Genomic DNA, 144,179 nt, shown 5'->3' on the forward strand with positions numbered 1-144,179 from the left:
CCCTTCCTGACAGCAGAGATTGGCACCCTAACTTGAAACTTTATGGCGTCCCCGTTCCTCGTCGACTGCCCCTATGTAGCCCCACCACTACTCTGACTGACCAGGCATCCTCTATAGGTGATCAGATAATGAACATATATAATTATATACAATATAGATACTGGTGGGCTGAGGGATATCATCAATATTTTTCAACAATCTGACCCCCCAAAAAAACTAACAAAGTCCAAGAAGAAACATATGATGTCCTTGTTCAACAAAGAATAAAGGTAAGGTCACACTCAGCAACTTTGCAAAGGGAACGACAACAATCAGTGATGTTGCAGCGTCCTGGATAGTGATCTCCTTGTGTTTGACACGCAGCAGCGATCTGGATCCTGCTGTGCCATCGCTGGTCGGAGCTAGAAGTCCAGAACTTTATTTTGTCGCCAGGTCGGTGTGTATCGTCATGTTTGACATCAAAAGCAACGACGCCAGCAATGAGCATAGGGCCCCTAGATGTGTGTCGGATCGGTACACTCCGGCTGTTTGACATGGAGCTAACAACCAGCGAGAACGATAAGTGAGTCGCCGTTACGTTACTGTATAGCTCCTGCATCGTTCTGGAGTTGCTGTGTTTGACGTCTCTACAGCGACCTAAACAGCGACGCTCCAGCGATCTAGTTTAGGTCGGCTCGTTGTCTATATCGCTGCAGCGTCGCTGAGTGTGACGGTACCTTAACCCTTCAGATCATAAATGGCAGTCAAGTGGCAGTGCAATTAAAACCACAAAACATCCATATACCTCATAGACCCTATATGGCCTGAACACTTGTGTACTTAGCTTAATGACATCTTCTGATGTTTTTCCGCACAGTATGAGCCTGTACATAGCCTCCTATATACAGTATGAGCCTTCACATAGCTCCCTATGTACAGTATGAGCCTGTACATAGCATCCTATATACAGTATGAGCCTTCACATAGCTCCCTATATACAGTATGAGCCTGTACATAGCCTCCTATATACAGTATGAACCTTCACATAGCTCCCTATACACAGTATGAGCCCCATATAGCCTCCTACATACAGTATGAGCTTGTACATAACCTCCTATATACAGTATGAGCCTTCACATAGCTCCCTATATACAGTATGAGCCTGCACATAGCCTCCTATATAAAGTATGAGCCCCTATACAGCCTCCTATGTACAGTACGAGTGCTCACATCCCATATACTTATTAATAATTTAAAAAAGACACTCACCTCTCTCCTGTTCCCCTGGCACTCTGCTTTGGTCCCTGAGGCTCCATTTCTACTGACCAGCGCATATGACGTCATCATGCCGGCGCCAACTGATGACGTCAATTAGCTGGCATGTCACAGCAGAGATAACGGGAGCTCCCCTCGAGCTGCGCTGCCCCATTCTGCATCAACTGCAGCGCAGCATCAGGAAAGCTCCCTGTCGGGCTATGTGTGCTGCAGGTGGCAGTGCACAAAAAATTATAATGAGGGCAATCTGGCGATCGGCCTCCCCGAAGCCTCGGGCCCCGGGCGGTTGCCCAGATTGCCCTCATTGTAATACACCCATGGTCACAAAAATGTAACTGCAGACTTGTGAACCATCACAGTGAAATGTCAGGACCGCAGGTATGCAAAATGCATACTCCCGGCCATATTCAAACTAGACATATGCAGCCTCGCTCAATACAAGTCAATTGAGTGAGAATGTGGCTGGTAGTATGCAATTGTGACGCCCAAGAGACCGGGGTACCCAGCACCGGACCAATGGGGTCTGTCTCTCGAGGGGGGTGTCACGGGTGGCTTGACCCGGTGCTGTGGCCTCAGGCAATGCACAGTGTAAAGGGTATCGTGAGGGAACAGGCACTTACTTGATCAGCAGCAGGTTCTCCCAGCGGTGATGATCGCAATCCTGGATAGATGGCTATTGTCCAAATGAAAGACTGAGGCACTGAAACGTTTAACCAGTTTACTTTAACAAAAAAAGGATTTACAACCAGTCCTGTCACCGGAGTCTGTATGGGAACTCTGAGTTACTTTGACCCAGCCGGGGTCTTCGCCTCTTATTGTACGCAATATCTGTGTGGCCCTGCTGCTGTATGTGAACTGGCTGCCGGCCCAATCTGTCCCCTCCGGGTCTTGGTTCGACGGGCAACCCGAGTCCTTTTATCGGCTTACCCCCTCCAGGAGTACCGCTGAACTCTGTGTCTGTTGCTGCGTCCGACCCTAGTGAAGCTGATATCACCTCACGTTTTTCCGGTTGCTGTATTATATGTAATGAATACAGCCACGGATCCGGTATCCGTCTTTGCGCCTGTTCTGGGTAGTGATTAATGCTACCCGGTTCTCACAATGTCCTTTTTCTCTATCCCTCTTCCCCTCAGGCCGGTGATTTAGGCCTGGTAACAGTCACAGGGCTGTTAGAGATTCAACTGTATGACCTCTCACTTTCAGCTCCTTAGCCCAACTGCCAGTTCTTCTCTCAGACCAGAATGGATCAAGGGGAGTCTCTGGAGCTCCCCCTTCTGGCCGGAGGTGGTAGTGCAGTCTTGCTATTTTAGTATTTGCATTTACTGTCAGTAACTATTTTTGTGGCAAATACCCCTAGGGGTGCCACATTCCCCCTTAGTTAAGAACAGTACTCCGGGACTGTGGGACAATAACATTTTGAAATAACAATTAATATGTACAGAGTCTTAAAAATGAAAAGTTACAAAAACCACTCGAGGAAACAAAAATATAGTTCTGTACAAAGTCACTTCAAATAGCGTCCATTAATACAGTTCTATCCTTGAAGGTATTAGGAAAGGCACTGTACTTAGTGTCCAGGAATTTAGTTCCATTTTTCCAACGGAGTTATCAATATAAAGTCTAAAGAAAGTTCAAAAAGAGCGAGGAGCAAAGTTCAAAAAGCAGTCTTTCCGGAGCTTTGATTTAGTGCCTCCGGGCTGATAAAAAGTTCAAGAATATGCAAGAAGTTCATACAGACAAGTCTCTGTAGGCACTGGGCTTAAACGTTGCAGACTGATAACAATGACTATACTACATTTTCTGTTTAACTATATACGGCATAACATATATACAATTCACATTATGAGCTTTATAGTTGGTAATCTGCATACCTGGCCGGTAATTGACCCTGGGTACTACGCTGTGATCTACGTAATAGCGGTATCTCTTCATGTGGAGTACTACTGTCTACTGCGGATGTAGTATCTGCCCGCTCTGCTAAAGATAATTCCATAACTATGGAGTTGGCAAGTCCACCGTGAATGGGATTACTCTGATCAGGAATCTGTTCTTCCTGGCCTGGAACCTCCTGTAGTACTGGGTCAGCCTCTTCCTGTCTTGGGACTTCTGGTATTGGGTTCGGTGTTGGGTAAAAGGCCACCATGGGAACCACTACTGCACCATGGTATGTTAGTAGGGTTTTGGGAAAGTCTCCTATACAGGTGTGATACATTTCCTCTTCTTTTTCCTTTACTGGTTGAACCTGTATGGGTTGAATAACTTCTGATTCTGGCTGGACAACTTCTGGCTCTTTCAATGCTTCCGGACACAATTTAAGATTGTCTCTTGACACTAATACAGATGTTAAGCCTCCGTTTTTGCTAATGAGACACATTTTAGGATTATCCATTCTTGTTGGTAAAACTGTGTAGGGTACGGCTTCCCACTGATTGTCTAGTTTATTGGTTCGACGGTTTCTCTTGAGCACTTGATCACCCGGTCTTAATGGGGTCGCTAGAGCATTCTGGTTGAAAGTTCGCTCTTGTCTTTCTCTAGTTTGCTGAAGGCTTCTTTCCACACTCTCTTGCACTTGGCGATACTGCTTTTGCCGTATGATATCCCAATTGGAGTCTTGAACTTCTGCGTCTGGTTTCAGAATTCCCATTTCTAGATCGATTGGTAATTGGCCGGGTCTTGCACGCATAAGATAAGCTGGGGTGCAGTTGGTGGAGCTCACCGGGACATGATTATACAGATCCACCAAGTCAGGCAATTTCTCTGGCCATTGATTCCTTTCTGTCTCAGGTAAAGTCTTTAGTAGGTCTATTACAATATGGTTCATCTTCTCGCATAAGCCGTTTGTTTGTGGATGATAGGCCGTCGTCCGGATCTTTTTGCAACCATACATATTACAGAATTCTCTGAAGATCTCTGATTCAAAGGCTGTACCTTGGTCGGTGAGAACCTGTTCCGGATATCCATGGGGTCTACAAAAGTACGTTTGGAACGCTTTGGCTGCTGTTTTTGCTGTCAGATCTTTTACGGGTACTACTACCAAGAAGCGTGAATAATGGTCCACGATGGTCAAGGCATAGACATAGCCAGACCGGCTTGGTGTCAACTTCACGTGGTCCATGGCTACAAGTTCAAGTGGTTGTTTGGTGATTATGGGCTGCAGTGGTGCTCTTTGGTTCTTTTGATCGTTTCTTCTGAGGTTGCACGGGCCACAATTTCTGCACCACTGTTCGATTGATTTTGTCATCCCGACCCAATAAAATCTTTCTCTTAGAAGTACTTCTAACTTTTTCCAACCGAAGTGACCAGCACCATTATGGTAAGCTTCGAGGACCATCTTGACATCTTGTTTAGGCACGATAATCTGCCAAACCAATTCATGTGTTTTCGGATTGGTGTACCTTCTACAGAGCTTCCCTTGATACAGGAACATTTTGCCTCTCTCTTTCCAGAGTTGATGCGTCTCTTCTGGGGCATCCTCATCGGGATATGCACTTTGCTCAGTTAACAGTTCCTTCACCAACTTCACAGCCGGATTGCTGTCTTGGGTGTCAGCCCATCTATGGTGTGCTAACGGATTTAAATTCACCTCTTGTTGTTTCTGATAGGTACTTGACTGATGATGTTTTGCCTTGGGATGATGGAAGGCTGGTAGTTCAATTTCTTCAAGCTCCCCCATTTCTTCTTCTACATCTCTCAAGTGTGGCATCCGGGATAGGGCATCGGCATTTCCATTCTTGCGACCTGCTCGATACTTGATCTTGAAGTTGTAATTAGATAACCGGGCTATCCATCGCTGTTCTAACGCACCTAATTTGGCTGTGTCCAGGTGGGTCAACGGATTGTTGTCAGTATAGACAATAAATTCTGCAGCGGCCAGATAGTGTTTGAAACGTTCAGTCACAGCCCAAACTACTGCCAGTAGTTCCAATTTGAAGGAGCTGTAATTTTCTGAATTCCTTTCAGTAGGCCGGAGCATTCTACTTGCAAAGGCGATGACTTTCTCCCGACCTTCTTGCTTTTGTGACAGCACCGCTCCTAGTCCCACATTACTGGCATCGGTGTAGAGGATGAAAGGTTGATGGTAATCTGGGTATGCCAGAACCTCTTCTCCGGTTAGTGCCTTCTTTAGTTGTTCAAAGGAGTCTTCCCTTTCGTCGTTCCACTGAAAAGGAGGGTTTCGGTTTGAAGGTTTCTTCGTCTGCCCTACCAAGGTGTCTTGCAAGGGTGCTGCCAACTTGGTAAATCCTTTTATAAATCTGCGATAGTAACCCACCAATCCCAGGAATTGTCTCACTTCTTTTGCGCTGGTAGGTCTTGGCCAATCCCTTATAGCGCTTATTTTCTCGGGATCTGGTGCTACTCCCTCCGAACTCACGATGTGTCCCAGGTACTGTACCTTTGGCTTGAGAAGGTGACATTTGGATGGCTTGACTTTCATGCCATACCTGGATAAGGCTTCGAACACTTCTGCCAGGTCTATTAAGTGTTGTTCGTAAGTCTTTGAGTAGATGATCACATCATCTAGGTACAGGAGGACGGTCTCGAAGTTCTTGTGTCCGAGGCAGCATTCCATCAGCCGCTGGAAGGTACCGGATGCGTTGCAGAGTCCGAACGGCATGCGATTAAATTCACATAGACCCATTGGTGTGGTGAATGCCGTCTTTTCCTTATCTCGCTCAGCCACAGGGACTTGCCAATACCCGCTTGTTAAGTCTAAGGTGGAAAAATAATTAGCAGATTTCAAAGCAGTTAAGGACTCTTCTATCCTAGGCAAGGGGTAGGCGTCTTTATGGGTGATGTTATTAATCTTCCGGTAGTCTACGCACATTCTCATGGTTCCGTCCTTTTTTTTGACAATCACTAGAGGGGCCGCCCAGGGGCTACAGCTGTCTCTTATTACCCCGGCCTGTTTCATCTCCCTCAGCATATCTTTTGCACATTGATAGTGAGCGGGCGGTATGGGTCTATATCTTTCTTTTATTGGGGGATGGTCACTGGTGGGGATTGTGTGTTCTACCCCTTCTATCCGTCCGAAGTCCAATGGGTGTTTACTGAAGACTTGTTCATATTCCGTCACTAGCCTATACACCCCTTGTTTTTGATGGGTAGGTGTTGAATTTATGCCCACGTGTAGCTGTTGGCACCAATCCTCCATTTCTCCATCTGAGCCATTGCCTTCCACCTGACAGGTTGGTTCTAAGGGCTCAATGGTTGTGATGTCATTGTTGTCAACAGTATATAGCTTTGCCATTGTAGCATACCTTGGCAAAGTGACCTCTTCCTCTCCACAGTTCAAAAGTCGTACCGGCACTCGTCCCCGGTGTACCTCGACTATCCCTCGTGCTGTGAGTATAGTGGGCCTGCTGTCGGTGTACACTGGTTCTATTAAGGCTTGATAATCTCGTCCCTTAGTACCAATGGCTGCTCTACACCATACCAGCATTTCTGTTTTTGGTGGGATTACAATAGATGTTGGATCACTTACCCTCACACTGCCGATTTCTCCACCTGCAACTTCTACCTGTTGCCTTAACATCAATACTTTTATTTCCCTCCGGAGAACTCTCTGCTGGCAGGAATGGGCAGTTTCAGCAATTTGCTGTAAGACAGAAATGACTTCGGAAAAGCAGTTCTCTAACACATTCATTCCTATCAATACAGTTGGTTCACAGTTCCGCCGGTCAACATCAACAACAATTATACCCTGTTTCTTCAATTCTACTTTACCAATCTTTATGGTCATCTCCCTGAATCCTAGTTTCGGTACCAACTTACCATTACTGGCCCATATATCTAGTTCAACATCAGAGGGCCCTTTATCAATATCTGCATCAGCCCAGTACCTCTTATAAAGGATATACGGTATAGATGAAATCTGGGAACCTGTGTCCAGCAAAGCGTTGAGGGGCATTCCGTCCAGCACGATAGGGATAATGGGTCGTCCTCCGATGTACCTGTCGTGCCAGGGTGTTGGGCCTTGAAAGTTCATTCCTGCGAAGCGGCCCGCATTCCCAGGGGATTCCCGTTTAAATCACAATCTCGTGCAAAGTGGCCTGGCTGCTGGCAACGGCGGCAAATGGGCTGTCCATCCGGTTGATAGCGGTCGCGGGGTCGTCCTCTCCATGTCGGGTATCTCCGGGGTCTCATCCATGGAACACCTTCTCTACGGTTTGACAACTCCATCTTGGGTCCTCTCATCTCCTGCATGGTTTTAGCCATTGAAGCAACAACATCAGTTAAAGAGTCAAGCTTTTGTTGAAGAGCCTCATTAGTACTGGGCCCCAGGGGCTTAGCAATGGCCCCGGACATAGCTGATGTCACTGGTACTCCATGTTGTTGAGGAGCCTCTGCCATGAGTTGCGCAGGATCCTGATCCCGAGGTGCCTCTGCCAGCTGGAGACGTATAACGCTCTCCTTTAATTGGGCAAATGTCAATTCAGGGTTCTTAAAAACAAGCATGCTCACATGCCCCCGGTGAGAAGGGGTGTAGAGTCCCTCAATAAATTGATCTCTTAGCAGTTTATCCGCTCCGGTGTTAAAAATGGGTTCAGCCAGTGTAAGTGATTTAAGGGCTTCCTGCAGGTTTAAGGCAAAGTCTCTCACGCCTTCATTAACTTTTTGTTTGCAATTAAAGAATCGTACTTTAGCTTTGCTGCTGGCAGTGGTTTCAAATGTAGCTTTTAATCCAGCAAATATGCGTTCAACAGTGCCTTTTAGATCAGCTGCCCATGCTGTGACTTCTCGCTTAGCATGGCCACTTAACTGCATCATCAGGAGACTAACACGCTGAACTTCACCCACAGGGAACATGTCAAAATGGGCCAGCATCTTTTCTCTGAAATCGTCAAGGGTATTAGGCTCACCTTCATACATTGGAAGCCATGGGCCACCCGGGGTATATGGCATCAGCACCGGCATGATGGGCGCCACTCCTTGCACCGCTGCGCCACCGGACTCTCTACCGACACTCTGTCTTTCAGCTGCATTAGCGTCGCCGGGTGCTGCGGCGTCTCCGTGCTGCGACATACTGTGCCCCCTTAGTTAATCCGGACCCTTCCGGTCCTCCGCTTCCGTCGGGATAGTGTAGATTCGTTCCGCTGTGCAGCAGGATCGATTTTCCCCTTGCTCTGATGTCAGAGCGCTCAGCTTGGTGCCGCCCACAATGACACGCCCCCTGCTGCTCCCACCCACCGCGCTCTGTAATGGCGGATTCTGAAGTTTTTCAGTTAGACTGGGGCTCAGGTGATGGTGTAGCTCAATTAACAGTCTCGTGCCTAACGGTTATGAAGTGATTACCTCAGGGGATGGCGGCCATCTTTACTCCATTATAACCAATGGGGAAAAGTCACTTTCAATAGTTTTCAATGGAGAATGGATTTTTCTTTAATAAAGTCAATTTTCAAGATTTTTCATCCAAGTTTTCACAGTTTTGGGCTCCAATCACGGCACACAATACCCGGTATACGGGCTGGCTAGATCCTGTTCGTGACGCCAATTGTGACGCCCAAGAGACCGGGGTACCCAGCACCGGACCAATGGGGTCTGTCTCTCGAGGGGGGTGTCACGGGTGGCTTGACCCGGTGCTGTGGCCTCAGGCAATGCACAGTGTAAAGGGTATCGTGAGGGAACAGGCACTTACTTGATCAGCAGCAGGTTCTCCCAGCGGTGATGATCCCAATCCTGGATAGATGGCTATTGTCCAAATGAAAGACTGAGGCACTGAAACGTTTAACCAGTTTACTTTAACAAAAAAAGGATTTACAACCAGTCCTGTCACCGGAGTCTGTATGGGAACTCTGAGTTACTTTGACCCAGCCGGGGTCTTCGCCTCTAATTGTACGCAATATCTGTGTGGCCCTGCTGCTGTATGTGAACTGGCTGCCGGCCCAATCTGTCCCCTCCGGGTCCTGGTTCGACGGGCAACCCGAGTCCTTTTATCGGCTTACCCCCTCCAGGAGTACCGCTGAACTCTGTGTCTGTTGCTGCGTCCGACCCTAGTGAAGCTGATATCACTTCACGTTTTTCCGGTTGCTGTATTATATGTAATGAATACAGCCACGGATCCGGTATCCGTCTTTGCGCCTGTTCTGGGTAGTGATTAATGCTACCCGGTTCTCACAATGTCCTTTTTCTCTATCCCTCTTCTCCTCAGGCCGGTGATTTAGGCCTGGTAACAGTCACAGGGCTGTTAGAGATTCAACTGTATGACCTCTCACTTTACGCTCCTTAGCCCAACTGCCAGTTCTTCTCTCAGACCAGAATGGATCAAGGGGAGTCTCTGGAGCTCCCCCTTCTGGCCGGAGGTGGTAGTGCAGTCTTGCTATTTTAGTATTTGCATTTACTGTCAGTAACTATTTTTGTGGCAAATACCCCTAGGGGTGCCACACATACTGCATACTTGCGGCACATGACCACCCAGTTTTCCTGCCGTACTGGAAAATGTTCATAACGCTCACTGCGAACGATGTGAGGATTCACAAGTCTGCAGCTTCATAGAGTGCCTGCAGACTTTTATGCCAAACCTGGACAACCCCTTTACGTTAAAATGCCAGTGCACAAATACATTGTTGCACACAGAGAGGTGAGTCTCTAGGGTTTGGAACCATTCATATGAGGTACGCCTTGTCATGGTTAGTTGTCTTTTATGCTTTTTCATGAAAAAAATATGTACTAAGTGCCTTTTGTTTCCAACATGTACAGCAATGGTGGGATTCATGTCTTCATTAATTGCAGTGTGCATACAGATACCTTAGGAGTCCTACTAAATTGTGTGCTACAAGTTTCTACATTAGCTCCAAGATTCAGTGATCCATAAATGCAGACTTTTTTGACAACTTGATTAAAGATGACAACTATTGAAAGCTCATTACATATAACCTCATTGCCTGTTGGCCTCAGCCTTTACTGTGACAGTGAGCATTCAGCCTTTCATCTACAGAGTCCTTCCTTCTACTTCTGGGAATTAGCCCATCCTTGAATTACCACATTGCCTTTTGTAAAATGGTAGGAATGGAGAAGTTTCAGTCTGGAGGGAGGAAATTGGTCATGGTGGAAATGAACGTACATAACAATGGCTTACTGGGCAGGATGCACACATAACCTGTAATCAGTGAAAATGTTAATATGCGAGTTGACCTGTGATGTACACATCACCATACAAAGTGCCGAATAGCACATCTTGGAAAGTATTAGCAGTCACAGTGGAAATGACTCCACGAAATGCCAGAAATGCACAATGATTACCTCACATCAATACACTAAGAAAGTGTGTGAAAGCTTACAAAGTCCAAGAAGACCCTGTAGACAATCCTTGAAGCAAGGACTGAGGTTTATAAGAGAAGTTCATCAGAGTAGATACAGACGGCCAGGTTAGCAGGGGCAGGAGGACACACACAGATGTCCAGACAAGAAAGCCGTGGCCCCGAACTACGGTATAGGAGCTATTAACACAAGCCTAACAACCCTAAGGATAGACAAAGGAAACTACTTGTTGCAACAAAGGTGTATACATTGTAGAATAAAGCTTTGAATGACACATGATAATATTTATAAGCATTGCAGCAAAGCTCATCTTCCTATAGGCCTCCATGTTCCTTCTAACTAATTCAATAATGTCATCATTGCTGACATCTCTTATTCTTGGAGGTGCTACTACTCACATAGCTCTTCAAGCGCTGACAGCTCTATTGACAACCGTGTTTTATATTAATTCGACATATTCGCTATTCACCACCATATATCACCACTTATCAACCACCACGGCCCACTACACCTAATCTAATTAACCTTTTTAGACTTTTTCTATACTTACTGATGACACTGATGTTATTTATGTCTCTACTCCGGGGAAAACTTCAAAAAGTGCATCTCATTATCTGCAAAGTTAGTTTGCTAGAGTTTGCCCAAAATGGCTGCTAGGCACAATATGGTTGTACATTCTCTTACATACACTAAATGTCTTCATATTAACACTTCATTCTCTAATAAATTTAACTGGAAAAAAAAAACTGGAGTATAAGTTGGTATGCATGCAAACTAGAAGCATGTACACACTGGCCTCTAAACAGACAAAACCCAAGACAGAAGCAAAATGAACATATGCCCTGCTGTAAGTAAAGAAGTAAAACCAATAGTGCATATAAATAACATTGGGTTCTTGATGAACACCGTTTTTTGAGAAAAAAAAGCGTAAAAGCCATCTCACCAGTGTCAAGGTATATGCAAATCTGAATGGTCCTAACCTCTAGTATTAAAACCTTAGCATGTGAATAAGGGACATCAGGGCTGCCACTAGAAATTTCGGGGCCCCATACTGGCAAAATTTTTGGGGGCCCCTTGAGACTCCGCCCAGACTCCACCCCAGCCCCGACCCCTCGAACTGTCCACGGTCCCACCGCTCTCTCTTGGAAAAACTCCACTTCTCACCTATCACACATTAACAGTTCCCATCACCAGATCACACATATAGCCGGCAGCTTTTGTTTTGGGCAAAAGATTTTTTAAGCCACCACCATAACACGGTAGACACTTTTGGCCGGGCCCTACTCTACTGTAACCTACTAAATATTTGTTAAAATATGCAATACCCAGTGATCCAGCATTCTGCCCCAGTGTGTCCAGCATTCTGCCCCCAGTGCTCCAGCATTCTGCCCCCAGTGCTCCAGCATTCTGCCCCAGTGTGTCCAGCATTCTGCCCCAAGTGCTCCAGCATTCTGCCCCAGTGTCTCCAGCATTCTGCCCCAGTGATCCAGCATTCTGCCCCAGTGTGTCCAGCATTCTGCCCCAAGTGCTCCAGCATTCTGCCCCAGTGTCTCCAGCATTCTGCCCCAGTGATCCAGCATTCTGCCCCAGTGTGTCCAGCATTCTGCCCCCAGTGCTCCAGCATTTTGCCCCCAGTGCTCCAGCATTCTGCCCCAATGTGTCCAGCATTCTGCCCCAGTGTGTCCAGCATTCTGCCCCAGTGTGTCTAGCATTCTGCCCCCAGTGCTCAGAATTCTGCCCCAGTGCTCCAGCATTCTGTCCCAGTGTGTCCAGCATTCTGTCCCCAGTGCTCCAGCATTCTGCCCCAGTGTGTCCAGCATTCTGCCCCCAGTGCTCTAGCATTCTGCCCCAGTGTGTCCAGCATTCTGCCCCAGTGTGTCCAGCATTCTGCCCCAAGTGCTCCAGCATTCTGCCCCAGTGTCTCCAGCATTCTGCCCCCAGTGATCCAGCATTCTGCCCCAGTGTGTCCAGCATTCTGCCCCAGTGCTCCAGCATTCTCCCCCAGTGTGTCCAGCATTCTGCCCCAGTGTGCCCAGCATTCTGCCCCAGTGTGTCCAGCATTCTGCCCCCAGTGCTCCAGCATTCTGCCCCAGTGTGTCCAGCATTCTGCCCCCAGTGCTCCAGCATTCTGCCCCAGTGTGTCCAGCATTCTGCCCCCAGTGCCCAGCATTCTGCCCCAATGTGCCCAGCATTCTGCCTTAGTGTGTCCAGCATTCTGCCCCCAGTGCTCCAGCATTCTGCCCCAGTGTGTCCAGCATTCTGCCCCAGTGTGTCCAGCATTCTGCCCCCAGTGCTCCAGCATTCTACCCCAGTGTGTCCAGCATTCTACCCCCAGTGCTCCAGCATTCTACCACCAGTGCTCCAGCATTCTGCCCCAGTGTGTCCAGCATTCAGCACCAGTGTGTCCAGCATTCTGCCCCAGTGCTCCAGCATTCTGCCCCAGTGTGTTCAGCATTCTGCCCCAGTGCTCCAGCATTCTGCCCCAGTGTGTCCAGGATTCTGCCCCAGTGCTCCAGCATTCTGTCCCAGTGCGTCCAGCATTCTACCCCCACAGCTGGCGGCTGTTAACTATTGACGTGCGGGCGTGGGTCCGCACCCCCACGTCAATAGTGTTGCCGCAGCGCCGCTAATGGCCCAGCTTAGCCTGCCGGAAGGGGCCCGGTGGGCAGATGACACGGGGCCCGATGCGGGCCCCCTCTGCCCACCTGGCCCCATAATAATGCCCTGATGGCGGCCCTTAGGGCCATGCAGGACCAGATGCCGAATGAATGCTCAGAAAATGGCAAGCTATATAAACGCAATGTCCAGCTCAAAGAAAGGGAGGCCATACCAATACCTGAACTAAGTGCAGAAAGCTGAAACTTAACTGAAAAAAATGGAGTATAAGTTGGTATGCATTCAAAATAGGAACATGTTCACACTGGCCATTAAACAGACAAAACCTTAGATAGAAGCAAAATGAACATATTTCCTGCTGTAAGTAAATAAGTAAAATCAATAGTACATATACAGTACATAGCATAGGGAATAGACTTTTACGCTTTTTTTTTAAATCAAAATTGGTGTTTGCTAAGTACCCAGTGTTATTTATATGCGCTATTGCGTTTTCTTATGTACTTACAGCATGGTATATGATCATTTTGTTTCTGTCTTGGGTTTTTTCTTTTCTAATACGTGTAGATAAATTCCTTGAATACTCAGGTGCTTTCAGATCACAAATCATTTCAATTCTCCATCCCCAAAATGGATAAAACTGACTATTGAAGTAACAAACAATGTGAAAGATCCAACCACATTATTGGATTGTTAACAAAATTGTCAGTTTAAACAGAAATATTAGTTTCCAATTTACTCTTTTTCTTGATTGGTAGTAATAAGGCTAAGAATACGCCGACCTTGGCCATAACACGTCACATGGCTATGGATCATGCTATATGGATGCTTCATTGCAGTGTAATGTTAGTGAATGGAGATTTGTTTTGATCCACAAGTTGTAAAAAATCAAAAGATACAACGATCTGGCGGCCACTGGGTTTCATTTTGCAGCTGTTTTTGGAGGCAAATCTTTCATGTGCAGTACTTCTGGCATCATGGGTCTCAGCGTAGTATGGCAAGTGCATGTAAAAAAGACAGGGAGCGCCACTGGGGTATCACATCATGAGGGAAGAATGGGCTCTGTGTTCCCTCTTTTTAATGGAGCCACATGCACACCACTGCTCCTCTCATTGTTTGCTCCATTCAAACGAAGGGGCTCTAGAGTTCTGTTCTTGGATCCTCGCTTATCCTGAGGATAGGTGATGAGTTTTTAACCCTCAAACCAAGTTCACACATAGGGAATTTATCACAAATTAGGCATATAAATGAGGTTCTAAAGTACAGGTCTGGAGACCAGTGGACCATGAATTCAACATTAAAGGGAATGTGCCATCAGATAATGACTAGGCATGAATGAACGTGGTCGGTGATACTCAGTTATCATTCGAGTATCTGGGTGCTAGGATGTGCTGAGTACTCGACGGGAATTGTCTGGTGCTTGAATGTAATGTTCGAAAACCCATCTTGCATGTTTGGAGTCTACTTCACAGCCAACATACGTGCGGGGATTGCCTGAAAATTACTGTGATGCTGTAGGGATCTTGTTAGTGGCATGACTGTGATTGGCTGGCAGCATTACCTCATCAGGGGTTATAAAAGGACCGGTGCTGCCACACTCAGCACACTGACTCCATTACCCAGCTCAGGGACAGTTCTGATTGGATGGAGAAAATAGTTGTCCAGGCCTGTGTGCACAGTTTCAGGAATCTGAATCCTCTAGTTGTGATACTTGTCATTGGCTGCAACACAACCTCAAATCATGATTGATCCACCCTCATGATTAATGGTTGGCGAGATGTTCTTTTCCTGAAATTCTGTGCCCTTTTTTCTCCACATATACTTTTGATCATTGTGGTTAAAGAGTTGTTTCCATAACACTATGTTTCCTGATAACTACCATTTCTTAATTACATTTCGAACTGAGGAAAGAGCAGCTTGAAAACGTTTTGCTATCTTCTTATAACCTTCCCCTGCTTTGTGTGCCTCCACCATTTTCATTTTCAGAGTGTTAGGCAGCTGATTAGAAGAACCCATGGCTGCCGGTTTTTGGAACAAGGTTAGGCTGGTTTCACACTTGCGTTTTTAAACGCATGCGTTTTTTAAGAAAAACGCATGGTGAAAAACGCATGTAAACGCGTATAAACGCTGCGTTTGTTTAACGCATGCGTTAAACGCATGCGTCAAAAAAACGCAGCGTTTACACGCGTTTACATGCGTTTTTGCATGCGTTTGCGTTTTTTGGAACATATCACAAAAAAATTCAAGGAGCCAAAAAAAGATAACCTGACACCACCAATGGGAATAGAGAGGGCGTATATGATGGGCTCTCTATATATTGACCCTAGGGGTACAGAAATTTTAACAGCTTGCTACTGTTTCCTGTGTCATGATGGATCTTTCCATGGAGAGCTTTTATTTCAACCTGGATTTCAGCTTCAAGATTTTTCTGGCCTGTGCTTTTGCTTGGGAGCAAGACCGAAACCGCCAAAGATGGAGAAGGAGACAACGTAGGCGTTTTTGGAAGCACCCCATCATTGAAGTGCGTGAGAGCCGTGGAGCCTATCACACGCTCTATGCGGAGCTGAATGCCAACCCGGAGAAATTCCAGGATTACACGAGAATGTCGCAAGAATCGTTCCGGGATTTGCTGTCTCGTGTCCAAGGAGCCATACGGCGACAAGACACACGGCTCCGTAGAGCGATTCCACCCGAGGATCGTCTGCTGGTGACATTAAGGTACGTTCAAAATCTAAACCAATGACAGTCCAAATTTTGGTTATGACATGTCTTTTATGTGTTTTTTTCTTTTTGTTATTTTTAAACACACCATAAAAAGAGTAGATTTTATTGTTGTTTTTTTTTGTTTCTTTTTCTTCTAGATTTCTTGCCACAGGAGAGAGTTTATCTTCCCTCCACTTCCAATACCGCCTTGGAATATCAACCCTGTCCGGAATAGTTGTGGACACCTGTCGTGCGTTATGGAATGTACTCCGTGAGGAGTTTATACTAGTATCCACCGTGGACATGTGGCGTGAAATTTCTGAGAAATTTTTGAATGTGTGTGATTTCTCCAACTGTTTAGGGGCAGTGGATGGAAAGCACATCCGCATTATCAAACCTGCCAGAACCGGATCAGACTTTTTTAACTACAAAAAATATTTTTCTGTAGTGCTCATGGCAATAGCGGATGCGGACTGTTGCTTCATCGCCGTGGACATTGGAGCTTTTGGCCGTGGCAATGATTCCCAGACTTTCAAGAGCTCAGATATGGGCTGTCAGGTGTATGGCAACAATTTTAATTTTCCCCCTCCACAGCCTCTCCCCAACACTCAAGGCCCACCGCTGCCATTTGTTATTGTTGGGGATGAGGCCTTCCAGATGTGTGAAAATCTCCTGAAGCCCTATTCTAGTCGGGACTTGGACCACACTAGAAGGATCTTCAACTACAGACTGACCAGGGCCCGAAGAACAGTAGAGTGCACCTTTGGCATTCTGGTTGCTAAATGGCGCATTCTTGCAACAGCCATAAATCTAAAAGTGGAAACAGTGGACGAGGTGGTCAAAGCCTGTGTGGTTCTCCACAATTACCTAATTGCTAAGGAGCGACCCCACATTGAACTGGATGAACCAGTTGCACACCCACTGCCTGATTTTCCTGCCGTTGGTCTTATGCGGGACCAATTTGCGGCCTATTTTGTTTCCGATATTGGACGGGTGTCATGGCAGGACAATGTTGTGTAAATGTCCTGTTGTATCTTTATCTTTACCAATTATTATATACTGATAAAAATATTTCAAATTAATAAACTTGAGTGTTGGTTGTGTTGACCGTGTCTCCTATCTTTTTCCTCTCTAAACAAAGGTTTACCAAAGACGGTCAGTAGATATGTATGCATATCATATTTTGTAATCCAAAACCAGGAGTGGGTGATAGATGATGAGGTAATACTTATTATTTTAATATCATAATTGACCTCTTATATTGTTGCACTCCCTATTTTGATTTACAAATAATGATATAAAACACTGGCCGCATACTTCTAATAATGGCAACCATGTTGATTTATTGGTAACCATGTTGATTTATTGGTAATCTTGTTGACGTCATTGCGTCAAGACTGAGACAATCACTGTCACGCTATCTATACCCATCAAGTCAAGTGTCAGAAATAATGAATTCATGATAAACATATACATGCTCATGAATTCACAATTTATTACACCTGGCCAGGTGAGCATAGATATGTAGCGTGTGACAACCATTGTCACCTCATTTGTTAGGTATAAAGAAGAGAATATGGTGAATATACAAAGCAGTTATCTACTCAATAGGTCAGGTGTCTTAAGTTATGAGTTTTTGGACACCTGACCTGTTCAGTAGAGTACTGGACTTGATTTCCACCATTTTCTCTTTGTACTGTCACACTAGGTACAAAAAAAAGAGTATGGAAATAACTGTTATATTTTTGGGGCTAACTCATATCTGTATACTAAAGACACACATATAGATGTAGTCTTGTATTTTAAACTACTGGAGATATGTTTTGGCCCAAATAATAAGTGTGTGGCGAAGTTTATTGGTGTGTATTGACGGCGGCGATAGACACAATAAACCAAACATAATTGTAGCAAATTAACATTTTTTTATTTAGTTAATAAACAAATTTAAAAACGTATCTTTTGGTACCGCGACGGGTTGTACCGCGGCGGCTTGGGGTAGAGTGACATAAACGGGGGGTGTTAAGAACTGAAGCCTGGCTCACCGTGGAGGAGGCAGAGGTGGCAGGAGAAGGGGCAATGAAACTGGAAGGGTCTGAAAGTTCGGGGATGGGGCTTAACACATGAGAGGCTTGAGACGCACTGGAAGGGTGAGACAAAACTGACAATACAGACACATCGGTAGGTGATGGGGGAGGAATACTAAGAGTTTTTTGTTTTTTATGGGTTTTCGGAGTTTTCTTTTGTGTTTTCCTGATAGGGGGACGTCTTGGTGGGCTCATATGTTGTTGCGTGGTGGCGGGAGACACGTCAGGGTCCGGCTCTACTATCTCACAGTCCATTTCGATTGTGGATCGCTCGGCCATGCCAGAGTCCAACTGCATCGTAGTGGGGGGGAAACATAAAGCCCTGCCAGGGTCCTGGTGCATCGTTGGGGGGGGAACATAAACCCCTCCCAGTGTCCTACTGCATTGCTGGAGGGGGGGAACATAATGCCCTCCCAGGGTCCTGCTGCATTGCTGGTGGGGGGGGAACATAAAACCCTCCCAGGTTCCTGTTGCATTGCTGGTGGGGGGGGAACATAAAGCCCTGCCAGAGTCCTGCTGCATCGGGGTGGGTTCTGCCTGGAAAGCCATGCCTGGATCCTGCTGCATCGGGGTGGGTCCTGCCCGGAAAGCCATGCCTGGGTCCTGCTGCATCGGGGTGGGTCCTGCCCGGAAACCATGCCTGGGTCCTGCTGCATCGGGGGGGGGTCCGATACGCCATGCCTGGGTCCTGCTGCATCGGGGTGGGTCCTGCCCGGAAACCATGCCTTGGTCCTCCTGCATCGGGGGGTGTCCTGCCCGGAAAGCCATGCCTCGGTCCTGCTGCATCGGGGGGGGGGTGGTCCGATACGCCATGCCTGGGTCCTGCTGCATCGGGAGGGGGCCGGGCCGAAAAGCCACACCAGGGTCCTGCGGCATCGTGGTGTCAGTGGAGGAGGTCTAAGCCGGAGCAGCGGTTGTCACGGTGGTGGCGGTGGGATGTCCAACAGCACTCGTCATCGTGTTGGCGCTGTAGTGGAGTACACCTGTGGATGGAATAGAGGTGGCCGTGCAGTGGTATGCAGCAGAGGTAGGAATGGAGGTTAATCGTGACAGTGACGGCACAGTTGGATATGCCGCCACTGTCTGCTGTACATTGCGACTCTGCTGCATAGCCTGCACAAAAGCAACATTGCAGGCCTGCATCACACTGAGCTGGAGATCAGGGCTAAGGTGTTCCGACATGCCCTGCTCTATTTGGTTAAAAAAATGATGAGCTGGCCTCTGGAGGTCGGCTTTAACTTGATCAAGGCTTTTGGTGACATCCTGGATCCGGCAATTTAAGAGGTTATGAGACACATCCATTCTGTCACCTAAAGCCTTGATTGCTTCGTGTAAAACCGAGCTCAAGTGCAAAAACTCGGGCATGAGTGACCTATCCGAAGCCCTCTGTCACTGCCAGGATGAGCCCGCAAAAAAGGGTGCAGTGAAAGAGGACTGCGAAAGGGGAATACCTGATGGGCCAGCTCCCTGGTCTCCAGTGAGTGTGGAAGGCCCACCTGCTGCTGCGTTGCTGGATGGCTGGGACGGGTCCGTGGCTGTCGGCTGAAGGACCGCTCCAGAACCTGGGGCGACAGTCGTGCTGTGTGTGCTGTGAAAAAAGGAAACATAAAATTAATACCAAAATATAACAAGATGGTACATCCTGTGGAATTTGAAATTACATATTATGTCAATGCAATACAACCGGAAGCATGTGAGAAATACTCACGTTCTCATGAGAAGGACCGGTCTTAAAAAGGACAGCACACGATGGTACTTGTACAGCCGGTGCCTTGCTCCGGAACCACTTGCAGCACGATTCTCTGCGCGCACGTCCTTGTTGAAGCGGTCCTTCATGGAACGCCAACGTGTTCTTATTTTCTCCACTGTGAAATAAAAATAAAATATAATGGTCAGAAAATGGACTTTTGGCCGTGCAAAGACAACTGTGTGTGATGAAAGAAACTCCGAAAAGTTTCTTTCATCACACACAGTCAAGAGAGCACGGCCAAGGTCTGCTGTTTCACACTGCAGTGCAATACTTACCAAATGCATTACGGACCCGTGGCGGGCATTCTCCCAGCCATCCCACAACGCTTGTGCCACCTCACTCCATAAGGGGCGTAGTGTGCTGTTTATTGAATGCTGTGGATCCCGGCGTCCCACAATGGAACTCGCTCCTGGACAAGGGTTATCAGGAGGTCGTTATCTATACGGTCATCGTCCCGTTGTGAAACCTAAAATTAAAAGAAAATCATAAGTTTGCTCAATCACATTAGGAAAAAAAAATTAACAGATGATGAGAAATGGCATGAATATGAAAGTCAACTCAGAAAAGGATTCTAGAAGAAAAATTAAAAGAAATACAAGGGTAAAGAAAGGAAGATTCAAGAATATTACAATGAGGACAGTCTGCCTTGTATACATACCCGCTGCCGTCTTCCCACCGGACCTTGACTCCGCTGCTCCATCCCTGTCTGTCCCTCAGTAGAAGTGCTCTAAAAAAAATGGAAAATCAAATTGTCACATGTGTCAATGTGACAGTGAATACTTACCAAGCTGACGGGCCAAAAACTCACCTCACTGACATGATCCACTTCCGACTGATGTGGCTCAAACTCCTCATCAGATGAAGACTCAGCAGAAGACATTCTGATGCATGTTGAAAGAAAATAATGGAAGAAATTAGGACATGTATATCCAAAAAATTGAAAATATAGGCATTGGCTAGGATATACTCACATTGCTCTGGGTCTTGTCCACCAAAATGCGTCCCGGCAGTGTCTTGTCTTCTTGGGAGTCTGATGAGAAGTGTCCAGAAACTTCCCCTAACCTCCCTTTTATCACCCTGCTGCTAGGGGGTGGCTTATCAGTGTCTAGACCACCTTATCTAAATTGAAACGCATGCGTTTAAAAACGCAGGCAAACGCATGCACAAAAAAATGCATGCATTTCCATTGACTCCAATGTATTTTTTGACACAAAAAAACGCATGAAAAAGCATGCGTTTTTATGTGTCAAAAAAACGCCTCTCAAAAATACTACATGTTGCATTTCTGCAAATAAACGCATGCAGCAAAAAAGCGCATGCGTTGCAACACGTGACCAAACGCGTACAAAAAAAATGCATGCGTTTTTAATGTTAAATATAGGGGAAAAAACGCATGCGTTTTTTTGTACAAAAACCGCTGCAGACAAAAACGCAAGTGTGAAACCACCCTTAGAAGAGGCTGGGTTTTCATAAAACTAAGAAATTTGCATCACCTGGCCTTTCCTAATGATGATAGTGAACAATCCAGAACCCTAGCCCACTACTTAAGGTCTGAAACCTTGGTCAAAGTTATCTGAGCACACAAATCTCAGAGAGTTCCCAAACTTTTGCATTGGCCCATTTTTGTAATTTTTAAAATATATAATAATTGCAATATGTATTTCTGTTGCCTAAAAAAACAAAGGAAATGTGTCATCTTTAACTTGAGCCCTTTTAGAAATCATATAATCTTCTTGCCTAAGGGTACATTCCGACTTTCAGGATTTGTTGTGGTTTTCACGCTGCGTATTTATGCAGTGTCAAAAACACAGTGGCCAGATGTTATAGCATAGTGGATGGGATTTCTAAAAACCCCATGTCCACTGTACTTCTTTCATATCCACAGCATGTCAATTTCTCTTGCGGGTATGCATGTAGATTTTCCCCACAGACTTGCATTAATGAGGAAAATCTTCCCATCAGGGCCAATTTTTGTATTTATGCTTTCATTCATTCCTCTACTTCTAATAAGAGCCATAACTCCATAAATTTTTATTCTTTCATTGATGTAGCTGTACGAGGGCTTGTTGTTTTGCAGTTTTGAAAGACACCATTCATTGTACCATCTAAGGTACTAAAAATTGTATAGTTTTGTTTTCATTTAAGTGGTGAAAAAATTTCGTACTGGTCTGTGTCGCCATTTTGCTAGACCCATAACATTTTTATTCATCCATCTATTGAGTAGCATGAGATCTTTTTGTTTTGCGTTGTGTGCTGAGGATTTTACTAATACTGTTCATTGGGTACATAGGATGTTTGATCACTTTTTATAGCATTTTTTAGAAAGGTGCAGCAGCCTTTTACAGCATTTACTTTATAGGTTGTTTTATACTTTTGTAGATTGAACTTTTACGGATGTGGTGATGCCAAACATTTTTTATTTTGTTTATTTATATTGGGAAGGGTATGGTGATTAAAATATTTGTGATTTGTACATGCTTTTATAGTGTTTTAAAACTTAGTTTTTTACTTTTTTTTAGTCCACCTAGGGGATATCAACCTGCAATCATTTGAATGCTTCTTCTATATTTTGCAATAATAATGTATTACTACAGATAGACAATATTACATTCTCTAATAAAGCCCAACCACGGGCTTTAGCAGGACCAACCTGCCATTACATCCCATTGGCCCCTCTGCAATCATGTCATTTGAACGACGATGTCAGTGATTGACAGTGGCATTTAAATATCTAAGCATCAGCAGTGATCAGAGCTAGCTAGCTCTGGTCGCGTTTGTTACAGACAGCCGTCATTTTCTCGGGTATGATGCTGGCTCAGCTTCTGAGCACACTCAACATATTAACCCTCAACTGGTAAGGTGGGGTTTGCCACACCCCAGGGAATTTTTGTTCGGCTGCCATTCATTGAAAAATGTTGGTATGAGGATACATGTCTCACTAGCATCCATCCATTTCCTTGTCAACAGGATGTTGTCAAGGCTAGGGTTGAGCGAAACGGGTCGAAATTGTTCAAAAGTCGCCGACTTTTGGCAAGGTCGGGTTTCATGAAACCCGACCCGACCCCAGTGGGGGGTCGGCCATGAAGTCGGCGATCTTTTGAATCTGGAATCGGAATTCCGATCCCGATTCCCAATATGTTTAAGATATCGGGAATTGGTATCGGAATTCAGATTAAAGTGTAAAATATAGAATTAAAATAAAAAATATTGCAATACTTACCCTCTGACGCGCCCTGGTACTAACCGGCAGCCTTCCTCCTTCGAATCCGCGCTTCTAGGACCTTGCCGTGACGTCGCGGTGACGTCGCGGCTTGTGATTGGCCGCGCGGCCGCCCATGTGACCGCTCGCGCGGCCAATCACAAGCCGCGACGTCACCCGCGACGTCACCGAAGGTCCTGGAAGGGCTGATTCTTAGGAAGGAAGGCTGTCGGAAGGAAGCAGGGCGCTTCCGAGGGTGAGTATATACCTAATAGGAATATAATCTTAAGAGCCTAATAGGAATATACTCACCCTCGGAAGCGCCCTGCTTCCTTCCGACAGCCTTCCTTCCTAAGAATCAGCCCTTCCAGGACCTTCGGTGACGTCGCGGGTGACGTCGCGGCTTGTGATTGGCCGCGCGAGCAGTCACATGGGCGGCCGCGCGGCCAATCACAAGCCGCGACGTCACCCGCGACGTCACCGAAGGTCCTGGAAGGCTTATTCTAAGGAAGGAAGGTTCCCGGTTAGTACCAGGGCGCGTCAGAGGGTAAGTATAAGGATATTTTTTATTTTAATTCTATATTTTACACTTAAATATGGATCCCAGGGCCTGAAGGAGAGTTTCCGCTCCTTCAGACCCTGGGAACCATGGAAACCCAATGCACTGCATTGGGTTTCGAGTTTCGGCCGACCCCGACCCCGACTTTTTTATAGGATCGGCCGATTTCACTCGACCCGACTTTTCCAAAAGTCGGGTTTCGTGAAACCCGACCCGATCCTATAAAAGTGAAGGTCGCTCAACCCTAGTCAAGGCCTCTCTCTTCTGGCCACGCTTAACAGTGCTAGCTGTCGCTAAGTGCTGTCTTGGCCTTGCTGAACCCCACATCATCACTCATGTAATTCTTTTCTACACATTTTCTAATTTTGCAAACTTCTTTATTTTTATCAAAGTATTGCATTTTCTGATACTTGTGGGTGTCAAAAATTTGTTATACTCATGTGTAATCAATCGCCAATAAGAAAACGATTAAAACAAACGTGATCTTTGCATTTTCTGTAAAAATAAGAGATTTCTAAACACTGGGGTATAGAAAACCCCACATTACCAGTTGTGTGACAAAAACCCCACCTTACCAGTTGAGGGTAAGTCCTTATGTAGGAAGTAGTATTACATTCTCCATTGAAAAAAGGGTTAATACCACCTTTTAATTTAGTATATACTGTAATGCAAGCAGCCCCAACCTGTGGCTCAGGAGCCATATGTGGCTTGTGTGACCATGATGTGTCACGCGGCTGTCTGCCAATTTGGTGCATTAGCACCTGGTCTAGCAAATAGCTTTGAAGAGCAGGTCTCCAGATGGTGACTTTTGTAACTAGTCCCACACAGAAGAGTAGATCTGGATACACATATAAAATTAAGTAAGTGCTAATCTGAACACAGGATGATACTGCCAGATAGAGGAGGTGCAAGAATAGGGTATGATGGGAACCGGTAGATCTAAGTATACTGCCTTGGTGTGATTACTGTGGTGAAGATTTTGGCTGTCAACATAACGATAAAAGCAAGAATTGCCAAAAAATTGATGGAAAAGGAACTCAGATACACCCTGTATTAGACATAAAGGAGGGCCTCATACACATTCTATTCAAATTGTCATGTAGTGGTAGTATTAATAGGCTAGGTTCACATTGCGTTAGTGCAGTCCATTTAGCGCATACGCTAACTGACTGCGTTATGCAATGTCCAAAAAGGGATCGCGTTTAGCAATCGCGCTAGCGCAGATGCCAGATCTGCGCTAGCGAGAACGGATCCAAAAACGCTGCAGACAGCGTTCGAGGTCCGTCAAAAAATAACGGCACATCGCTAACGCATGCCAAAAATGGCATGCGTTAGGGATGCGTTACATACATTGCGGTCAATGGGTGCGCTAACGGATCCGTTACATTGCGTTAGTGGCGCTATGTAACGGATTCCGTTAGCAGATACCCACTAACGCTATGTGAACCTAGCCTAATGTGGTGTCACAACTGTCGAGAAGGCAGGAGCTGGATGTCACTATTCATGGATCTCTGTATGTGGAATGCAACGCTCTCAGAGCTAAGTGTGTATTTTGAGGTAAGAAAGGTTGGGGATCACTGATGTAATGTATTAAATTGCCAAAATTATTTTGTCATTCACTGTGTGGTAAAAATTTTAAAGAATTTCAATTTTAACTCTATTTTGTGGGTAGATTTGTTAATACTAGGCCAAAAATGTTTTTTTTTTTCAAAAACAAATGACAATGGTGCACTGTCACATAGAGTTCCTATCATCTTGCTCCCCCCCCCCTCTGGTAGTAGAGGTAGGCTATGTGCACACGTAGAATGGTCCACTGCGGATTTTTCCACAGCGGATTTGATAAACCTGCAGCGTGTGCACATACCCGTAGAGACACGTTAGTTACTTTTAGTTAGTTACCCTTCTTTCTACCTCTAGCTACCAGTAGTCAGAGCTCCCGAGACAGCAAGAACTGAATTCGTTGAATGCTGTATGAATGCAGTGAGCTCCAGCTTGTGATTGGGAAAGAATGTTATCATGCAGCTCATTGGTTGATTGAAGAGAAAGCTGGAAATGTGGAGCTTGCTGACTTTTGCAAAGGTATATTAAAAAGGAATCAGAATCAGAATTTTGGTCTTATATAGCTACCATAAAATGCTAGTCATATGTACATTTTATCACCTATATATATAAAAAAAATTCAAGGAGGTCTATGGTGGGTAAAAAGTCAAAACTTGAAATTTCAGGAGGTTTAGGGTGTGTAATTTATGGTGATATAAGACAGGAAGGTGATAAAATGTACATATGACTAGCATTTTATGGTAGCTATATAAGCCCAAAATTCTGATTCTGATTCCTTTTTAATATACTTTTGCAAAAGTCAGCAAGCTCCACATTTCCAGCTTTCTCTTCAATCAACCAATGAGCTGCATGATAACATTCAAGTGTAGCTGTGGTACTTCTACACTCATAAAGGATCTGCACACAGTGCAAAGCCAGAATAAAATTAGAAGGAAGGTCATCCATAGACCCTTGAAGGCAAAACTGGAGGGCCTCATTCAAATATTGAAAATTAAAAACTTTTTATGTGCTGCTGTTAGGTCAGTGACTTTGTCATCCACCACCTTGTCTTCCACCGCCACACTCTGGTCCTCCTTATTTGGTGACTTAACAAAAACCTGACTTATCAGCGACTGTGTCTTATCATCATCTACCTCGCTGTGCAAAATTTGCCGTTCCCCTCCGTCATCTTCTTGTGTCGTGGCTGCTCTAAGTTTTGTGCATCACTAAACAGCATGTCCTCCTGTCCCTCTTGAAACATGCAAGGTGAGAGGCCACAATCAAGAAACGTTGAAGTAAAGAGTTCCTTGGAATGTCTTAGTGTAAGATCACTGCTTACCTGAGACTCGACATAGTGGGAGGAAGAAGGATCAGGGTGAGGATTAAGTGATCCAGACTCTGGTGAGATTGGACCGTGTGTAATACTGGGTGGTGCTGGCAAGCATGCTTGAAGCATTATCTGCTTCAAGCGACCACCTGTTCGCACTTGTTTAATACTGTTATGGGTTCTATCCTTGATTGTCTGGCATCTAATCCTTTGTTTGTGATCTGCCATACAGTGTCGTGGAGGTGCGCATGCGTGCTGCATGACTGACCTTCTCCTGCGTTGGTGTGGTGTCTCTGCCACTTCCTGCACATGTCCGGGGGCTCACTGAACTCTGTTTCCCTGCGCATGTGCAGTGACATTTGACGCCGATGCAGGACCTGGCGGTCGCAGTGCACATGTGCCAAGGGAGCCGCTTCCATTAGCTGACACATATCATGTGATCAGTCACCTGACTGGCCACCAATGGGATATAAAGGTCCTTGCCATTCACTCATATGAACATCCCCTTGAGAAAGCACCTTACAAACAAGCGAAACGCACGTTGGGATTTACAGGATCCAGCCCGCTGCTTTCAACTCCTTACTTTCACTGGTAAGTGCTGCTCTTAGCAAAAGAGTTCCCGATATATTATTAATTGACATCTGCTGATACTGTTTTATTTAATTTTCCTGCGTCTTGCATGTTCACAGTACGGGTTTAGGTTGTTGATTGGCATCGGTAGTCCTCTGTTTCCGTCCTTGTGTACTTTACTATTATCCTTTTGTAATTTTTGTATTATCTATAAACTATATGTAATTAATAAAATTATAACTTTTTTAACCAAACTCCCTTTTTCTCTTTATTCACCTGTTCTCACTTGTGTGGCTTCAGAAGTGGTGTCCGTGCCTCCCTGCAAAGTGGGACATGAAGCTATCCGTCATGGATGTGCATGTTTCTTGTGCTCCAGCAACAGGCGCAGTTGCACCTGCCCCATGTCCTCAACATCTGCATGCATCAGCACTTCCACTGCTCCATCCCTTACCGCATGCCTTGCGCATTTTCTAATTGCTTGGTCTTTGGAAACCAAGGGGTTTTTTTCATTAAAAAAAAATGTTCACCTGCAGCAGGCAAAGTGTTGTTTTTTTAGTTTGAAACCACCGTAATTTAACATAAAGCACATTAGACTGTATGGAAGACAAATTCAATCCAGTACATTTTTTGGAACTTTTTTTTGAGTTTAATTCCATTGTAATGTGACACAAAGCAAGTTAAACTGTATGGATTACAAACTCAATCTAGTACATTTTTTGGACATGGAGCTGAAAACAATTGAAGGGAATACGGCTAAGTGCCCATTGGGATTCTAGTATGACTCCTGTTTCCTGATTACAACGCCCTTCAAATTTGATTGACAGTATTGATCTTAGTTCACACCTCTATATCTGTACATTTCTGGGATGTCTCCTGTTTCCTGACTACAACATCCTTCATATATGTGTTTTCATCCACTCAACAACATTGTGTGAACTAGCAAACTTTTTATATTACCTCATATCACTGAGTTTATCCCTTCCTTTGATTCTCTGACCTGTCTCCATGTGGCTCCTTCCTTCTGTTCTCGCCTAGTATCTTACATGTGCAATTAAAGGTGGATACATTTGGAGGCCTAGATCTATGTGTGCTTCTCCATCTAGTGTAGCTTTTAAGTGCCCATTAAGAATATACCAGAAATGTACCAGAAGTGAACATAACATGACAGATACAATGTCTACTACTAAGTGCACCTCCATTTTGGTTGGCACGACGCTGGTTAAGGAATGTGCCACTGACTGCGGTGCCCTCCTTTTCCCTTCCCCCCAGCTTTCCTTGTGGTCCCCTCTCATTCCACCCTCCTTTGTTATGCTATTTGGTATGGTCCGGTTCATTTTGACCAATGGTAGCCTGTTGGGGCTGGTTCCCCGCCCCGAAACCCCTCCTTCATCTGATATAGGTCAGGGTAATAGCCTGGTTCCTCCTCTTCCCTTTTGGGTCCCGGAGGTGCTTAACATACCTGGGGGACGGAGAACTAGAAAGAACTGGAATGAATTAGAACGAACGAGAATAGAAGTTGTGAGGACTATCCCGAATGCTCAGCAGGGAAGCACTACAACACACAGGCGCTAGTGGTAGGCAACGATTTCCACCTGCAAAGGGAACTCTGGATGTGCCTTCGGACCGGCCGGTCTCAGACAGCCCTGTTAACCGTGCTCTGGATTGAGGATCCTGAAGTCTTCAGTAAAGAGGTAAAGAGACTGCAACCTTGTGTCCTCGTTATTGACTGCACCTCACACCATAGCCATCCACCTTACTGGGAAGCCTGGGGACATACTTCACCTGTGGGAAAGTTCACCATCTAGCTGCCATCACATCACCCCAGTGGGCCCCAAGCAGCGTCGGTCACCCTGACCGAATACCACAGGTGGCGTCACGAAACCTTGACAAACTATCATCACCCCTTTTATTGGACGCCCCTTAGCAGGGTCATGGACCGAGTCCAGCCACCGTGACAACCCCAGAACTGAGACAGAAAGGACCGATACTGAGTAACCTGTGGCCCTGTGTCTGGGGGCGCTCCATAAATATGTTACGCAAAATTAAAGCTGTGACCGACTTCACCCATCAGCTATTTGTGTTTGTCTTGTTATTTAGTCGGATGGTCTTTGGGGAGGTTTGGGAGAGGGGATTCCTGGGGTTGGTGGGGCGTGTGGATTTGGAGGGGTTGCTGCAGTCACATTTTCCCACAATTACTTTTCACCATGGTTACATATGCCCTAAGGCTGTGTGCACACGTTGCTGATTTTTTGCATTTTTTTCACGATAAAAACGCCATAAAACCGCAAAAAACAGCATACAATATGCATCCCATCATTTAGAATGAATTCCGCATGTTTTGTGCACATGATGCGTTTTTTTCCGGTGCAATCTTGCCTTGTGCAGGCGTGTACTATGGAGGACAGAGAATGAACTTCAATCCAATATTGCAGCCAGCATGCAGCCGGCGGGTCAGGAAAAGGTGAATCAAACACCCGAAAACCCCGCCCCTATGGCTGAAAATTGTTCCCTCCAAATTCAGGTGATAGAGTCCCTTTAAGAGGCTCCTCTGTCCTCCACTCATTACCTGTAGTAATGGCATCTGATTGAGCTTGTTATCAGTATAAAAGACAACTGTCCACAACCTCAAACAGTCACACTCCAAACTCCACTATGCTGATGACCAAAGAGCTGTCGAAGGACACCAGAAACAAAATTTTAGCCCTGCACCATTCTGGGAATACTGAATCTGCAATAGGCAAGCAGCTGTTAGGGATCGAGTTCCCGCCTCTGCACAGGGGGAATCTCAGGCCATCTCTGCTGCGGTCTCCCATTTTTCTCCTGCTGCAGTGGAGTCTGCCCAGCGGAGACGTCGGTCCCAGCGTCTTGCTCAGTCCCACTCTGTACAAAGAGTTACTGCTGCTTTTCCTCCTTCTGCCATTGAAGTCAGTGCTGGGCAGCGGCGAGCAGACGTTTCTGAGACTAAGTCCTGCTTTTCTCGTTCTGAGCATGCCCTGAGTAAGATCTCTCAGTGGAGATCGAGGGTCACATGGTCAGATACAGCACCTAAGTCCATTGGTTCTTTCAGGAAGGTCCTGTAGGTGCTAATCCTGCTTTGCACACACTGAGCATGCCCAGGGCAAGATCTCTCAGTGGAGATTTAGGGTCACATGCTCAGATATGGCAGTCTCTCATTGGTCCTTCTAGGAAGGTCTTTTACTTGCTGCAGCTATATAAGGCTCGCATTGCCGCACGGCCATGCGCTAGTATCAAATGTGTTTTGGCTTATGCCAGTGGATACTATACCATTCTGTTCTTATGTGGTGTGAAGCTGTTAGCATTGGGACTGTACACTCAGGCAGGCAGCTAGCGTCAGTGGGGGCAATTAGCCTTTACTTAGCATCTGGTTCCTTCATGTGTGTGGTTAGCACAGAAGAGTTCCAGAGCAAGCACAACCTTAGTTAGGGTATTAGTTTTGTGTACAGCGCGACTCTGTGAGGCAACAGAGTTCGCTATCAGTTCACACAGGGTGAAGCTTAACCCACGTGTGAGCTCAGAGTCCATCCGCCATTACGTAGCAGCAGATATCTCTGCACGGTGGACCCCGGGCTGCGAACGCACCTTGTAGCTACCTACCTATTACTCGGTGCGTTACGCTAGCCCTAACAGAATACTAGCGCCAGGGTCTGGCTAGTAAATGGCGGACATTCAGCAATCTTTGCGGTATATCCAGCAGCTGGAGGGTAGGTTGGCGGCTCTCAAGAGCTCAACCTCAGCTGTGGATGTTACCGCAGTTGCTGTACAGGCTGCTAGCGTGCCATTCACCTCAAGCTCCTGGCTGCATGTTTTCCCATAGAGCGGGCTAAGGTGGGATTTATTGTGTCTCTCTTGTCGGACAGGGCGTTGGAATGGGCTACGCCGCTGTGGGATCGTGGCGATCATGTGGTGCAGAGTGCTCCGCTGTTCCTGAGCACTCTGAAACAGGTCTTTTTAGGACCTCAAGTCACCCATGACACAGCGCTCCAACTGCTGGCACTAACTCAGGGTGAGTCCTTGGTCAGCCATTTTTCCGTCCGCTTTCATACTTTAGCTTCTGAGCTGGAGTGGTCGGATAAAGCCCTTATCCCCATATTTTGGAGGGGCCTGGCTGATCACGTTAAGGACGCTCTGGCCACTAGGGAGATTCCTGCCACACTGGAGGAGTTAATAACTGTCTCCACTCGAATAGACCTCCGTTTTAACGAGCGGAGGTTAGAGCGAGCCCAGTGTAGGCAGAGGTTTCGGCTGGCTCCCACCTGCACCAAACCTCTGGAATCTCCGGTCCAGGTTCCTGAGTCACATGAGGCCATGGAAGTGTCACGAGCGGGATCTAAGTCCCGGACCGCTTGTGCACTCAAGGTCTGTCATGCTTGCCAGCAGTCAGGACATCTTGCCACCAGATGTTCCCAGCGGTCGAGGAAACATCAGCATCTAGTGGTAGTAGGTGGAGGTACACTAGACACGGCGACGTTTGCTTCCAAATTGTCCTTTAAGGGGACAATTATTATAGGCTCATCCTCCCACTCGGTAGAGCTCTGCGTGGATTCTGGGGCGGAGGGCAATGGGGCGGAGGTCTTCTGCCTTCGCCCAACGTCATGCAGTACCCCTGGTTATGCTAACTCAACCAGTAACGATATGAGTGGTGAATGGGTCGACACTGCCCTCACAAATAACACACCAGACCATCCCTTTTACTCTGTCCATGTCGCCATCCCATCAGGAGATTATATCTCTGCTCGTCATTCCTGAGGGAATTGATGAGGTCCTGTTGGGGATACCTTGGCTACGGTACCACTCTCCTCACATCGAGTGGTCCTCAGGCAGAATTCTGGGATGGGGTGAATCTTGTGGGGGTAGGTGTCAGAGGGAGTGCGTTCAGGTTGCAACTGCAGAGGTACCGCAGATCTATCCTCTCTCCCCAAGCAATATTGGTCTTATGCAGATGTGTTCTCCAAAAAGGCGGCGGAGACCCTTCCGCCTCATCGCCTCTATGACTGTCCTATTGATCTCTTGCCTGGTGCTGAGCCGCCCCGGGTTGAGTTTATCCGTTATTTCTCCCGGAGACGGAGGCTATGTCCCAATACATCCAGGAGAATCTGGCAAGAGGGTTCATCAGGAAGTCAGTGTCACCTGCTGGGGCTGGGTTCTTCTTCGTGCAGAAGAAGAATGGAGAACTGCGTCCATGCATAGACTAGGGTATTAGTTTTGTGTACAGCGCGACTCTGTAAGGCAACAGAGTTCGCTACCAGTTCACACGGGGTGAAGCTTAACCCACGTGTGAGCTCAGAGTCCATCCGCCATTACTTAGCAGCAGATATCTCTGCACGGTGGACCCCGGGCTGCGAACGCACCTTGTAGCTACCTACCTATTACTCGGTGCGTTCCGCTAGCCCTAACAGCAGCTTTGTGTGATAAAATCAACTGTGGGAGCAATAATAAGAAAATCGAAGACATAGAAGTCCACTGATAATCTCCCTCGATCTGGTGCTCCACGCAAGATCTCACCCTGTGGGGTCAAAATGATCATAAGAACGGTGAGCAAAAATCCCAGAATCACACGGGGGGGACCTAGTGAATGACCTGCATAGAGCTGGGACCACCATAACAAAGGCTACCATCAGTAACATACTACGCCGCCAGGGACTCAGATCCTGCAGTGCCAGACGAGTCCCCCCGCTTAAGCAAGTACATGTCCTGGCCTGCCTGAAGTTTGCTAGAAAGCATTTTGATTATCTAGAAGAACATTGGGAGAGTGTCATATGGTCTGATGAAACCAAAGTAGAACTGTTTGGTAGAAACAAAACTTGTTGTGTTTGGGGGAGACAGAATGTTGAGTTGCATCCAAAGAATACCATACCTACTGTGAAGCATGGTGGTGGTAACATCATGCTTTGGGGCTGTTTCTCTGCAAAGGGACCAGGATGACTGATCCGTGTACATGAAAGAATGAATGTTGCCATATATCGTGAGATTTTGAGTGCAAACCTCCTTCCATCAGCAATGGCATTGAAGATGAAACGTGGATGGGCCTTTAGCATAATGAATCCAAGCACACCACCAGGGCAACAAAGGAGTGGCTTTGTAGGAAGCATATGAAGGTCCTGGAGTGGCCATTCTCCAGATCTCAACCCCATAGAAATCCTTTGGAGGGAGTTGAAAGTCCATGTTGCCCAGCAACAGGCCCAAAACATCACGGCTCTAGAGGAGATCTGCATGGAGGAATGGGCCAACATACCACCAACAGTGTGTGCCAACCTTGTGAAAACTTACAGAAAACGTTTGACCTCTGTCATTGCCAACAAAGGATATATAACAAAATATTGAGATGAACTTTTGTTAATGACCAAACACTTATAGGGAATCTGTCACCTACTTTTTCGTATATAAGCTTCGGCCACCGCCATCAGGGGCTTATCTACAGCATTCTCCAAAAGAGGTCTGGATACACATGATGAGAGCATTATATTGCCTCTGTACAAATCCCTGGTTAGACCATACATGGAGTACTGTGTACAGTTTTGAGCACCAGTTTTCAGGAAGGATGTAATGGAACTAGAGTGAGTACAAAGGAGGGCAACAAAATTAATAAAGGGGATGGGGGAACTACAATACCCAGAGAGATTAGCAAATTTAGGATTATTTAGTCTAGAAAAAAAACAACTGAGGGGCGATCTACTACCCATGCATAAGTATATAAGGGGACAAAACAAAATATCTCTCCGAGGATCTATTTATACCAAGGAAGGTGACGGTCACAAGGGGCCTTCTCTGCATCTGGAGGAGAGAAGGTTTTTCCACCAACATAGAAGAGGATTCTTTACTGTTAGGGCAGCGAGAATCTGGAATTCCTTGCCTGAGGAGGTGGTGATGACGAAGGTTCAAGAGAGGCCTGGATGTCTTCCTGTAGCGTAACACTATTGTATCTTACAATTATTAGGATCTTTAGAAGGATGTAGATCTGAGCATTCATTCTGACAGAATATAGGCTGAACTGGATGGACAAATGTCTTTTTTCGGCCTTGCTAACTATGTTACTATGTTACCTCAGAGTAACCCTTGACTCTGCCCTGTCGTTCAAACTGCACAACCAGGTTCTTACCACTTTCAGCTCCCAATGTCCTTTACTCTGCTGCCCGATTACTCCACATTAATGCCCCCTCCATATATCTCCAAACTAATGTCTCGATATGTACCCACACATACTCTCCTACTTGTACGTTCCTCACCTGATCACCTCCAACAGTTCTCCCAAGTATCCCCCATCCTCTGGCATTCCATGCCCCAACACGTCCAGTCATCCACCACATTTGGAACCTACAGATGGAAATTGAAAATCCAACTCTTCAAAAAGCTTACAACTTGCCATGGCCCCCGCTGCCACCTCACCACTGGAGCTGCTTCAACCCATATTCTGCCGTCTCCTTCCCCACCACTCTGTAGACTGTAAGCCTGCAAGGACAGGGCCCTCGCTCCCTCTGTTCCAGTCTGTCAATGTTAGTTTTCTCATTTTAATTTATATCTGTATTTTGTACGTTACCCCTTTTCACACATACTGCACCATGTCTAATGGAGCTCTAAAAATAAATAATCATAATAGTACATTAACATTTCAGCAACACATTGATTTGGTAGTGGAACGGCAATTTCTTCAAAGTGTCTTGGTGAGTGTTTTTCAACAAGACAATTCCAGCTCATATGTTGCCTGAGCTACAGTGAGTGGCTACCATGGCCTGCCATGTCTCCGGATTTGTCTGTCATGGAGCACATCTAGGACTCCATTGGTTTGCAATTGCAAAGGGAGCAGCCTACCCAAGTACATTCAGCGTGGGAGGACATTCCTCTAATAATCATTAATAACCTCATTGATAGTATGACAAGGCATGTATTTGCAAATTTGGAAGGCTGGAAGTGCACTGGGGATATCACTGCAGTTGTGCGCCAGCCTAATTTGCACAAGACATTGCATCTGAACAAAAAATGTATTTTTTTTTTGTTGAATATGAAACATCAATACTGCTTGCTCCATAAGTAAAATCCTCCTGACTGGTTCTCTGTAAAAAAAAAAAAAGGTCTATGTTTCCTTGAAAAGATATGCCATGTTCCCTTTGATAGGTTAACTGCCAAGATTGGAATAGTGGCAGGAGCAAGACTGGTTTCATTAGCATTGATGAAACTGTACGTCATGGTGTGGCAAGTGACTTACATTTTCGTCATGGATGATGCAGGAATAGGTTAAAGCACTTCTCCTTTATAAGGCGGGGATCACACATGCGAGAAATACGTCCGAGTCTCGCATGTTAATACCCGGCATTGCCGCCGTCACTCAGGAGCGGAGAGTGCGGCCGCATAGCAATACATGGAGCTGCACGCTCCGCTCCTGAGTGACGGCGGCAATGCCGGGTATTAACATGCGAGACTCGGACGTATTTCTCGCATGTGTGATCCCGGCTTAACTGATATATAATTTGGCTTATCTTTTCTCAATTTTCAACACAATAATCAGATAAGGCAGCACGGATCTGCTCACAGAATTGAGCATTGACCTAAAAAATGGATCTATCTATTTCTTAAAATAATTAAGCTGGTGATATACGGTAAGTCACTATCCACAGATATTAGTTGTTTTCAGACATATGCAAAAACATTAAAAAAACCACTTAAGACACATATTAACCCCTTAGTGACCGAGCCAAATTTTTGAAATCTGACCAGTGTCACTTTATGTGGTAATAACTCTGCAACGCTTCAACAAATCCCAGTGATTTTGAGATTGTTTTTTCGTGACACATTATACTTTATGATAATGGTAAATTTAGTTCAACATTTTTTGTGTTTATTCATAAAAAATATAAAAAATTTGAGAAAAATGTTAAAAAATTAGCAATTTTCTAAATTTGAATGATTATCCCTTTAATCCGGATAGTCATACAACAGCAAACCATTAATAAATAACATTTCCCACATGTCGGCTTTACATCAGCACCATTTGTAAAATGTTATTTTATTTTGTTAGCATTTTAGGAGGTTTAAAAATGTAGCAGCAATTTTTCATTTTTTCAAAGAAATTTACCACATTTATTTTTTTAGGGACTTATCCATGTTTGAAGTGACTTTAGGGGTCCCATATATTGGGAAATCCCCAAACGTGATACCATTTTAAAAACAGCACCCCTAAACATATTGAAAACTGCTGTCAGGTAGTTTATTAACCCATCAGGTGCTTTACAGGAATTAATGCAAAGTGACATGACAGAAATGAAAATGTGTATTTTTACCACCTAAATGTTGCTAACTTCTAAACAGATTACTACAGCCGGCAGACTCTAAGGCGACTATTTGGTCATGAATTGCCATCGCAAACATCAGGACAACAAAATCATGATGTGAGGGCACCAATTGGGATAAAGAAGAAGCCCCCACACTCTGTTAACCATTTATAATGATGTAGTCACTATTGACAGCAGCATCTAAGGGGTTAAACAGATTTAGAAGGTGCAAATACTGATCATGGCTGATACAGCAAGTTGTCAGCTATAGTGCACAACCAACAGATGCTGGATTGTCATCTGTATGGGGAGGCTATTCTCTTATATGTCAGGTCAGTTAAAAGGCGTATTGGCGGTCATTAAGGGGTTAAATAATACAGAGCATAGAAGGTGGTAAATGCTAAATATTTAATAGTGCGGTACAAAACTGAACAATGACTGGCATGCACCTACACAATAAAACCAATAATTAAATTATATTGCTACTGAACTAGTGCTGAAATAAATAAAAAGAATGCCTGGTCAAAAGTGGACAATTTTAGCTTTTTTATTATTCCCGATGTTCATGAGTATGACGGCTTTTTCTTTTTTTTTAAATTTGCCATATGATTCCAGAGATATGGGCCTCTTTATTTAGTGCTAAAGTTTATGGTCTTTACAAGGAAATAATACAGAGCAGCCTAAAGACTCACCCCTAGAGAATCCCGTGTGCAACACCCCTTTGGTGAATTGCAGAAAAATGTGCACTGAATAGAAAGGACGATGTCTCTGGAACCATTAAAAAAAAAGACTTGTGGTGACTTCACATTAAGCTCTTATTGTTTCACAATTAATTTTTCATATTATATTCAGTTCATGCTGCCTCTAAAACAGTGCACAGTATTTCACCACTGTTTCATCACAGACTTATCATAAGACATTTATATTATATACAGTATAATAGTAATAATACAGCATTATTATATAGAGATTGTGCAGTATATTTTTTACATGGTAATAATCGGATACATATAAAATGTTAACATAAATGAAGTGCTATAATTCTTTCATTTAAAATCTTAGTATCAAGTTTTTACATTGTCGCAAAGCAATATGCCATACACAATCCTGTATAACAGGAATACATCTAATAATGAAATCGATAGTAAGCTTGTGATCAGTGCTAAGTGCTAGTTACATATTTTCAATAACATGCCCTTTAATGGGAATATGTCAGGAGGTTTTTGCTTAATCTGAGAGCAGTATAATATAAGGGTAGAGATCCTCATTCAGAGATGTCTCACTTACTGGGCTATGTGCTGTAGTTTTGGCAAAATCACTATTTTATCAGCAGGAGATTATCATTAGAGGACAAGTAAAACTGCTGCCATGTAGTCGTCCACATTCATGAACTCTGTATAACAGCGCCTCCACAACTGAAAGGCAGCTTTCTGCCTATGCACAGTTGCACACAAAAATATGACAATCAGTGATGTGGGCGGGGTTACACAGAGCTCAGCATTTAGAGAACTGGTAGATCTGCAGCAGACAAAACAGTGATTTTATCAAAAGTTCACCAAGCAGCCCAGTAAAAGATACATCACTAGAATAAGGCTCTCTGCACCTACATCATGCTACTCTCAGATGGGTTAGCACAAGCCTGGTGACAGAGTCCCTTCAAGGTGCCTAAACACCTTAAATAAGTGTCATAACTGTCTTTCCCGACCCCGATATACATGCATTCTCAGCTTGGCCAACCTCTCCTGGTCAAAACAAAAGGATAGGGCATTTTCATTTAAAGGAAATACAGTATGTCACATGGAAAGTATAGGTACCTTCACACTAAACGATATCGCTAGCGATCCGTGACGTTGCAGCGTCCTGGCTAGCGATATCGTTCAGTTTGACACACAGCAGCGATCAGGATCCTGCTGTGATGTCGTTGGTCACTGCAGAAAGTCCAGAACTTTCTTTGGTCGCTGGATCTCCTGCAGACATCGCTGGATCGGCGTGTGTGACGCCGATTCAGCGATGTCTTCGCTGGTAACCAGGGTAAACATTGGGTTACTAAGCGCAGGGCCGCGCTTAGTAACCCGATGTTTACCCTGGTTACCATCCTAAAAGTAAAAAAAACAAACGCTTCATACTTACCTTCCGGTGTCTGTCCCCCGGCGCTGTGCTTTCCTGCACTCACTGTGAGCACAGCGGCCGGAAAGCAGAGCGGTGACGTCACCGCTCTGCTTTCCGGCCGCTGTGCTCACAGCCAGTACAGAGAAGCACAGCGCCGGGGGACAGACAGCGGAAGGTAAGTATGAAGCGTTTGTTTTTTTTACTTTTAGGATGGTAACCAGGGTAAACATCGGGTTACTAAGCGCGGCCCTGCGCTTAGTAACCCGATGTTTACCCTGGTTACCGGCATCGTTGGTCGCTGGAGAGCTGTCTGTGTGACAGCTCTCCAGCGACCAAACAGCGACGCTGCAGCGATCCGGATCGTTGTCTGGATCGCTGCAGCGTCGTTTAGTGTGAAGGTACCTTAAGAGTTAAGGGCTATTAACTATCTGCTTTCCTTGCCTGGGGCATGGTGTCACACAGAGCTATCAATCAAGCTAAAGAGGCTGCTGCTCAGCGGGGAAACTAATGAGCCAGAGGCTTGTTAAATGCTCTGCCCCACCCAGAGCACTTGACAGCTAATTTTCATATAATAAAACACACATTTTTGAGGAATTCAGAAACAGAAGATATAGAGGTGTCAGTGGATTTCTAATCCAAAGACCATCCTGCCCCTATATATGATTTTGGAGAGTGCAGAGAGCTGATCTTACTGATAGATTCACTTTAACATGCTCAAAGCATCTCTCCCTAGACTTCATCGGTTGGGAATAGTTGGGAGGCCACCTAAATGTGCATGGAAGCTGTTAGCACTAACCGGTAGAAATGACAAGACAAGCACTGACACTGAGTTTGTTATTTACATAGGATTAGCCCAGTATTTTTATGTCTTTTCTTTCTTGCACGTGAGGCATTTTGAAGAAATCAGGAGAAGGTGGTCAATATTCAGCCTCCTATTTTCCAGGGTATTTCCTTCATGGACACTTCCTTATCCACGTATTTCGTATAGGCGTACTCTCTTTTACTGGAGAAAATGGACCGCTATCTATCTCTGGAATAGTATATATCACCATCTTTCTCTGAAAGTGCTCTGGACCCAAGATATAATCTTCAAATTTCATAAGTATTTAACTATAAGAAATAGAACTGTTGTACATCACAGGCCCGAGTGCTTATTGATCCAGTTCCGCAAATAGGTGACTCTGGAGTAGATACCAGGCTTATTCCTTAAGGCACATCCATATCCGAAGCTGACAATTCCAATAAGCATCCACTTTCTGTTATTTTGTGTAGTTACCAGCGGACCTCCGGAATCCCCCTTATTAAGAGAAAATATAAGAAACAGCACATTAGTTCATCTATAAAGCTAAGAGATACAGTATTTCCAATCATTGTGAACAGATAATGAGCTTTTATAAATGCCAGGACCGGTTCCCATTATATGTTAATATACCTATAGACTTCATTAAAGGGAATCTGTGGTTTTAGCTACCTCATCTGAGAACAGCATAATGTAGGGACAGAAACCCTGATTCCAGCAATGTATCACTTAGTTTAATGGCTGCAGCAATTGTGACACAATCAGAGTTTTTAAATATAGCATGTAGCAGGGCTCAGAAAGCTAAGGCTACTTTAACACATCAGGTTTTTGCCGTCATGGCGCTTTACATGTGAAAAGGGGCAAATTGTTATGATAGGCAATTCAGTAACACAATGTACATAGCGATCAGAGCACATACAGTGATCTGACAATAACCCAAAATAATAGAACAAGCTCTGAGACGTGGAAACTCTGTAGACCGCAATTCCTGATCCTCTCCAAACACAACTAGAGGCAGCTGTGGATTGCGCCTAACGCTCCCTATGCAACTCGGCACAGCCTGAGAAACTAACTAGCCTGAAGATAGAAAAATAAGCCTACCTTGCCTCAGAAAAATACCCCAAATGAAAAGGCAGCCCCCCACATATAATGACTGTGAGTAAGATGAAAAGACAAACGTAGGGATGAAATAGATTCAGCAAAGTGAGGCCCGATATTCTAGACAGAACGAGGATAGGAAAGATAACTTTGCGGTCTACACAAAACCCTAAAGAAAACCACGCAAAGGGAGCAAAAAGACCCTCCGTACCGAACTAACGGCACGGCGGTACACCCTTTGCGTCCCAGAGCTTCCAGCAAAACAAATAGACAAGCTGGACAGAAAAAATAGCAACAAATAGCAAAGAAGCACTTAGCTATGCAGAGCAGCAGGCCACAGGAATGATCCAGAGAAACACAAGTCCAACACTGGAACATTGACAGGAAGCATGGATCAAAGCATCAGGTGGAGTTAAGTAGAGAAGCAGCTAACGTCCTCACCAGATCACCTGAGGGAGGAAACTCAGAAGCTGCAGTACCACTTTCCTCCACAAACGGAAGCTCCCAGAGAGAATCAGCCGAAGTACCACTTGTGACCACAGGAGTGAACTCTGCCACAGAATTCACAACAGCAAATATAGACAAATACAATAAACATGAGCAAAAAACAAGGCACTAACAGGTAAAGAAAGAAGGAGGACCCTGCCCATGAGGGCTCACAGTCAGCAGGGGTTGGGTGAGGATACACTAGGAGAGGGTAGAGCTGGTTGTGCGGCGGTTCAGTAGGTTGAGGATCACTGCAGGCTGTAGGCTTGTCGGAAGAGGCGAGTCTTCAGGTTCTTTTTGAAGGTTTCTGTGGTAGGCGAGAGGCTGATGTGTTGGGGTAGAGAGCTCCAGAGTATGGGGGAAGTACAGGAGAAGTCTTGGATGCGGTTGTGGGAAGAAGAGATAAGAGGGGAATAGAGAAGGAGATCTTGTGAGGATCGAAGATTGCGTGTAGGTAAGTACGGGGAGACCATGTCACAGATGTATGGAGGAGACTGGTTGTGGATGGCTTTGTATGTCATAGTAAGGGTTTTGAACTGGAGTCACTGGATGATAGAAAGCCAGTGAAGGGCTTGACATAGGGGAGAGGCTGGGGAGTAGCGGGGAGACAGGTAGATTAGTCGGGCAGCAGAGTGTAGGATGGATTGGAGTGGTGCCAAAGTGCTAGAGGGGAGGCCAGAGAGTAGGAGGTTGCAGTAGTCAAGACGGGAGATGATAAGGGCGTGCACTAGTGTTTTTGTGGTTTCATGGTCAAGGAATGCGTGGATCCGGGAAATATTTTTGAGTTTGAGATGGCAGGAGGAGGTAAGAGCTTGGATATATGGCTTAAAAGAGAGGGCAGAGTTGAGGATCACCCCGAGGCACCGAGCATGCAGGACTGGGGAAAGTGGGCAGCCATTGACCTTGATGGATAGGTCTGTGGAGGAGTAGAGTGAGATGGGGGAAAGATGATGAATTCTGCTTTGTCCATGTTCAGTTTTAGAAAGTGAGCAGAAAAGAAGGCCGAGATAGCAGACAGACAGTGTGGGATTTTGGTGAGTAAGGAGGTGAGGTCAGGTCTGGATAGATAGATCTGCGTGTCATAGGCGTAGAGATGATACTGCAAACTGTGGGATTCTATGAGCTGTCCCTGGCCGAAGGTGTAGATGGAGAAGAGTAGGGGTCCTAGAACTGAGCCTTGAGGGACACCGACAGACAAGGGGCGTGGTGAGGAGGTGGTGCGGAAGAGGAAAACACTGAAAGTTCGGTCTATTAGATAAGACGAGATACAGTATAGGGCCAAGTCTGTGATGCCAAGAGATGATAGAATCTGTAGCAGGGGGGAATGGTCGACAGTGTCAAAGGCAGAGGACAGGTCCAGGAGAAGGAGGACAGAGTAGTGTTGCTTGTTTTTGGCGGTTAGTAGGTCATTGATGACTTTAGTTAGGGAAGTTTCAGTTGAGTGATGGGGTCGGAAGCCAGATTGTAACCGGTCAAAAAGGGAGCAGGAGGAGAGGTGAGAGGACAGTTCAAGATGGACATGCTGATACAGTAGTTTTGAGGCATAAGGGAGAAGAGATATCGGGCGATAGCTAGACATAGAGGATGGGTCGATGGAGGGCTTTTTGAGGATGGGTGTGATCTTGGCATGTTTGAAGGATGAGGGGAAGACACCAGTTGTGAGTGAGAGGTTGAAGAGGTGTGCTAGGGTTGGGATGAAGACTGTGGTGAGGTTAGGGATAAGATGGGACAGGTACGGATCAAGCGTGCAAGTGGTGAGGTGTGATCTTGACAGGAGGGTGGAGAGCTGATCTTCTGTCATGGTGGAGAAGGTGGTTTTGGAGGAACAGGGTTGAGCAGCTAAGAGGGGCATTTGGCGCTGCGGGCCAAAGCTTTCTCTGATCGTAACGATCTTCTGTTTAAAAAATGAGGCAAAGTCTTCAGCAGAAATGAGAGGGAAGGGAGGAGGTGCTGGGGGACGGAGTAGAGAATTGAAAGTGTTGAAAAGCTGTTTAGGGTAGTAAGACAGGGAGGATATGAGAGATGAGAAATAAGTTTGTTTTGCGGCAGTGAGCGTGGACTTGAAGCTGGCGAGGGACTGCTTGTATGCGATGAAGTGTTTGGCAGAGTGGGATCTCTTCCATCTCCGCTCAGTGACCCTGGAAGCCCATCTCAGTTCTTTGGTTAGGCTGGTCAGCCAGGGCTGTCTGCTCATTGTACGAGTTTTGCTATGCATGAGAGGGACGGCCGAATCGAGTGTCGCTGTTATTATGGTGTTATAAAAAGTGGCAGCAGCATCTGTGTCATGAAGGGAAGCTATGTATGTAAGAGGGAGAAGGGACTCAGAATGATTGTAAATTGAGGTGCTTGAGCTTTCTGCGAGGTTGAGTGAGTTTGTGGAGTGGGGGTTGCGCACTAGGAGAGGAAAGGGAATAGAATGTCAGTAGGTTGTGGTCAGACAGGGGAGGGGTGAGTTAGTGAGATTAGTAAGGGAACAGAAATGGGTAAAGATAAGGTCTAGTGTGTAACCATCTTTGCGAGTGGCCGCAGAAGAACTCTGAGTGAGGCCGAAGGAAGCAGTAAGCAATAAAAGTTTAGAGGCAGCTGAGGTGGAAGTGTCAATGGGGATATTGAAGTCACCCATGATGATAGTGGGGATGTCAGCAGAGAGGATATGAAAGAGCCAGGTGGTGACGTGGTTGAGAAAGGTGGAGATGGCTAGTTCTGGGGCGGTAGAGGACAGCCAGCTGGAGGTAGGAGGGGGAATAGATGCGGATGGATTGTACCTCAAACGAAGGAAGAGTAGAGGAGGGTGGTAGTGGGATTGGAGTATAGGAGCAGCTGGTGGACAGGAGCAAGCCAACTCCTCCACCACGTTTGGTGCTGGGGCGAGGGGTGTGAGAGAGGTGGAATCCGCCATAGGAAAGTGCAGCCGGAGAGGCAGAGTCAGAGGGGGTGAGCCAGGTTTCAGTGATGCCGAGGAAGGAGAGTTTGTTGGTGATGAAGAGGTCATGGATAAATGGCAGTTTGTTGCAGATGGAGCATGCGTTCCATAGTGCTCCAGGTAGGGGGGCCAAGGGAGTGGGGGCTGGATGAATGGCAGTGAGGTTATCATGGTTGGGAAAACATGTAGAGGATCGTGGCAGGAGGTTAGACATGAGTGTGGGGATGTGTTGGGGAGGGCCGGGATTTGGGGATACGTCACCAGCGATGAGGACTAGCAGACAGAACGTTAGAAGGTGGGAGCAGGATAGGACATGATGCGGCTGTGTGTGTCTGGAGAAAGAGGATTGTATGTGGAGGAACAGTTCTGAGGAGAAGGAGAGATGGCTGGGGAGGATGGAGGATGAAATTACTAGTTCTTTACTAGGTTGGGGGTTTACAGGAGGTAGGGAAAAATAGAGTAGTATAGGTGTGAAAGAGAATAGAAACTGAAACATTATAGTGGTTTGATATTTCGTTACCTTACAGTCAAATTCCAGTCCAATTCAAGTCTATTTCAAAGTATAGTAAAGTATAGTAATTAGAAATTTGTAATTTGAAAGATGGAATTTGACAGATACATGGATCAGACAAAAGTCTTGATCAGACTCCTGGGTCTGAATATATCCCCAGATAAGGGCAATCAGGTGTGCATCATGCTGCCTTCAGATTACATAGCGAAAACCTGCTGACACATTCCCTTTAATTATATGTATGCCTGCACATCAGGAGCGGGCATAGACAGAAGAGGGCTCCTTTTCAAGAACAGTATATGGGCCCTTTACAGTCCAATAGCTCATTATAATTCACAACTCCATCTGCTTTGGAGACAGAAGTGGCTCTTATCCACTTGGTCTACCAGGTGCGTTAATGATGCGTCAGCCCCTGAAGCGCACAGTATAATTAGCATATAACTAATGCTCCCTAACTTACCTGACAGGCGTCAATTCTCCCCTCAACGTATCCAGCACATATCATGGATGGATCTATTATATTTCCATACATCTGTTGGCTGCCACATAGATTGGAGTTGATTATCTTTACTTCAGCTTGCTGTAGAGTTGGCAATGACGGGCCTGAAAAGGGTGAATATTAAAAAAATCTGATTTTACACTGTCAAAGCTACCAGAGAATTCACATTTTATGCTTATGAGGTTATCATATTTAGTTACTTAGAAGTAGAACAGTCTAGATTCTCGGTTTATATTGTTCTGTACATCTATAGCATCTTGTTGTAAATCTCTAGTTGTTCACTTGCAATTGTATAAGGTCATGTTCTCGCTTTTGTCATAGGCTCTGTTTGTTCCTGGCACATGTGCGGTTACTGTACACCAGCCATTCATAGTGGTTTTTGTTTTCAGCCAAAATCACTACACAAGTGAGAACAGAGCCTTAAAGTTTAAGGCCATGTTCACACAGTGCGTTTTTTACTGCGGAACCGCAGCGGTTTTGCCGCTGCGGTTCCGCAGCTGTTTTCCATGCAGGGTACATAACAATGTAACCCTATGGAAAACAGTCACTGCTGTGCACATGATCCGTAATTTCGTTTAAAAAGCCGCGCAGAATAGCTGCGGCAAAAAAGAAGGAGCATGTCACTTCTTTTTCCTGAACCGCAGCGGTTCTGCACCCATAGACCTCCATTGTGAGGTCAAAATCGCAGTAAAACCCGCAGATCAAAAATATATCTGCGGGTTTTACTGCGATTTGATGTGCAGAACCGCTGCAGCAGGAAGTGCGGGGGAGCGGGCGGAAGTGCGTGGGCGGAGTGTGGCTGCCCCCCCGTGCTCCGATCCCGCCCCCCCGTGCTCCGATGCCCCCCCCCCGTGCTCCGATGCCCCCCCCAGTGCTCTGATGCCCCCCCCGTGCCCTAATCTCCCCCCCTTATACTTACCCGGCGTCCCGGTGTCCGTCCGGCCGTCTTCTCCCTGGGCGCCGCCATCTTGCAAAATGGCGGGCGCATGCGCAGTGCGCCCGCCGAATCTGCCGGCCGGCAGATTCGCTCCAAAGTGCATTTTGATCACTGAGATATAACCTATCTCAGTGATCAAAATAAAAAAATAGTAAATGACACCCCCCCCACTTTGTCACCCCCATTGGTAGGGACAATAAAAAAATTAAGAATTTTTTTTTTTTTTTCACTAAGGTTAGAATAGGGGTAGGGGTAGGGTTAGGGGTAGGGTTAGGGGTAGGGTTAGGGGTAGGGTTAGGGTTAGGGGTAGGGTTAGGGGTAGAGTTAGGGTTAGGGGTAGGGTTAGGGGTAGGGTTAGGGTTAGGGGTAGGGTTAGGGTATTTTCAGCCATTTTAGCCCTAAAAAGCTTCCTAGGAAACACACAGTCTCTGCATAGAAAACTGCATAAAAAAAGGATAAAAAAACGCATCAAAAAACGCATCAAAAAACGCATCAAAAAAGGACAAAAAAAGGACCAAAAAAAGGACCTGCGTTTTCTGCCAAGAGCTGCAGTTTTTTAAAAAAACTGTCCTGAAAAAAAAAGGATGGAAATCCTGAACGTGTGAACATACCCTAACTGTCGTTTTATTTTATTTTTTTGTCATAAATCAATAGTGCAAGAGAAAATAAGAAATTTTGTAATCTATCTTATTAGAAAAATCTGCGTATTTCTCCACCAGAACTAATCATTCATTGTCAAAATTCTCAATTCACAGGTAAGATCTGTGAATATAGATTTTCCCATTATGAGATAAGAGATGACAGTTGGTGCTTATAAAGTTCTATGGAGAACTGGAATTGTTGCAGCAGAATCGCTGTGTCTGCCTCTATTGTCTCCCTTCTCTTCCTCCTTCTCCCTTTTCCTTAGCATTTTAAAAGCTCCAACTGTCGTCTTGTCTCAGTAATGGGAAATCTGTCTTCATGGAGTAAGATTTTACCCATAAGGGTATGTTCACACATTCCTGATTTCCATCCTTTTTTTTTCAGGACTGTTTTTTAAAAAACTGCAGCTCTTGGCAGAAAACGCAGGTCCTTTTTTTGGTCCTTTTTTTGATCCTTTTTTTGATCCATTTTTTATGCAGTTTTCTATGCAGTTAAAATGGCTGAAAATACCCTAACCCTACCCCTAACCGTACCCCTAACCGTACCCCTAACCCTACCCCTAACCCTACCCCTAACCCTACCCCTAACCCTACCCCTAACCCTAACCCTACCCCTAACCCTACCTCTTACCCTATTCTAACCTTAGTGGAAAAAAAAAATTTCTTAATTTTTTTTATTGTCCCTACCTATGGGGGTGACAAAGGGGGGGGGGGTCATTTACTATTTTTTTTTATTTTGATCACTGAGATAGGTTATATCTCAGTGATCAAAATGCACTTTGGAACGAATCTGCCGGCCGGCAGATTCGGCGGGCGCACTGCGCATGCGCCCGCCATTTTGCAAGATGGCGGCGCCCAGGGAGAAGACGGCCGGACAGACACCGGGACGCCGGGTAAGTTTAAGGGGGGGAGATTAGGGCACGGGGGGGCATCGGAGCACTGGGGGGGGCATCGGAGCACGGGGCGGTGGGATTGGAGCACGGGGGGGCGGGATCGGAGCACGGGGGGGCAGCCACACTCCGCCCACGCACTTCCGCCCGCTTCCCCGCACTTCCTGCTGCAGAGGTTCGGCAGCACAAACCGCAGTAAAACCCGCAGATATTTTTTTCATCTGCGGGTTTTACTGCGGGTTTGACCTCACAATGGAGGTCAATGGGTGCAGAACCGCTGCGGCTCCGAAAAAAGAAGTGACATGGTACTTCTTTTTTACCGCGGCTATTCAGCGCGGCTTTTTTTCCCGATTCCCGCATCATGTGCACAGTGGTTCCTGTTTTCCATAGGGTACAGTACACTGTACCCTGCATGGAAAACAGCTGCGGAACCGCAGCGGCAAAAACGCTGCGGTTCCGCAGAAAAAAACGCACTGTGTGAACATGGCCTAAGTTGAAAGTATAAGATTAATCTAGGAGGCGATAGCAGTAAATTTGTCTAAAATAAATCTATAACAAAGTTGATTATTTTTATGCGTGCTCTCTCTACCAATTCCCCCACACACATGAGCACTCGGATTGGTCTAGGCGAGCGTTCATGTGTTTTCAGCGGGGAGAAAGGAAAAAAGCCCTCTGTCTTCCCTGAAAACAAAAGAGTTGGCCTTTGAAATTCGAATGCCCAGACTCTTCTTTCTTCTGACATCATTTGTTGGGGGAGACTCAGGAAGCCTCCATACACATGAAATTAACTGACTTTCATGTTTCGTATGTGGGGATCATTAAGGAGAATCTGCCAGCTGTTTTTTGCTATGTAATCTGAGAGTAGCATGATGTAGGGGCTGAGAGCCTGATTCTAGTGATTTGTCACTTATTAGCTATTGTGTTGCTGTATCAATCAAATCAGTGTTTTATCAGAAGGCGATTACCTACAGGACTAGGTGTCTCCTGCCTCCTGGTCAATTGCTCTGTGTTACCCTACCCCCACCACTAATTAGCAGCTTATTGTCAATGTATTGGCATACAGAAAGCAGCCAAATTAGTGGTGTGGGCGGAGCATTCTGAGCACTACTAGATCTGTATCAGAGAAAACTGTGATTTTTAAAATAACAGCATGCATACCAGCATATGACATATTGTTGGAATCAGGGTCTCAGCACCTACATTATGCTGCTCAGATTACATAGCAAAAACCTTGTGATGGATTCCCTTTAAGTGCATTAGATTACATCTTCAGTAAATTCAGTAGGTCCAGCTGACCATCCTGTGTGCATTGGGGGCTCTATACATAGATCTATGCACCATGATAATGAGAGCTGAGTGCACAGGGATGGTTTTGATAGACTAAATGCTTATCCAGATTATTCTACTTTACAGGATGCAATTACAAGGGTACATTAAAATAAAAAAAAGTTGGAAGAACAAGAAAAGTATAATAGAAACATATGTACCACTTCTGCATTTATCACCCACTCCTGGTTTTGGCTTAGGCTACTTTCACCCATCAGGTTTTTCCCGTCAGGCACAATCCGGCGAGTTTTTCAAAAAACGGATCTGTTTTTTTCTCATAGAGTTGTATTAGCGCCTGATTGCACCTGATGACATAACGTTTCATCCGTTTTTTTTGCCGGATTAGTCAAAAATTAGTTTTCTGGAGGCTGGAGAAAACACCCAGAGGACGTTTTTTCTGTCCGGCGGAAAACCGCATGGCAACTGATCAGGTGAAAAACGTATGAAACGTGAGGTGAAATGACCGAATCCGGTGACCGAATCCAGTTTTTTTACGCAAATCATGCATTTTCCTTTCTGGAATCTCTCTCTCTCCCTCTCTCTCTCTCCTCCCCAGAAAAGGAAATCCAAACTCTATCCTCGATTAAAAAAAAAAAACACAAACCAGATCTAGCAAAAAAACGGATCCGTCGCATCAGTTTTTCACATTTTGCACCTGATCCGTTTTTTACAAATTCAACGGATCCTGCCTGACCGCAAAAACCTGATGTGTGAAAGTAGCCTTACAGATACTGAGGTAAAATACTGACCAGATACTGAACGCGTGAACGTGTGCTTAGTCTACAGTTAGCGCTCACTATGTACCCAGGTACACCACTGTAGCTGAAAAACTGCTGTGATTTTATTAGAAATCAGTCCTTTTCTAAATTTATTAGTAGTGGCTACATGGGATTGGAGTAAAATATGCTGTATTCCTGCAAAACTACGTGGTCATTAACTCATTATATATATATATACTGTATATCATCTTAGCCATTTTGCATTGTACTTATGCCACTGATGAAGCCACACAATTAGTGGCGAAACGTGTGGGATTTTCACACCCCTCTCTGCTCTATTTATTTCTCTATACAGGTTGCCCCAGCATGCTTATTACTCGATCCTTCTAATGATCCCTTCTTTGCTGTGCTGTAGTATGTTATATTGTTTTTTCGGATTTTCTATAACAATGTTTCTTGCATATATATTATGTTGTATTATGTATTATGTTGTATTAGATATTTAAGTACAGTTTGACATGGGCAGTGTTATATCTGACCACAGATTTGTATACAGTATGTTCTAAGAACACTTACTATTGAAGTGGGATATTTACTGTGCCTGTTCCTATATGTTTTGCGAACTTTCACTATTGGCATTTATTTGATGCCCTTTCTTGAGGCGTATGTATTATGAATCCGGCGTGCAGTCCTTTATCACATAGTCTTTTCTCAGACTTGCTGGGGCTAGGCTGCTTTGGGTAACACATTTATATAAGTTCCATAGAAATAATACACAATTACTGAATACATGGCATTTTACGGTAATTATAATACATTTGGTACTGACCTTCGGATACAAGTGCTCCCCATCCCGTAACGTAGCATGACTTATCATCCGCAAAGTTCTCGGACATGCTTGGCAGACATACGGATCGGGTGTTTGGGTTATAGTTAACTGGATCGGACAATTCAAGAAGCGCAATGTCATTTTGGTGCGTTTCGCTGGTGTAAGGTTCATAGATTATAATTTGTTTCAGCTTGAATCCAAATTCAGGCTTTGATGAAATTGTACCTAGAACTACTGTCCACATATCAGCGCTGTTATCACTGAGGAGACAGAAAAAATTATAAAAACATGAAAAACGTGAGCACTTCAGTGTAACATACAACATACGAGGCATAAGGCCCTGTTCACATTTTACCCTCAAGGCATTTTTGTCTACTGCCCTATTCCTAGTGTTTTCCCATGTATAGATTCCATGTATATCTGCATAAATTCTTCTTTCCACTGGCTTTATGGTAAAGGATAACTCAATAATTGATTTATCGGCTTATGCTAAATCCTCCAAAATGCTGCAATTCTAATTAGGTGCAAGCCATGCCTCTCGGCACCATGTACGGTATGTGAAGCACTTTGTATGGTGAGAGCAAAATCATTTTGATATACCGTAATCATCGTTTCTAAAGTGGCACTATAACCATCTCATTGCCGACAGCTGCACTCATTTTTGGCCACAAAAGTGCCTTTAAGTGCCAACTCCAGTGTTTAAAATGGAAAACACGGTGCCCCCATAAATATGTAATGCATCACCCTCATACCAACTTCAAATACAGTACCCCATAAGTATTTACCATATTGCCCCACACTAATTTCAGCTACAGTGCCCCATAAGTATTAACCATATTGCCCCCACACCAACTTCAGCTACAGTGCCCCCATAAGTATTAATCATATTGCCCCCACACCAACTTCAGCTACAGTGCCCCCATAAGTATTAACCATATTGCCCCCATACCAACTTCAGCTACAGTGCCCCAATAAGTATTACCATATTGTCCCCATACCAACTTCAGCTACAGTGCCCCAATAAGTATTTACCATATTGCCCCCACACAAACTTCAGCTATAGTGCCCCATAAGTATTTACTAGATTGCCCCCACACTAACTTCAGCTATAGTGCCCCCATAAGTATTTACCATATTGTCCCCATACCAACATCAGCTACAGTGCCCCCATAAGTATTAACCATATTGTCCCCATACCAACTTCAGCTATAGCGCCCCCATAAGTATTTACCATATTGTCCCCATACCAACATCAGCTACAGTGCCCCCATAAGTATTAACCATATTGTCCCCATATCAACTTCAGCTATAGTGCCCCCATAAGTATTTACCATATTGTCCCCATACCAACTTCACCTACAGTGCCCCCATAAGTATTAACCATATTGTCCCCATACCAACTTCAGCTACAGTGCCCCCATAAGTATTTACCATATTGTCCCCTTACCAACTTCAGCTATAGTGCCCCATAAGTATTTACCATATTGTCCCCATACCAACTTCAGCTACAGTGCCCCCATAAGTATTAACCATATTGTCCCCATACCAACTTCAGCTACAGTGCCCCCATAAGTATTTACCATATTGTCCCCACACAAACTTCAGCTACAGTGCCCCCATAAGTATTTACCATATTGTCCCCATACCAACTTCAGCTACAGTGCCCCAATAAGTATTAACCATATTGTCCCCACACAAACTTCAGCTACAGTGTCCCCATAAGTATTTACCATATTGTCCCCATACCAACATCAGCTACAGTGCCCCCATAAGTACCGTATTTACCATATTGTCCCCACACAAACTTCAGCTACAGTGCCCCCATAAGTATTAACCATAATGTCCCCATACCAACATCAGCTACAGTGCCCCCATAAGTATTAACCATATTGTCCCCATACCAACATCAGCTACAGTGCCCCCATAAGTATTAACTATATTGTCCCCATACCAACATCAGCTACAGTGCTCCCATAAGTATTAACCATATTGTCCCCACACAAACTTCAGCTACAGTGCCCCAATAAGTATTAACCATATTGTCCCCACACAAACTTCAGCTACAGTGCCCCCATAAGTATTTACCATATTGTCCCCATACAAACTTCAGCTACCGTGCTCCCATAAGTACCGTATTTACCATATTGTCCCCATACCAACTTCAGCTACAGTGCCCCCATAAGTATTAACCATATTGTCCCCATACCAACTTCAGCTACAGTGCCCCCATAAGTATTAACCATATTGTCCCCATACCAACTTCAGCTACAGTGCCCCCATAAGTATTTACCATATTGTCCCCACACAAACTTCAGCTACAGTGCCCCAATAAGTATTAACCATATTGTCCCCACACAAACTTCAGCTACAGTGCCCCCATAAGTATTTACCATATTGTCCCCACACAAACTTCAGCTACCGTGCCCCCATAAGTACCGTATTTACCATATTGTCCCCATACCAACTTCAGCTATAGTGCCCAATAAGTATTTACCATATTGCCCCCACACCAACTTCAGCTACAGTGCCCCCATAAGTATTAACCATACTGTCTCCATACCAACTTCAGCTATAGTGCCCCCATAAGTATTTACCATATTGTCCCCATACCAACTTCAGCTATAGTGCCCGCATAAGTATTTGCACCTCTATATATGCCAGTAACACAGCACTGAGATTGGAGAATTTTTTTGCTATCTGTCCCCCTGTCATATTCATCTATGCACCTGCTATATAGCGCTGGTTAGTTAGTCGCTATAGATCTGTGCTGTTTATCATCATCGCCTTCTAATGTCCCATTCTTATTTATCCTGCCTGCAGTCAGTGCACTAAAGATTGCAGGGAAAATACACCTAGAATCTGCTGAATATTCTCATTTGCTTTGATCAAAACCAAGTAAACTTCTTCTTGTTCCAGTGTAAATGCATGATGTAGGATGGAGATGAGCACTTACTTATCAAAGCAGTGAGCAGCAGTGAGGAGCCAGGTCCTGCTGATCAGTGACGCTCCACACTTATGGACCCCATTAAGGCGCAGACTGGCCTGCCAGGGCCACGACCCCATAGATGCAGGTTCACCTCCTACTATCCTGCTCGATACTGAAGGTCCTCCGACTCCACAGTCTGTTCAGAAATTAATTAAATATGGTGTCAGGCAATGTTTATAAAAGGTTAAAGTCATGTCTTGCTTCAAACGCCCCTTAAAGGGTTATTCTCATAATCAAAGGTTATCTTCTATCCATAGGAAAGGAGATAACTTACTGATCCCTGGGGGAGTCTGAGTGCTGGGACCCCAGAGATAATCAGCACAGGGATCTCGATCCCCATCTTTGTCGAGCCCATTCTAAATGGAGTGGAGGTGCCTATGCTTGGTCATTCATTGTATATAGGACTGCCAGGAAAAGCAGAGAGCAGTGCCCCAGACAAGGCATGGAGCAGAGGTCGTCCATTCGCTGCTCCGCTGTACTGTGATGGGAATGTACTCTCAGAATTGGCGTACCAATAACTTACAGAACTGGGAGTAACACTTTAACCCCATACATCCCATTAAAGGTGGCTAAAGGTAAGGAGGTGGTCCACCCTTGAAGTCTCTATTACCTAACACTGCAGGCTGCCCCCTGAGCTATAGGACTCCATTGTAAAAATGGATGCATTGATTTCAGAGGTTCTTCCTTGGTAACTGATCGCAGGATGGTATTAAGCCAGGGGGTGCACAGCTCTCACTTCTGGCTTTCATTTGGGCTGTTGTTTACCTAAAGGCACTCCTTCATATAACTAGCCTAATGGAGCTGATTGCTAAAATTCTTAAGTAAATGAATCTTATCCGTCCTTGTATATGGCACATTAGCCCAGACTCTAGGTCAGTGATTCCTAACCAACCTGTTTGGAGTGATACAGGTAGTGGCCACATGGAGGCGCCCTTGATCTATAAATGTTTATGTGAGGGAACGGGAAAAGGAGGAGGAAAGGAATGTGAACTAATAAAAATGACCTTTTATTGTTAATTGTCTCTACAGAGAGGAAGAGGACTAGAACTCTAGCGCCACCTATTGGAAGTAGCAATCCTAAAAGTCAGCATCGACTCTCTATCGAGCCTTGCCACATGACTTAGGATAAAAGCAAAAAAGCCGTGCTGGGTGAGAGGCGTCTGACTGGGATCTAAGGGGTAATGAATCTCTTTGCAGAGACTGATATGTCAAGCCTGACATGCCAAGGCGAGGAAACTTTTAAGTCTTGCAATGCTCTTCTGGGAAATTGTCTCTTCAGAGCCTCTCACCCGACCAACCCAGATCTTACGCTTTGCACTGATGAGGGGCAGTATCTCGAAACACAGTGTCTGCAAATTGAGATTTTGCTGTTGGCTTTTATCCTAAGTCATGTGACAAGGCTTCTTAAAGGGTTGATACTGACTTTTAGGATTGCTACGTCCTATAGGTGGCACTAGAGTTCTAGTCTTCTTCCTCGCTGAAGAGATAATTTGCTTATTTCCCAGAGGAGCATTGCAATGATTAAAAGTCTCCTCACCTTGGCATGTCATGCTCGACATGTCAGTCTCTGCAAGGAGAATAGTTACCTTTTAGATCCCTTTTAGTGTTATAAAGTAAAATTTATATAATAAAGCAAGGACCTAGCGATCAGTCTGCGGCCTGATTGGTTGGAAATTGACTGAACTTCCAAAATATATTAGTACAGCCAACAAGTAAACAAAAATTCTATATCAGTTATCGAAATTATGGAGTATTGAAGGGATAATGACCCACCATTTATTATTATTATTATTATTATTTATTTATATAGCACCATTAATTCCATGGTGCTGTACATGAGATGGGGTTACATCAAAATATAAATATCACTTACAGTAAACAAACTAACAATGACAGAGTGGTACAGAAGGGAGAAGACCCTGCCCTTGTGGGCTTACAAACTATGAGGAAAAAGGGGAGACACGAGAGGTGGATGGTAACAATTGCTTTTGTTGTTCGGACCAGCCATAGTGTAAGGCTCAGGTGTTCATGTAAAGCTGCATGAACCAGTTAACTGCCTAAATATGTAACAGTACATGTTGCGAGGAACCGGATTATGTTTTTTTTTTTTGAATGGGCCCCACAGGGCTGGTTAGGTTAATGCGTTGAGGCGGTAGGCCAGTCTGAACAAATGCATTTTTAGGGCACGCTTAAAACTGTGGGGATTGGGGATTAATCATATTAACCTGGGTAGTGCATTCCAAAGAATCGGCGCAGCACGTGTAAAGTCTTGGAGACGGGAGTGGGAGGTTCTGATTATTGAGGATGCTAACCTGAGGTCATTAGCGGAGCGGAGGGCACGGGTAGTGTGGTAGACTGAGACCAGGGAGGAGATGTAGGGTGGTGCTGAGCCATGGAGTGCTTTGTGGATGAGGGTAATAGTTTTGTGCTGGATTCTGATGTGGATGGGTAACCAGTGTAATGACTGGCACAAGGTAGAGGCATCGGTGTAACGGTTGGTGAGGAATATGATCCTGGCTGCAGCATTCAGGACAGATTGGAGCGGGAAGAGTTTGGTAAGAGGGAAGCTGATTAGTAGCTGATTAGTAGAGAGTTACAATATTCTAGACAAGAATAAATGAGTGAAACAGTAAGAGTTTTTGCAGAGTCGAAAGTAAGAAAAGGGCGAATTCTAGAAATGTTTTTGAGATGCAGATAAGAAGAGCGAGCCAGTGATCGGATGTGGGGGGTGAATGAAAGCTCGGAATAAAGGATGACCCCAAGGCAGCGGGCATGGTGCTTTGGAGTAATGGTGGAACCGCACACAGAGAGGGCAATGTCAGGCAAAGGTAGGTTAGTAGGACAACTGTTAATGTTAGAGACAACTGTAAGACGATCACTCGTGTTATCTAAAAAATAAAACAAAAAAAAAATCTAAGATACACATATTTGGTATCACCGTGTTCAGAATCACCAGATCTATCAATATATAAAAAGAATTAATTCATTCGGTAAACGTCATAGTGAGAAAAAGGATCAAAAAGCCAAAATTATGTTTTTTTGGTCACTGCAACATTGCAATAAAATGCAATTACGGACTATCAAAAGATTGTATACACACGGAAATGGTATCAATATAAACGTCAGATCGGCGTGCAAAAAATAAGCCCTCACCCAGCACCAGATCATGAAAAATGGAGACGCTAAGGGTCTTGGAAAATGGCAACATTTTTTTTTATTTTTTTACAAACTTTGGAATTTTGTTTCACCACTGAAATAAAAAAGAACCTAGATATGTTTGGTGTCTATAAACTCATAATGATCTGGAGAATCATAATGGCAGGTCAATTTTAGCATTTAGTGAACATGGTAAAAAAAAATCCAAAAAACAATTGTGGAATTGCAAATTTTTTTGCAATTTCACCACATTTGGATTTTTTTTTCCAGTTTTCCAGTACATGATATGGTAAAATTAATGATGCCATTCAATTGACGGAAAAATAAAAAAGTTAGGCCATGGGAAGAAGGGGAGCAAAAAATGGAAACGCAAAAACAGAAATACCCCTGATCCTTAAGGATTAAAGGCACATGATGACTGATTAAATCAGCCATCATATATGAGGAAAAAAGCAGTCTCACAAGTTGGGGTTAAAAAAATGGATTTGGGCTATGGACATATTGTTAGAAGCTCGGTAGGTATTTGCCCAAGTGTGGCCTCAGTCAGGATCGACACAAAAGACTCTTTAGGGAAAAAACGGCAGAGTTTCTTGAAAAATTCTGCTTGAAAAACTCGTTGGGTTCACCTGACCAGAAGGGGGAGCTCTAACACCTGATTTCAGGGGAGCTTCCCTGATAAGTTCTGGTCTGGAGGCGGGGTTAGTCAGAGCTAGTCTGAGGAAGAGGAAGCAAGTGAGGAGAGCCTGGGATTGGAGCTGTGACTGAGCTCACCCCAGGACTGAGCGCCAAAGATCGGACACCGGAGTCCGTGGTTGTTTGGGTACTCCAGGCCCAGCAACTAAAACCGGAGGACCGGAGATTGCAGGTCTCCTGGTCCCACCTGAAGGCACAGCAGCAGATCAGAGCCTGGAGTCACCACAAGGAAGTGCCACCTGGAAAAGGCTCAAGCTGCCTGCCATGTGGGTAGTGTACCATTTAATGGACAGACAGTAAGAGTGACTTGAATACAGCATAAAGCATCAGGAACCTAGAGAACAGCACAGCAGGGAGGCTTCCATCCCTGGCTAGGAGGATTCCGAATTGCTTCCAGGCAGTGTCGGACTGGGGTGCCTAGGGCCCACCAGTGAAACCGACTCCAGGGGCCCACTCTAAATTTCAGCACCCAGGCTAGGTACACCTTTGTGTTGTAATATTTTTTAGGAGGCTCAGTAGTAAGTTTCATCATATTCACTAGAACAGGTACAACATGCTGCACATTTGTTTCTGCTAAAAAGATGGACACTCTAAGGATGTGTTTCCACGGTCAGGAAATGCTGCATGTTTGACGCTGCGTAGAGCCGCAGCGTCAAACACGCAGCGTTCAGATGTTACAACATAGTGGAGGGGATTTCCTGAAATCCAGTCTCCACTATGCGGTAAAACACGCAGGCGGCAGACCCGCATAAATGGACATGTGGCACGTCTTTCCAGAACGCAGCATTTCTGTTTACAATGCGGCGATGCTCTGTCGCCGCACCGTAAATTTACCATAGACTATCATTAGATGCAGTAAATCCGCATCTAATGATTAGTCACATGCGTAATAACTGCGTAAACACAGCTTACTATGCATGTCTACAAATTTAAGTAAGATCTTACCTGTCCCGCCGCCGGAAGTCCCTCATTCACTGCAGTTCTCGCGATAACTTAGCTTACCAGGAGAACTACCGTGCAAGTGACCGGGGGTTATCTCCGGTCACTAGTCTGGTTCTCACGGTCAGCCGATTGTGAGAACGATGCAGTGTAGGTGATCGCTGGAGAGTTATCTCCGGTGATCATCTACAAGCTCTGCTATGTCTGGATGTCAGGCATCCAGGTGTAGCAGAGCTGAACTCGTCATGGGACACTCGTTATTCAGGACTACGACTAATCAGGGAGTATACGGTTGGTTTATTTATTTTTTTCAGAAGATCGATGGCTTCCCTTGGATTACCAGTATAATAAAGATGACAAAACTGTGGTGGTTTATTTCATTAAAATACTTTGTTCTGCATGTGTGTGTTTTAGTAATCCTTTCACAACTATAGGATTAGTAATGGATAGGTGTCTTATTGACGCCTCTCCATTACTAAGTCGGCTTAATGTCACCTTACAAAGGTGACATTAACCCCTTATTACCCCATATGCCACCGCTACAGGGCAAGTGGGAAGAGAGAGGCTAAGTACTGGAATTGGTGCATCTTACAGATGCGCCATTTCTGGGGCGGCTGAGGGCTGGTATATATCCATGCTCTCTTCCCAGGCTATGAATATCAGCCCGCAGTTGTCTGCGTAGCCTTTCTGGCTATAAATTATTCTTGGATCCCATGTCATTTTTTTTGGGGGGTCCCCCTATTTTAATAGCCAGTAAAGACTATATATACAGCTGCGGGCTGATATTTATAGCCTGGGAAGATCCATGGGTATTAACCCCTTCCCAGGCTACAAACATCAGTCCCCCAGTCGCTGGCTCTCCCTCTCTGGTGCAGAAAATTGCGCAGGAGCCCACGCCATTTTTTAAAAAAAATTAAACAGATATTGCATTTAAGGCCGGGGTCACACTTGCGAGAAACTTGCAAAAGTCTCACACCTCAATACCCTGCACTGCTGCTGACACTCGGACTGGAGCGTTCAGCTACATAGAAATACATGCAGCCGCACGCTCGGGTCCTGAGTGCCGACGACAGTGCCGGATATTAAGATGCAAGACTCGTCCGAGTTTCTCGCATGTGTTATCCCAGCCTAACTCTTTACATACCATTTTATTACTAAACATCGGCCTTGGTATTATCTATAGATATATTTATCTACATATCTATTACTGTATCTATCTATAGATATATCTTTTCTATCAATCTTATTTATCTATCAAGCAATCTATCTATCTATCAATATATCTATCTATCTATGGAAACATACCCTAACGGAAACAACAAAGACCTGATTAATGTATTTAATTGGTTCTGTCCATCGCGATTTTTCTCTATTTTTAACTGATCCATTTCTTTAAGGCTATGGTCACACTATGGATATGTGCACACGATGCAGATTTGCTACGGATCCGCAGCAAATTTTTCCGCACAGAAACGCTGCAGATCCGAACTGTGATGTACAGTACAAGGTAAATCAATGGGATAAAAAATAGCTGTGCAAATGGTGCGGAAAAATCAGTGCGGAATTGCTGCGGATTTCAAAGATGTGCATGTCACTTCTTTTGTGCAGATCTGCAGCGTTTCTGCACCCCTCCATGATAAAAATCCACAGTGGCAAAACCGCAGAAAATCCGCACAAAAATCGCACAAAATCCGCATAAAAACCGCAGCTGCGGATTCTGCCAGGAGATGCGGATTTTGTGCATAAAATTCTGCACCTCTTTTCCTACGTGTTCACATAGCCTTACAGTATTTTACGTCAGTATTTGGCAAGCCAAAACCAGGAGTGGGTGAAAAATACAGAAGTGGTGACGTGTTTCTATAAGGCTAAGTTTACAGTGGGCGTTTTTGCTGTGTTTTTTTCTGCAGCAAAACCCAAGTGCTTGGCAGGAAAGAAGCTGTGGCAAAAACGCAGGTTTTGCTACATTTTTGGTGTGTTTTTTCCATTAAATTGCTAAAAGAAGTGACATGCTCTACATCCAAAAAAACAAGCAAAGCACAAAATACTGATAAAAAATAAACCAATGTGTGTGCATGAGATTTCTGAAATCTCATAGGCTTTGCTGGTACTGTAAAACGCAGCTGAAAATTAGCATAAAAAATGCATTAAAAATACAGCAAAAACGCTCAGTTTGAATGTAGCCTTATACTTTCCCTTTGATTGTTCCTCTCCTTATTTTGGCTACAAATACTGAGGTAAAATACCAAATACTGTTTGTGTAATCGTAGCCTTAGTATGAGGCCTGTTTCACACGTCAGTGGCTCCGGTATGTGAGGTGACAGTTTCCTCACGTACTGGAGCCACTGACACACGTAGAGACATAAAAATCAATGCATCTGTTCAGATGTCAGTGATTTTTTGTGGACCGTGTCTCCGTGTGCCAAACACGGAGACATGTCAGTGTTCGTGGGAGCGCACGTATTACACGGACCCATTAAAGTCAATGGGTCCGTGTAAAACACGTACCGCACACGGACGTTGTCCGTGTGCAGTCCGTGTGCCGTGCAGGGGACAGCGCTATATTAAGCGCTGTCCCCCCCACTGGTGCTGAATCCGTGATTCATGTCTTCCCTGTAGCAGCGTTTGCTGCAGAGAAAATATGAATAATAATGTTTACAATAAAGATATATGTTCCCCCCGCCCTCCCTCCCCCTGTGCGCCCCCCCGCTGTTCTGAAAATACTCACCCGCCTCCCTCGTTGGCTGTCGCTGCTTCCTGGTCTGGCTGCATCTTCTCCTGTATGCGGTCATGTGGGTCCGCTCATTTACAGTAATGAATATGCGGCTCCACCTCCCATAGGGGTGGAGCAGCATATTCATTACTGTAGATTATTCATATTTTCTCTGCAGCAAACGCTGCTGCAGGAAAGATATGAATCGCGGATTCAGCACGATGCAGGGGACAACGCTAAACTTTAGCGCTGTCTCCTGCACGGTGCGTGTGGTACCCAGTGGGCACACGGGCGGCACACATGTGCCACACTGATGTGCCACGTGAGCACACGGACACACGGACACGGATAACTCCAGTACCGATTTTATACGGTACTGGAATTATCTGGACGTGTGAAACCGGCCTAAACCAGTGTTTCCCAAACTCCAGTCCTCACGGACCCCACAGGTCATGTTCCCAGGATTTCCTTAGTATTGCACAGGTGGTGGAAGTTTCATCAAGCCCTCAGGAATTCTATCACCTGTGCAACAGTATGGAAATCCTGAAAACATGATCTATGGGGTCCGTGAGGACTGGAGTTTGAGAAACACTGGTTTAAACCTTTAGCAACCGCCGATACTCATTAAGCTAAGTGTACTTATTTCCTCATTGCCGTTATAAAATCAGGAGTAAGGCTGTAGTACCCCCCCCCCCAAGTTGGAAAATCTCGTGGGCCTCTCTTACTAGGGGTGGCCGAGACCCCAGAGAGCATGATCAGGGCCGGGTTTTCCACTCTCTGATCATGTGATTGCCATTATCGCCTGCCGAGATCTGCCAGCCGATACTCGGCAACAATAGGAACCTTTTTCCTATTGTTTCCTTTTGATCACGGTTATAGAGCACCCGATGCAAACAGGAGAGATGGCATATTTTTTACTATTATCTTTTTCCTATAAATAACATTATAAATATATAAGGCTACGTTCACATTTGCGCCTTTGGGCGCAGCGTCGTCGATGCATACCGACGCATGCGTCATGCGCCCCTACCTTTAACATGGGGGGCGCATGGACATGCGCCGGTATGCGTTGTACTGTGTTTTACGACGCATGCATCATATAGACGCACACAGACAGGACGCTACTTGTAGCGTTTTTCCTGCGCCAAAATTCCTGCTCTGTGCTTTCTTATGACAACGCATGCGTCGCAAAACGCAGCGTTGTGCACATGCGTTGTTGATTGCGTCGCGTCACCGACGCTGCGCCCAACAACGCAAATGTGAACGTAGCCTTAATTGTTCATTCTGCATATAAAAATGCCAGGTATCTTTTTAAAAGGATAGGTAGGATTTTGGGCCGCAAGTGCCATGAATATGATGGGGGGGCCCCCTGTCAGCATCACAGAACAGCAGTGGGGGAAGGTAAAGTGATATGAACAACTAGAAGGCAGAAAGGGTAGAGGGGGCAGGGAGAGTGCAGCTTTTCTTGGGATGGAGGACAGGAGAGAGTCAGGACAGAGACATAAACAGGAAGCTCCAATACTCACTTCAGGCCACTGTGTTCCTCTGGAGCCTCCCCTCCCCCTCCTGACAGTGCCGACCACAGAGCTAAGCGCTTGGCTTGGAGCAGTGCAGGAGCCATAGGACACCACTTCCAGTAGCACTTTCTTCACTGCTAGCAGTAGCTTCAGCAGTGACTGCACAGCTCTCCTGGCCACTTGCTGCAGCAGCATGACCCGTCTGTGCTGTTGGGCGGGGCTTACTGCTGTCAGGCTCCAGGAGCCGCGTCAGTCCAGGTCAGTGAAATGTCTGTGCTGAGCCTCCCTCCTCCCATCCTACTAGCCACCAGAGACTCCGGGGAGGGAAGCGATCCAGCCCGCACCCTGCTCGCATGCTGCAGTCTGAACCAATGATCCCCACCATTATACCAGGCAATGCAGGAGCTCAGCTTTTCTCTCTTCTTCTGTTGGGCGGGGAGAGGCGGAGCTTAAATCCGGCATGCAGCGATGCTCAGAAGAGAGAGACTGTCTGAGTCAGGGGCCCACCGGGGGATCCTCCGGTACCCCGGTGGGCCAGTCCGAGCCTGCTTCCAGGCTGCCCGGATCTCCAATACCACCTGTTACCTGTGCTCTGGACTGCAGCTTTGACCAGGAATTAAAGGTAAAGAAAACTGCAGCCCTTAAGTCCTCTACTCCTTTTCCCGCACCCTTATTTCAGCACCCCAACGCCCACTATCACTCATAAACTGTTCTGGTAGCCCAGGGGCCATACACCACCTGTGGGGAGCTGAACCATCTCAGCTGCAACACCGCCAGCCCCAGCGGTCCCCTTAAGCAGCGTCGGCCATCTATAGCCGAACACCACAGGTGGCGTCACGAACAATCCCCTACAAACATTCCCTCATCCCTTTCATTGCGCGCCCAGGGCCACGGACCGGGTCACCACTGCCGTGACCATCCCTTTAAGAGCTGTGCGACCCAGTTTTGAGTGCCCCATGGCCCTAGCGGGTTTGGCATTTCAATGCTTCTGTTTTTCATAGGCAAAAATATGCTGTTTCTTCCAGTAAGAAAATAGGCAAGAAGAATTTCTAAAAATTGAGGAAGAAAATATTCAGGAATATACCGTATGTCCTTTCCACATCTGCTCACAGTTTATAATTGTGGACAAGGTGTATAGGACAGAGGGTTTGCCCAAGGTTATAAAGATCAGACCAGGTAAGACCTTGGGCGAATCAGATCACCTGAACATACTCTACACATAACATACAGAACATATGCTATATTCTCTCAGTTGTCAAAAAAATGTGAGTAAGGAATATAAAAAATATCAACTGATAATTTATTCAAAACATTTTACAGTCATAGCACTAAAAATGTCTCATCTTACCATAATAGAGAAGGTTTTCTGCATTCACGACTGTGATTTCTAAAAAGAAAGATTAACATTTATTATATCGTTGAGTTCATAAAGGGCCTCTAAATAATCTAAGGAACCCCAGTGAAACAGCCCACAGGATAGGCAATAAGCCTTACAGAGAACCCCTTTAAACTGGCCATTTACCATAGATTAAAAGCACATTTCTCAACATTAACCCCTTCATGACCGTGGGTTTTTTTGTTTTTCCGGGTTCGTTTTTCGCTCCCCTCCTTCCCAGAGCCATAACTTTTTTATTTTTCCGTCAATTTGGCCATGTGAGGGCTTATTTTTTGCGGGACGAGTTGAACTTTTGAACGACATCATTGGTTTTACCATGTCGTGTACTAGAAAACGGGAAAAAAATTCCAAGTGCGGTGAAATTGCAAAAAAAGTGCAGTTCCACACTTGTTTTTTGTTTGGCTTTTTTGCTAGGTTCACTAAATGCTTAAAATGACCTGACATTATGATTCTCCAGGTCATTACGAGTTCATAGACAACTAACATGACTAGGTTATTTTTTACCTAAGTGGTGAAAAAAATTTCCAAATTTTGCTAAAAAAAAAAAAAAATTGCGCCATTTTCCGATACCCGTAGCGTCTCCATTTTTCATGATCTGGGGTCGGTTGAGGGCTTATTTTTTGCATGCCGAGATGACGTTTTTATTAATAGCATTTCGGTGCAGATACGTTCTTTTGATCGCCCGTTATTGCATTTAAATGCAATGTCGCGGCGACCAAAAAAACGTAATTCTGGCGTTTCAAATTTTTTTCCCGCTACGTTGTTTAGCGATCAGGTTAATGCTTTTTTTTAGTTGATAGATCGGGCGATTCTGAGCGCGGTGATACCAAATATGCGTAGATTTTATATTTTTTTTATTGATTTATTTTGATTGGGGCGAAAGGGGGGTGATTTAAACTTTTATATTTTTTTTTTTTTCACGTTTTTTTTAACTTTTTTTTTTTACTTTTGCCATGCTTCAATAGCCTCCATGGGAGGCTAGAAGCAGGCACAACCCGATCGCCTCTGCTACATAGCAGCAATCTGCTGATCGCTGCTATGTAGCAGAAATGGAGGTGTGCTGTGAGCGCCGACCACAGGGTGGCGCTCACAGCTACCGGCGATCAGTAACCATAGAGGTCTCTAGGACCTCTATGGTTACAATGGAGACGCATCGCCGACCCCCGATCATGTGACGGGGGTCGGCGATGACGTCATTTCCGGCCGCCCGGCCGGAAGCGGTAGTTAAATGCCGCTGTCTGCGTTTGACAGCGGCATTTAACTAGTTAATAGGTGCGGGCAGATCGCGATTCTGCCCGCGCCTATTACGGGCACATGTCAGCTGTTCAAAACAGCTGACATGTCCCGGCTTTGATGTGGGCTCACCGCGGAGCCCTGCATCAAAGCAGGGGAGCCGGCATCGGACGGTATAGTACGTCCGATGCCGGTAAGGGGTTAAGATTGCAAGACCAAGAAGGAAAAGTCCTATAATGATGGAGTTCACTGGATGAATAGACATGTTAATGATATGCAAATGGTGAAACAACGTTTTTCAAGCATTTCAATGTATTCGGTATCAAGTATGAGCGCCACATGCCAAAATTCCTGCACTTATATGCAGCGCCCCGAGTCCTGGTCGTTGCAGTAATGTCGCTCTGCCACTAAGGGGAGTGATGTTATGTCTGATTGCACTAAAGGAGTTCATCTGACCAGGTACCACAGTCACACATTACACTTCACACTCCGGCCACCAGGGGGAGCAAAAGGCACTATGTATTAGGCCACTCCTCACACTGGTAAAACTGGGGGTTGGATAGGAAGTTAGAGAGAACGCAGCCTGGGAGAGCTCCAGGGAGGACCTGTCAGGGGTGGGTTCCTGGCAGGTACCTAGCAGAAGGACAGAACGCAGAGGAGCCGCGCCTGCACTACCTTGCGGCGGCATCCTAAGAAAGGACACGAAGAGAAGGGTATTGTGGAGAAGTGAGAAACGAGTTCAAAGCACAAAGTAGAGCCAGTAGGAGTCGTGCCCCGAGACTGGCAACATCCTACTGAGGCGCGTAGCCGGTGACCGGAACACCGAGGAAGTAACTGACTCCAAGCATTACTTCAAGTACTGCAGGACAGTTGATTATAGGTTGGCTGTCTACCATACATCACCTAAGAAGACATAGGGGGCAAGCATGGAGAGGGGCGTCTCTAGGGTCCCAGAATAGCTCCGAGCCTTCCCGTCAAACGGGTACATCCTATCCAGATAAACTTGGGGGACGGAGAGAGAAGGAGAGAAAGAACGAACACGAAAGTTGTGAGGAGTATCCCGAATGCTCAGCAGGGAAGAACTACAACACACAGGCGCTAGTTGGTAGGCACTGATTTCCACCTGCAAAGGGAACTCTGGATGTGCCTTCGGACCGGCCGGTCTCAGACAGCCCAGTTAGCAGTGCTCTGGATTGAGGATCCCGAAGTCTTCAGTAAAAGGTAAAGAGACTGCAACCCTGTGTCCTCATTATTAACTGTGCCTCACATCATCGCCACCTACACTACTGGGAAGCCCTGGGGATATACTTCACCTGTGGGAAGGTATTCCATCTAGCTGCCATTACATCACCCCAGTGGACCCCTCAGCAGCGTCGGTCAGCCTGACCGAATACCACAGGTGGCATCACGAATCCTTGACAAACTTCATCACCCTTTCATTGGACGCCCCTTAGCAGGGTCACGGACCGGGTCCAGCCACCGTGACAACCCTAGAGCTGAGACAGAGAAGATCGGTACCGAGTAACCCGCGGCCCTGCGTCTGGGGGTGCTCCATATACACCTTGGCTGCTATCAATGATGTTATTAATGGTTGTCTGAGGAATATTCTGACATGCTGAATCCATTTGGATGTGCAAATCATCAAGATCCACTGCTGACAGTTCACTTTGAAATTTCTGGCTAATGATGTCCTAGATGTACTTGATGGGACTCAAGTCTGGAGATGCTCCAGGAAATGGTAGCAGGTTTACCCCATGCAGGCTGCTCATAGTAGAATAAGCAACATGCGGCCTGGCATTGTCGTATTGGAAATGATTTCTGGGACACTTTGGAGAAATACACTCCTTGACAAAAGTTATGTCGCTTATCCATGTTATGTAAATAAAAGCTTATAACCTGACGTTAAATTCATCCATTGGTTATATAAATTATTCTTTTGAAAGCTGAAACCCTCCAAAATGTGGTTTAGGTTAAGAAAACAAGTTGGCATCAATGCAGAAATATTGATAAGTTAATGGACACAGAATGGTCAGATTTTGACAAGACAAAAGTTTTGTCGCCCACAGAAAGTAATGTGATATTCAAACAAATAAGGTTACTTTCACACTTCCGTCAAAGTGCCTACGTCGCAATGTGTCATTTTGGAGAAAAAACGCATCCCGCAAAGTTGCCCACAGGATGCGTTTTTTTCTCCAAAGACTTGCATTAGCGACGCATTGCGACGTATGGCAGCCACACGTCGCATCTGTCGTGCGACGGATGCGTCGTGTTTTGGCGGACCAACGGCACAAGAAAAGTTCCATGTAACTTTTTTTGTGCGACGTGTCCGCTATTTCCGACTGCGCAGGCGTGTCCGGAATTCCGCCCCCTCCTCCCCGGACATTACAATGGGGCAGCGGATGCATTGAAAAATTACGACGCATGGCAACGGCCCCTTACCGACGGAAGTGTAAAAGTAGCCTTACATGCCTCCCAGAGTTCATCTAGATTCTTTGGTTTTGTCTTCCAAGCTTCCTCTTTCATCCTACCCCAAACATGCTTAATGATGTTCATGTCTGGTGACTGGGCTGGCCAGTCCTTGAGCACTTTGATCTTTTTTGCCTGGAGGAACGTTGTTGCAGAGATGGATGTATGAGATGGAGCACCATCCTGCTGCAGAATTTGACCCCTTTTATGATTTGAAATATAAGAGGTAGCTAATACTTCTTGATATTTAAGGCTATTGATATTGCCTTCCACCTTGCAAATGTTTCGCACACCCCCATACTAAATGTAACCCCAGACCATGATCTTTCCACCACCAAATGTAACTGTTTTCTGGGTGTATTTTGGATCCATATGGGCTCCATAAGGTCTCCTGCAGTATTTGCAGCAGCTGTGGTGTAATTCTACTGAAGATTCATCAGAGAAATCCACCTTCTGCCACTTTTCCAGCGTCCATCTGTTTAGCAGGCTGTGAGACTTTGCAAATGCCAAACGTTTTTTTATTTGCCTTTTGTTTAGTGCTGGGCTGGCTTCTGGGTGCTCATTCGACCATGGAGGCAATTCCGAGACAGAATCCTACAAACTGTTCTAGTTGACACAGGCACTTGAGGTGACCAGGCCTGTTGGAGCTCTGCTGCAGTGGAAGAGGGGCTTGCTTTGGATTTTCTAACCAACAAAAGTTCCTCCTGAGCAGTTGCCTTGTGGGGTCTGCCGGACCTGGGCTTGTCAAACACATCTCCAGTCTCTTCAAATCTTTTTTTTAATTCTTTGCACTTGACGCTGAGACACATTAAAGGTGCCAACCACCTCTGCAGTGGATCTGGTCTTCAGCCTCTTGATAATCCAGTCTTTGGTCGCAGGGTGGATTTTTGTCATGTTGTCAGAGCTCAAGTTGCAGTTCAAGTGAAGGTCTGGGGTGCTGGGTTTCTTTTTATACACACACACACTAATTAACCGATCATTTACTGAGCACAGGTGAGGATGTAAACTAGGATTGGGTGCATTATATGACCAGGCGACAAAACTTTTGTCTTGCCAAAATAGGACCATTAACTGATCAATATTTCTGCATTGATGCCAATTTATTTTCTTAACCTAAACCACATTTCCGAGGGTTTTAGCTTTCAAAAGAATAATTTATACAACCAATGGATGAATTTAATGTCAGGTTATAAGCTTTTATTTACATAACATGGAGAAGCGACATAACTTCTGTCAGGGAGTGTAGTCGTACCACTGATTCCACAACTAAATCAATGTAATGCCAAGCAGTTAGTTGACCTAGAATGAATACTAGAGGGGTCTGGCTACAGTACATTATGCCAACCCTGACAATAATCCTGGGAGTAAAACCAATGTCACATTCCTTTGTGAAGCCCTTTTCATGCCATTGCCAGACTAATCTACGGCTATAATTGTGTTCAAGGCAAAAGCGGAGCTCATCACTGTAGAGGACCTCCATTCCAGTTTGTAATGCTGTCTTGCTCTGCACCATAATGCCCTTTGAGAGAAGTGATTTGATGTCAGTAAACCACCTGTAGCTGGACATCTGTATGTAACCCAATGTCATGCAAAAGCCTTCTGATGGTTTGGGTAGACACTGTTTTATACCTCAAACTTGGTATGTGATGTCTAATTTCACTTGCAGTACAGAATGCACAAATCTTCGAACCAGTGGTATGGCTGTTTCCTAGTGTCCCAGAAGCCATCTATCAACACGACAATGCCAAGCTCATGCTACAGTGAGCAGCCTGTGTGGCCTAAATGTTCTACCATGGCCTGCAACATCTCCTGGTCTCTCATTGAGCACATCTGAGACGTCATTGATTAGCACTTGATAAGGAAGATGCCAGTAGCGGATCTTGATGATTTGTGTTCCCAATTGTATTTAGCGTGGCAGAACATTCTCCATACATTTCATCATTTGCATATCATTAACATGCTTATAGATTCTGTGATTTCCATTATTCCACAACTTTTCTTTCCTTGCAATATCAATGATGAGGAGTGCATTTAATAGAAATATGTTTACCAAATATGTAATAATTGTGTGATTGCTGAAGGTCCCACTGTTTCTTCTTTCTGTGGTGGGGATTCAGTGAAGAGGCATGGTTGAGCATGACTACTGCTCCTCTATTCATATCTTTGGAACTGATGAAGATAGCTGAATCCAGTGGCAAATCATCTCCATCAGTTTCAAAGACAATGCATGGCATGTCAGTGCTCATGTGTTAGTATGCCACTCCATCTTACCCCACTGCTGTGAACAGTAGACCCCGCAGCAGCAGATGTTCGATAAAATGTGTCCAATCTTTTGGAAGTTTATTTCCCTCTCCCCATTATAATAAACATTCATGCTCAGCCAAGTCATAAGTATAGTAGAGTCAGCCTGTCAGCTGAATGAGTATTTGTCTGATGGCTTTCTAATGTGCCAGGCCATTTTTGATATTTATTGCATATGCCTTGCCTGTGCTTCAGGTAAATGACGATCAACGGACATGTGCCCCAGATGCTGGGTGGTTAGGAGGACCAAAAAGCCAATGTGATTTCGTTATAATAGAGACTTAGAAGATTGAATAGGTATATTTTTACTTTTTATTTTTCTATCCATATTTTTTCCTACGGAGATGTGTTCAACATACCATCTAGTTGATGTCTACACTATACACATTATTATTTAATGACAATGGTAGTGTGAATTGCAGCTATTTCCTCATACTATGTATAATGTGCTCATCTGCTATAAACAGATATTTAAATGACCTAATAGAAAACAAGTGTGTCTGGTCACCAGGCATGTGTCACCATACATGTGCACATGTACCATTACGAAAGGCAGGAAATGACACATCTCCACCTATGTCATCCGAGGTTCACTTTAACAGGATAATCCAACCATTCCTACAGTACATTCATGTGTGCTGCAACGTGTATTCTAGTGCTATCAATTCTTGTGTGGAAGGACAGGACAAGGACCTCTTGTTTAGCATGGAAAACTGACACCTTTTACCGTCTTCTGCCTAGCCGCCATCTTGATATGGCGCACCTGTCAGGGGCATGGATTATCTCGGCAAAGGATAAGAGCTCAATAACACAGATTTAGACAAATTCTTGAACAATATTTTAGAGAAAAGGCCTTTGGTGTTCGTAGAAAAAGTGTTAGATCTTAGTTCAGATCATAAAAAATGGGAGCAAAAACAAAAGTGTTGTGTTTATATTTTTGTTCAGTGTAGAAAGTATAACGCACTTTGATGCACTTTATTAGTTTGTGTCAATTTTAAAGCGTGATTCCCATATCAGCTATTCATGACTAAGATGTGAAAACCTGTGTCTATGTGCTGATCATAAGCGTTCGGATTCAGAAAACAGCCAAGTGTGTGGTTATTTGCAGCATCGTTGCCTCACTGACCCGAGCTGGAAATTGCCTGTACAAGGATGGAGCAGTGCAGGATACTGAAGCTAGCCCCAGTGATCTGGCCAGGTTCAGATCAGCTCGATTAGAAGGCGATTGTAAGCACTCACTCCAGAATTATTAAATCCCCACTCCAGCATGGATGGTGCTATTAATCTTTGTTCCGTGCCCCTAGAAATATATTTAGCAGCCACCATATTCAGCTGTACCTGGCGCCAGTCCTGTCCCGATTCACCATCTTATGACTGCAACTTCTGACTCACCAGAGATCCGAGCTAACAGTCACAAGCTCTCAGTATAAGGCTATGTGCACACGTTGCGGATTCCATTGTGGAATTTTCCACAGCGGATTTGCAAAATCCGCAGTGAAAAACCGCTGCGTTTTTTACTGCGGATTTACCGGTTTTGAATGCGGATTCTGCTGTGGTTTTCCATCTGCAGTTTTCTATTGGAGCAGATGGAAAACCACTGCCGATTCCGCACAAAGAATTGACATACTGCGGAAAATAAACCGCTGCGTTTCCGCGCGTTTTTTTCTGCAGCATGTGCACAGCGGTTTTTGTTTTCCATAGGTTAACATGGTACTGTACACCACATGGAAAATTGCTGCGGATCCGCAGCGTCAAAAACGCTGCGGATCCGCAGTAAAAACTGCAACGTGTGCACATAGCCTAAGTCTATGGGGACTTCTACCTTGATCTCATTGAGTAGTGTCTTCTGGCTCTCCCTGCAAACACTGGAGTGATTTGGCAGATCACAGAGAGCGGAAGACGACCAGAGCAGCACTGAGAACAGAATACGATGGCTGGTAAACGTCCAATAGTGACATCACTCCAGTAGTAAAAAAAAAAACTAGTATGGTGCTTAAAGATAATCATTATAAACAATGTAATTTTTTTTAATCAATGATCCATTCGTCATAGGCAGTTTACTTCTTTATGGCACCGGATGAATACCAAACATTATTATGCATGTGTACTGTATTACCTAATCAATTATAAGACTCCTGTTTTTGCGTTACTCTGTAATGTCTGATATTGTTTGTACATGTCCCCTCTGAATTGTACCGTGCTGCAGAATATGTTGGTGCTATTTAAATAAAGTATTATTGTTGACTTCTTACCTGACAACTGAAGTGAGCTTTTGTCGATGTCAAACCTTGAAGCTGAAGCATTAATTAAGTTGTTGTAGAAAATGTTCTGAACAGAAGTAGATGAAAATGATTTGCTGTCAGCATTCAAAACTTCAAACAGAGTCACAAAGTCTAAAGTACTCCCAGGGCTGCAAAACAATGACATTCATTGTATCAACTCATTATAAATAATTAAAATCACAGGAAAAATTAGGAAAAATTTGCCTCAGCACAAAACTGCATTTGCTTTCAATACGTAAAAAGAGAAATTGAGTTGTTACTGGCACCACAACAATTTCCTGGACCATAGTTTTAAAATCCTCCTCATTAACATAAATCTACATGGTCAGTCTGAATTGTCCATGTTCATGTAGAAGTAGAAGTAGAAAACTTTTGGCCAAGTGAATACGGTATATTGCAGAGTCTATTATGTATGGCTACTTTCCATCCCTGCTAAGTTTCGTATAACTTGTCACAGCCCCTTAGGTTTCATATTAATAATTCATTAGCTTTTATATATACCAGATAACTCCTTTTTTATATTTCTAGTGTATCAGACCTCTTCTTTCCCTATTTTTTTGTGTGCCATATGACTCCTTCCTTGGCTCTATTATGAACAAAAACCACTGTTTCCTTAGCTCTGATACTTGCCAGAATGGGCTTAGTTCACATTAAGGTAAAATGTTAACCAAACATTCTTTTGTTTTGTCAGGTTATAAGGGAAAGCTGAAGAAGTATGGGTATCTTACAGAGAACTTTTCACCAACTTTAGCATGTCAAATAGGCTACATCGTGGAATAGTAGCTGTAGAACTGAATATAACGTCTTTTCTCTGTTGTAATTTCTAATCTCCGTTACAAATATTTTAGCAATAAGGTTTATGTTATAAATGATAAGTCCAATGGGTCATTACCAGATTATCTTCCATGGGGGTGTGTACTTTTTCCCTGAATGACGTTGACTAGTCATAAACAGGAGGCATCATGCAGAGGAAAAAAGAACAGCCCCACTCTCAGCCCTGATCTCTGCATCTACTGTGTAGATGAGTGTGATTACAAATACCTTCAACTTTCATTTCATGGCAGTCAGTGTGGCCCTACGGGGGCACAGTTGACAATGCTGTCAGAAGTGTTTGTTAGAAATTACAGATTGCTCAGCTCTATCCTCTCCCCCTAAACTAACTACCAATAGTTGAAATATTGAGGTGCTTTTAATGATACTCAGATCTGCGCCTTCCCCCACGATGACTGACATGAGATGAAAGCTAGAAATGTTTGTAATCATATTCACCTTTTCTCTATTCTACATGGTATCTATAAAAATCAGGGTTGTCTATCATTACTTCTCATAGAAGTAGGCATGTTCTTCTGACTTTCTGGGGCATTTTTTTCACTTACATGACACCTTCTGCTTATGATTGGTCAGTGAGATGCAGGGGAAAAGGTACACGCCATCAGAGAAGACTCTCTTCTAATGCCTCCTTGGACCTATCATAAATTCTAACCTAAACTTTAGAAGCTAATATCTCCACAGCATAGACATGAAATGTAAAAATAAAAATACATTTTAGTCATCTGTGCAGACGCTATTCTATGATATGGTCAATTTAACTTGCTAAAATGGATTAAAGATCCTCTTCAAGATGCACTATATTAAAGATTAAGAGAACCCTCTCTGTTTTCTAATAATAATAATCTTTAAAGGATGCATCCAAAGTTTAGTTCTAACCTGTCACTTTTTGTAATACATTTTAGATGCCAATTTTAGCATTATGTTAGATAAGCCTATACCAGATATGGTAAAGGGATATTTCGTATTCTTGTTCTGCTAATTTACTTATCAAAAGGTGAGCGTAGCTAGTGATGTCATGCCTAACGAAACCTTCCAGGAATTATGTGTAATTGGCAGCTATTATGCATCTGACTTATTCAATAGAACAGGTGCTTGATATGCACTTTTTGGCGCATGCATACTAGCAAGTACTATCCTGGTAGGTATCAGTCATGCCCCCTTCACTTCCCAACACAAAAGTGAACTGAGCAAGAAATAAAGGTTAGATTTCAGGTAAAATTTTTTTTATCTGTGAAGATTTCAAGGAACTGCTTACCTAAAGCTGGTTACTTTGGACATATTGTATTGGGTCTTCAGTGCTGAGGTCTTAAAGGTTTCGCTTACCTGTGACCATGAAAAGAAAATGAGCAAACATTAAAGGGTTTACATTAAATTAGAAAGGTAATTTTCTTCATGAAACTGCACAAATTTTTATCCCAATACTGCGTGTAGTATTGTTGGTTAACCCTATTCATTTTAAGACTAGAACCAGTCTTTTAAGATATTGTCATGTTCATGGCAAAAAAGCAACCAATAATGTCAATTAGGTAACATTTTTTTGTGTCTCACCATCACAATAATGTCTAAAAAGACTGCACCCAGGCCCAAACTACTATTCTTCCCTTTCGGGCATTTGCCTGGTGGGCTGTGGTGTGGCACTACTTACAGTGCCTTACGAAAGTATTCGGCCCCCTGGAACTTTTCAGCCTTTTCCCACATATCATGCTTCAAACATAAAGATACCAAATGTAAATTTTTGCTGAAGAATCAACAACAAAGTGGAACACAATTGTGAAGTTGTACTAAATTTATTGGTTATTTTAAATTTTTGCGGAAATTCAAAAGCTGAAAAGTGGGGCATGCAATATTATTCGGCCCCTTTACTTTCAGTGCAGCAAACTCACTCCAGAAGTTCATTGTGGATCTCTGAATGATCCAATGTTGTCCTAAATGCCTAATGATGATAAATATAATCCACCTGTGTGTAATCAAGTCTCCGTATAAATGCACCTGCTCTGTGATAGTCTCAGGGTTCTGTTTGAAGCACAGAGAACATCATAAAGACCAAGGAACACAGCAGGCAGGTCCGTGACACTGTTGTGGAGAAGTTTAAAGCCGGATTTGGATACAAAATGATTTCCAAAACTTTAAAAATCCCAAGAAGCACTGTGCAAGCGATCATATTGAAATGGAAGGAGTATCATACCACTGAAAATCTACCAAGATCCGGCCGTCCCTCTAAACTTTCATCTCAAACAAGGAGAAGACTGATCAGAGATGCAGCCAAGAGAGAGTGATCCATGATCACTCTGGATGAACTGCAGAGATCTACAGCTGAGGTGGGACAACAATCAGTCGTACACTGCACAAATCTGGTCTTTAGGGAAGAGTGGCAAGAAAAAAGCCATTTCTCAAAGATATCCATAAAAAGTGTTGTTTAAAGTGTGCAACAAGCCACCAGGGAGACACACCAAACATGTAGAAGAAGGTGCTCTGATCAGATGAAACCAAAATCGAACTTTTTGGCAACAATGCCAAATGATATGTTTGGCGTAAAGGCAATACAGTTGATCACCCTGAACACACTATCCCCACTGCCAAACATGGTGGTGGCAGCATCATGGTTTGGGCCTGCTTTCAGCAGACAGGGAAGATGGTTAAAATTGGTGGGAAGATGGGTGGAGCCAAATACAGGACCATTCTTGAAGAAAACCTGTTGGAGTCTGCAAAACTTTGTGCAGTGATCATACAGTACTACAGTATGTGTAGGGCTATTAGGACTTTGGGACTTAGGACTAATCAGCTCCAGACCAGCAGTCAGCCGCAGTGTGTAGTCGTTCTTGCCCAATGTGCAGCAATCTGGGTCACTGGGTGAGTTAGTGTTCTATAACAGCCCAGAGACAAATTTAGTTTATTTAAAGAGGTTGTCCACTACTTAAACATTGTTGACCTCTCTGTAGGAGAGAGAGAGACAGTGACTTTTCCCCGGGTTGGAATTTGCTTCCAGGCATGCTCAGATGTAAAAACTGTGTCCGTCACTGGATTCCTGCGATTCGCAGTGTGCGCAGGATCCAGTGTCCATAGGCTCCCATTCTGTGGAACAACGTATACCGCAGGAGGCATCGGGGAACGTTTTTTCACTGCAGACAAAAAACGTCCCATGGAACGTTTTTTGGAAAAGACAGGCCGTCAAATTCCGCAGGATCCAGTGCACGACAGACGAAACGTGTGGCCATCCATCGCGATACGTCGCTAATACAAGTCTATGAGAAAATGCAGGATCCTGTTTTCTCAAAAAACGACGTATCTCGACCGGACTGCAAAGATGGAAGTGTGAAAGAGTCCTAAGCAGCTCCCTTCAGCGTGTTTACCATCGTCAGCTGCCATAAAAAATAACAGGTGTTTGGCGGGGGAGCTGATTGTCAGACCCCCACTGATCTCACATTGATGACTTTTACTTTGGAATGGTCATTACAGTATCTCGTGATTGCACAATCCCTTTCATTTTTTCTTTATGTGGTTTTAACTTTAAGGTCTCGCTCACACGATTGATGAGTGCCAGAGAATCGAATCGATATTCATAATGACACTCTGCTCAAACTCTGGTCTGAGTGTCACAAGTACAGAGAACTTACAGTAATTTATCCAGCTTATTCATTGTCTGTTTCCACATAAACCAGACTGTACTCGAATGACATCCAGAAAACTGTGCAGAAGAGATTGCATAGAAAAGATACACTCCCATATCAAAAAACAGCGATTTGCATGTGGGCAGTTTTGGTTTGTGTGCCAGGGCCTAATTCGGCCCTGACTGCACTGCTAATTAAAGCTCAACTTGGCAATGCTGGCAGAAAACGCTTGTGCTCAGATTACAATTTTCATTTATTGATTTTACTCAGAAGAGAAATTGTGAATAAGCAAGTGCTAATGCCAGAGCAGCTTAACAATAGCAGTACATATGTACAGTATATACATTACATAACTTCCCTATTGTATACTCACAATGAATTCGGTATCAGCTGCCAGACTTCTGAATTCATCACTGCTGCTGTCCTCGTAAGCATCATTGTAGTTTACGTTAAGAATTCGGAATGAACCCCTGAAGTAATGCCGACTATTACTGGACCCAGAATTGCGTTTAACTGTTGAAGAAACATGAGAAATCAGCAGTAAAGATTGATTCTAAAAGATCAAGATTGCAGGTTTTTAGGGTGCAACATGGTCACATTCTGTATAAATTAATGGTGTGTAACAGGGCCGGACTGGGACTAAAATTCAGCCCTGGCATTAGAAGTTACACAGGCCCACTTGTCACATGGTGACTGTATAATATCTTTGTACACTTGTAGGCAGGGCCGGTTTTAGGCAAAGTTGGGCCCTAGGCAAAGTTTAAAATGGGGCCCCAAATGCTAACATATCGCACATCACACAGAAGCATTTCGGTTGTATTTACATGCGCTGATCTCAGGCTGCTAAATGAGTTTGATCGACAATACTGAAGTTGTTCAACGCTTGTTTCCCGGCCTCTTTCCACCGTCTGAGAAAGAATGATGGGACAGAACCATCAATAATAGATCACTAAGAGATCACCATACAGTATCATGTTATCAGCAGCACATCTACAGTTTACACCAGCGATGTGCTGCTGAGAGCAAGGATTTTTGTTCCGGCAAAAACAATCTGAATATGCAGCATAACCCCCCATAGAATATAATGCAGCCCCCCTTATAGTTTAATGCAGCCCCCTCATAGAGTATGATGCAATCACCCCTCATAGAATATAAATATAATACAGCCCCCCATAGAATATAATGTAGCCCCAAATAGAATAGAATACAGCCCAGCTCCCCAGAAAATATAATGCAGCCCCATCAAAGAGTATGATGCAATCATCCCTCAAAATCAAATACAGCCCCCCATAGAATATAATATAGCCCACCTCCCCATAATATATAATGTAGCCCCCATAGAATATAATGCAGCCCCGCATAGAATATAATGCAGCCCCCATAGTATATAAGACAGCCTCCCCCATAGAATATAATACAGCCTCCCCCATAGAATATAATATACCCCCGCAATAGTATATAACACAGCCACATAGTATATAACACAGCCTCCCCCATAGAATATAATACACCCCCCATAGTGTATATCAAAGCCCGCATAGTATATAGCACAACCCGCATAGTATATAGCACAGCCTGCATAATATAGCACAGCCCACGTACTAGTATACAGCACAGCCCGCGTAGTAGTATACAGCACAGCCCATACAGTATACAGCACAGCCCACACAGTATACAGCACAGCCCACACATTAGTATATACAGCACAGCCCACACAGTAGTATATACAGCACAGCCCAGAGAGTAGTATATAGAGCACAGCCCACACAGTAGTATATACAGCACAGCCCACACAGTAGTATATACAGCACATCCCACACAGTAGTACATACAGCACAGCCCACACAGTAGTATATACAGCACAGCCCACACAGTAGTATATACAGCACAGCTCACAGAGTAGTATATACAGCACTGCCCACAGAGTAGTATATACAGCACTGCCCACAGAGTAGTATATACAGCATAGCCCACACAGTAGTATATAGAGCACAGCCCCCAGAGTAGTATATAGAGCCCTGCCCACACAGTATTATATACAGCACTGCCCACAGAGGAGTTTATACAGCACAGCCCACACAGTAGTATATACAGCACTGCCCACACAGTAGTATATACAGCACAGCCCACACAGTAGTATATAGAGCACTGCCCACACAGAAGTATATACAGCACTGCCCATACAGTAGTATATACAGCACAGCCCACACAGTAGTATATACAGCACTGCCCACACAACTGTAACTGAGGCAATGACAGACTAGCACAGCCCACATCTCGTCTCTCCTCCCCCCCCCCAGATAATGGCCCCCAGTCCAGTAAAAAAAAAAACACACTCCTCACCTCTCCTCTTGCCCGCGCTGCCCTGTCTTGGCGGCTGCAGTCTGCCCGGGACACAGCAGGTACGCGATGATATGACATCATCGCGCACCCGCAGTGTCAGAGGCAGAGCGGGGAATGATGGGAGAGGGAGCGTCAGCAGACGCTCTCTCCTCCATCATTGCATTGAACTGTACCGGCGTCACAGACACCGGTATAGTTGAATGCGGTGGCGGTACTGGCGGGGGGAGGGGGAAGAGTGCAGTGGCCCACTACTGGCACCGGCCCTTCTGGCATTTGCCAGAAGTGCCCGATGGCCAGTCCAGCCCTGGTGTGTAATGTAATCATAAAAAATAATTGTCTTGATTCAGTCATGGTATATTTTGTAAAGAAATACCAAATGGGTACCATTTCTTAAATTTAGATGAGAATGGTCCAGAAGTTCACAATGTTGCCCATATGGGGTGTAGCTGGAAGATTACTACAGCGGAAGCTAGATAGTTAAAGGGGATGTTCCCTTTCAATTAAGCTTTTACCATGGCTACAGTTATAGTGTTATAAAAAATACAAACCAATCTGTACTCATCTTCACTGGGTCCACTAGGGAGTCTCTGCCACTGCTCTTGGTGCCTGGCATTGGCGGATATCATTTCAACAGTGCATCATCCAATCGGTGAGCTCAGCAGCTCTACCAGTGAAGATGAAATGTCTCATTCAGAGCAATTGAGCTCACTGATTGGCTGCTGCACTATTGATATGAAATCAGCACCACAGTCAATGCCCCAGGCACTGGGAACAGTCTTGGAGACTCCCCGGTGGACCCAGAGAAGGTGAGTATAGCGTGGTTTGTTGTTTTATAAGAAGCTGCAGCCAGGGTAGAATCTTGATTGACAGAGAAGAACCCCTTTAAAGACAACATGTTACATGCCATAAATATGTAATTTTTTTCTACTTTTTGTAAATGCTGTTGTTTCCAATTCTTGTTTTGTTTATTTTATGTTCCTATGCCATCTCCATTCCTGAAATATGGCTTCCTCTTCCCTGTATATAAAACTAGTCGGCTAAAACACAGAGAAACACATAGAAGAGATGATGATCCCGCCCACATTGCTAAAAAGATTAGGTTTACATACAGTGAAGAGGGGCCACATCTCAGAAAAAGAGAACAAAAAATTAACAATGGCAGATTTAAGAGAATACCAAGTAAAAAAAAATACCATACATATTTATGGCAAGTGAGATGTCTTCTTTAACTCCATCTGCAGCTGTAGCCCAAATGAATACCTTAAGTTGCTTTCATACAAGCCATTTTGAAACATTTTTTGCAACCAATTTCAGGGGTGTATCATAAAGAAGTGCTGTGTAGAAAAATTAGTGATGGGCGAACCTGCAGATGTTCGGGTCTGGCTGGTTTGACCGGACTTTTTAAAAATGTTTGGTCCGGGTACCAGAAACCCATTCAAATGAATGAGGGCCCGAACATCTGTGTGACAGTGTGGGAAACAGCATCTATGACCTGCGGTAACATTACATGTTATCGCTGGTCACAATGTTGCTGTTCCCATACTGTAAAACAGATGACAGTGTGTGAGCCAGCCCAGCAAATGTGACTGGCAGTAAAAAAGGTTACTGCTGGTCAGGCATCGGCTGATGAGAGTACTACTGCTCTTGGTAATAGGACCAAAAGCAGGTGAAGCTGATGAGAGTAGTACTCTCATCAGCGGGCGCCTGGGCATTATAATAAAGATGTAAGTGTGATATAGTGCAGTCAGTGAGTGTGAATCTTACTGTACAATGTATTTACTGAATAAGTAAGAAAGGTAATTAAAAAAACGGTGTTGGGTTTCTCGTAATTTTCAGAACCAGCTGAGGGAAAATCAACGTTTGGGGGCTGATGTTAATATTCTGGAAACGGAACAGTATCCATAAAGGCTCCCAGACTATTAATATCAGCTCACAGCTAGTTGCTTAGCCTTTACTGGCACATGTGTGATTTATCTATAGTACATGTTTAATAAAGTTAGTTTTATTTCCAAAAATCGGCAACGGCATTTATCACAGTGTTTTTCACTTTCTGGTGTTTTGATTTTTTTTGTTACATTGTTTTCCAATCAGATTCATTTATTTTATATTTTGATAGATCAGACATTTCTGAACTCTGCGAGACCAAATATGCAAACTTTTTATTTATTCTAAATTGTTTTATTTTCAATAGAGCAAAAGGGAGGTGATTTGAACTTTTGTGTTTTATTATTTTTTCATATTTTTAAAAACTTTATTTTTTACGCTTCTATTTATTTGTTCGTTCCCTTAGGGACTTGAACTGCGATCAACCGATCGTTTGTGCTCTACATAGAAGTGCACCAGCAAAAATCACGTATGTCTGTATAGCAGAAATCACAATTTATTCACAGAAGGATTGTAAAGGCAGGCACGGGAGTCAGCAGCAGACTCCCGCTGTTATGACAACAAATTGGCACCCTGCGATTACTTCACAGGCTTCCTGTTGCTGCATGTTACATCCCACTGTCAGAGATTGACAGTGGGATTTAACGGGTTAATAGCCACGGGCGGAGCACCGCACTGCCACGGCTGTTAAAAGAACATGATGGCTGATTAAATCAGCTGTCAGGTGCCGGGAAAGACTTGTGTTTGGCGAGCCCACATCAACAGCAGGGGCACGACATATGATGGAAACGTACGTCATACGTTTTGAAGGGTTTAAACTGGCCACATCATGGAATAGTGTCTGCAAAGCTGAATAAAACGTCAGTATACTTTTTTTTTTAATTTTACTAACTCCATTGTCGAGTTATTATCTTGAAAAGTTTAGACTATCACTTTATAATATAATCGAGGTAGTGTTAGCAGACATTCTTTATTAAGGGAGTGTACTTTTTCACCTCCATGATATTGACCAATCATAAGCAAGAGGCATCATGCAGGAAGAAAAAAAGAAACCTCCCCCAGAGAAGTTCAGAACTAGCTTTCTCTTTGTACTATGCTGAGACAAATAATGACAAATAGCTCTAGTCTCCTCCCTAGGTCACACATATCTCACTGTTGGCATCTACTGTGACTACAAGTAGGGTGGCAGGGGGTAGGAGAGCAAGCTATGTGTTATTACAAACACCTCTCTGCCTTGATAGCTTGTAGTGATTTAGAGAAGTATGTGACAATCTGCAGCTCTCATCCTACTGTCAGATTTGCTCTCCTCTTCATCCCCCCACAATGTCGGTGTTAAGAGATGAGAGCTGCAGAGTATCACATACACCACTCTGGATCCGTCCAGCTATCAGAGTATTATTATTCTCCAATGCCTGGGATAGATTCAGAGAGGTGTTTGTAATGACACACAGCTTTGCTCTCATCCCTCCCCACACTTGTAATCAAAATAGGTGTAAGCAGTGAGACCTATGTGACCTCAGAAGGAGAACAGAGCTGTGTGTCATTACATGCCTTACCATATCACACAGAGAAAGCCGGTTCTAAATGTATCTATGGGCTTTGTCTTTTTACCTCTGCATGACGTCTCCTGCTTATGATTGGTCGATGTCATACAAGGGAAAAAATACATGCCCCCAGAAAAGAATCTCTGCTAACACCGCCTTGGCTATAGTGCAAAATAGAATCAAAACTTTACAAGCCAATATCTCTGCAGCGAAGATGAGACATACAAGCTACGTTTTTCTCGGTTCTGTAGACACAATTCATGATGTGGCCAGTTTAACATGATTAACTCTATAAGGAAAGAAAAATTGAGTTATTTATTAACAGCAGGTGGAACTGTGGAGATGGTGAATTATGTTAGTAGTCTTAATAGGGTACAATGGCTGCATGAGAGGGGAAAAAAGTTAGTGATTAACGAATGTTAATTAAATCATACACTCAAGAAGAGGATTCTTTACTGTTAGGGCAGTGAGAATCTGGAATTGTTTGCCTGAGGAGGTGGTGATGGCGAACTCAGTCGAGGGGTTCAAGAGAGGCCTGGATGTCATCCTGGAGCAGAACAATATTGTATCATACAATTATTAGGTTCTGTAGAAGGACGTAGATCTGGGGATTTATTATGATGGAATATAGGCTGAACTGGATGGACAAATATCTTTTTTCGGCCTTACTAACTATGTTACTATGTCTATATAAGAGGTGATATGTGAAATGGGAAAGATAGCGTACAGCCCTGGTCATTCCTTCTGCTATTGAGTTTGCGAGAACATATGCACCAAATGGTGGTATATAGACCCAGCGTTTATGGAATGGGTTCAGCGGGTAAAATAAGCACTAGACCATTATTTACTGAGTGGTAACACCATTTTGCAGTTTAATTTTCCCTTTTCGGTGAAGCCCCTCTCGTCTATGATCGTCTTTCACCTTGAAATGAAACCTTTGATTGCATGAATCAATAATTCTGCATTACTATTTTTTTACAGAAGGCTTTAGGATGCAAAAAAATAGCAACATTCAATTTATAAATGATCTTGTAATTTACTTTCTTACCAATGACCAGATCTATAACAATGGCAGCAACAATAGCTATAACGATAATGGTGATGGCTACGCTGATGACTGCTATTGTGATCTTGCGCTGCCGAGAAGACTTTGGTGGTTCACCTGATTCAGACATCCTAAAAAAAGATACAAAAAATGATGTTCAGTATCTACAAGTTCAGTGGTATCTTTTTGTGCTAAAATGTAGTCAACTTTCTAAAATGTTCTGTCGGTTTCTTGCCATTTATTTGTAATTGATCTCCAATTGCCGTAATTAGTTGATGGAATCTTTGAAAACTTTTTATTGTTTAATCTGTCCTGATTGTGTCCATTTTCACAAACCAATATCCACTGATTGAAAGAAGGGTTCCAGCAGTGGAACCTGGTATTATTCGTCCAGTGTATCGGACCGTTACACCTGGATCATTTTTCATAGTAACACAAACATTGCAATGAGCCAACAGCAAGCAGAGGCCATGAGAATAGTGAAACATGATTCATCTAGAATGAATAATCCTTTACTGTTTCAAAAATCCAGAAAATATATTTAATCGAAAAAATGAATATTTATGGATATAGTTTTAGCAATTACCAACTTCCAACTTTGAACTCACCTAAAATCTATTGCTGCCTATCTAACTAGTGATCTCTTTTTACTCCTATTGAAGTTGCCATAGAGGAAAGCTATGGGTTTCCAGCAACTGTTTATTCTGCTGCCTAATAAACCGGTGTCAGTAAGCCGGCAGAGAAAGGAAATGCCAGGTAAGCTGAAATACTGATGGGAGTGGTGTTGGAAATTGCTGAAGATATATGTTACTTTTCACAATGTGAATCATCACAGGTTGAGAGAGGACAGCGTTAGATCATGGAGACATAGCAGTGTTCAGTCCTACAGAGAGAACAATTCTGTATAGTGTTATGTGATACTTCTACATGTTATCATCGAGATAAACTACAAATCACCAAACTGTGACATTTACTTAGGGAGGTGACGGGCCAGTGCATTGGAACTACAAAATCACCTGGCAAACCTAAGAAAGGAGTTGTCTGGTCTTCTGATGCAGACTTCTGAATCCTTCAGTGTACGCATCTGACGCTAGCCTATCAGCATTCTTTGGTGTTGCCAATGAGAGAGGTCAGTCACATGACTGCAAGTATGTGATTTGCCTCCTTTCGGTCACATGCTAACTAGACTTGTCCAGCCTCAGTCAATTCACTTGTATTGAGCGAGGCCAGGAATATTTAATCAACATGTAACCACATGTACGCAAATCGCATACTTGAAGTTATCACACTGGTGTGGACCCACTGGGCCACGGGCCTGGCTTACCCTGGAGGAGCCTAACTAAGCGTCTACCTGGTCTTCACTACAGCCATTGATGGTGAGGTTAGGCTTGAGCTGCAAGTAGATGCCAGGTACCATTCAAGGGCAGTCCCGGTACTGCAGCAGCTTACACCAAGGGTAAGGAATGCAGGTACTGACTCAGAGTAGCAGCCAGGACAGGATCTGGATTACTGGCAGTATGGACACTGATGTTATTTAGATGGACCTGCTTCTGGAACTGGTGCAGGTTCTGACAGGATGAGTTCAAGGTCTGGTTAGTGAACAGTCTGTACGAGTTAGCAGGACGGATTCAGGAGCACGGGATAGACTCAGGTACAGGGTCACAGAATGAATTCAGGGTTAGAAACAGAGGAAAGATTCTGGTACAGTGTCGCAGGATGGGTAAAGAAACAGGCACCTAACAGCGAACTAGTGGGCTAATACAAATTATGCTAATTTTACTCAGTCATCTCCCTACAGTGGGGGGTGTCTTAAATACCTAATGTCTCCCACCTATAAGCTGGGGACATTTCTGGAATATGTGCGATGTCCCTTTAAAAAGCTGGAAGCCTGCATGTGCAAAGCACATTGAAAGGAGACCTGCGCAACATACACAAGCACTGGGACCTGAGGCAGAAGCCGGAGCAGGAGAAGCCGCAGAATGGCCGTGACAGTGAGTTTTTGGCATCCCTGCCAGGGGAAGAAAGGGAAAACATGCAGGGACGCCAGAATTACAGCAGTCACATGACCTCCAGCTCTCACTTGCAATACTGGAGAATCCTCTCAATGTGTGGTACACGTCTTGTACTGTAAGTTCCCATGCTTTTATGATGGCCCCCTTAGTAGTAGCCCCCTCGCTGTTAGAATGGCTCTCTTAGTAGTAGCCCCCATGATGTTATGATGGCCCCTTTAGTAGTAGCACCCACGCTGTTATGATGGCCCCCCTAGTAGTAGCCAGTATGCTGTTATGATGGCTCCTTTAGTAGTAGCCTTGTGCCATTAAGATGACACCCTTAGTAGCAGCCACCGTGCTGTTATGATGGCCCTCTTAGTAGAAGCCCCCACACTGTTATGATGGCCCCCTTAAGAGTAACCCCACGCTGGCTGTTATAATAGCCTCCCCAATGTTATGGTGGCCCCTTAGTAGTAGTCCCCACTCTGCAAAGATAGCCCCCACGCTGTTATGATGGCCCCCTTAATAGTAGTTCCCACGCTTTTATGATGGCCCCCACAGTAGTATCCCCCAAGCTGTTATGATGGCATCTTAGTAGTAGCCCCCGCGATGTTATGATGGCTCCTCAGTAGTAGCCCCCATGTTGTAAGGATAGCCCCCATAGTAGTAGCCCCGTGCTGTTATAATGGCCCCCTTAGTAGCAGCCACCACACTGTTTTGATGGCTTTTTTAATAGCAGTCCTCATGCTGTTATGATGACCCCCTTAGTATTAGCCCCACTCTGCTATGATGGCAGCCTTAATAGTAGCCCCCAAGCTGTTATGATGGCCCCCTTAGTATTAGCCCCCAAACTGTTATGGCTCCCTTAATAGTAGCTGGCCTCCAGTAGGAGTCCAGTAGACAGTGGCAGGTCCCAGGCAGTCTGATGCAGTGACATCATTGCGCTAGGACTCTAACGTCCAGTGCGTGGCGCGTTGCTCCATCCTGGACCTACTATTCTGTAGGTCTCAGGCCTAATGTGATTTGCAGCTTACAGAACGAAGAGTGGCGGTGCAGGGAGACCATCCATCACAACAGCATGGCTGCTCAGAAGAAGAGTTTGAGTGATGATCTGGCTGCCTGTAGTCTGGACCTTTCACCAACAGAAACATTAAACATCTGGAACTTTATGAAACAGAAAATCCTAAAAAGACGACTTGGAATGTTGAGCCTTTAGAACCCTACACCATACAAGAATGGATGATGATGCATGATGATGATGATAATACATTATATTCACAAGTCTGAACCTAGTGTTAGTGAGACTATAACCACATTTTACTACTCATGCTACAATATGTGCCAATATGACTTTTCCATCTACAGTTTGGACATAATGGAATCCCAGAAAAATAATACACAATATATACCTGTTATTCTATTATGCAAACTGGACACCTCTGACAGTGCTCATCTCTAGGGTTTTTGAAGAATGGGCATTGGATTGAAATCCAACAAGACTGATTCTAGTTGCCCACACTTGTAGATGCAGGCAAGTTAGGCCATCCTGACAAGAATTGGGGCATGTCCAGATTAATGTTTTTTTGTGTGTTTTTTTAGCGTGTTTTGTGAAATTAAATTATCCATATTGCATTCAATGTACTGTTACTGACATAATATGGGTTTGTACATCGGTGCTTGCCCATCTCTCTAATTTATCATTTACTTTTCTGTATGTTTATGCATTAAGCTGTGTGGCCATGATGAGTAATACTAGCATTCTTGTACAGTACAAGCGCAGTGGATCGAATTGATAGAAATCCCATGCCATCTGTGCTTCTTTTTAACTCTGCGTAAAATCACCGAGAGTTTTCGTGCTGCAGCATGTTAATTTCTCTTGCGGGAATGCTCAGTCTATTGTGTGCAATTTCCCAATAGACTTGCATTAGATGTGGTAAATTCATAGTTAAAAAAACCAGTTTTTAGCCTGGTTTAACCTAATAAATATTTTAAAAAAATTACGTGGGATCCCCCCCTATTTTTTGATAACCAGCCAAGGTAAAGCAGACAGCTAAAGACTTATATTATCAGGCTGGGAAAGTCCATGGTAATTGGACCCTTCCCAGCCTAAAAATACAAGCCCACAGCTGCCCCAGAATTGGTGTGTCACATAAGACTATGTACACTATGGAGGGGCATCGTGGGAACATTTTGGGTAATAAATTGGTGAAAGAGAGACAGTATTTTTTCTGTTTTTCAGGTATTGCTTTCTGGACTACCTCAGATTTGTTGGATTACTGTGGACCTGCATGGGAATTTTTTCTTCAATAAATTGGTGAGCGAGGGAAAATGTGGGGGAGTCTTTATTCAAATAAAGTATTTTTTTTGTCTGTGTGTTTTTATTTTTAATTCCTTGTTAGTAATTGGGGTGTCTGATAGAATTTTGACAAATCACAATGGTCATCAATCCCATTTACCATTACCCCAATTGCTGCCACACCCGGACAGTCAGGAAGAGCAGGGCAAAGCACCAGAACTGACGTATCTAATGTGATGCGCAAATTGTGAGGTAACTGTGGGCCTGTATTTTTAGACTGGGAATGGCCCAATATCCATGGACCTTCCCAACTTGATAATATAAGCCCACAGCTGTCTGCTTTACATTGAAGCGTTGACACGCGAAACAGCCGTCGTCCACCCACTCTTGCTCCGCATGCCTCTGTACCCTGCACATCACAGTTAATGTCCTGTAACCTTCACATGGAATAAAGGACTTTATCTACGAAAGCAATGGTGAGTGCAGCATACTTTTTATAACACCATAATATAAGCCCACTGCTGTCTTCTTTACCTTGGCTCTTTATTAATACACTAGATTGTGGCCCGATTCTAACGCATCGGGTATTCTAGAATATGCATGTCCCCGTAGTATATGGACAATGATGATTCCGGAATTCGTGGCAGACTGTGTCCGTCGCTGATTGATCGAGGCAACCTTTATGACATCATCGTCGCCATGGCAACCATTATGACATCATCGTCGCTGTGCCCGTTGCTGATTGGTCGAGGCCTGGCGGCCTCGACCAATCAGAGACGCGGGATTTCTACGTCGATACTGTGCCCGTCGCTGATTGGTCGAGGCCTGGTGGCATCGACCAATCAGAGATGCGGGATGTCTACGTCTTTTATGACATCATCGTCGCTGTGCCCGTCGCTGATTGGTCGAGGCCTGGCGGCATCGACCAATCAGGGACGTGGGATTTCCAGGACAGACAGACAGAAAGACAGACAGACAGACAGACAGACGGAAAAACCCTTAGACAATTATATATATATATAGATATGGGGCAATCCACGTCATTTTTTAAATTTCTTTATTAGCATTAGGCTGGTTTCACATTTGCAGATGGAGGTGCTGCGGTGGGCTGCGTACGTCCTCCATTAAGCTCCGCCCACCGCTGCACCTCCTCTGGTCAGCTCTGCCTACGTCGGAATGTGACGTGCGTACCCTATTTTTACCATTAGCTACGCAGGCAATGCCAATGTATGCGGATGCCTCCGCATGCGTCGTTTTGACGGTGCGGTGACCGCACCAAACTGCAAATCGTTGCATTCGTCTCAGATCGCTGCACCGTCAAAACGACGCATGCAGAGGCATCCGCATACATCAGCATTGCCTGCATACCTAATGGTAACGATAGGGTATGCACACCGCATGCCAACATAGGCGGAGCTGACCGGAGAAGGTGCGGCGGTAGGCGAAGCTTCATGGAGGACGTAAGCAGCCCTCCGCAGCACCTCCATCTGCAAATGTGAAACCAGCCTAATACATGTACAGTAAACTATACACACACGGCACTAATTACACATCTCACTGATATCTTTCTATCTATGTATATCTTTGCACATCAAATCTAACATTTCAAAGAGAGACAAAAATGCATAAAAAATGGCAAGTGAGCTAAGGTGCGTTTGTGCGGACATTCACCTGCATGAAATCCTGAACAAACACTGATAATGGGACCGTGCCCTTAATTAAATTGTTCCATTTATATTTAGCATGTTGTTTTACAAGAAATGGAAGACAATGTGTAGTTCTACTTCGTTTTCCCATGCAGCGATCACAGAAAACATTGAAGTAATCACAGTTCCTCAATAAGCCACTGCAATATGAGACATTTAGGACAGACAGTTTAAATTAATCTAACAATCCATATATATATATTTCATACTAACATGTCTGGTTTACCACACTTGGATAGTCTTCTTCTGGATCACATGTCCTGAAGACATTACCAATGTCTGGTTTCCCACATTTGGGTATTCTTGAGGTCCACATGTTCATATGACTTTACTAATATTCTTGGTTTACCACATTTGGGTATACTTATGGATCACATGTCCTGATGACATTACTAATATAAAGAGATGGAAATGCTGCCCATGTTCCCTCTTGAAGAATATGTGTTTTGTTGATGTGTAATGTGAACTGTGAAATGTGTTATGGTGTTCATATTTTAATCAACTAATTGTTGGGACTTTCCCAGAATGGCAGGGTCTAAGCTGAAGGGACAAGAGACAGTTCCTGTCAGAATGATAGAAAGCGCAGAGTGGAGTGCAGAGAGAAAAGACCTAAGTTGTGGTGTGAGCAGTGCCACATTTCTTGGGTGTCCCTAGTAGTAAGAAGAGACCAGGAGAAAGCGTTAGCTTGATCCGGAGCAGAAATGAGGAAGACTGAGAGACAGAGTGATTTACCAGAGATGGATCCTAGGAGGGAATGCCTAGCAGTATGGCCCAGAGTTTATTACTCCTAAAGATAACGGGAGAGTGACCTAGGCAGGAGTTCCAGAGCACTAGTAGAATAGAAGGTAAGTAATAGCCATGCTACTGTACATAACCCTCTTCAATTTAATGTTCACTAAAAGGTTTTATTTAAAATTGATGATCTCCCTTATTGAACTGTAAAACAACTGGTCCTAGCCAACCAGCAACATTGGTTAAATGCGGCCTGCAAGGGCGTAGCGCCCCCACAGCACAAGTTCACACATCCAGCCAGGACCCCCACCTTTATGTAATGTTCTGGAGTGTAAGAGACGAGAACCTTATCTACGGCTACCGTCCTGCACCTCATTACACTTGAAAAAATAAAGACAGAAACATGATTAAATACCCTGCAGAAAATAAATAAAACCACAGAAAAGAGGAAAAAATCCTCCAATATTCAGGAAAAAAAAACAAAAAACAGGCAGAGATGCTTACCTGTCTAAATGGGCCTGAATACAATTGCACTACCAGGGTGCAGTGGGCCCAAGCAAAATGGCAACTGCACAGGTGCAATACCAAATGAAACAGCCAGCCTTCAATCAGGGATTGGCCGTGTGGTACACCAATGCAAAAACATATACTCTGTATGTGGCAATGTTCACACAAGTTCACACCTCCAGCCAGGACCCCCACCTTCATGTAACGTTCTGGAGTGTAAAGGTACCGTCACACTAAGCGACGCTGCAGCGATACCGACAACGATCCGGATCGCTGCAGTGTCGCTGTTTGGTCGCTGGAGAGCTGTCACACAGACAGCTCTCCAGCGACCAACGATCCCGAGGTCCCCGGTAACCAGGGTAAACATCGGGTAACTAAGCGCAGGGCCGCGCTTAATAACCCGATGTTTACCCTGGTTACCATCGTTAAAGTAAAAAAAACAAATGCTACATACTTACCTACCGCTGTCTGTCCCCGGCGCTTTGCTTCTCTGGTCTGGCTGTGAGCGCCGGGCAGCCGGAAAGCACAGCGGTGACATCACCGCTCTGCTTTCCGGCCGCTGTGCTCACAGTCAGAGCAGAGAAGCACAGCGCCGGGGACAGACAGCGGTAGGTAAGTATGTAGCGTTTGTTTTTTTTACTTTAACGATGGTAACCAGGGTAAACATCGGGTTACTAAGCGCGGCCCTGCGCTTAGTAACCCGATGTTTACCCTGGTTACCAGCGAAGACATCGCTGAATCGGTGTCACACACACCGATTCAGCGATGTCTGCGGGGAGTCCAGAGACGAAACAAAGTTCTGGACTTTCTTCCCCGACCAGCGACAGCACAGCAGGGGCCTGATCGCTGCTGCCTGTCACACTGGATGATATTGCTAGCGAGGACGCTGCAACGTCACGGATCGCTAGCGATATCGTCTAGTGTGACGGTACCTTAAGAGACGAGAACCTTATCTACGGCTATCATCCTGCACCTCATTACTCATGAAAAAACAAAGACAGAAACATGATTAAATACCCTGCAATAAATAAATAAATAGCATAGTGCATGAAATTAACATACGATACTTAGTTAAAGTGTTTTTTGATTAAAAAAAAATGCGAATGCGAAAGCCATCCCACCTCGTCACAGTGACCGTAGTTGGGACAGTCCTAACACTAATATTAAAAACCTTTCTATTTGTCAAGTGACATGCATGTAGATAAGGACTGAGAAGGACTGAGCCCAACTACTGGACACACAGCCTAGGGAGACCACATTAATAATGCCCAGCTCCAAAAGAAAGGAAGGCCACACCTTTATATGCACATGTCGCAGACTGTTATGTTTGCTAATGACAGGTGTTATGAAGGCAATCCAGAAACACAGTGTGCTTAGCGATCAGAGCGCACACAGTGATCTGACAAATACCCAAAAATACAAGAACGAGCTCTGAGACGTGGAAACTCTGTAGACTGCACACCTGATCCTATCCTAAACACAACTAAAAGCGGCTGTGGATTGCGCCTAACAACTACCTAGGCAACTCGGCACAGCCTAAGAAACTAGCTAGCCTGAAGATAGAAAAATAGGCCTGACTTGCCCCAGAGAAATTCCCCAAAGGAAAAGGCAGCCCCCCACATATAATGACTGTGAGTAAGATGAAAAGACAAAACGTAGGGATGAAATAGATTCAGCAAAGTGGGGCCCGATATTCTAGGACAGAGCGAGGACAGTAAAGCGAACTTTGCAGTCTACAAAAAACCCTAAAGCAAAACCACGCAAAGGGGGCAAAAAAAACCCACCGTGCCGAACTAACGGCACGGCGGTACACCCTTTGCGTCTCAGAGCTTCCAGCAAAACAAAAGACAAGCTGGACAGAAAAAAAGCAACAAAAAAGCAAAAAGCACTTAGCTATACAGAGCAGCAGGTCACAGGAACAATCAGGAGAAGCTCAGATCCAACACTGAAACATTGACAAGGAGCAAGGATAGCAGCATCAGGCGGAGTTAAGTAATGAAGCAGTTAACGAGCTCACCAGAACACCTGAGGGAGGAAGCTCAGAAGCTGCAATACCACTTGTGACCACAGGAGTGAATTCAGCCACAGAATTCACAACAGCAGACAGACGGAAATAAAACCCAATGGTATGGATTGGGACATAAACTAGTGTGCATGCAGCATGTAAGCGCACGTTCACACCAGCCACTAAACAGAAAAAACATACTGATTAAATACTGAGCAGGAAGGCTTTCACATTTTTTAATAAAAAAACCATGTTAACTATATATATTATTTTCATGCACTATACTATTTATTTATTTATTTATTTATTTATTTACTGCAGAGTAGTGTTGAGCGATACCGTCCGATACTTGAAAGTATCGGTATCGGATAGTATCGGCCGATACCCGAAAAATATCGGATATCGCCGATACCGATATCCGATACCAATACAAGTCAATGGGACATCAAGTATCGGAAGGTATTCTCATGGTTCCCAGGGTCTGAAGGAGAGGAAACTCTCCTTCAGGCCCTGGGATCCATAGGGAGGTGTAAAATAAAGAATAAAAATAAAAAATATTGATATGTTTACCTCTCCGGCGGCCCCTGAACTCAGCGCGGGTAACCGGCAGGCTTCTTTGTTCAAAATCAGCGCTTTTAGGACCTGAGAAACACGTCCCGGCTTCTGATTGGTCGCGGGCCGCCCATGTGACCGCCATGCGACCAATCACAAGCCGCGACGTCACCGCAAGCTATTAGCGCGCTCATTTTTAAAAATGAGCGCGTTAATGGCTTTCAAAGACGTAGCGGGTTGTGATTGGTCGCGGCCGCGACCAATCACAAGCCGCGACGTCACCGCAAGCTATTGACGCGCTCATTTTTAAAAATGAGCGCGTTAATGGCTTTGAAAGACATAGCGGCTTGTGATTGGTCGCGTGGCCGCGACCAATCACAAGCCGCGACGTCACCGCAAGCTATTAGCGCGCTCATTTTTGAAAAATGAGCGCGTTAATGACTTTCAAAGACGTAGCGGCTTGTGATTGGTCGCGGCCGCGACCAATCACAAGCCGCTATGTCTTTCAAAGCCATTAACGCGCTCATTTTTAAAAATGAGCGCGTTAATAGCTTGCGGTGACGTCGCGGCTTGTGATTGGTCGCGTGGCCGCGACCAATCACAAGCCGCAACGTCTTTGAAAGTCATTAACGCGCTCATTTTTCAAAAATGAGCGCGCTAATAGCTTACGGTGACGTCGCGGCTTGTGATTGGTCGCGTGGCGGTCACATGGGCGGCCCGCGACCAATCAGAAGCCGGGACGTGTTTCTCAGGTCCTAAAAGCGCTGATTTTGAACAACGAAGCCTGCCGGTTACCCGCGGACTCACCAGGGGCCGCCGGAGAGGTAAATATATCAATATTTTTTATTTTAATTCTTTATTTTACACATCTCTATGTATCCGATACCGATACCCGATACCACAAAAGTATCGGATCTCGGTATCGGAATTCCGATACCGCAAGTATCGGCCGATACCCGATACTTGCGGTATCGGAATGCTCAACACTACTGCAGAGTATTTAACCCCTTAGTGACAGAGCCAATTTGGTACTTAATGACCGAGCCAATTTTTACAATTCTGACCACTGTCCCTTTATCTACTATATAATTGCCTAAGGGTCACTTCCATCTTTCTGTCTGTACTTCTGTCTGTCTTTCTGTCACGGATATTCATTGGTCGCGGCCTCTGTCTGTCATGGAAATCCAAGTCGCTGATTGGTCGTGGCAAAACAGCCACGACCAATCAGCGATGGGCACAGTCCAGAAGAAAATGGCCGCTCCTTACTCCCCGCAGTCAGTGCCCGGCGCCCGCATACTCCCCTCCAGTCACCGCTCACAGGGTTAATGCCGGCGGTAACGGACCGTGTTATGCCGTGGGTAATGCACTCCATAAACGCTGCTATTAACCCTGTGTGTCCCCAACTTTTTACTATTGATGCTGCCTATGCGGCATCAATAGTAAAAAAATGTAATGTTGCAAATAATAAAAAAAACAAAAAGCCTGCTATTCTCACCCTCCGTAGTACGCCGAGCCGCTTGCGCCGACCGCCATCTTCCGTTCCCGGCGATGCATTGCGAAATTACCCAGAAGACTTAGTGGTCTTAGCTGGGCAATTTATCCTGAGTACGCTGATAGCCGATATGTGGGGGAGACCACTGTTTGGGCGCATGGCAGAGCTCCGAAGGGAAGGAGAGCCGTTTTGGAATGCAGACTTTGTTAGAATGGTCTGCAGGCGTTATGTTGCGTCTGATGTACCTAAACAGTAGTTACAGTAGGCGTTATGTTGGTACATAGTTGGTACAGTAGGTACAGTAGGCGTTATGTTGCGTTTGCAGAGCCCCTGATGTACCTAAACAGTAGAAACCCCAACAAGTGACCACATTTTGGAAACTAGACCCCCCAAGGACCTTATCTAGATGTGCGGTGAGCACTTTGAACGCCCAAGTGCTTCACAGAAGTTTAAAATGCAGAGTCGTGAAAATAAAAAATCTTTTTTTTTCCACAAAAATGATTTTTTAGCCCCCAATTTTTTTTATTTTTGCAAGGGTAACAGGAGAAACTGGACCCCAAAAGTTGTTCTCCAACTAGTACTTAGCACGCTGATGCCCCATATTTGGGGGTAAACCCCTGTTTGGGCGCACGGGAGAGCTCAAAAGGGAGGGAGCACCATTTGACTTTTTGAGCGCAAAATTGGCTGTCTCATTTGGAGACCCCCTGATGTACCTAAACAGTTGAAACCCCCAATTCTAACTCCAACCCTAACCTACAGGTATATACTATATACGGGAGGAGATGACATACAGGTATATGCTATATATAGACGATGACATGCAGGTATATACAGGAGGAGATGACACACAGATATATACTATATACAGGGGAGATGACACATGTATATACTATATACAGGAGGAGATGACATACAGGTATATACTATATACAATGCCTACAAGTAGTATTCAACCCCCTGCAGATTTAGCAGGTTTAATAAGATGCAAATAAGTTAGAGCCTTCAAACTTCAAACAAGAGCAGGATTTATTAACAGATGCATAAATCTTACAAACCAAAAAGTTTTGTTGCTCAGTTAAATTTTTATAAATTTTAAACATAAAAGTGTGGGTCAATTATTATTCAACCCCTAGGTTTAATATTTTGTGGAATAACCTTTGTTTTGCAATTACAGCTAATAATCATCTTTTATAAGACCTGATCAGGCCGGCACAGGTCTCTGGAGTTATCTTGGCCCACTCCTCCATGCAGATCTTCTGCAAGTTATCTAAGTTCTTTGGGTGTCTCATGTGGACTTTAATCTTGAGCTCCTTCCACAAGTTTTCAATTGGGTTAAGGTCAGGAGACTGACTAGGCCACTGCAACACCTTGATTTTTTGCCTCTTGAACCAGGCTTTGGTTTTCTTGGCTGTGTGCTTTGGGTCGTTGTCTTGTTGGAAGATGAAATGACGACCCATCTTAAGATCCTTGATGGAGGAGCGGAGGTTCTTGGCCAAAATCTCCAGGTAGGCCGTGCTATCCATCTTCCCATGGATGCGGACCAGATGGCCAGGCCCCTTGGCTGAGAAACAGCCCCACAGCATGATGCTGCCACCACCATGCTTGACTGTAGGGATGGTATTCTTGGGGTCGTATGCAGTGCCATCCAGTCTCCAAACGTCACGTAGTTGGCACCAAAGATCTCGATCTTGGTCTCATCAGACCAGAGAACCTTGAACCAGTCAGTCTCAGAGTCCTCCAAGTGATCATTGACATGACGAGCCTTGACATGACGCTTTGAAAGTAAAGGTACCTTACGGGCTCGTCTGGAATGGAGACCATTGCGGTGGAGTACGTTACTTATGGTATTGACTGAAACCAATGTCCCCACTGCCATGAGATCTTCCCGGAGCTCCTTCCTTGTTGTCCTTGGGTTAGCCTTGACTCTTCGGACAAGCCTGGCCTCGGCACGGGAGGAAACTTTCAAAGGCTGTCCAGGCCGTGGAAGGCTAACTGTAGTTCCATAAGCCTTCCACTTCCGGATGATGCTCCCAACAGTGGAGACAGGTAGGCCCAACTCCTTGGAAAGGGTTTTGTACCCCTTGCCAGCCTTGTGACCCTCCACGATCTTGTCTCTGATGGCCTTGGAATGCTCCTTTGTCTTTCCCATGTTGACCATGTATGAGTGCTGTTCACAAGTTTGGGGAGGGTCTTAAATAGTCAGAAAAGGCTGGAAAAAGAGATAATTAATCCAAACATGTGAAGCTCATTGTTCTTTGTGCCTGAACTACTTCTTAATACTTTAGGGGAACCAAACAGAATTCTGGTGGGTTGAGGGGTTGAATAATAAATTACCCTCTGAAAAGACTTCACAATTTAAAAAAAAATAAATAAACAAAGAAATAACATTCTTTTTTGCTGCAGTGCATTTCACACTTCCAGGCTGATCTACAGTCCAAATGTCACAATGCCAAGTTAATTCCAAATGTGTAAACCTGCTAAATCTGCAGGGGGTTGAATACTACTTGTAGGCACTGTATAGAAGGAGATGACATTCAGGTATATACTATATATAGGGGAGATGACACACAGCAGGTATATACTATATACAGGGGAGATGACATACAGGTATATACTATATACAGGAGATGACATACAGATGTATACTATATATAAGGGAGATGACAAACATGTATATACTGAGGTGATGAGGTGAAAATGAGAGGTGTGACGTGAAAATGAAAAGGTATGAGTGCAAAATGAGAGGAGTGAGGAAAAATAGTGGAGTGATCAGAAAATGACAGATGTGAGGTTGAAATGACAAGTGTTAGGGGGGAATGAGAAGAGTGAGTGAGAAAACGAGAGGTGTGAGGGAGAAAATGAGAGATGTGAGGGGGAAAATGAAAGATGTGATTGGGAAAATGAGAGGCGTGATGGGAAAATAAGAGAAGTGAGGTGCTATAACTAACCACAGATATTTACTATGCCCAGGCAACGCCGGGCTCTTCAGCTAGTTTAGGTATATTTGTGGAACACATGTCCTGATTACCACATGCTCATATAACATTACTAACATTCTTGGTTTACCACATTTCAGTATTCTTGAGTACCACGTGTCCTAATGACATTATTAAAATGTCTGGTTTACCACATTTTGGTATACTTGTGGATCACATGTTCTGTTAACATTATTAATAATCAGAACATGAATATGTGATTGTTATTTATTATCCTGTGAACAATGCACTATGTGTAGTAGGATAATCAGACCAGGATTTGTAGTTTTCCAGTTAGCGGTGTGACATGCTTCAAATATGACATACAGCTCTGGCAAAAATTAAGAGACCACCACATTAAAACCCTGTCATGGGCAGCCCAATCTCCACACCTGAACCCCATTGAAAACCTCTGGAATGTAATCAAGAGAATGATGGATAGTCACAAGCTATCAAACAAAGAACTGCTTACATTTTTGCACCAGGAGCAGTGTGAAAGACTGGTGGAAAGCATGCCAAGACGCATGAAATCTGTGATTAAAAATCATGGTTATTCCACAGAATATTGATTTCTGAACTCTTGATGAGTTAAAACATTAGTATTGTTGTTTCTAAATGATTATGAACTTGTTTTCTTTGCATTATTTGAGGTCTGAAAGCACTGTATTTTTTTTATTTTTTATTTTGACCATTTCTCCTTTTCAGAAAAAACAAAACAAAATTTATTGCTTGGAAATTCGGAGACATGTTATCAGAAGTTTTATAGGATAAAAGAACAACTTACATTTTACTCAAAAATATACCTATAAAGAGAAAAATCAGACAAACTGAACATTTTGCAGTGGTCTCTTAATTTTTGCCAGAGCTGTAAATATTAGTGGACCATATACTGATGACATTACTAACATAATAACATGTCTGATTTATCACATTTGGGTATCCTTGTGGACCTCATGTCCTGGTGACATTACTAACATGGCTGGTTTACTACATTTGGGTATAATCTGAGTAGGATTTGTAGTTTTCTTATTTAGTGGAGTGACATGTTTCAAACATGACATACTATTATACCTGTGGACCACATATACTGATGACAATAATAACATACTGACATGTCTGGTTTATCACATTTGGTTATACTAATGAAGCACATGTCCTTATTACATTAATAACATTGAGACCATGAATATGTGACTGTTATTCAGTATTCTGTGATCAGCCCTATGTGTAGTAGAATTATCAGAGCAGGATTTGTGGTTTTCTCATTTAGGGTAGGAGCAGACGATCAGTAAACGCTGCGTACTTGTGCAGCGTTCAACCCGCAGCCTCCAGATGTTACAGCATAGTGGATGGGATTTCAAGAAATCTCATGCCCACTTTGCGTCCAGAAACGCCAGCGGCTCATCCGCGGAGATGGACATGCAGCATGTCTCTCCAGACCGCAGCATGTCTATTTCTCTTGCGGAGATGTGAGCCTCCGCAAGATAAATTTCACCTGAACATTGTATTGTACGCACTGATTCCATACGTTTCAATGAACACATGCGGATTCACCTGTGTTCAATAGCTGGCAGCGCTTTAGATGCAGCGGACATGTGCTGCGTCCAAAGCGGCACATGAATGTCTGCACATACTCTTAGCGGTGTGACATGTTTCCAACAAGGCATTTCTCTCTGTAGTATACAAACACTGCATTTAATGTGACTAGATTTGTCTAGTCTTCCTTGCCTGTTCATATCAAACTGTAATTGCAGGGGCTGAAGGCTATCAGATATGTGTGACATTTTATGGTCAGAATGATTTTATATGTGATCTTGAAAAAGACAAAGATATCCTCTGGTATTCAGAGAATTGAAACTTTCACTTTGCAGTTAGGATTAGAAGTCAATCATTAGTGTATTAAATGCATCATTATGCATCATTTATTGCAGTGATTATTGACCTGCTTTGTCAACCTCCCAGGATGATTTAAAAGAGATCTATTAGTTTAATGTGCTGCTCTATGTGGGACAGAATAGAACAACTGCAATACTGTGGTATTATAGTTGTAGAACAAAATGGAACAAGCAGTGTATACAGTTTTACTGCATTCATTTAAAAATGAACCTATATGAAATGCTCTAAATTAACTTAAAGTGCTTTTGCCCTAATATGAATACTGTTAACTTTGTACTTTAAAATTATAAAGGGGTTGACCTGCCATAACAACTTATCACCTATTGATATTGATGCTGATTGCTGGGGATTAACTGCTGGGATCCCTTCTGATCTTGTGAATGAGACCCTAATGTCCCCCATTTCAATTAAACAAAGTTAATAATTAAAAAAAAAAATCAATTTTTTTTGGCCCAATAGGGAACTTGAATTGATGATTGCTTGATCATTGCATAATATTTTTGGAGTACTCAGTATTCCCAAGTATTGTTGTCCTTTATGCAGTTGTTTGGTTATTATTTCATGGGAAACAAAAAAAAAAGAGATGTGAAGCTTTCAACTACAGTATTTCTCTGTAGGTGACACTGATTTTGGCTTACAGATATTGATCGGTCCCAAAAAAGTATGACGGATCTAAGGTCCTTTATTAGGCCTCTGTTGTGGTACAACTTAAGCCTCTAGTCCTTGACTCGATGAAGGTGCCAATTTGATGTCGAAATGTGTAGCTTGAATAAAAGAACATTGACTTCCATTCTGGACGTCCATTATCAGCAGCACTCCTATCCTACATTTTCTGCTTTATTGTTGTGTCTATCGCGGGGCACCAATGAATTTACAGAGAAAGTCCCTTTTCTCTAATAAGCTCTTTAGATGCCTCAGTCAATATTGGTTTCTCCGATCCAAGCCATAGTTGTAGTTCGGCTGTCAATCACCGCTGGGCACCCATTGTTGATCATCTTCTGTTCCCATGCAATATCCATGATGAAGAATTCCATGACATATATGGAGTATTAAAAGATTACCACAACCACTTGTTATGTCAAAGAAGGGTCTGCAGCTCAGGACTTTCATTTTGGATCTAAAACAAAGCATTTTCTGCTCATACAAACCCCATCTATAACATGATTGGTCCTTCATTTGAATGAACAGCATGTGATGCTATTGGAAAATGTATTATCTTAAAGAGATTCCCCAGTGAATTGTTCAGTGTAGCATAATTACAAAGGAACTAGGATCTATACTAAAAATAAGTACCCTTTATAATTGTATACAGTGACAACTAGGTACACAACATAGGGAAACATCAGACAACACGGGAAAACTACATTATCTATTCTGAAAAGTCATTCAATACCTTTAAGCAAGTTGTCATAAGGCTGATGTGTACATCCCCATACAGAAAAATAAAATCCATACAGACCTTAGTGCCAGTGTTGCTTAAAATGTTCTGCCTTTCTATTGAGTTGGTATATAATCCTTCAGAATCAATAGAATATTTACCTGAGACTAGTACGTCCTTCTCCGCTTCTTCCTTGTATCGTCTCTGTGATGATTATGCCGCTATGAGTGTTTCTCCGGTGTAAGAAAGTTCTTTAACTGTCCTTACTGAGCCAAAGGGTTGAACAATCCTTAAACAAGCGAACAAAAACGTGCTTAGCCTCAAACTTGTCAGACTGGTCCTGGTCTACAGGTGACTTTGATAATATAAGATTGTGCGCTAGACAGAAGGTGCTATTGGATTAATAACAAGTAAGTTATACCTGCTTCCTCAATTAAATTGGTTGCAACAGAAGAAACTAGTTGGAAGGGTGTGTTAGGACACATGGTAATGAGATGTGTGTAGCCAAAGGCTTGGCAAATTATTAACATTTCCACCTACTGTTCATCAAGTGTTATTATCCTGACGGATGAATACTTTCAGAGCTGACCAAGCTTTTCATATGTTAAGCACCACATTTGCTGTGGAGGCATTTTAAAGCAGCTGTCCATGGTGAACCCAAGGTTTCCAGCTGGATCGAGGGTGTCCTAGTGCTGAGACCCCCAACAATCAACTGAAACATGTGAGGTATTCTAGCATGAAATCAATAGGCTGTCCCTTTAATGCACAAATGTCATGGGTTCTCCTAAATGAGAGACCTTCTCTGTGCTCAATCTTGTAGACGAAGGTCCTAAAGGAGGAATTCCCTAATTGGGTAATTAAAATTTTTCATAAACCCTATGACACCAAAGTATTGAAAAAAAGAAACTTTATATGCTTTGCTGCGATTAACTATTATCATCACTTCTGGTATCTTCTGCTATTTTCTATTTTGTGACTGCTTAAGAAGTTATCACTTGTTTTCGTGGGGGAACAACTCTTTTACATGGGAATATCTGTGACTATTAACATTTTTCCATTTCTTTCCCCAAAAAAATCAAATGACTAGAGTTGGTGTGAAGTCCAGCAGCAAGGTCAGATAATCAGGCCATAGGAAGGGAGCCCTGAGAAATGCCTCTGACTTGCAGGCATCCATAGCTCTTCTGTTGATTAGCAGGCCTGATGTGACATAATTGTTTTGGTGTTTCCTGCCATGCTTGCAAATAAAATGTTGCCTATTGGACTGGATCCTGTGAATCAATTTGCAACAACTTTTCAAAAGACTGTTTAGTGACAGAGCCAATTTTGTACTTAATGACCAAGCCAATTTTTACAATTCTGACCACTATTATTATTATTATTTATTATTATAGCGCCATTTATTCCATGGCGCTTTACATGTGAGGAGGGGTATACATAATAAAAAACAGGTACAATAATCTTGAACAATACAAGTCACAACTGGTACAGGAGGAGAGAGGACCCTGCCCACGAGGGCTCACAATCTACAAGGGATGGGTAAGAATACAGTAGGTGAGGATAGAGCTGGTCGTGCAGTGGTTTGGTCGATCGGTGGTTACTGCAGGCTGTAGGCTTGCCGGAAGAGGTAGGTCTTCAGGTTCTTTTTGAAGGTTTCGATGGTAGGTGAGAGTCTGATATGTTGTGGTAGAGAGTTCCAGAGTAGGGGTGATGCGCGAGAGAAATCTTGTATGCGATTGTGGGAAGAGGAGATAAGAGGGGAGTAGAGAAGGAGATCTTGTGAGGATCGGAGGTTGCGTGCAGGAAAGTACCGGGAGACGAGGTCACGGATGTATGGAGGAGACAGGTTGTGGATGGCTTTGTATGTCATGGTTAGGCTTTTGTACTGGAGTCTCTGGGTAATGGGGAGCCAGTGAAGGGATTGACAGAGGGGAGAGGCAGGGGAACAGGAGGGGGACAGGTGGATTAGTTGGGCAGCAGAGTTTAGAATAGATTGGAGGGGTGTGAGAGTGTTAGAGGGGAGGCCACAGAGCAGCAGGTTACAGGAGTCGAGGTGGGAGATGATGAGGGCATGGACTAGGGTTTTAGCAGATTCTTGGTTTAGGAATGTACGGATCCGTGAAGTATTTTTGAGTTGAAGGCGGCAGGAAGTGAAAAGGGCTTGGATATGCGGTTTGAAGGAGAGATCAGTGTCAAGGATTACCCCGAGGCAGCGAGCTTGTGGGACTGGGGAGAGTGGGCAGCCGTTTACTATAATGGATAGGTTCATTGGGGGGTCGCGTGAGATGGGGAAAGATAATGAATTCTGTTTTGTCCATGTTAAGTTTTAGAAATCTAGCGGAGAAGAAGGATGAAATAGCGGATAGACATTGAGGGATTCTGGTTAGTAGGGTGGTGGTATCTGGTCCAGAGATGTAGATCTGTGTGTCATCAGCATAGAGATGATACTGAAAACTGTGAGATTCTATGAGCTGTCCCAGGCCAAAAGTGTAAATGGAGAAGAGCAGGGGCCCTAGAACTGAACCTTGCGGGACTCTGACAGATAGGGGGCGAGGTGAGGAGGTGGTGTGTGAATGGGAGACGCTGAATGTTCGGTCAGTTAGTTATGACGAGATCCAGGATAGGGCCAAGTCTGTGATGCCAAGGGATGAGAGGGTCAGTAGTAATAGGAAATGATCCACTGTGTCAAAGGCAGAGGACAGGTCCAGGAGGAGGAGGGTAGAGAAGTGTCGCTTGCTTTTGGCAGTTAATAGATCATTGGTGACCTTAGTTAGGGCAGTTTCAGTGGAGTGCTGTGACCGGAAGCCTGATTGTAAGCGGTCAAAAAGGGAGCAGAAAGATAGATGGGAGGACAGTTCAAGATGGACGTGTTGTTCCAGTAGTTTTGAGGCATAGGGGAGAAGTGACATAGGGTGATAGCTAGATACAGAGGATGGGTAAAGAGAGGGCTTTTTGAGGATAGGTGTGATTGAGGCATGTTTAAAGCTTGAGGGGAAAACACCAGTTGTTAGTGATAGGTTGAAGAGATAAGTTAGAGTTGGGATGAAGACTGTGGCGAGGTTTGGGATGAACTGGGAAGGAATCGGGTCATGTGCACAGGTGGTGAGATGCGATCTTTATGTTGTGATAACCCTGGAATGCTTCAACGGACCCCACTGATTTTGAGACTGTTTTTTCATGACATATTGTACTTCATTTTAGCGGTTTGTGGTGTCACTCAATATACTTAATAAATAACATTTCCCGTATGTCTACTTTACATCAGCACAATTTTGGAAACCCAATTTTTTTTTTGTCAGGAAGTGATAAGGGTTAAAACTTGACCAGCGATTTCTCATTTTTCCAACAAAATTTATAAAACCATTTTTTAGGGTCCACCTCACATTTGAAGTGAGTTTGGGGGTTCAATATAACAGAAAATTCCAAAAAGTGACACCATTTTCAAAACTACACCCCACAAGGTGCGCAAAACCACATTCAAGAAGGTTATTAACCCTTGAGGTGCTTCACGAGAGCTAAAGCAATGTGGAAGGAAAAAAATGAACTTTTTACTTTTTTCACAAAATATTTACATTGGAACCAGTTTTTTTATTTTCACAAGGGTACCAGGAGAAAATGAACCACAATCTTTGTTGTGTAATTTCTCTTGAATGCGCAGATACCCCACATGTAGGGAAAAGCCACTGTTTGGGTGCATAGCAGGGCTCAGAAGGGAGGGAGGACCGTTTGACTTTTTTAACGCAAAATTGGCTGGAATCAATGGTGGCGCCATGTCACGTTTGGAGACCTTCTCATGTACCTAAACAGTGGAAACCCTCCAATTCTAACTCCAACCCTAATCTCAAAACACCCTAACCCTAACCATAACCCTAACCACAAACCTAACCCCAACACACTCCAGACCATAATCCCAACACTAACCATAACCCTAACCACAAACCTAACCCTTACACACCCCTATCCCTAATCCCAATCCTAACCTTAGCTCTAACTGTAACCCTAGCCCTAACCCTAGCCTTAACCCTAGCCCTAGCCCTAACTTTAGCCCAATTCACTTTAGCCCAACTCTAACCCTAATTGAATAATGTACATAAATGTATTTTTTTATTTCATTATTTTTCCCTAACTAAGAGGGTGATAAAAGGGGGTTTTATTTATTTATTTTTTGATCACTGTGATAGTGACAGTGATGAAAATGAACCAATAGGAAAAATGTCCTATTGTTGCCGGGTGCCGGTCGGCAGATCTCGGCAGGCGCACTGCGCATGTGTCTGCAATTTTCTCCTGGAAGAAGACTCCGGCGACCTGGGGGACTTTATGGGGGCATGCAGGGACACCACAGGTACCGGTGATCAGGGGACCCGATTTCTTTCTCCTCTGATGTGCGAGGAGAGAGAAATTAATTGGGAAATCAGACATTTTTTTTTGCGGTCCCCGTTAAACAGTTAATTTGTTGTGCAATTTCTCCTGAGTACGTCAATACCCCATAAGTACCCTTAAGTGCGGCCGTTAAAAGGCATATTGAAGATCGTTAAGGGGTTAAAGTGAACTTGATAGCAGGATTGTGCACAGTAACCTACAAGCAGTGTCAGGTTGGCACCTTTATACCGATTAATATGATACCATGGTTGATGAAATCCGTCTTGTGGTTGTTTAATCTTTATTTTTAGTTTTCAGTTAATACTATGCTCGTGCTCCGGGGAGGGGGGGGAAGGGGCTTGTTGGGTGGGTCTTCATGTGGTGCTATGATTAGGTATTCATCAGTATGGCTTCCAACAGGTCACTGATCCCTCACTAAACTGCCCCCTAGTTTACGTAATGAATAATATATATATATATATATATATATAAATCTTGGGAAAAAAATCCCTTCTGCGCTGCAGCCTGTTCGCATAAGTAATCTACTATATAATTGTCTAAGGGTCACTTCCGTCTGTCTGTCCTTCTGTCTGTCACGGTTATTCATTCGCTGATTGGTCGAGGCAGCTGCCTGTCATGGCTGCCGCGACCAATCGGCGACGGGCACAGTCCGGAAGAAAATGGCCGCTCCTTCCTCCCCGCAGTCAGTGCCTGGCGTCCGAATAGTCCCCTCCGGTCAGTGCTCACAAAGGGTTAATGGCAGCGGTAACGGTCCGCGGTGTAACGCACTCCGTTACCACTGCTATTAACCCTGTGTGTCCCCAACTATTTACTATTAATGCTGCCTATGCAGCATCAATAGTAAAAATATGTCATGTTAAAAATAATTAAAAAAAACAAAAAACCTGCTATACTCACCATCCGCCGCCTTTCTCGCTCCTCGCGACGCTCCCGGGTCCGCTCCATTGCAAGCGGCAGCTTCCGGTCCCAGGGCTGGTGTGCGACAAGGACCTTCCGTGACGTCACAGTCATGTGACCGCGACGTCATCACAGGTCCTGCTCATAGCAGCCCTGGGACCTGAAGCTGACGTTTGCAATGGAGCGGTCCCGGGAGCGTCGCGAGGAGCGGGAAAGGCGGCGGATGGTGAGTATAGCAGGGCTTCACCGGGGCTTCGGAAGGTGAGTATATGTTTATTCTTTTTTTTAAGTCTCTATACTACGTGGCTCTGTGCTGTATACTCTGTCGCTGTGCAATATACTATGTGGCTAGGCAATATACTACGTGCCTGGGCAATATACTATGTGGCTGGGCAATATGCTACGTGACTGTGCAATATACTACGTGACTGGGCAATATACTATGTGACTGGGCAATGTACTATGTGGCTGGACAATATACTCAGTCGCTGTGCAATATACTACGTGGCTGAGCAATATACTATGTGACTGGGCAATACACTATGTGGCTGGGCAATATACTCCGTCACTGTGCAATATACTACGTGGCTGAGCAATATACTACGTGACTGTGCAATATACTACGTGGCTGGGCAATATACTACGTCGCTGGGCAATATACTACGTGCCTGGGCAATATACTACGTGGCTGGGCAATAGACTACGTGACTGGGCAATATACTACGTGACTGGGCAATAGACTACGTGGCTGGGCAATATACTACGTGCCTGGGCAATCTACTACGTGGCTGGGCAATATACTACGTGGCTGGGCAATATACTACGTGGCTGGGCAATAGACTACGTGACTGGGCAATAGACTACGTGGCTGTGCAATATACTACGTGCCTGGGCAATATACTCCATCACTGGGCAATATACTACGTCGCTGTGCAATATAATACGTGACTGGGCAATATACTACGTGACTGGGCAATATACTATGTGACTGGGCAATATACTACGTGGCTCTTCTATATACTACCTGGCTGGGCAATATACTATGTGGCTGGGCAATATACTACGTGGCTGGGCAATATACTACATCACTGGGCAATATACTATGTGGCTGGGCAATATACTACGTGGCTATGCAATATACTACGTGGCTGGGCAATATACTATGTGACTGGGCAATATACTACGTGGCTCTGCTATATACTATGAGGCTGGGCAATATACTACGTCACTGGGCAATATACTACGTGGCTGGGCAATATACTACGTGACTGGGCAATATACTACGTGACTGGACAATATACTACGTGGGCTGGGCAATATACTATGTGGCTGGGCAATATACTACGTGGCTGGGCAATATACTACGTGACTGGGCAATATACTACGTGGCTGAGCAATATACTATGTGGCTCTGTGCTGTATACTACGTCACTGGTCAATATACTACGTAACTTGGCAATATACTACATCGCTGGGCAATATACTGCGTGGTTGGGCAATATACTATGTGTCTGGGCAATATACTACGTGGGCTGTGCAATATACTACGTGGACATGCATATTCTAGAATACCCGATGCGTTAGAATCGGGCCACCATCTAGTGTGTATATAATTCATTTGCTTTAGGTTATCCTGAAAATCATTAAAAACAATGTTTGAAAATGGCACTGCCGCGCTCGCACAGTAGCAGCTATCAGTGATCCACATTACTTGTGTCAAGCCACTCATGACTAACAGACAATGCCAGAAGCAACTTACCTGGGCCAAGAAGAAAAAGAAGTCCAAGGTGTTGTTTTCAGATTAAAGTAAATTTTGCATTTCATTTGGAAATCAAGGTCCCAGAGTCTGGAGGAAGAGTGGAGAGGCACACAATCCAAGCTGCTTGAGGTCTAGTGTGAAGTTTCCACAATCAGTGATGATTTAGGGAGCTATGTCATCTGCTTGTTTGTAATGACTCTAATATATGAGATTCAATTTTCGTATTGAAGAACAGAAACACTGCACATACCCATGTATAAGCCGAGGCACCTAACTTTGCCACGAAAAACTGGGAAAACGTATTGACAAGAGTATAAGCTGGGTATGCATGGTCCCCTCATCCCTATCCTAGTATACATTGTCCCCTCATTCCTATCCTTGTATGCATGGTTCCTCATCCCCATCCTTGTATGCATTGCTTCTTATCCCCATCATTGTATGTGTAGGGAGAAGAGCCAAGCTAATGGTCTCTCTTGGATGTCTGGGTCTGAACTGTTGAGGCTGTCACCATTGTTTCAGGGGGAAGAGATTTCTGACCGGAGCAGTTCAGGACACCTGACTGATGGGGGCGGGTCTAACATAAATAGCAGTCTGAGTGGGAAGACGGGTCACTTGGCGGGGAACGAGTTCGCGAGCAATGAGACGGTTGACTCCCCCCTCGACGGACCCACGCCAGCTAGCCGCGCCTGCATTCTCAGCTAGAAAGACTACCGACACATTCTATCCTCAGCCCAGAGAGACGTCCGCACTGGGTAGTGACCAGGATAGAGTTCATACCTTGGCTCTGCTCACCACCACGGAGACATTGCTTAGTCCCATCCTTGTGGTGCCTGCTAAGGACCGGCCTGTGCCTGTGGCTGTGTCGGCTGAACTGTGTGCTTCTACTGTGGCTTTGTCTACTGAACTTTCTGCTTCTTCCTCTGTGGCGCCGACCATCATCTCTACCCCACGTGTGCCCGGACCAGGAGATCACGTGTCGAAGGACCCGGAGGATTTGTCATCGCAAGGAGACAGTGTATCGCCCTTCTGCGGGCCCGGATCGGAGACATCTTGAACCGCCTGTGGCGCCGCTGAGGTGTCTTCCAGCCACCTTCTTCCACCACAAAGAGACTGATTGTCATGTCACCGTCATCACCGCCGCCGCTCCTGCTGCCCGCTCATACTTACCATTTCACGGCGTCCCGGCGCGCTCCTGTTCTCCCTCCAGCGCGTCTCCTCTGCTCGCACGCCCGGCTCCTGCTTCCTGTCGGGCGCGCGCATTAGGTTTCTCTGCGCACACTGTTTTTTATGATCAGTCGCTCCTTCCGCTGTTCTCTATGCCCTGGAGGACCTTGACCCGGAAGGTACGCTGCCTTTCTGCATATCAGGCCGCCTCTTCCTTTCGGCTGTGCCTGATTGTCATTTGTTTCCTAGCAAGTGACTCTGGCTCTCGTTTCTCTGCGTGCCCTGCATTCTCTCTGCGGCTTGTCTTCAGTTTATAGCGTTCCTTTCTTGTGCCTAACCATTGTTTGTTCCTTGTTTCCTATCAGCTCCAGTCCTCCTGTGTCTCCGTTTCCTCGGTGCTCCTGTTCCTCTGCTTAGTCCTCCTGCCGCCGTCCTCTGCTCATCCATAGTCCTGTGCCCTCATCTTGTCTACTGGTTTGTCTCTCATCGCCCGTCTGTCTTTTGTCAGTCTCCCGTACCCGCGTCTCGTCGTCGTTCGTGTTTTTTCCCGTCCTCCCTGCCTAGCCCTTTTCCCTTCCCTCCTTCTTCTGGTACCAGCTGCCGTGCAGTAATCTCCCCTGGGCCTGCTCCTAACACTCCCTGTATAGGGGTGGTCTACTTGGTCCACTCATCCTGGGGAGGTTCGCTGTTTCAGTCCAGTGGGTTCACCTTCTTTGTTCTCCTGGTCCTAAACTGTAACACTGATGATAAGTTAACCTGTTACTATTTTCTGCATTTGACTTTCCCCACCCGCAAGTTTACACCCTTTACCCCCTGCTTGTATTATCACTGTTGGATAAAAGAACTTGTTAACCCTAGCTCTGCCTCCTGTGTGTCACTGCATCCTACGCACCTGCTAGCATCCTACACTTGGCGTAGTCGGAGGGATGCAGTCCAATAGTATGCAGGCGGCAGACCAAGCAGTTGGGGGTGGCCCCAGGACCAGCCTTTCCCTGGGGCCCATGCTGAGTAATTTTCCCAAATTTACGGGGAGCAACACTATGCTGTAGATCTGGACTGAACGCCTTAGAGGCATGACGACAATGCACTGCACTGGAGGCTGAGGTGGCTATTATGGCACTGGATGAGGAAGCAAGGGATTCAGAGATGTTCCGGACCCCCAACACCGAGATACCTTTAATAAGGTGTTGCAGATCTTGGAGGAAACTCACAGAGACCCCACAGACTTAGGGGAACTGAGAACACGTCTTTTTAGTAGAATGCAGAGGGAGGGGGAGACTGTATCCCAATATATGAATGCATTGCAAGAGCTACACACTGCAATTATTAGAAAAGATGGCATGGAAGTAGGACCCATAGACATACTGTTACGGGACCTTCTAGTGACTGGTTTGCGAGAACGTGTACGGGTAAACCCCCAAATGACTTTCCCTGAAGTATGGAGGGAGGCACACATGCGTAAACAGGAGCAGGGGGTTGTTGTGAATTCTGTGGCTGAATTCACTCCTGTGGTCACAAGTGGTACTGCAGCTTCTGAGCTTCCTCCCTCAGGTGTTCTGGTGAGCTCGTTGGCTGCTTTGTTATTTAACTCCACCTGATTCTGTCTTCCTTGCTCCTTGTCAATGTTCCAGTGTTGGATCTGAGCTTCTGGATCTTTCCTGTGGCCTGCTGCTCTGCTTAGATAAGTGCTTCTTTGCTTTTGTTGCTACTTTTTCTGTCCAGCTTGTCTTTTCGTTTTGCTGGAAGCTCTGAGACGCAAAGGGTGTACCGCCGTGCCGTTAGTTCGGCACGGTGGGTCTTTTTGCCCCCTTTGCGTGGTTTTTTGCTTTAGGGTTTTTTATAACAACAAGGAAACGGAGTAGAAAAATCCCAAACAACATAGTAAGATTCAATAACTTTATTAATACAAACATACAAAAACTATATGACCAAAGAATTAAAAATTACAATTGTGCACCATAACAGGTGGAAAATAAGGAGAGAACTTAAGGGGTTCCTGGTGCATAGTGGGTGAGCGGTCCGGTCACCATATGGGTAAGCACGCAGTGGTTAGTACTTACTGATTGATTCATTAGCATTTATTCCATGAGGCACTATTCCTGGATAGCGGGGATGTATGCAGGAATCAATCCTGATTTAGTGTGACAATATGAATGGCTTCTGACTGCTAGCATTTTTCTTGCCCCCGGATACATACTATGCTCCCCATGCACACCAGTACAGCTAGAGTTCTCTCCTTATTTTCCACCTGTTATGGTGCACAATTGTAATTTTTAATTCTTTGGTCATATAGTTTTTGTATGTTTGTATTAATAAAGTTATTGAATCTTACTATGTTGTTTGGGATTTTTCTACTCCGTTTCCTTGTTGTTATACATGATTTTTGGAGTGGCCCTGGTAAACCAGTGTATCTGGATACTATAAGTGGGAGAGTTTTACTATATTCCTCTCGGCCCTATATTATATGTGTGCTTCGTGATCCTTTGTTTAATTTTTAGGGTTTTTTGTAGACTGCAAAGTTCTCTTTGCTATCCTCGCTCTATCTAGAATATCGGGCCTCACTTTGCTGAATCTATTTCATCCCTACGTTTGTCTTTTCATCTTGCTAACAGTCATTATATGTGGGGGGCTGCCTTTTCCTTTGGGGTATTTCTCTGAGGCAAGTCAGGCTTGTTTTTCTATCTTCAGGCTAGTCAGCTCCTCAGGCTGTGCCGAGTTGCATAGGTAGTGTCAGGCGCAATCCACAGCTGCCTTTAGTTGTGTTTAGGTTAGGTTCAGGTATTGCGGTCTACAGAGATTCCACGTCTCAGAGCTCGTTCTATTGTTTTTGGGTTATTGTCAGATCACTGTATGTGCTCTGATTGCTGGCACACTGTGTCACTGGATTGCCTACATAACAGGGGGTGACATTCCCGGTGGGGAAGGTCCAGAGCGTGGGGGTGTCTGTAAATGCCATTGCTGGACCCCAATGGGTGGAAGAAATGAGGAGAGAACTTGTGAGTGTGAAAGTGGAACTGGCTAACATAAAGAAGAAAACAGAGGCTATCAGTAATTCTTCAGAGCGCAGGGAAGGCCCAGACCCCCGCCGTCACTCCCGAATGTTTCGCCGGCCAAGGCTCATCACTTGTTACAACTGCAGAGAGAGTGGACACATCGCACGGGAGTGCACCTGCCGCGGAAGAGTTATGTCTCTCTGGCCATTAATCTAGAGGACTCTGAGCCTGGGGGACGCCGCCCAGAGCCAGAACAGGTGAGGAAGAGTAGTGGACGTCCCACAAGTTTAGTGTCAATATGCCCCCTGGAAAGGGCAGAAATGGACAGACGTGCCTGGTGGACACGGGCTTGCAGGTGACAACGATGCCAGAAGCTTACTTCTGGCGACTTTCCGGGGCAAAAACGGCCTGAATGGGGCCTGTGATAAAGTTAATGGCAGCCAACCATCTACCGATCCCGGTTGCAGGGGTGATATGGATGCAAGTGTCGATCTGTGGGAAAGACCTGGGACGGAAAGGCGTGGTACTGACACAGGGAGAAGTGAGTAATGGACCCGCTGTCACCTTGGGGATAAATGTGCTGAAGGAGTTCGGAACCCTTCTCATCAGGGAGCCCTCTAACGAGACCCTAAAACAGTGGGGTTCACATACACCACAGAGAAGAATTTTTCAGCAACTGGCATAAGTGGCACAAGTACAGGAGGAGTCTAACTGTGAGGGAGGAGTGTTAGGAAAAGTAATCATCCCAGCCTCCACCAAAATCGTTCTTCCACCAGGACAAACAGTGCTGTCCTTGCCTGCTCGTGCCTCTGTCCCCTTAGAGGAGGTTGAGGTCCAAATTGAACCATCTTCTTCAGAGCAGTTACCCATGGGACTCCTAGTGGCGCATACATTAGCCATTGTATGAGAGGGGACTGTTCCGATATGGTGCATTAACTTAGGAGACCAGGACATTAATGTTGCTCCCAGAAGTGTGGTGGCCCGAATAATGAACCTACCTGAAGAAATAATGCCCCCCCAAATGGTGCAACTGGAGATACAACCTGGAGACCCCTGGACTGTGTCAGTAAACCCCAATTCAATGGCACAACCTTATTACATCAAAGAGGGCCGACCCATATTAGAACAAATGCAGGCTGAGTTGGCAGAACTCAAACCCACTCAGGCGCAACAGGTAGAAGCTTTGCTGGGAAGGTATAAAGAAGTTTTCACCCTCTGCGAGGATGATTTTGGCTGCACCACAGCCATTGCGCACGAAATATCACCTGGGAGCACCGTGCCCATAAGAGAGTGCTACCGGCAAATTCCCCCACAGTTATACCAAGAAGCAAAGAGCATGTTGAATCAGATGTTGCAAGCCAGCATGATTAGGGAGAGCCAGAGTCCGTGGGCTGCTCCAATTGTGTTAATATGGAAGAAAGACGGCACCTTGCGTTTTTGTGTGGATTAACAAAAGCTCAACGCCTGTACTGTGAGGGACTCGTACCCATTACCCCGTATTGAGGAGTCCCTGTATGCTTTGGAAAAAGCTCTGATGTGTTGGTGCGTACTGATAACAACCCGCTTGCGCACCTGGAGAATGTGAGACTGGGGGCCCTGGAACAGCGATTGGTAGCCAGAATGGCAAAATTCCGTTATAACATTGCCTACAAAAGGGGGGCAGAAAATACCCATGCCGATGCCCTGTCCAGGAGGAAGAGTACCAGACCTGAGTGGGACAGAGACGAAGAGCTAGAAGATGATGAGGTCCCTAGATTCCGGAGGTCTGCCAGGACCGCGGTGGCAACGCAGGGACAGATACATTCCTCAGTCCAAGACGGCATACTAGGACGAACTCGACATGAGTGGGTTCAACTTCAACAGGAAGATGGTGAACTGGCTTTGTTAAGATGATGTGAGGCTTCTCAAAGACTTCCCAGGTCAACAAAAAGAGGTACTTTGTCCCCGGAGGTGATGCGGATCCTACGACAGTGGGAACAGCTACTGATGAAGAACTGGCTTACTATATCGGAAAGCACGACTGCGGACTGAGCCAAATGACCTGGCAAGTCCTCATTCCAACAACGTCATCGTCTAAAATTGCTGTTGCTGCACAAGAGCAAGGAGCCCACTATGGTTCACAAAAGACCTTCCAATGGCTACAACGGTTCATCTTCCACCCCCAGTTGAAGACGAAAGAGGACGAGGCCTGTAGGAAGTGCCAGACATTTGAACTGGCTAAGCCGCCGAAGCAGAAAGCTCCCTTTCAGCCCACTGTAACCTCCGCTCCTCTGAAACTCTTGACAATAGAATATCTAACCATCGGCCCGGACCATCAGGGCTATGAACATTGCCTGGTAATAGTGGATAACTTCACAAAATTTGCCGCGGTGACTCTGACCCGGAATCAGACTGCAGAGTCCGCTACATACGCAATATGTAAGAACTTCATCCAACCCTATGGGTGTCTGAAGAGAATTCACTTTGATCAGGAAGCTTGTTTCTTGGGAAGAGTAATGGATGAATTGCACCGCCTGTAGCGGATTGACAAGTCCCGCACCACTCTGTACCATTCTCAAGGTGCCTGTGAACAATTTAACTGTACACTGATTCAGATGCTAAGAACTCTAGAGGAAGATCAGATGGCACGGTGGCCAGAGTACGCATCTGAACTGGTGTGGGTATAAAATAATCGAGTACATCGAACCACGGGATATACACGTTACTCTCTTCTGATCGACTGAGAAGGAAAAGAAATCACTGAGTTGGCATTGGACCCAGAAGAGGACTACACACGGAGGGGGTGTCCTCCTGGGTTCGGGAACATTAACACCGCCTGCAGACCTTACACCGATTGATCCAGATCAGATTACAGGAGATAGTACATGCAGAGAAGACCCCATCCAGAACAACAGAGTTTCGAGATGGAGACCGTGTCTTAGTGCGGGAGAAGCGCCCTTGAGACAAGCTGGAAAATTGTTGAGAGAACGACCCGTATTGGGTGAAAAGAAGAGTTAGTCCAGACGGACTTGTCTACAAAGTCCAGCCTGAAGGAAAGGAAGATGCCCCCACTCTAACTCTTCACCGGAATATGCTCCAACCCTGCCTAAGAACCCTGTCCGAGTAGAAGAGGAGCCCAAGGCTCCTGAGATGGTCCATATGCCAGTGGAAGAGGACGAAGAAGGGGGTGAAAGATTAAGATCCAAGAGATTGGAACCAGAGAGTACAAGCTCATCCATGGCCCACAGCTAGATTCAGCTCCACAAGAGAGCTCCACTACTTTTCCTGATCTGAACGAACAACAGCTGGCAAGCCCCACAATCACTATGATCAAGAAAATTTCGTTTGGCAACAATCTGCACAGTCACACACTCCTTGAAGAGTCTCATCCATGGAATGGTGAGGAAAAAGAGTGGGTGAGTGAAGGGAGGAGAGCCAAGCTAACGGTCTCTCTTGTGTGCCTGGGTCGGAACTGTCGGGACTGTCACCATTGTTTCAGGGGGAAGAGATTTCTGATTGGAGCAGTTCAGAACACCTGATTGATGGGAGCGGGTCCGACATAAATAGCAGTCTGAGCGGGAAGATGGGTCACTTGGTGGGGAATGAGCTTGCGAGCAGTGATACGGTTGATTCCCCCTCGACAGACCCACGCCAGCTAGCCACGCCTGCATTTCCAGCTAGCAAGACTGCCGACACATTCTGCCCTCAGCCCAGAGAGACTTCCGCACCAGGTAGTGACCAGGATAGATTTCATACCTTGGCTTCGCTCACCACTGTGGAGGCATTGCTTAGTCCCATCCCTGCAGTGCCTGCTAAAGACCGGCCTGTGCCTGTGGCTGCATCCGCTGGACTGTGTGCTTCTACTGTGGCCTTATCTACTGAACTTTCTGCTTCCATTGTGCCCCCGACCATCATCTCTACCCCACTGTGTGCCCGGACCAAGAGATCACGTGCCGAAGGACCCGGAGGATTTGTCATTGCAAGGAGACAGTGCATCGCCTTTCTGCAGGACCGGATCGGAGACATCTTGCGCCGCCCTCCGCCGCTTGCACCACCGAAGGATCTTCCAGCCACCTTCTTCCACCACACAGAGACTGATAAGTTAACCTGTTACTAATTTCTGCATTTGACTTTCCTCATTCACAAGTTTACACCCTTTACCTCCCTGCTTGTACTATCACTGTTTGATATAAAGAACCTGTTAAAACCCTTGCTCTGCCTCCTGTGTGTCACGGCATCCTACGCACCTGCTAGGAGCCTACATATGCATGGCTCCTTATCCCCATCCTTGTCTGCATGGCTCCTTATTCTCATCCTTGTATGCATGGTTCCTCATCTCTATCCTTGCATGCATGGCTCCTCATCCCTATCCTTGTATGCATGACCCACCATGAGAAAAGCATTAAAAAATCCTACTTATCTTCCCTCTGCACTCTCGCAGCATCTTGTTACGATGCCAAAAGATTATAATAAGGGTTTTTGCAAATAGTCTGGTTTCCTTTTAATTAACCAATGCAATTTTGACACTTGATGAGACAAATTTTGAATAGCACTGTTCTTAAGGTCACATTCACATGTTCAGTATTTGGTCAGTATATTACATCAGTATTTGTAAGCCAAAATCAGGAGTGGAACCATCAGAAGAAAAGTGTAATAGAAACACGTCATCACTTCTGTATTTATCACCCACTCCTGGTTTGGGTTTACAAATCCTGATGTCACATAGTGACCAAAATACTGTTGTCTGAACATGGCTTAAGACGGATTTCACTGTGGTCTGTGTTTTATCTAGTATTTAGCATAAGGCATTGGAGGTCCAGTTGCTTGGATGGTGCCTTGTGGAGGTTGGCATCAGGTGCAATTAAATTTTCACTTACAATTCCTTTTTAATTACCTCCATCACATCACCCTCCAAACTATTAAAACTTGAGCATTCTCTGGTATTATTTGCTGATTGTATGGTGGTATTATTTAATAAGTGTATGGTAGTCCAATCACTGTATGAGGCTTTCCCAACAAAGCAAAGGAGCTTTTTTTGGCATATTTGTGCTGCATCCAAAACGTTGCATTCTACGATACAGTGAATTGGATTTATAGAAATCCCATGCCCACTGTGCTTATATTTAAACTACGTAAACTCACCCCCGGTGCGGGTTTACGACCAGCAGGATGTTCATTTCTGTAGCGGAGATGCTAGTCTCAAATGCAGATTATAGAATGTGATTAAATGTGGTAAATCCACGTAGTTACCTAAACAGATGCATTTTAATAGAACTCAGCACTTTGAACTCAGCGAAAATACACTGTGTCCAAAATTCTACTATTCCTAATCGTGAGTACACAGCCTAATTTCCACATGATAAAAAGACAATAGTTTCCTCCATATCCCCTGAAGGTCGTGTCACAACTTGTTTATTCTCCCTTCTGATATAGATTCCTAGAAGCAGAATATTTTCCCAAATTAATCTCATTATCTGTTGGGTGGAGATAGAAAAGCATAGTACAAAAATAAACATGATACATTATAATAATACACACTGCAATGCACGGTACAAAGCTGAGATTATGCAATGATAATTTGCTAAATAAATTGTACAGTGGTAGAATAAAATAATACACTTACATACACACTACACAAAATACATGTCCATCCCATAATCATAATTCTATAAGACCACATAAAAGTTTCTCTACTCAGCAGAGTAATGTAAAGGAAACCGTCTAAGCTCGAAACTATAATGAATACTGTAGTGAATTTTTTTTAAGTTAGAATACCAGTAATGTTTTCCCTTCTTCCTCCTATATTTTATTAATATTTTTTGTAAGGAAGGTGGGGTAACAACTATTAAAAAAAACAAGCAATTCTGTCCTTCCTTTTCGCTGCTTATTTCTGAAAATCATATTTTACAGCACTTTTTTGGTCAACATAGATGTATAAAGCATTGTTTTAGCGAGATAAGTTGACATGTTTAGACATGTTTAGTGAGTGTAACTGTGCCACTGTGGTGCATGTATATATTATTGACTATAATTTATTATAATTTATTGACCTGTTTTCTGGTAAGGGGAAGAGAGGGTGTGAGGTTAATGGAAAAAAAAGCAGATCCTGAGGATCCAAGACAAGAAATACCATAGGTCAATAGGCAGATCTTTTATTTTGGCTGCTCCAGCCAAGTGGCTAATAGGCTGGCTCCTGATGGCATAGGATGATAATGAAAGAGTGGAAGGAAGTTTCCTCTCCTTCAGACCCTAGGAACCATTGGAAACCCAATGCACTGCATTGGGTTTCCTGTTTCGGCCGACCCCCGACCCCGACTTTTTTATAGGATCGGCCGATTTCACTTGACCCGACTTTTGAAAAAGTCGGGTTTCGTGAAACCCGACCCGATCCTATAAAAGTAAAAGTCGCTCAACCCTACCTTTTAGTATTAAGACTTTTAAATCTGTCATACTGTGTCCAAGCCAAGTCCAGAGAAATGTTTTCCCACCGGTGTGTCCATTTCATTCCTGATTGTGTGTCTGTGTAGATTCATCCTAGTTTGTAGTCTTTGCATAGTTTCGCCAATATACAGTTGTGGCCAAATGTATTGACACCCCTGCAATTCTGTCAGATAATACTCAGTTTCTTCCTGAAAATGATTGCAATCACAAATTCTTTGGTATTATTATCTTCATTTAATTTGTCTTAAATAAAAAAAACACAAAAATAATTGTCCCAAAGCCAAATTGGATATAATTCCACAACAAACATAAAAAAGGGGGTGGACAAAAGTATTGGCACTGTTCGAAAAATCATGTGATGCTTCTCTAATTTGTGCAATTTACAGCACCTGTAATTTACCTGTGGCACCTAACAGTTGTTGGCAATAACTAAATCACACTTGCTGCCAGTTGACATGGATTAAAGTTGACCAAAGAACTGTCTGAGGACTTGAGAAACCAAAATGTGAGGAAGCATGAGCAATCTCAAGGCTACCAGTCCATCTCCAAAGACCTGAATGTTCCTGTGTCTACCGTGCGCAGTCTCATCAAGAAGTTTAAAGGGACACTGTCACCTGAATTTGGAGGGAACAATTTTCAGCCATAGAGGGGGGGTTTTCAGGTGTTTGATTCACCCTTTCCTTACCCGCTGGCTGCATGCTGGCTGCAATATTGGATTGAAGTTCATTCTCTGTCCTCCATAGTACACGCCTGCGCAAGGCAAGATTGCCTTGTAGATCCAACCATGTACAGTGGGGCAAAAAAGTATTTAGTCAGTCAGCAATAGTGCAAGTTCCACCACTTAAAAAGATGAGAGGCGTCTGTAATTTACATCATAGGTAGACCTCAACTATGGGAGACAAACTGAGAAAAAAAAATCCAGAAAATCACATTGTCTGTTTTTTTATCATTTTATTTGCATATTATGGTGGAAAATAAGTATTTGGTCAGAAACAAAATTTCATCTCAATACTTTATATATCCTTTGTTGGCAATGACAGAGGTCAAACGTTTTCTGTAAGTCTTCACAAGGTTGCCACACACTGTTGTTGGTATGTTGGCCCATTCCTCCATGCAGATCTCCTCTAGAGCAGTGATGTTTTTGGCTTTTCGCTTGGCAACACGGACTTTCAACTCCCTCCAAAGGTTTTCTATAGGGTTGAGATCTGGAGACTGGCTAGGCCACTCCAGGACCTTGAAATGCTTCTTACGAAGCCACTACTTCGTTGCCCTGGCGGTGTGCTTTGGATCATTGTCATGTTGAAAGACCCAGCCACGTTTCATCTTCAATGCCCTTGCTAATGGAAGGAGGTTTGCACTCAAAATCTCACGATACATGGCCCCATTCATTCTTTCATGTACCCGGATCAGTCGTCCTGGCCCCTTTGCAGAGAAACAGCCCCAAAGCATGATGTTTCCACCACCATGCTTTACAGTAGGTATGGTGTTTGATGGATGCAACTCAGTATTCTTTTTCCTCCAAACACGACAAGTTGTGTTTCTACCAAACAGTTCCAGTTTGGTTTCATCAGACCATAGGACATTCTCCCAAAACTCCTCTGGATCATCCAAATGCTCTCTAGCAAACTTCAGATGGGCCCGGACAAGTACTGGCTTAAGCAGTGGGACACGTCTGGCACTGCAGGATCTGAGTCCATGGTGGCGTAGTGTGTTACTTATGGTAGGCCTTGTTACATTGGTCCCAGCTCTCTGCAGTTCATTCACTAGGTCCCCCCGCGTGGTTCTGGGATTTTTGCTCACCGTTCTTGTGATCATTCTGACCCCACGGGGTGGGATTTTGCGTGGAGCCCCAGATCGAGGGAGATTATCAGTGGTCTTGTATGTCTTCCATTTTCTAATTATTGCTCCCACTGTTGATTTCTTCACTCCAAGCTGGTTGGCTATTGCAGATTCAGTCTTCCCAGCCTGGTGCAGGGCTACAATTTTGTTTCTGGTGTCCTTTGACAGCTCTTTGGTCTTCACCATAGTGGAGTTTGGAGTCAGACTGTTTGAGGGAGTGCACAGGTGTCTTTTTATACTGATAACAAGTTTAAACAGGTGCCATTACTACACGTAATGAGTGGAGGAAAGAGGAGACTCTTAAAGAAGAAGTTACAGGTCTGTGAGAGCCAGAAATCTTGATTGTTTGTTTCTGACCAAATACTTATTTTCCACCATAATATGCAAATAAAATGTTAAAAATACAGACAATGTGATTTTCTGGATTTTTTTTTCTCAGTTTGTCTCCCATAGTTGAGGTCTACCTATGATGTAAATTACAGACGCCTCTCATCTTTTTAAGTGGTGGAACTTGCACTATTGCTGACTGACTAAATACTTTTTTGCCCCACTGTATATACTCCAGCTCCAGATAAATGGTAAAAAACGAAATACTTTACCATTATTGCTAATTAGGGCAATAGGTAGGTTTGACAATTTTATATTTTGCATTTATGTATGCGTTATTTTACTTTTATATGCACTATCTGTATTTGTCTTTTATGCACTTCCAGGACCTGTGTATTTAGTCATGTGACGGATGAAATGCTTGTGATAGGTTCTGGGGTGCTATATATATATAGCTACCATACTATCTGTATTTGTCTTTTATGCACTTCCAGGACCTGTGTATTTAGTCATGTGACGGATGAAATGCTTGTGATAGGTTCTGGGGTGCTATATATATAGCTACCATACTATCTGTATTTTTCTTTTATGCACTTCCAGGACCTGTGTATTTAGTCATGTGACGGATGAAATGCTTGTGATAGGTTCTAGGGTGCTATATATATAGCTACCATTTCTGAGATTATCTAGGCATGAGTAAGACCCGCTGTGGTCGAAACGCGTAGCCGTTCTCTGCGCAATCACTTATTCTGTCTGCCATCTGTAAGGATTATCCTGTTTTTATTACGTTGGATCAATAAAGAAAAAGTTTTTTACCATTTATCTGGAGCTGGAGTATATACATGGTTGGATCTGCTGCTGCTTGGAGTCCCGGGTCAGGACTTACTTTCGTGCTCCACATCTGATGGTCTGGTTGGTGAGCTGGCTGCGGCTTTTGTTGGCCGTTTTTCTTTTTTTGGCTTTATAAGATTGCCTTGTGCAGGCATGTACTACGGAGGACAGATAATGAACTTCAATCCAATATTGCAGCCAGCATGCAGCCAGCGGGTAAGGAAAGGGTGAATCAAACACCCGAAAACCCCGCCTCTATAGCTGAAGATTGTTCCCTCCAAATTCAGGTGACAGAGTCCCTTTAAAGCCCATGGCACTGTGGCTAACCTCCCTAGATGTGGATGGAAAAGAAAAATTGACAAGAGATTTCAACGCAAGATTGTGCGGATGTTGGATAAAGAACCTCGACTAACATCCAAACAAGTTCAAGCTGCCCTTCAGTCTGAGGGTACAACAGTGTCAACCTGTACTATCCGTCGGCGTCTGAATGGAAAGGGACTGTATGGTAGGAGACCCAGGAAGACCCCACTTCTTACCCCGAGACATAAAAAAGCCAGGCTGGAGTTTGCCAAAACTTACCTGAAAAAGCCTAAAACATTTTGGAAGAATGTTCTCTGGTCAGATGAGACAAAAGTAGAGCTTTTGGGGCAAAGGCATCAACATAGAGTTTACAGGAGAAAAAAAGAGGCATTCAAAGAAAAGAACACGGTCCCTACAGTCAAACATGGCGGAGGTTCCCTGATGTTTTGGGGTTGCTTTGCTGCCTCTGGCACTGGACTGCTTGACCATGTGCATGGCATTATGAAGTCTGAGGACTACCAACAAATTTGGCAGCATAATGTAGGGTCCAGTGTGAGAAAGCTGGGTCTCCCCCAGAGGTCATGGGTCTTCCAGCAGGACAATGACCCAAAACATACTTCAAAAAGCACTAGAAAATGGTTTAATAGAAAGCACTGGAGACTTCTAAGGTGGCCAGCAATGAGTTCAGACATGAATCCCATAGAACACCTGTGGAGAGATCTAAAAATGACAGTTTGGAGAAGGCACCCTTCAAATATCAGGGACCTGGAGCAGTTTGCCAAAGAAGAATGGTCTAAAATTCTAGCAGAGCATTGTAAGAAACTCATTGATGGTTACTGGAAGCGGATGGTCGCAGTTATTTTGGCTAAAGGTTGTGCAACCAAGTATTAGGCTGAGGGTGCCAATACTTATGTCTGGCCCATTTTTGGAGTTTTGTGTGAAATGATCAATGTTTTGCTTTTTGCTTCATTCTCTTTTGTGTTTTTTCATTTAAGACAAATTAAATGAAGATAATAATACCAATAAGAATTTGTGTTTGCAATCATTTTCAGGAAGAAACTGTGTATTATCTGACAGAATTGCAGGGGTGTCAATACTTTTGGCCACAACTGTAGATCACAGACTGCACATTAGTAAACAGTGTGATGTAGCAGGAAAAAAGGTAAACAGTTCTAGGATGTATTAAGAGAAGCAGAGTCTAAATCACATGAAGTAATTATCTCCCTCCACTCCTCCAGGGTCAGGCCTCCTCATTTTAAAAATGACATTGAAAAACTGGAGCAAGTTCAGAAAAGAGCTACCAGGATGGTGAGCAGACTGTAAACTATGTCCTATGTGGAACAGTTAAAGGATCTGGGAATGTTTAGCTTGCAAAAAAGAAGGCTAAGAGGAGACTTAATTGCTGTCTACAAATATCTGAAGAGATGTCACAGTGTAGAGGGATCATCATTATTCTCATTTGCACATGGAAAAACGAGTAGCAATGGAATAAACCTGAAAGGAAGAAGATACAGATTACATATTAGGAAAAACTTTTTGACAGTGAGGGTGATCAATGAGTGGAACAGGCTGCCATGAGACATGGTGAGTTCTCCTTCAATGAAGTCTTCAAATAGAGGCTGGACAGACATCTGTCTAAGATGGTTTAGCGAATCCTGCATTGAGCAGGGGGTTGGACATGATGACCCTTGAGGTCCCTCCTAACTCTAACATTCTATAAGGTCAGCCAGTAGCAAGCAGGAGCATTAAGTAGTTTGAAGGAGCAGCATGTAGTATAGTAAGGGATAGCCAGAGGTCGGTAAATGGAGCAGCAGTAAAATTTTGAGAATAAGCAGCAGATGAAAGGAAGCTTGAGTAGAGGCTGGCAGCTCCATAATCTCGCAAAGAAGGGAATGCAATGCCAGGTTTAAATGAGGTGCTTAATCAAGATGGAGCCAATCATAAACTCAGGGTGGAGACCAACAAGAACTCAGGGTGGACACCATCATAAACAACATAAATACAAGTATTTGCTAGTGCATTTGTCATCAGACAGGTTTTGGGAAGACTGTATCTTTATGGTATTTGGGTTAGCACAGAACTGTCCAGCAAGCTGTTTAGCTCAGAGAGAACAGCTGCCGCCTGGTGCACAAGAGCTGCTGGGTTCAAATTTTAACAGTACTCCCCTCTGGACATCTCAGGTGCTGGCTTCTCTGGGTGTCTCAGATCATAGAATCATAGAATGGTAGAGCTGGAAGGGACCTCCTGGGTCATCTGGTCCAACCCCTGCTCAAAGCAGGATTCACTAAATCATCTCAGACAGATGTCTGTCCAGCCTCTGTTGGAAGACTTCCATTGAAGGAAAACTCACCACCTGTCATGAAAAGATGAAGAGCTCTTGTAAGGCTGGCTGCATGGACATTGCCCTCCGACTCCCGTGAATTATCTTCTGGTTTGCAACCCCTCCATTGCGCCAAATACTGTAGTCTTCCTCTAAATCTTCTAAAGTCCAGAATTTCAGCCACAATGTACTCTTCTTCACCCCATACTTTTTCTTGTGGAGGAGGTGGCTGAATTCTTCCTATAAACAGGTTCTCAATGAATGATTTGAGCAAGGATACATGGACCACAGGGTGAATTTTAAGGTTGTTAGAAAGCTTTAAATGGAAGGCAACAGGGTCAATTTGTGCAGAAATTTGAAAATGTCCTATGAATTTTTGACCCAGTTTGGAAGACGGTATGTTCATTTTCAAATTTTTTGGCAGAAAGCCAAACCTTGTTACCGACCTGAAGGGTAGGAGGGGTTTTGCAATGTTTTTCTGGTGTTTCTTTGTAATTTCTTGGGCCTTTAGTAACATCTCAGTTCTTTTTGAGCTTTCTGCAACTCTGTAAGTCTGTTTGTAGCAACAGGAACCAAAGTACCAAAGTATTAAATGGAAGATTAGGAATAAATACCAGATGCAAGCCATAGTTAGCAAAAAATGGGCCATCTTTGTGGGCGGATCCACCACAACAAAGATAGCAGTCATTTTTTTAGATGGAGGTAGGTCCACGATAAAATCTATTGAGATTGATCCCCAAAGCCTAGATGGAACTGGAAGAGGTTGAAGGAGTCCTAGAGGAGAAGATCGTGGCATCTTGTTCCGTGCACATGTCAAGCAGGAGGAAACATATTTTCTCACATCATTTGTACAATTAGGTCATCAAAAAGAACAAGACAGTATTTCTTGCGTTTTTTTACTCCAAGGTGTCCAACAATTTTAGAATCATGGAGACATTTGAGAACTTCAAGTTGAGCAGATTTAGGGACATATATTTTGTCGTTCTTAATCCAAAATCCCTTCTTAGAAAGATAAATCAATGTCTGTAGAAGGATGGCTAAGAAAAAAGTCAGTTTGGTATTCCTCGATAATATTTGTCAAAAATTCTTTGGAGTCCAGTATTCCCAAAAAAAATTTGTACGTAGAATGGTACAGTCAGTGTTAAACCTCTTCTGAGGTCCAGGTTCAGTAAATATCCTGGACACAGCATCAGCCTTGCCATTCCTTGAACCAGGCCGATAAGAAATTATAAAATAAACATGGAGAAAAATAAGGCCCAATGTGAGTGTCTTGCAGACAACCTCTTAGCTGTAAGGATAAATTCTAATTTTTTTGTGGTCAGTAAGAACCGACACCGGATGATTGGTGACTTCCAAAAGATGTCTCCATTCAGAAAAGGCGACTTTAATAGCTAAAAGTTCTTTATTTCCAATGTCATAGTTCTTTTCTGCAGATGACATGGTATGAGAAAGGAATGCACATGGATGAAGCTGCATCTTATCCCCTCGATGTAATAAAACGGCTCCCACCACATAGTCTAAAGCATCTACTTCGACAATAAATGGCAGTTCAAGATCTGGATGGACTAGTAATGGTTCGGAAGTGCCTCTGGAGACCAGAAAAACATTTTGGCTTTTTTTTGTGAGTGAGGTAATTGATAAAATGATTTTTGAAAAGTTTTCAATGAATCTTCTGTAGAAATTTGCAAATCCTATAAAGCGCGGAACATCTTTTAAATTTCTTCGGGTAGGCCAGTCAACTACCGCTCTGATTTTACTGGGATCCAAACTTAGACCTTCTGGGGTTATGATATATCCCAGAAATTGAGTTGCTTTTTTTTCAAATTCACATTTTTCTAGTTTGATATAGAGATGGTTCTCCTGTAGACTTTCCAGGACTAGCTGGGCATGTCTGCGATACTCCTCCAAGGAATCTGAAAATATAAGAATATAATTGAGAGAAACAATAACAAATTGATCCAAGAAATCTCGAAAAACATCATTAATGAAGTGCTGAAAGGCGTCAGGGGCATTGCTAAGGTCGAAAGGCATAACCAGGTATTCAAAATGTCTATTTCTAGTTTTAAAGGCAGTTTTCCACTCATCTGGGCAGATTCATATGTGATTATAAGCCCCTCTTAGATCGAGTATGTAAATTCTGGCAGTCTCTCCAGCAATTCAGGGATTAAGGGGAGTGGGCAGCGATTTTTAATGGTAATCTTATTTATTTCTCTATAGTCACTACATGGCCGCAGGTTTGAGTCCTTCTTTTCTAAAAAAAAAAAACAAGAGTGCTCCAGCTGCCAAAAAAGAAGGTTGAATGAAGCCTTTCTCTAAATTTTTGTCTAGGTATTCTTCTAGTTCTTTCAGTGCTGGCTTAGAAAGATTGTAATTTGCTCAAACGGAATGGATGCTCCAGGAAGTAAATCAAAGGGACAGTCGAAAGAACGATTAGGAGGCAATTGATCGGCTTTCTTCTTACTGGAGACCTCACTGAACTGCTGCTACTGAGGTGGTAGTTATCAAAATTCTGATGAGAAATCTAGGATTTGTTTGTAAACAGATACATTAGCGTGGAAATTGTTCTTACAGTACTCAGAGGGAAAGGTAATGGTCCTTGATGCCCAGTTGATAAGACGGGTTATGGATTGAAAACCAGGGAATTCCTAGAATAACTGGAAATTTTGGAGATGAAATAAGATGAAAATTAACCGCTTCATGATGAGCTGGTTCAATGCAGATTTGAAGTTCAATTGTCTTGTGAGTAACAGGTCCAGATGATAAAAGTGATCCATTCACAGTTTCCATATCAATTGGCATAGATTTAGTCCTATTTGCAGTGTTATTATCTAGTGTGATTTGTAAGTCCATGAAATTTCCTCCTGCTCCAAAATTTAACATGACAGAACATTGTATTTTTGGAGTCCAAATTATGACCTGTATGGGAATGACAAAAAGAGATGATGGTGATTGCTCTTTGCCTTTATCCTGCATTACAGATGAGATGGTCTGCATAACGGGATCTAGCCATTCAGAAAGGTCTAAATTGGTTGCAGTTGCAGTTTTGGCATTTTCTAAGGACAATTAATAGCAAAATGTCAAGAACCCTACAATAGAGGCACAAATTCTCTGTACATCGCCTCTCCTTCTCCACAGCAGAGAGAAGTTTTCGGATTACATCAATTTGCATAGGTTCAGGAACACTTTCCATTTCTTGTTGATTTTTTAATGCAGATTGTGTAAAGGAGTAGTTATAGTTGTTTCCAAATACTCACAATCTTTCCTTTCTTTGTCCAGTGAATCTTTGATCAATTCGGATGCAAAATTTAAAGGGAACCTGTCACCCCGAAATTCGCGGGTGAGGTAAGCCCACCGGCATCAGGGGCTTATCTACAGCATTCTGTAATGCTGTAGATAAGCCCCCGATGTTACCTGAAAGAGGAGAAAAAGACATTATATTATACTCACCCAGGGGCGGTCCCGCTGCTGGTCAGGTTAAACGGGCGTCTCCGGTCCGCTGTGGCGCCTCCCATCTTCATTACAAGACGTCCTCTTCTGATCTTCAGCCACGGCTCCGGCGCAGGCGTACTTTGCTCTGCCCTTTTGAGGGCAGAGGATAGTACTGCAGTGCGCAGGCGCCGGAAAGGTCAGAGGCCCAGCGCCTGCACACTGCAGTACTTTGTCTGCCCTCAACAGGGCAGAGCAAAGTACGCCTGCGCCGGAGCCGTGGGTGAAGATCAGAAGAGGACGTCTTGTAATGAAGATGGGAGGCGCCGCAGCGGACCGGAGACGCCCATCCGACCTGACCAGCAGCGGGACCGCCCCTGGGTGAGTATAATATAACGTCTTTTTCTCCTCTTTCAGGTAACATCGGGGGCTTATCTACAGCATTACAGAATGCTGTAGATAAGCCCCTGATGCCGGTGGGCTTACCTCACCCGCGATTTTCGGGGTGACAGGTTCCCTTTAATAAAGTCTTGTAAATTATCAGTGGTCTCGACCCTTGAAAGTTCATCTTTCATAAGCTCTGAGAATCCTCAGAGAAATTGACTCCTCTGGGCAGCTAAATTCCATATGGTGCCTGCCATCGGTGGAATTCGGAGGTATATTCAGTTACAGAGCGCCGTCCTTGATGTAGGTTATACAATTTGGTTTCAGCTATAGCATAACGATTTGGGTTATCAAATACTTGATCTATAGCTGTGATGAAGGAAACAAAGTCGCTCAGGTGGTTGGAATTCTGTTCCACATAAGGTGGGGCCCATGCAAGAGCCTCAGCAGTCAAGATATTAATGATGAACAGAACCTTTTTCCTGTCATTGGTAAACGGAGAAAGTTGCATATGAAAATAAATATGGCATTGTTTTAGGTAATGTTAATGATCCCCACTGAATTTTATGGACAGCGGTATGCATGCATTTGATTCTAGGCCAGAGTTGTGCAAATCCTGAAGTTGCCTCTGCAACTCAATAATTTCTTTTTGCTGACCCAGCAACTCAGTTTGCAACTCAGAAAATTTTTCTTGTTATGTGGCCCCAAAATTCAGAAGTTCAGCTACCTTTTGCCTTAGGGTGGCTGCAACAGACTCCATTTTGTGTGCAAGATTATTCTGTTACGGGTTGGAGTAGAAGTATTGCAAGCACTAGGGACAGCAGAGGCAGGTAACATAGTCAAGGATAGTCAGAGGTTTGTATACAAGAGAAGCAAAGTAGTTTGAAGGAGCATTACGTAGAGTAGTCAGGGATAGCCAAGAAGTCGGTACACAGGAGCAGCAATGTAGTTTGAAGGAGCAGCATGTAACGTAGTCAGGTGTAGAAGGGAAGTGCACCCAAAATGTACATCTTTACATAGAGATGTGTTTAGTGCATGTTTTGGGTGTATCCCCCATATGTATACCACATGGAGCAAAGCCCCTCCTGTGCTGTTCCATATATGTTGTTATATTTTACTCTGCTGCCACCCAATGGCCTTTTTCCGTATGGCAGCTTGTTATTCACTTATTCTTATGGGCATGTCTTTCACTTCCGGTTCAGGGGTCAAGTCTTCTCTTCCTCTGGCAGTCATTTTCAGTTTACTTGCTGTTGTGAGAGGACACTGGAACCGGGCTTAGGAAGGCATCAGTCTTTTGACCTTTTGTTGCTCACACTTGCAGTCATACTTGGCGCTACATCTTACTGTACCTTGTCTACACCTGCATTTCTGGAGAAAGTACTGTATTACCAGTTATATGATGTATGTCCAGATTTACAAATAAACAAGTCTGGATTGCACAATCCCTGGAGTGCATCATCTCTCCAGACGCTGAGCAGTATTGGTCCTGTCTGCCTCACATGGAGGAAAATACTGAAGGTACGATCATTCTCTCTCTCACAACCCTTATTAATCACCCACACCTCCATTCGCCTCATGTGGGGACAGAACACCTCCTCCCTCCAACCTGCTGTAAAACAAAACTGCCATGAGCTGGGAAAACAAGCTTCATTTAGGACTGAGGGGGTGAATCTTAGTGGACAATAGACCGTGACCTCATCTCACACACCTGGGGCTGGACACACCTCTTTTAGCTGGTCACTTATTAGGGATAAGACCAGGTGTTTCTGCCTCTTTTGCTGTGCCTGCATGCTGGAATGATGATGGACCCACATGGCTTAAGTATACTCTGTATACCCTTTTCTTAATAGGCCCAGTACTATTCATTAGGTGGGAGGGTTGATATTGTATGTGTGATTTGGGTAATCGGGCAGTTAATTGATTGTTGTGATATTACTGGTTATTAAGGGTTATTACTGTGTGATATTGTTGGGATATCACTGTATACTGTAGTGATATTACTGTAATAGAGTTGTAATAGTTGTATATTGTGTGTGTGTATATATATATATATATATATATATTTATAGTTGCCAGCTTGGGTATAAATATATATGTATGTTATAGACTGCAGACTTGTGTGTGTAATAAACACCCTTTATTGATACACGGGTTTGTCTCAGTTAGTGTATAGTATAAGCAATAGATAACAGTTAGTGTATAGTATAAGGTAAAGATAACGTTGTGGTATTAAGTGGATATTAATTATTAGTAGTCAATTTTGGCATTAATAGTTGACATCGGACCTCAATAGAGGTGCTAAGAGAGTTCCCCCTTTGATAACCATAAGGTTTGATATTTTGGGGAGGAAAACCCATCCCTTTAACAATGGCGAGCTACAGGCCCACTGTTTAGATTTTGTTTTCCATGTTTTGCTGTATGAATTTCTGGTCATCGTCTGTGAACTGATTAGGTCGGAGGGACGTGGACAGATTACATTGATACAAGGCGAACTGTTGTGTAATCCTGTGCGTTCAAAGTGCTGATAGTTCAGATGGGTGACGCAGATTTTCAATACAAGCTATACATGGAACAAAATCAATAACAGAGAACCCAGTCTTCTGATTTTTAACGTTTTTTCTTTTTCCTTTGCTTGGTAATCTTTGAGAGTTTGGGGTGATCTTTACCAGTCCAATCTTCCAAAGAGTCATAGTCGTTCTCAAGGTAAAGTTCCGCTGGTCAGGAAAAGGCATTCCAGAGGTAAAAGGATCTTTTTCAAGCAGCAGAGAAGAGACAAGGAGGATGCCCAAGATGGCTTCAGGAAAAGTGAGTATGGACTTATGAACCCTTAAAAGATTAGCAAAGCACAGTAAATTTCACATAGTAACCCCCACTGTACCCAAATCTACAGAATTGCTGAGGTCTGCCCTATTGGAACAAGCATGTGGGCATGACAGCATGTGCATACAGAGACGGTCGGTCTTGAATAAATCAAGTAAACGACTACAAATGTTAGCCAAACTGATCTGGGTGTATGAGGAATCCCTGTGTAATGCAGATTCCCCAAATTTCCACTGCCAGTGTTGTGAGACTAATGTGCAGAGAGTGTGTGCCTTACAGAGAGTGTGTGCCTTACAGACACAACTGGCAGAGAATGAACAGTATAATGTGGACAGAGAAAAGCAGATTGCTAGCCTTGAATCACAACTGCTGAAAATGAAAAATCATTGTGTTGATATGGAAGCACAGCTGACTCAGTCTGGGGCTGAGATCAGAGCTGTGAGGGAAATGACAGCAGCTAGTGATGCCATTAAAAATCAGTGCAATGTGGAGCTGGATATTAGTTCCTAACTAATTATTAGTCTGACAAATATCATCAATGATTTCTCAAATGTGGTGCCGGCCTTCTCTTTATCTCTGAAAACAAGGTCCAATCCCCGACCAATTGTGCCGTGTGCAGGGCAAAAAGGGGGGAGTGATGGAACAGGTGAGGGATCAAATCTTTTATCAAATTTTGATCCAATAAAGAAATGTAATGACAGATATGTACTGTCTAAATTACAAAGAAAGTGCAAACGTAACATTGTTAAGAGTGCATCCTTAGGCTGGGTTCACATTGCATTAAGTGCAGTCCGCTGATGGCATCCGTTACATAGCGGCACTAACCCTATGTAACGGATGCGTTAGCGCACCCATTGACTGCCATTATGTCGCGCATCGCTAACGCATGTCATAATCGGCATGCGTTAGTGATGTGCTGTCATTCTGTGACGGACTCTCGGACACAGTCTGCAGCGTTTTCGGGTCCGTCACCGCTAGCATAGAGCATCTGTGCTAGCGCGATCGCATAAATGTGATCTTTTTCGGCACTTGCGTTAACGCAGTCCGTTAGCGTATGCGCTGAACGGACTGCACTTAACGCAATGTGAACCTAGCCTTTGTAATGGAAGAGTTTAAAAGTTCCAGACAGAAGGAAATATTTTCTGTCCGAGCCCCTAAATCAGGCAGGGCATGTGTTAGATGTTATGCTTGTGCTGGCTCCGGCCATATTGCCAGGTACTGCAAATGGCCGGGTACAATGAAGGAGAGGAAATATTATTCTGTGAAATTTTTTAAATGTGGTCACTTTGGACATATTGCAAGGAACTGTTACTGCACAAGTAATTGTGAGGGGCCTAGTAATATTGTCAAGGAGCACGGGCATTTTCACAGACATAATGGCATTTTCTCTCAGTCTGTGCCCAGCCATGGGCAGACTCCTCAAAATGGCCGATTACAACCAGGGAGGCTAGCGAGGCCTTGATGTAAACTCAGTTTTCAGAGTTTCAGTCTGGCCTCTGGTCTTTCTGATTGTTTGTTTTGTTTTAGTTTCTTTTACTCTTCTTCTATTTGCAAAGTTTTACCCTTTATTGATAGTTACCCTTTATTGATACACGGCTTTGTCTCAGTTAGTATATAGTATAAGGAATAGATAACAGTTAGTGTACAGTATAAGGTAAAGATAACGTTGTGGTATTAAGTGGATATTAATTATTAGTAGTCAATTTTGGCGTTAATAGTTGACATCGGACCTTAATAGAGGTGCTAAGAGAGTTCCCTCTTTGATAACCATAAGGTTTGATATTTTGGGGAGGAAGCCCCTTCCTTTAACATCAGGGATAGCAAGAGGTCAGTACATGGAGGAGCAGTAGAATCCTGATGATAAGCAGCAGATGAAAGGAAGCTTGACTAGAGGCTGGTAGCTCAATAATCTCACAAGGAAGGGAGTGCATTGCAAGGTTTAAATATGGTGTTTAATCAGGTTAGAGCCAATCAGAAACTCAGTGTGGAGACTAACAGGAACTCAGGGTGAAGACCATCAGAAACAACATAGGTACAAGCATTTGGGTTAGCATGGCACTGTACAGTAAGCTGAATAGCTCAGCGGAAAGAGCAGCCACCAGGTGCACAAGAGCTGTGGAGTTTGAATGCTGACATGGTGTGTGGTAGAATCACACCCTATGCTCTGTTAACCATCTATATGCTGCAGAAAGTAATGTCAGCAGCATCTATGGGTTAAAAAGTAATGGTTCATGCCAACACCGATCATGGCTGATGACATAGGGTTTCTGCTATAGTGTAACGCCGACAGCTACTGGGTTTTCACCCATCGGGTATGGTTTACTCAGTGGCGTAACTACCGCGGTCGCAGCGGTCGCCAGTGCGACCGGGCCCGGCAGGTCAGGGGCCCGGCAGGCAGGCTCAGACTGGCAGTGCCTCCCCCCGCTCCAGGGCCCGCACCCCCCGCTCCAGGGCCCCCCCCCCCGCCGCCGCCGCCGCTGCCTTGAATACTCACCCTGCTCCAGCGATGGTCTCGGCGTCTGCACTGCAGCTCGTTCCTGCTTGAGCGGTCACGTGACACCGCTCATTAAGATCATGAATATGCGCATATTCATGATCTTAATGAACGGTGTCACATGACCGCTCAAGCAGGAAGAAGGTGCTGCGCCGGCGCCGCCGCCTGGATTCGGGACAGAGCGCGAGGGATGTCGGCACGGCCGTGCAGTGGGACAGGTGAGTATGAGGGCCGGGGGGACGGGGGATGAAGGAGGACATAAGCCGGCGCGCCGAGCAGGAGCGGAGAGATAAGCCTGCATGCAGGGAGGAATATAAGCCATGCAGGGGGGAATATAAGCCATGCAGGGGGGAATATAAGCCATGCAGGGGGGGATATGAGCCATGCAGGGGGGAATATAAGCCATGCAGGGGGGAATATGAGCCATGCAGGGGGGAATATGAGCCATGCAGGGGGGAATATAAGCCATGCAGGGGGGAATATGAGCCATGCAGGGGGGAATATGAGCCATGCAGGGGGGAATATGAGCCATGCAGGGGGGAATATGAGCCATACAGGGGGGAATATAAGCCATGCAGGGGGGAATATGAGCCATGCAGGGGGGAATATGAGCCATGCAGGGGGGAATATGAGCCATGCAGGGGGGAATATGAGCCATGCAGGGGGGAATATAAGCCATGCAGGGGGGAATATGAGCCATGCAGGGGGGAATATAAGCCATGCAGGGGGGAATATGAGCCATGCAGGGGGGAATATGAGCCATGCAGGGGGGAATATGAGCCACGCAGGGGGGAATATGAGCCACGCAGGGGGGAATATAAGCCATGCAGGGGGGAATATAAGCCATGCAGGGGGGAATATAAGCCATGCAGGGGGGAATATGAGCCATGCAGGGGGGAATATGAGCCATGCAGGGGGGAATATGAGCCATGCAGGGGGGAATATAAGCCATGCAGGGGGGAATATGAGCCATGCAGGGGGGAATATGAGCCATGCAGGGGGGAATATGAGCCATGCAGGGGGGAATATGAGCCATGCAGGGGGGAATATTAGCCATGCAGGGGGGAATATAAGCCATGCAGGGGGGAATATAAGCCATGCATACAGGGGGGGGGGGAATATGAGCCATGCATACAGGGGGGAATATAAGCCATGCATACAGGGGCGGAATATGAGCCATGCATACAGGGGGGGAATATGAGCCATGCATACATGGGGAGATATGAGTCATGCATGCAGGAGGGGTAATATGAGCTATGTATATGGGATAGGAGGGAGATGAGCCATGCATACAGGAGGGGGGTCATTATACATTATGGAGCATCATTTGTGGTCATTATACAGTATTGAGCATTATGTGGGATCATTATACAGTATGGAGAACTGTGTGGCCGTTATACACTATGGAGCACTATGTGTGGGTGGTCATTATACAGTATGGAGCACTGTCTGGCCATTATACAGTATGGAGCAATGTGTGGCCATTATACACTATGGAGCATCATGTGTGGCCATTATACACTATGGAGCATCATGTGTGGCCATTATACAGTATGCAGCATCATGTGTGGCCATTATACAGTATGCAGCATCATGTGTGGCCATTATACAGTATGCAGCATCATGTGTGGCCATTATACAGTATGGAGCATCATGTGTGGTGGCCGTTATACAGTATTGAGCATCATGTGTGGCCATTATTCTATGGGGGTTACATTGAGTTGTATGGCAGGGCTGCAGGGGGGGGGCCCCATTTGGAAGTTCGCACCGGGGCCCCTAACTTTGTAGTTACGCCACTGGGTTTACTCTCATATTTCAGGTCACTAAATAGTTGTATTGGTGTATTAAGTGGTTGGCATTGAAATGTTAGGAAGGATACTAGTGCTACAGTGCAATGTTATCAGTTTTAGTAATTAAAATCTGGCCACAGGTTCTCTATGTCAAACTACTGCTGCCACCTCTCCACTTCCTTTACTCCTGAACGCATTCACCACTTCAGCTTGCAGAGCCTAGATCAGAGAACACTCTTTTTTTCAGTAGCAAAGGAACATCCAATGAAATATCTACGTTTCCACGATGAAGTTTTGCTAAGTTGCACATTTTCTCAATTTCTGCACCCATTAAGTAAAATAAGTTACTCGCATTTTTCCAAAAATATGCAGCATAAAAACTCACCAAAAACTCATTGTGGGGACATAGGCTAAGGTGGGAAAACTTCTTTAAAATAGTTTATAAACCTGGAAGTAACTTGGAATGTTGGTAAAAAAAAGGCACCAATGTTATGACAAGTGAATTTCTTTGTCTTTAGATTGTTTATGTACAATAAAAGTGTCAATTAATATGTTAAATGTATCATAAGTTTCGACTGACAATGTGATTACTAGACAAAATACACGTGTATAGCAGAGAGTTGTATTCATGCTGCAGGTATGAGAACTAACAAGTCAGTCAAGGTCACCGGCAATTTACAATTTGGAATTCAATGTTATTATCTAAATAAACAAATGGAAGACAGATTCTTTGACTGCTATTGGGATATGTACCATGTATGTAAGGGTGTAACAGAGATGGTCATACTCCTCTCCCCCTGAAGATATCGTTATATGGTTTTATTGTGCATAGAATCTTATAGGCACTAAGCTGCACAGTTAATGTATAATGTTCCTTATGTATAACATATAGGGTTAAGAATAGAACACAGATATAGATAGGTCATTAGGTATAGATAAGCCACGGGAAAGTGCAATGGTGGCCACTATAGAATTAGGGAGTAAATAGGTACTGGTTAATAAATATAAATCACAAAAGTGCCCTTAAATAGATATATCCCTATGACAGGGAAAAATATACCACTAAATAAGTTCATATATCACATTTTTTGGTGATTAAAGTGAAACTAATCCCAAAACGAGTGGTAATTTAATATAAAATAGTTTTTATTAACAACAGGTTAAAATTACATGCAGTAAGAAAAAGGTGCTGGATCCAAAAGAGGGACTAAATTACCATAGGTAACTCCAACCAATTTGGTTATGCATAAATATACACCTATAACAAGGTTAATAAATGTGTTTTTGAGTAGCTCCTATATAGTAAGGGCAGCGTCAGTTAATCAGTGGGACACTTCCTGATAAAGGTACCGTCACATTTAGCGCCGCTGCAGCGATCTAGACAATGATGTCGATCGCTGCAGTGTCGCTGTTTGGTCGCTGGAGAGCTGTCACACAGACAGCTCTCCAGCGACCAACGATCCCGAAGTCCCCAGGTAACCAGGGTAAACATCGGGTTACTAAGCGCAGGGCCGCGCTTAGTAACCCGATGTTTACCCTGGTTACCATTGTAAATGTAAAAAAAACAAACACTACATACTTACATTCCGGTGTCTGGTCACGTCCCCCGCCTTTAGCTTCCCGCACTGACTGAGCGCCGGCCGTAAAGCACAGCGGTGACGTCACCGCTGTGCTTTGCTTTACGGTCGGACGGCACTCACAGTAAGTGCGGGAAGCTGAAGGCGGGGGACCAGACACCGGAATGTGAGTATGTAGTGTTTGGTTTCTTTACATTTACAATGGTAACCAGGGTAAACATCGGGTTACTAAGTGCGGCCCTGCGCTTAGTAACCCGATGTTTACCCTGGTTACCAGTGAAGACATCGCTGAATCGGCGTCACACACGCCGATTCAGCAATGTCAGCGGGAGATCCAGCGACGAAATAAAGTCCTGGACTTTCCCCAGCGACCAACGATCTCCCAGCAGGGGCCTGATCGTTGGTCGCTGTCACGCATAACGATTTTGTTAACGATATCGTTCCTACGTCACAAAAAGCAACGATATCGTTAACGATATCGTTATGTGTCACGGTACCTTTAGAGGCAGTCTGAGAGAGCATGTGATTGGAGATGGAGAGATAGCAACAGTGGAAAAACCTGAGGGCACTAGGAGCATGGGCTGTACAGAAGAATGTCAGCCGTAAACTTAGAACGTACATTCCTGGAACATCCAGAGCCAACGGTCAAACTGAGGTACTTCGAAGCGTGCCTCAATATCTTCATAGAAGAGGAAGTCAAATGGAGAATCACATAAGGGAGTTAGGTTGGGACACATGGAAACTGCAGAGCCGAATGGGCTATCCCATGGGCAAGCGATGCCAGACCAGAAAGGGAAAGCTCAGAACATGCTTTGTTATGGATGGTGAAAATGGACGGTTAAGTACAGTTCTTTATTATAAAACGAATTGGTTGTCCCTTATTGTGGGTGCGGCGGTTCCTGAAGGTGAAGAACCAGAGAAAGCAGACGCCTGCGACCAAAACGTGAGTGTTATACACCACACACAGCACAGGAGAATCTACCACCCTGTGCACCTTACAACAATAACACCATTACTGAGATGCTGATCACTAAAATGGTTTATTTTAGAGGAGTTGTCCAGGACAAATCCAAAGTTCACTGCCCTAAAAAAAGTTCTGTAAGGTCTTCGATGAGCTCGGCCATGCGTCTTCCACAGCATTTGCTCTACTCAGGCTGCATCATGGTAACCTAACAGTGGGCCAGTATGCTGTTCGTTTCCGCCCCATGTCTTCTGAACTCACCTGGAATACTGAGGCTCTGGTGACTACCTTCTGGGAGGGCCTTTCTGAGTGAATCGTGAATGAGCTCTCTGGTCCTGTTATATCTACCTCTTTGGATGACCTGATGTTCCTGGCTACCGGGATAGACTTCAGGCTTTAGGAGTGCTTCAAGAGGCAACTGGCCCCTAGCTCCAATCTTCCAGAGGTCCATAACTCAACAAGTCTAAGCTTTAGCACCTCTCCTAGAGTTTATGCAGCTTGACCAGGTGAAGATGGCTAAGCATCGTCAGGAGGTTTGTCATGCAGAAAGAACATGCTTTTAGTGGGGCAGTCTCAAACACCTTATCCGATCCTGCCCCAAGAATCATGGAAACTCCAGAGCCTAGGCTCTGTTGGAGATACTACCATGGTCAAGAATCACTCCTCTCCATTCCTGACTCTGACAGTATCTGTCTCCTGTGGCAGCATCCATTTTGTCGAGTCTGCCTACCTGGACTCTGGTTCTGCAGGCAACCTCATACAAAAGACCGATGTGGAGAAGTATAAAATCCTGATCCAACGTTTACAGTATCCGTTGATGGTTTTGTCAATGGATAGGAAGCCTCCTTTCAAAACCATCATGTTTGTTACTGAGTCTGTGGATTTCAGGTAGGAATGCTATACTCAGAGAAGATTCCTCTCTATGTGCTGTCGGGTCTGTCTCACCCTCTGCTACTAGGTCTGCCATGGCTGCGGAGACACAAGCCTGTCTTGAACTGGAAATCAGGAAACGTACTCCATTGGAGACAGAAATGCCACAAAAATTGCCTTGCTCCCATTCATCCTGCTTGACCCCCGGCTTCTCTATCTAACTTACCTTGCTTGCCTGCACCATTTTGGGTGTACACAAATGTTTTTGACAAGAAGGAAGACTACTAACTCATAGGCCGTATGACTGTACTATCGATCACCTTCCAGGTGCATCCCCGCCACAAGATTGAATACATTCCCTGTCGCATGCTGAGACTCGAGCAATGTCCGAATATATTAAAGGGGATTTATCCACAAGTTTTCCTCCCCAACTGGAGCAGGATTTTTCTTTGTAAAGAAGAAGGAAGGTTCACTTCAACCTTGTATCGACTATAGGGGATTCAATGAAATAGCGATCAAAAATAAATATCCTCTACCTCTCATCTCCGAGCTGTTTGATTTTCTTAAAGGTTCCAGAGTCTTCACCAAACTTAATCTTTGGAGGGCATACAACCTGATCTGAATTTGCCAGGGAGATGAATAGACAACAGCCTTTAATACCCGTGATAGTCACTATTAGTATCGTGTTATGCCGTTTGGACTCTGTAACAGATCTGCAGTCTTTCAAGAACTGGTGGACGACATCTTCTGGGATCTTCTTTACACATGTGTGGTAATATACTTGGATGATATCTTGGTGTTCTTCACTGATCTGCCTTCACACTGAAGAGATGATTGCCAGGTTCTGCAGAGATTAAGGAAAAACCGTCTGTACGCCAAATATGAAAACTGCATCTTTGAGTAGACTTCTCTTCCATTTCTTGGATACATTATCTCCAAAACTGGCCTGAAAATGGATCCTGAGAAAGTATCCGCCATCCTGAAGTGGCCCTGTCCAGACGGTCTGAAAGCTATCCAATGGTTTCTTGGATTCGCGAACTAGTACTGTCAGTTCATTCCCCATTTCTCCTCCCAGACTGCTCCTATCTCTGCCCTGAGCCGCAAAGGGGCCAATTCTAAGAAATGAACTCCAGAGGCTGAAAATGCCATTAAAATAGGCCTTCTCCTCAGCTCCTGTGCCGCATCGTTTGGACAATAATAAGCAGTTCTTTCTGGAGATGGATGTTTCTTCCCCAGTGGCCGTAGCTGTTCTTACTCAGGAGTCTTCATCCGGCCGTATGGTGACCTGCGGCTTCTTAGTCCACAACAGGCCAGGTGGTCTCTGTTCTTCTCCTGCTTCAACTTTACTCTTCATTTCTGGCCGGCTGATAAGAACGTTAAGGCAGCCACACTCTGCAGATCTTTTCTGTCTTCCGATCTGGAGGAGGAGCCTCAACCCATTATTGAGCCCTCTAAAATGATCTCCATTGGATTTGTCTCATCTCTCCTCCAGAAAGACTTATGTTGCTGAGCCAGATAGGAAGTGGGTCATTCTCTGGAGTCACTCATCTAAATTGGGTGGCCATGCCGGACAGAAAATGGCTCTCCTCAATTCCCAACACTATTGATTGCCAACCTTGTACAAGGATACTGCATATTTCATCTCTGCCTGTTCCTCTTGTGCCCAAAACAAAACTCCTAAATAGCTTCTGACTAGTCGGTTACTAGCAGTCCATTTCCACACTACGACCACAATGGGTGAGGATCAATCTTGTACTTACTTATGCGACTAGGTGTGTTTCGGGACATACACTGTTTGTTATTATATGGCCTATATTTCTTAAGAACTTGATTCTTCTGGCCGGACTTCTTTTTATTAGTGTGGATTATTGGATTTTTTTACCTGTGTCCTTCAAAGGTGTTGTTACTTTGAGATGATTATACGTACTTAATGTACTGTTGTAAATTGTGACCATACTATGCGATATTGTTATTTAATAAATATAATCTTTGTTATTATAAGAAAGTAGTTTTGACTCCAATTGTTTGAATTTTGTTTATGATTAGTCTGTCCTTAGCAAGCTTGCTACTTGTTAGGTTGCTGTACTTGCTTGCCTATCTGTATTTCAGCCTTGCCAGCCTACCTGCCGGGGCTCAACTGTATACCAGCCAGCCCACTCTGCACCTTCCAGTGCTCATCTGGATACTAAATGTACCAGTCAGTATCGGTGGCCCATGTGTACCTGCCATAACAAACTGTATAAGCTGTACCCTACTACTGTACCATTTCAGCTTCCTGTCCCCTGGGGGCAGCTGCCGTGCGTCCGAGGTCTGTCCTTGAGTAGCACCTGGTGTTCATCAGGAGAAAAGCCTAACCCCACCATCAGGGGATCTGGTGAAAAATCAAGTGCTTACCTAGTCATGCCCCTCCTGGCTCTCATCGGACTGTGGCACAGTGATTCTACCATCCCCATTACAGTTTGTCCACAATTTCAACAGTGATGACCTGTCCTTAGGAAGTAGAGAAGCGCTTGATCGATATATCAAGAGGTTGCTATTGACAATAAAACATGATTTTTTGATTAATAAAAAATTCATTACATCAGTCTTTTATATATTACCCAAGACACATAATTGACTGGATAAACCCCCAAGACGTCCGATTGTGGTGTCCACAGATTTTGTTATCACCTTATCAGACTCGTTTTATCACCTTTGTCTAATTTATTAAAAAAGGTGCTTAAACCATTGGTGAAACAAACCCTGTCATTTCTACTAAACAGAGCTGATAAAGAATCTGGGGCCTATACTTCATTAGACAATATTGATTACTTGGGATGTCAGTAGTCTCTATTAGTGTTGAGCGATACCGTCCGATACTTGAAAGTATCGGTATCGGATAGTATCGGCCGATACCCGAAAAATATCGGATATCGCCGATACCGATATCCGATACCAATACAAGTCAATGGGACATCAAGTATCGGAAGGTATTCTCATGGTTCCCAGGGTCTGAAGGAGAGGAAACTCTCCTTCAGGCCCTGGGATCCATAGGGAGGTGTAAAATAAAGAATAAAAATAAAAAATATTGATATATTTACCTCTCCGGCGGCCCCTGAACTCAGCGCGGGTAACCGGCAGGCTTCTTTGTTCAAAATCAGCGCTTTTAGGACCTGAGAAACACGTCCCGGCTTCTGATTGGTCGCGGGCCGCCCATGTGACCGCCATGCGACCAATCACAAGCCGCGACGTCACCGCAAGCTATTAGCGCGCTCATTTTTAAAAATGAGCGCGTTAATGGCTTTGAAAGACATAGCGGCTTGTGATTGGTCGCGTGGCCGCGACCAATCACAAGCCGCGACGTCACCGCAAGCTATTGACGCGCTCATTTTTAAAAATGAGCGCGTTAATGGCTTTGAAAGACATAGCGGCTTGTGATTGGTCGCGTGGCCGCGACCAATCACAAGCCGCGACGTCACCGCAAGCTATTAGCGCGCTCATTTTTGAAAAATGAGCGCGTTAATGACTTTCAAAGACGTAGCGGCTTGTGATTGGTCGCGGCCACGCGACCAATCACAAGCCGCTATGTCTTTCAAAGCCATTAACGCGCTCATTTTTAAAAATGAGCGCGTCAATAGCTTGCGGTGACGTCGCGGCTTGTGATTGGTCGCGGCCACGCGACCAATCACAAGCCGCTATGTCTTTCAAAGCCATTAACGCGCTCATTTTCAAAAATGAGCGCGCTAATAGCTTGCGGTGACGTCGCGGCTTGTGATTGGTCGCGTGGCGGTCACATGGGCGGCCCGCGACCAATCAGAAGCCGGGACGTGTTTCTCAGGTCCTAAAAGCGCTGATTTTGAACAACGAAGCCTGCCGGTTACCCGCGGACTCACCAGGGGCCGCCGGAGAGGTAAATATATCAATATTTTTTATTTTAATTCTTTATTTTACACATCTCTATGTATCCGATACCGATACCCGATACCACAAAAGTATCGGATCTTGGTATCGGAATTCCGATACCGCAAGTATCGGCCGATAGCCGATACTTGCGGTATCGGAATGCTCAACACTAGTCTCTATACATCAGTTTCCAATGAACAAGGTATGAAAGAAGTCTGTCATGACTCGAACCTAGTAGCTCTCGTGCACCAATCGGTAGCTCTTCCCTCTGAGCTCGCTGGACAGTTCCGTGATAACCCAGATACTTGTACCTGTGTATTTCTTGATTGGCTCCATCTTGATTGAACACCCTATGTAAACCTGGAATTGCACTCCCTCCCTTTCGAGATTATTGAGCTACCAGCCTCTAGTCAAGCTATGAGGGGTGTTCATTAAAGGTTTCCCCTGACCCACTTCTATTTATCACAGGACGCTGAAACTGCACATGTGTAATGATTTAAGCCTCTATTTTACATGCCAATTTGCAACTCAAAACTGATAACGGTCTTGATTTTACAGGTGCTCAAGTGGTGTGAGGTTTGATAATGGACCCAGTAGAATACATACAGTCATCAAGTTCCTTTACTTGAAAGGCTGCACACCAAAGGAAACATTCAATGAGATGATAGAGGTTTGTGCGAACACGGGGGTGGCAACATCATGTTGTGGGGTTGTTTTGCTGCAGGAGGGACTGGTGCACTTCAATAAATAGATGGCATCATTAGAAAAGAAGATTATGTGGCAATACTGAAACAACATCTCAAGACATCAGCCAGGAAGTTAAAGGTTGGGCGGAAATTGGTCTCCAAGTGGACAAAGACCTGAAGCATACTGCCAAAATGGTAACAAAGTGGCTTAAGGATAGCAAAGTCAATGTTTTGCAGTGGCCATCACAAAGCCCTGATATCAATCCTACTGAAAATTTATGGGCAAAGCTGAAAAGGCCGGTGAAAGCAAGGCGACCTACAAACCTGGACCAGTTACACCAGTTTTGTCAGGAGGAAAGGGCCCAAATTCCAACCAACTATTGTGAGAAGCTTGCGGAAGGTTTATTCTGATTTCATGTCAGATATTGAGAAAAACATGTATATGTGTGTTATATGTGTTATACTATGCCTGATGTAGAGACCTGAGGAGTCTGGAAAGTTGTTATTTATCACCATCTTTTCAGTTAGCCATTAAAAGATGTCTACCACTGAACACTGAATTAGTCATGTAACGCTGATTTCTAGCAACACCAATATTAACAGAAAGTTGCCAGCATAATTGTAAAATCAATTTTTAATCTTGTAATGCTACATATTAAAAAAACTATGACTAGTCGGAATGGCGCGCACTGAGCAGTTAAAGGGAACCTGTCATCATTTTTATCATCTAAACTGTCACCCGTGCGTTGTGAGTGATGCAATGTGGGGCTGGAGCTGCTCATCACAGCGCAAGCATGAATCCGTGGGATTTTAAAGCGGATTCCAGTGACGTTGATGCAACCCTCAGAGTCAAAACAAAAGAACGTCAAAACCGCACCCTTTTCTTTATAGATTGAAGATCTCAGTGGACACATGGGCGCACGTCCAAAACCAGGGAGCCCATCCCGGACAGTACCATGACCACAGTACCAAGCTTGATAAAGGTCTGTTGACCGAAACGTCACTACAAGAGGTAGAATAAATGTAAGCTCTTATTTTTTCACCATCCATTGTGGCACTGTCTTTTTGTTCTTTGTGGTGTTGATCCAACCCTGGGAACAGTACTCAAACTGTGTGGGCCGTGGCAACCATGACCTAATGAAATGAAGCACACCCCTATGACTAAATAAGCAGGTACGATCTAACTATATAAAGTGCTTTTTAAACAGGATTACACCGTCATTTTTAATGGGAAAAAAAACATGTTAGTGATGCACATTGCATCACTAACAATGCACTGGGGACAGTTTAGATGATAAAAATTGCATGACAATTTCCCTTTAAGCCCAGCCAGCCGATATTACGACCTCAGTGACATGATTATAGACTCTCCTCCGCCTCCTCCCTAAATAATACACGTGATTTCGGACATGCACAGGGATCATCTGCCAATGGGGGACAGCAGTGGTGTGATATTGTACAGACCCGAACTCTGATTAATTGAGCGCTGTACTGTACAAGCCTGAAGTACGCGCAACGACTCAGCACTAAAAGACCAGGGTCACATGATCATATATTCTCTCTCCAAAAGAATTGGATCAATTATGTTAATGACACTCTTTCTCAGTTTGATCAGAGTGTGATCTTAGTGTGATCCGATTCACTCGCTCGATTGGTCAGACTGCAGATCCACACAGTGGGAAGGGGCGCCA

At 44.4% G+C, this 144,179-nt stretch overlaps 1 protein-coding gene across 1 annotated transcript; it reads right to left on the reverse strand.

The window, feature by feature from the left end:
• Window positions 1-38,621: 38,621 nt before the first annotated feature.
• Window positions 38,622-100,745, reverse strand: LOC138654015 (transmembrane protease serine 11D-like). The gene is made up of 10 exons (XM_069743382.1): window positions 100,533-100,745; window positions 82,845-82,972; window positions 76,399-76,538; window positions 73,673-73,740; window positions 71,557-71,714; window positions 63,257-63,295; window positions 52,861-53,029; window positions 49,908-50,167; window positions 44,527-44,669; window positions 38,622-39,546 (listed from the first exon to the last, which is right to left on the reverse strand). The coding sequence occupies exons 2-10, from the start codon at window positions 82,969-82,971 to the stop codon at window positions 39,385-39,387; spliced, it is 1,266 nt and encodes a 421-aa protein (XP_069599483.1). The 5' UTR covers window position 82,972; window positions 100,533-100,745; the 3' UTR covers window positions 38,622-39,384.
• Window positions 100,746-144,179: the final 43,434 nt, after the last annotated feature.

The sequence above is a fragment of the Ranitomeya imitator genome, chromosome 1 (assembly GCF_032444005.1).
Source record: "Ranitomeya imitator isolate aRanImi1 chromosome 1, aRanImi1.pri, whole genome shotgun sequence".
Classification (NCBI taxonomy): Eukaryota; Metazoa; Chordata; class Amphibia; order Anura; family Dendrobatidae; genus Ranitomeya; species Ranitomeya imitator.

Coding starts and splice junctions, on each gene's coding strand:
- LOC138654015 (XM_069743382.1), bottom strand. CDS start 82,971: ATGTCTGAATCAGGTGAACCACCAAAGTCTTCTCGGCAGCGCAAGATC. Junction 73,741..76,398: donor CAGCTGATACCGAATTCATT/GTGAGTATACAA, acceptor TCATGGTCACAG/GTAAGCGAAACCTTTAAGAC. Junction 71,715..73,672: donor TCCAAAGTAACCAGCTTTAG/GTAAGCAGTTCC, acceptor ATTGTTTTGCAG/CCCTGGGAGTACTTTAGACT.